Genomic DNA, 144,179 nt, shown 5'->3' on the forward strand with positions numbered 1-144,179 from the left:
CCTCAAAGTGTGGACAAGCCAGCTGAAGAGGACCATACAGACTGCTGAATCTCTTGGGGTGCCCTATGAGCAGTGGAAGATTCTGAATGAGATTGATGCTGTGAGTAGGAAACTCTGAAGGTCCAGAAAAGGCAATGAGAGTCTCATATTCAGGCAGGAACTCTGAGAAGTCACTATTTGGACAGTTTTATCTAGGGAACTAGAACCACCAAGTAAAAACTCTGAGGAAGCTGACTCTACCGCCAGCTCAGAGGCTCAGGGTGGACAACTGTACCTCCAATCGGGAGGCTCCTGCCTGCTTCAGTACCTGTGCCAATTATGGGACCCAAATCAATTTTTGAGCCAGGCTTTCTGGCACCTGGGGAAAGTGGGACTAACAAGGACTCACTTTGTTCCTTTGTATATTTGCTGCCTGGGAAAAAGAAATAGCTAATAACCCACTTCTTCACTTTCTGCTGAAATCATTTGGTCAGCTATTCAGGAAAAGTTTTTCCCAAGCTTTCTCTTGGCTTTCTCTCTTCTTGAGAACAAAAGTAGACATTTCTTTTTCTTTCCTTCCTTCTACCCTTTTATTTTTCCTGCAGGTCTCCAGTCCCTTCAGTTTCTCTCCTTCTCTGCTTCCTGTTCCTTTGAGCCTCTCGACTTTCTTGACCTATAAGTTCCCCCTAGTAGTAGGAGAACATGGTAGCTTGAGCTAGAGAAGTTGCTTCCTCCCTGCAGTGGTCCTCACCCTGCAAGTCACAGACACTCTTTGACACTCTGGTCACAGGCGGCTGTAATATGTGAAATGACCCAGCATAGTGCCTGGCACGTAGTGAGAAGCTAGCATTCTTCGGTGTCATCTTCCTTATTTGAGATGGGGCTGGTATGAGACAGTCTACCTCTTCAAGCCAGGTTCAGGTGGTTTTTTGCAGGGCGTGTGTGAAGAGATGACCTATGCAGAGATTGAGAAGCGGTACCCGGAAGAGTTTGCACTTCGAGATCAAGAGAAGTATCTGTATCGATATCCTGGTGGGGAGGTAAGACCCCTGTCATGTAAAGTGGCTGCCTGGGCCCTTGCTAAGGGTTTAGCTTTAATTTGGGGGAAGGACTGAATGTGATTTGGAGGGTCTAGGCATCATTTATCTTCCTTCCCTTGGGTCATTGCGGTTTCATTGAGATTAGACAATCGAATGCCTCGTTAACAGTCCCAGGGATAAGGGTGACAAAGGCATCCTCTGTGTTCAATATGTTTTAGAATCTACACAGTCATTTTTACTTCTTGTTTTCCTTGTACTCCCTCAATCCCACCTCCACATAAGCAAGTGGAGTCACCAAGTAAATGTATGGGTTAGGAATTATTTCCCGATCATCTTCAGTGTTTTCGGCTATTTCCTTGTCAAAGTGGCTTCCATACGCTAGGGATGTGTGAGGCAAAAGTAAATAAAACTGAACAGGAAATCCCTAGAAGTCTCTTGTTGTCTCCTGCATGTATTAATCTGTGGGAAGAAAAAACACACACACACAAGTTGAACTAACACTTCCTCATCTTGACCTATAATTTTCTTGGTCTGAATATTGCTCTTGAAAGATCTGAGTTTTCTCAAGAGATATCAGGGCTAGGGGCAGTTAGCAGGTGATAGTGGTGCAGTCACTGAGCCTCCAGGAGGAAAGCCAGCTGAAGAAGAAGTGGCCCTTAGACTCCAAGGTCCAGCCACTGACTTGGCTGGCAGCTTGCACCTGGCCTCCTGCCAGCCTGGCCCATTTCCCTCCACAGTCATACCAGGACCTGGTGCAGCGGCTGGAGCCTGTCATCATGGAGCTGGAACGTCAGGGCAATGTCCTCGTCATCTCCCACCAAGCTGTCATGCGCTGCCTTCTGGCCTACTTCTTGGATAAGGGCGCAGGTGCCTTTGAGAGAGGGGCTGGGAGCCACAGCTGGGCGAGGGGCTGGACTCACAGTGGCACCAGGACTCCTGGGAAACAGATCTCCCTGTCTTCCACTCAAATTAGAGTACTTTCTCCAGGCAGCAGTGTGGGGCTCCCAGCAGCCACTGAGTCAATGACTTGCTGAGTTCACTCTGCTGCTACAAGAGCTTCCAATGGAGAGTGTCTGCTGCTGGTGCTCCTTGATCCTGCCTGGTTTAGGGGCCAGTGTCACACTGACACTCCTGGCAGCATCAGGACAGTGGTTGAACATTCCCAGCCTGCCACGCTGCCTACTAGGCGGGTAGTCTCTTAGGAGCAGCAGTTGTTTCTGGGTAAAGGCAGTAAGAAGGTGCCGCTGCCTTCTTCCATATTTCCCTTCCTGATCTTCTGGAGCTACTGAGAAGCCTGCATTGTGGAGGCTGAGCTCAGCATCCTGAGCTGCTGGGAAGCTGTTGTGGCAGGCATTACTGGCCTTTGCTGTACCCAGATGAACCCCTTCCGTGGGTCCCTCTGGCTACAGTACTTCTTCCTGATTTGCCTGCATAGAATGATCTAAGATGGCCTTATTTCCTTCCTTAGCCACGCAGAAGATTGGGCGGCTTTGTGTTCTGGGGTTTAAGGGAGGAGTCGTATAACTCTAGGAGGTGGTCAGGGTAAGGGAGACTCATTATGATCTCCATAGGGTCTCCCGTCCACTAACTTGACCTTACTCCATAATACTAAGAAACTTCCCTCACCTGGTCTTTCTGCTTTCAGATGAGCTACCATACTTGAGATGCCCTCTCCATACCATCTTCAAACTTACTCCTGTGGCCTACGGTAACTATGCGCTTAGGGGCTGGTGGGAGCTGGGAATTGAGGAAGGTCAGAATTTTCTCTGAAGTTTGTCTACAGTTCAGCTTCATTATCCCCATGTACTTATATATTCCATCAGCGCCTTCTGTTTTTAAAGTTATGTGTGCGTGACTGTATGTATTGCAGAATGCATACGTTCCTTTGTGGTATGCTTTCCCATAATGAAACTAAAGAATTTTCCACCTGGGAAAAGTAAATAGCTAACAACCCACCTCTTTACTTTCTGCTTCTTCCTTAAGGCTTCTCTTTCCTCTGTTTTCTCAGGGTGCAAAGTGGAAACAGTTAAGCTTAACGTGGAGGCCGTGAACACACACCGCGACAAGCCAACTGTGAGTATTTTCCTGTGGTGAACACTCCCATTTCCCTGCCACCTTGAGGCTTTGAAGCTTTGGCATTAAGAGTCTGGGGTTTCTTTTATGTACGAAAGGGAACAGATTCAGAACTTATGTTTTACATAGTTTGCTAGGTCTGAAAGAGATGTTGGAATTATTATTTTTTAAATTAGTACCCATTTCATGAGTCTTAAACTTGAATGTTGGCCCCTGGAAATTCAATTAAATATGGAAAGCATTTGACTGAAGAGAAATGCAAATTACCACCCCCTCCAAGCCCAAGTGTTCCTTCAGAAAGTAGAGTCCAGAGGAGCCTATAAGGTTGGGGACCAACAGGCAGAGGTTCATTCCTGGGTCTGTCCCTGGTTCTGTGTGGTCTTCAGTAAGCCTCCTTCTCTCTTTGGGTCTTTTTCCTGCTTTGGAATGTTATGCTCAAGGAGCTTCTCCCCTTTAGCTCCCTGGTGCTAGGAGGCCAGGTCACGGCCCATGCCCTCTGAGGGACCCTGTGTGCAGAGGAGCAGGAGTGAGGAAAGCTGTTGTGGTTACAAGCACGTTATTAACCTGTATGAGTGAGCTTTTGGCTTGGCTTTCATTTGTGTGGTGTCGCTCCATTTCCAATCAGAACAACTTCCCCAAGAACCAAACCCCTGTAAGGATGAGAAGGAACAGCTTTACGCCTCTGTCCAGTTCGAATACAATAAGGCGTCCGAGAAATTACAGTGTTGGGAGCCGGCCCCTCAAGCCCCTCAGCCCTCTCCGTGCCCTGGACATGCAAGAAGGGGCCGACTAGCCGAAGACCCAAGTCAGCATTTCGGTGGTGTGACTGTGTGTTTCCCTCCAGCCCTGGCCTCCTGCCCTTGTCACTAATCATCAAGGAGTCATTTAACTTCCTCCCTCCACCCCCACCCCTGACACTTCACCATTAATCTTAACATAGAACGTGAGGTTATGTGTTTATAGGACAACCTTAGCTGTTCTCCAGTCTGAAACATCTTTCCACCCAGGGGCAGGTTAGCAAATTGGGTCTTTCAGGAAAGATTCTCAGATGGAATGGTCTGGAGGAGGAGGAAAAAGATACATTCCATTGGGGCTGAACATGCCCCACGCTCTTGGTTCTTCTCTGTGTTCCCTGGTGTCTTACTTCACTAATGTCCTCGTGTGGGTAAAGTGTTGGGGCGATGGAGTGTGGGTGAGTGGTGGGGGGACAAAATGTCGATTCTTCCTTCACTTCTGTCTCTTCAATGTGTGTTTTCCTCACAGTGCTTACTTGACTGCTTTCCTCTCCCACTTTCGTGTCCCCTCAGGATTGTCCGGTGTAATGCATGGCATTGTGGTGTCTGTCTAGGAAGGAAGGGGTGATTGGCAAGAGACAATTCTGGCCCAGCTGATGCTTTCTGCAGCGGGTCCAGATGGATCTGGACTGGAGGAGTCTTTCCTTTCCTTTCTCCCTTCCTCTCCAGCCAGGTCCTGCAAGGGCCAGCCCAGGCTACAGAACATCCACAAAATACTCTGGAGCTTGCAAGTGTACATAGGGTGAGAGCTCTTGCCTCCTTTCATGAGAAACTGTCCTAAGTCTTTGATGCCCTGGGGGAATCTGGCTCTGAGGATGTGGGAAATAGCTTGGCTTTTATTTTTAACTTAGGGTCGGGCCTGGGTCTTTTGAGGTCTGCAGGATGGGGTTTTGGAGAGCAGGGTGGGCGGCAGCTCATGCGGAGCTTTTGGAGACCAGTCACGTCTTTTCTCCCATGGTTCGCAGGTTCTTTGCCAATCACAGCAACTTTTCCTGCCAAAGTCAGTATTCTCTGGGGCGGTTTAGAAGGGCAGTTAGATTTAGGAGCCACCACTGATGTTTAAATTGCAAAAGGCAAGAGGCAGAGAAGAGTTCACTAAAATGGCTTATTTTCACATAATTTCACACCCTGTTTAAGAATAAAGACACGTCAAAACAAAATAGTTTTTACGTTAGCATTCATTTCCCAAATGTGAAAAAGCTTGGTGATGAATTTAATCTCTCTCATTGGAGTGTTCTTTTGTTCACAAGGAGAAACTGTCTCATCTTGAAGTCCAGAGAAGTCCTCGGAACCCTGTGGGATCTAGCTCTTAACTGTTTCTATTTATCTAGTCACTTCTGTCATTTCATTTTCTTTGTAGGGTTAAACAGAAAATGTTTAGAGAAGGAATTCTTAGCCCCTTGATGACCATGATGGCTTGTTCTCTTTTCCAATTTTGCATGCAAAATGTACGAATATATGTATGTTTTTCTGAGAGGCAAGTTTAGAGTTCTCAAGGGATTTTAAAGAGATAGGTGACTCCCCACCTCAAAGTTACCGGCTCGTCTGCTTCCATGGTAATGGAAGACCTTTTGTTGTGGTTCTCATCCAGGAGTACTCCTTAGAATCCCCTTTAGAATTGTTGAATCATAAACATGCCTGTGTCCACCTTACGCCTAATGCTGACTCACAATCTCTGGCATCTGGGTCTGGACATGCATGTATTTACGTAGCTTCCTGGATACTTCTGACATAGCCCAGATTAAGAACTCCACCTTAGGAAGTTAGGTGGAAAAATACTGGGATAGTAGTTCCTCAGACAAAAGTGTCAGCCTAGGAATTCTGAATTTCTCAGTGCTTAAAGGACAGTTCTTTGGGTTTGATGTTTGAGCAGATCATAATATTAAATGATATAACCCTCTGGAAGGCAGGCTGCTGTGTTTTAGAGGGTTATTCTAGGTTCTAGTCCCATCTTTAATCCTTACCATTGCTGAGCGATGTGGAAGAAATCACTGAATTAAATAATTGTCCCTAGATAGCAGCTGGGGATTTTAAGCACCCTGGAGAGAGCTGCAAACTCTGCAGGATGATAAAGTTGTCATCACAGGCAATAACTCCCTGACCCCGAGTCTTTTACTCCTATGTCCCAAGTAGGATACCAGAGCCAGCTTCTAAAGACTGCTTACCTAGATTCATCTCAAAATTATGTCAAAGATGTAAAGTAACCTGCTATTCCTGTTTAGTGGTTATATAATATGTACTGAGTGTCTTTGTGGAGCTTTGGGCTGGTGGGGGCAGGGACAGGAGAAAGACACACAGAAATAGAAGAAAAGGTTATCGCCCAGAGGAAGATTATTTTAAGAGACATGATGTAGTTTGTAACAAATGAGCATTTGCAATATAGCAACACTCTGAGTCTAGAAGTGCTCACCAGCACATCGCTTCTCCTGACTTTTCTGTTGTCCTATGGCTACGAGACTACAAGGATTGGGGGATGGGATGCCTCCACCACCACTAATGTGAGAAGGAGATACGTCGGGGAGGCATGTTTGGCACTTTTACAAGGTTGCATTGTCTACATTTGCTCCCAGTTATGTAGCCCAAATGGGCATTCAGTCTTTTCTTCTGCTGTGAGGTGAGTGTAATTCAGAACTAATGAACGAGAAGAGGGAGCACTTTGATCCACAGATTGGATTAACACTGTACCTACTCTTAGCAAGAGGAGACTTGTCTAACAAGCTAGCATTGTGTTAACCTGTCAGTAGCCCCAGCATTTGAGACAGGTCACTGGGATGTTCACTCTGGCTCTCAGCCTGACGTTAGGTCCCCACTCTCCCCGTGCCAGTTTGCTTTCCTCAGAAGAGGAGCTGAGGGGTGTCTTATTATCCTCAGATAGAACATGAGAAATTAGAATTTGACAAGCAAGGGCTTCAGCATCCTTTGGTTTCTAAAGCAAGATCCCTTCAGAGAAGTCCAGCAGGAAGAAACCAGGAGAATGTAGAATGGAAAAGAACTTTTACTCCACATTTTAAAGAAGTTCCATCTCTACTTCTCATCTTTTCTCTCCTGGTCTTCTTACTTGAATGCATGTTGTAGTATATACACATTGCTATGATTGTGCCTATCACAAGTCCTACAATATAAAAATGGACTTAAAAGTACTCTCTGCTGAGGCCATAGGTTTTATGTTATGAGAAATAGATAAAGACATTAGCATTTAACCTACTGGAATAAGCTGGTGGTTGCAGCTTATTACCTGTAGTCCCAGATACTTGGGAGGCTGAGGTGGGAGGATCACCTGAGCCCAGGTGTTTGAGACCAGCCTGAGCAACGTAGTGAGACCTCACCTCTGAAAAAAATTTTTAAAAATTTACTTGTCTAAAGTGGGGAAAGGGAAATTATTCTGTTTTCTTATTCTTGCTTCAAGTCTATGAGAGATTTGAAAGAGAAATCTAAAGCAGATTTAGAGAACCTGCTTCTCTTCTTATCTCCTAATCCCTAAATTGGAATTTAGCTCTTATCTGTATTGTTTTTGTTTCAGTAAAGGGATGATTTTACACTGAGTTGGAAAGTGGAATAAGGAAAGCTCCTAAAACCTTGCACTGTGCTGGGGATCTGCCCCATAGCTTTGGTTTTGGTGTTTTGTTGTTGTTGTTCTTGTTTGTTTCCGAAGAAGTTGGAGTTAAGGATACAATATGTCTGTACCCCTAGACGGAATGGCTGAATATTCCATATGAGGATATGCGTAATCCTCTTTGCAACCCACATTTGATCTTCAGAGATGTTGGCGTTTTGAAGAAACATGATATAGCTGTTTGGGAATAAATTCATCTATGTTACTTTTTTTGTGTGAGCAAGAGATCTTAATTGACAGAAACTCCTTGGTGGTTAGGGTGGCCAATGGCAAGGGAAAAAGTATCCAGTAATCAGAGAACTGCATCTGGGTTATGTAGTCTTATGCATATTTCATGGTCTTTGCCAAGCCCAGAAGCCATATTGTGTTCATTGTCAAGAAATTTGATTGCTTTGCCCAGCTTTTCTAGTATGGATTTTGACTTATTAAAAATATATGACGACCTGAACAACATTGGTTGCAACATTGGTGGGTCACCCCCAAGGTAACACAGATATCAGAAGTGTGTCTAGGGATTTAATTTAGACCCATACTGTCTAGGAGATTGTCTTTAGTTGGATCTCTGTGCTGACTGACCAGCAGACTTTAGAGTCTGTGTGCAGACTGGAAGACTCTAGTGGTGTCTATATGTCAGCCAACAGGTAAACTAGTAGGATCTGTGTGCTGACTGACACCAGTAGGATCTGTTTGTCACTGACAGACTCTAGCAGTGTCTGTGTGATGACTGACTGGCTGATTCTAGTAGCGTCCGTGTATTGACTGAATGAGAAACTCTAGTAATGTCTGTGTGTTGACTGACTGACTCTGACTCTAGTATCTGTGTGTTGACTGATTGATACTCTAGTGGTATCTGTATGTCGACTGACTGACAGACTCTAGTAGTGTCTGTGTGCTGACTGATAGACTAGTAACATCTGGGTATTGCCTGACTATAGAGTCTGTAAGCCGACAGTCACAGTCTGCCTGCTGTCTGATTGCACCCATTGAAGTGTATGTATATGTTTGTAATTCTCTATTAAATGTGTCTAACAAAGAAAGAAATTAAGCACTCCAGATGTTTCCTTTATAGGGGAGTTCTGTATACTATGATTTTAAATAGACATTTCTTGTATAGTAGTGGCCAAATTCTCCTTATTTTGTAAAAGATGAAGGTTGCACATCACTGTTGTGGTATTTTGTGAACTCAGCTAAGGGAATGCCTGTTCAGAGCCTGGAGTTTTTACCCTTACTTGAGATCATTTCATCCACTCCCCTGCTTTAGGGCAGAACTTCACTTTTGCTGTCTGTTTCTGAAGCTTCTGTGTCCCCAGCTTACCCTGTTCTGGAATGCTGCATTCCGTTGGAGAGCGCTGCTGTTTTTAGTCGGCCATGCATTTGGCTTTTACACTGAATCTAATAAACAAAAATGAGAAGGAAATTTGGCGTTCAGAAATTGATTTTAAGGGCTGGCAAAAGTATTTTTTCCAGTAAGCCTTTCATTGGATATCTGTGACCAATGTTTACCTACTCAATGTTTTTGTATCTGAATTGCTTATGTACATTTTTTATTGTGTTGACGTAACAAGAAGATCAACTTATGCGGGTATGGTGATGGTTTTGCTATGGCCAAAGCAAAGGGCTGACCAAATACACAGTGCCCTTTGGGAAGGGGAATTGTGTGGGGCTGAGCACCTCTGGGTTGAATGGGTATGGGTCAGATTGGGTAGCCTAGGAAATAGAGTTCTACTGCAGATTTCCGAGGCACTGCTCTGTTGAAAGTAGGAACATAGGTCTTTAGCAACATTCTGATTTAATCAGGTGTTACTGATAACAAAGTGTGCCACTCAGATCCATTTAAGGTGTTTTAAACTGTATTTGAAATGTGTTTTTGTGCGTGTGTGTGTAGAATGGGTAAATAAAATTGTTGAGTAACTTGAACCTATCAGAAGGCTTCTGGGTTTTTTGTTTTGTATTTTCAGTTGTGTTTCCCATCCCTTCCCCATCCCTAAAACTTTGCCTCATGCTGTGCAAGGATTCAGACTCAGACAAGCCAACAAAGTTCTCACTGTTTTGAAGACCATGGTATAGCCATGGCTCTCTTCTGCCACCTTCCGGGGAAGATAGGAAGAACATTAGGGAAACTGCATGAACTTCAATAGTTCCGTGTACCTGTTGGTACTTATGCAAGAATTAAAAAACAATTACATTTCATTGCACTATGCAGTAACTCCCATTAGCAACATGTAACTCATGTTATCTATTATAAAGAAAACATTTGCAGATTTTTTTAGCATTTAGTGGACTGTTGCTCCTACAATGTGATTTACCCATTTCTAAAGAGATTACGGTCAGTGGTATAAAACAGCATTTCATTTCTTTTGGGACAGGAAATGCAGATGGGATTGTTTTACTGTTCTCAGGCCTTATTCCTTGTTACCTTAACAAGGACCAGAAGCTCATTAGAAATGCAGAATCCTAGGCCCCATCCCAGGCTTCCTGAGTCAGAATCCTCATTTTACCAGGACCACCAGGTGATTCATATGCACATTTAACATTTGAGAAATACCATTCTTGGGGAAGAATTTCCCACAAGGTAAAATGTTAGATGCCAGTTTATGGGAAGAAGTTGATCTGCCCTGATGACTGATTTCAGAATGGATTCCTATAACTACAACAGTAGGAACCCTCCTCAGAAGCCAAGTAGCCCTGACTACAATGCCACTTTATTGGCATGGTCTTTTGGCTGACATAGCCTACACGACCTTCTTCTACCAAAGGGATCCTGACTGCTTCTGCTTCATATCTTGGGTATGTAGCTTATGGTCCAGGTCTGAAAGGACTGCCTGGTCCAATATAGTCACGAGGTCAGCTCCTCAGGGAAAGAAGCCCATGACTACGCCATTCGAGTTTGCCTGACTCCCCAGAGTCAAGGTGTGTGTGTAGGCATGCCAGTGTGTTCATGCATGTGTGTGGATGTGGGGATGAGGAGGTTAAGGGAGGAGGGAAGGTAGGGGAAGGAGTCTGCTCTACTTTTATGTTTGCTGCTTGGCCAGTGGTGTAATAGCTTTATGTCTCTTCCGCTCTGGCTCGTAGGCAGCAGAGACCACACTGGCTGTACGCAGACACCCCTCTGCAGCGTCCCTCATGCTGGCTTGCTGATGATGTGGAGGTTCAGGCCACACCTCTCCAAAGGACTGGGATCTACTGAAAAGCTTGGAATGTCAGCTCTACAGAGGCTAGAACAGGAAGTTAAGTGGGAACTGGACTTTTGGGGCCACCAAAATGAGACCTGGAGAAACAGCACCACATTTCCTTCCCTTTTGCCTAATAGGAATATCAGTTATACTGAAAATTAAACTTACCTGTGCCTCAAAACATTTAGCAACGTGAACCAATGACTTTTTATCATCTCTTTGCTGGGTTTGGTCCAAGTTGGTCAATCTCATTCTGTATAGACACTTAACATCCTACCTGTGACTGTCTGCATCCTTTGCTGGCTCTTTTTTTTGCCTGGAGTGCACATGCACCTCTTCAGAGTTACCTTCCAAGTGAGAAGACTGAGCTCCAGAAAGTCTTTCCTATGCAGTAAGAGCTGGTCCCTGCATCTGTTCCAGGAGAGCAGGCTAGAGTCCAGTATACATATGCTAGCAGTTACCATTGCCACGTTGGAAACAAGAGACAAATCGCCAGGTGAATGGAGGGTGTTCTGAGAAATTCAGTCCCTAAGACCTCTCTTCTGCAGTGACAGAAGAACAGGTGTCAGTAGCAACCTTTTCATTTGGAGAAGTTTTTCTTGTTCCAGGCCCTTCCAGACAGGATCTGACTACAAGACTCCCCAAAATGGTACCCATCTTCTAAGTTCCCTTTTGTAACTGCTATAGTTTCTACTTGATACATGTGCCTCTCATAGCTGAAGATGGGGCTGTGTAGTTCTCCTGGGTGGTTGGGAATGTGGGCTAGAGAGAAAAGCAGAGTGCCATTTATATGACATGAGTAAGTCAAGAAAGCTCCCTATCAGGAGTATTTTGGCTTCACAACAGGTGGAAGGATACATGCCCCTCTGTGGGGTCTGTCACCATGATGCAGTCCTTGAGAAAGGTGTGGCTGTGACTTGGAGAGCAGCAGTCTTCTGATACCTGCCTCTTGGCCACTTGTCACTATTGTGGTCACTGGTCTTTCAAGTAAAAGTGAGGGTGGCAGGGTTGTGGCCCAGTGCCTCAGTGCATTAGTCATGCAGTTTCTCTTACAGATAAATCAGATAACTCTTTCCCAGTGATTGTCAAATGTATGAATGTATCTCTGTAAATGTGATTTTGACATGTCACTGTTCCTGAAGGAGAGTATGGAATCCCCAAAGGATATTATATCTTGCAAGGAAAGTCTATTTTTTTAAAGAATAGTATGTTTTTAGCTTTATTTTTCTTTCTTTTTTTCCTTTCCACTCAAATGCTCACTTGCTGGGCAAAAGGGTGAGTAGCAAGAAAAGTAATGAAATGTAGCTTTTCTCAAATGGTTCTTTTATACTGTGGATGATACAGGCCTCTATTACCTAAGGTGTGATGAGCTGGGCTGCAGGCAGTTTAGCATCCAGCAACCAGGAGCTCCTTTTCTACACGCAAAGCTGCCTTCAGGAAGGCTTCTTACTCTGTAGCAGATGATTTTCATCTGGCTGCCCACCGCATGCTGTACTGTAATGATTTTGTTGTGATATGGGTTTCTCTCTGCATCAAAAACTGTCTTTTGATGATCAGACAATATACTTATTTATTCTATCCGTGTAAGGCATTTTTGAGTCTTCATGTCACTATTTGCATGTATTTAATCAGAATGTAATGTAATTTATGTTGTTGGTTTTTGTTTTGTTTTGTTTTGGTAGAAATTTAGGTAGTTTGAGCTTTTAAGTTTAATGTCATATTAATTTAAGTTACTTTTCCAGAATGTAGATATCTGTCTTCTGTAAAAGGAAAATAACAATGTTAACAGTGGATTTTTTGAATACTTTTTTTTTCATTGATTTTTATTATAAGTGTAAACCAAGAGATGCATTTCTCTGGAGAAAAGTTTATCTTCTGGATTAATAAAATCATGCTAAAATACATGAGTAATATGTATTGCTTTTGTAATAAGAAAATAAAATTATTTTAAATTAAAAATGCAATTAATTTTAAGGTAACACACAAAAGGTAACATTTGGTACCTTATGCATATGCAAAATATTAATAACATTGTCCAAAATGTGTTTGAAACTAGCTTCTTTAAGATGGTTTCCAAATTATGAGATTGTATGTATATTTCCAACTAATAATTTTAACCAGTTCAAATTCTACCAGCATTTCAAAATGATATCTGTAAGATTCTGACTACCACACATTATTGACATCCTAGAGTTTCATTCATTTGTTTAACAAATATTTAGCGACTACCTGTTAGTTGCCAGGCAATGACTAAAACAAAGTCCCTGACCTTTGTCTAGAATTTATTATTGGAAAGGAAAGGTTAACAGCGGGTCTATAACCTAACCCATCTCCTTCTACTGGGGATGCTTTCCCCGTCATGAATGACCTTCCAAATAATGTTAGGTAATGGTTACATAAATGTATATGGTAAAGCACCTTGGAACACTCTTTGAGGTCAGTTGCAATAGAGATAAAATGAAATGTTCCTAATAACAACAGCATTTCCAAATTCTTTAAGTTCAAGGGTTCTTCTGATAGAATGAAAATGACTTGCAAATTCTCCAATTTGAAATCAAATGAGAGACAGTGGTTATAGGTACTGATGAATACACTGAGCTTTAACAATCTAGCGGGTGGACTGACAGCAATGAGGATGTATGGTCAAGGTGCAATTGCCTTGGAAATATCTCCAGGCACTTCCAAGTGTTCTCTGGTTCAGCCATCAAGTCATCATTCATAAAAGGCTGGGTGTCTGGAATCATTCTCAGGGTTTTACAGAGAGGTAAATGAGCACTATTACTGACCTCAACACTGTGGGAATTTTTTTATAAAGCCAATGATATCTCAGAACAAGGTAAGTGCTAAGACCCAACAGACACATGCCACACTATTTTAAAATGTTGCTGGTAACTTAGCAAAGATACCAGCATTAGAAAATGACTACTCAGAGAGTGCTTCGGTGTTGGGTGATGGTCATTGTTTGCTTTTCTCCTGTAGCTTTGATTATTACACCATTTCTCAAACTTCTCCAAGGTAATCTTTCTCCCTCTCTCTCTCTCTCTCTCTCTCTCTCTCTCTCTCTCTCTCAAAGAACAATGTGGCCGGGTGAGGTGGCTCACATCTGTAATCCCAGCACTTTCAGAGGCCAAGGCAGGTGGATCATGGGGTCAAGAGATCGAGACCATCCTGGCCAACATGGTGAAACCCCATCTCTACTAAAAATACAAAAATTAGCTGGGCATGGCGGTGCACGCCTGTAGTTGCAGCTACTCAGGAAGCTGAGGCAGGAGAATTACTTGAACCCAGGAGGCGGAGGTTGCAGTGAGCTGAGATTGCACCACTGCACTATAGCCTAGCAACAGAGTGAGACTGCAACTCAAAAAACAAACAAAAAAAAGAAAGAAAAAAGAAAAGAAGAACAATGTGTTGGATTCTACTTCATAGAAGAAGGTGGCTACTCCATTTGCAGGAAACATGTTTACACTCCAGCCAGCAGGAAGGAAGAAGGCAACAGGACATACCAACTTCTTTTAAGGATATTTCCCTTCTCAGGTAACCCATAAATATAGACATCTCCTGTAAAGTAAGAAATTAAAAAAGAATATTTCATAGATTTTGCGAGCACACTTACTTATGCTTACATCTCATTGTCCAAAACATAGTCAAACGGCTACATATAGCTTTCATGCAGGCTGGAATATTTTTATTCCAAGTGGCTTTGTGCCAGCTATAATTAGGGTTTAGTTACAAGAGAAGAGTTCAATAGCTGTTGAGGAAGAAGTAACAATCTGCCTGAGTAGGAAACTGAAACATCGTAGCAGGTGTGAAGGGCTACAATAAGGTAAGCAATTGCCTTTGAACAGTTAGGCTGCCATTACTTTGTAAGAGAGGAAAAAATTGTTTTTCGTTCTACCCTCCTAGGTTCTCTGCCTGAGACTTTGTAAATTCGACTGACAAAACAGATTGAAAAGAGAAAAGCAAACAGTATATTAACGTGTGCAGCGCACCCCAGCTGGGAGGAACCCCATGATAAATAACTCAAAGGTGAGTTAGAGCTTAGATTATGTAGCATCTTAACAAAAGAGCAATAAATTTGTAGAGAAATGACAAGATAAAGGAAAAGGATGTTGAGTTTCTAGGGCTGCAAATTTTGGGCAGGCAAATACCTGAAAGAAACTAGTGGAGAAGGTTTGTGTAGGTCCGTCTTTTTTTTTTTTTTTTTTTTTTAGTTAGACTCTGTCTCACTCCCTCACCAGGCACCAGGCTGGAGTGCAATGGCGCGACCTCGGCTCACTGCAACCTCCGCCTCCCTGGTTCAAGCAATTCTCCTGCCTCAGCCTCCCGAGTAGCTGGGACTACAGTCGCGCGCCACCACGCCCAGCTAATTTTTTTGTATTTTTAGTAGAGACGGGGTTTCGCCATGTTGGCCAGGATGGTCTCGATCTTTTCACCTCATGATCCGCCCGCCTTGGCCTCCCAAAGTGCTGGGATTACAGGCGTGAGCTGCCGCGCCCAGCCATCTGTCTTGACACTGACTTCTTCATGGCCCTAAGGCTCCCTCGGGAGAAGGGATTTACAGCAGTCCTCATTTCTCAGAAGTTTCTGCTTATAGTCATCTAAGAGAAACTCCAGGAAGGCTTTTTTTCTGTTTCCATTGCATCTCGTTTACCTGCAGTTCAAAATAATCCTTATGCCAAAGACGCGTATTTTGAGGTTACTTATTTTGGTCCCCTACAGCTTAGAGTATTTTTCATTCATTAGCTCTGATTTTGCCACAGTGCAGGTCCATCTAAACTCATAATTGAAGCTTATTCAACAGTGTTTCATGCACGATTTGATTTTTAAAAATTCTTTTTAAAATTTATATTCTCATGGAATCTCCCTTAAGGCTACTTTTCTGACCCAGGCTGTTTTGGTGAGGCATTCAAGAAACATCAACCCAATGTGTAAAAAAGAATTAGAAGAGCAATTTAAATCTTTTCTAAATTCTCTTGATAAAGACCAAAGGGAATCCATTCATGACACTATGTAGAACTTCTTAAAGTAGTCTTTCCCTAATTCTGTTAAAATCTTACACACACTGCAATGCGTGTGTCCCTTTTATAAAACTCCCCACAACTCTTCCCCGATTGGGCATTGCTGACTTTTGCATTTCTACTCCTCCTTCCTCACCTCCCGAGCTCTCCCTTTCATTACTGTCTGCCCATTTCTTTGTGTTTTGTTATTGTTGTTTTTGTTGTTGTTTTGAAACAGGTTCTTGCTTTGTTGCGTAGGCTGGAATGCAGTGGTGCAAGTACAGCTCACTGCAGCCTTGATCTCCTGGACTCAGGTGATCCTCCTGTCTTAGCATCCTAAGTTGCTAGGACTACAGGCATGTGCCACCATGTCTATCTAATATATATATATATTTATTTTATTTATTTATTTTTTTTTTAGAGATGATGCCTTGCTATGTTGCCCAGGCTGGTCTTGAGCTCCTGGGCTCAAGCCATCCACCTCCCTTGGCCTCCCAAAGTGTTGGGATTGCAGGCATGAGCCACTACGCTCACCTTGCGTATTCCATCGTGAAAAAATGAAACCAGTCTGAGAACAATCGTTTCACCTGAGCTATTTCCCCCGTTCTCCAGGAAACAGTCTGGCATAGATCCAATTATTCTTAATGTTCAAGGGAATAGAAGAGCCTGCAAATGGTCATTTACTAATTTACCTAATGTTGGATACACATAGTAAAATATAAAAGCCTATATAATCTATATTTACCCATCAGGAGCCCCAGGAGGACCTTGTCCTGCAGCCAAGGTAAAGCCCTGAAGAACATGCAGACTTGGAAGGGGAGCAGAGTGAGGCAGGAAGGTGGTGAAGGGGGAGACATTGGGGAGAGGAGGAGGGAGGCAGAGGGAAGAGGAGAAACCCCTCTCCCAGCACCGACCTCACAAGTGCTTCAGCGTCTCTATCTCTCTCGGATTCACTGTGTCAGCATTTTCTTTGTCTTTTTGACTCCATCTCTGTCTGTCTCTGATGTTCTTGCTTGTCCTTAGGGAAGGGAGGGTTGGGGAGGGAGGAGCAGGGTTGGGGTGGAGCAGGGGTGGGGGGGGCAATGGCAGTGCCAGGTAGAGACTTGTCTTCAGAGTCCCCAGACAACCCTTCCAAAATGTCTCTGTCTCTCTGCATCCATCTCTGATTCTGTCTCTCCCTCAGGACCCACCATGTTACTCCTCTCTCTCTCTCTCTCTCTCTTTCTCTCTCTCTCTCTCTCTCGATCACTCTCTGTTTCCCTCTTTAATCTGTAATTCTAAAATCCGAGCACCTTTGAGGCAAAGTTTTCTTCTAACTCATTTAACAGAAAAAACCTGACCCAAACTGTGATAATATGTATTGTCTCTATATAGGCACTTAGTGTGAATATTTTAATATTTTATGAAGAAATATTAGTAAGACAATAGTATAAGCAATATGGTTTCTAAAGTCCTAATAGTTCTCAATCTGAAGTAAGCCATTAAGATGAAGAATTACTTGCAATTATTTCCTGTAATACATGTTCTGTTTTATCTCTATATTTACGTAGGGGTAAACTAGATTTTCTTTCCTTTTTAAGATAATTTATTGTATAAACATTCTGTATATAAATCTATAAAAGATACTGAAGAACATGCATTCCTCAATAAGTAAAACATGGGGTATGTTAAGAAAAATTATTCAAAGCTTAGAACTAGCAAAAAGACATCATTGGAGTAAATGCTCAATAGATCCCTGGGCATTTTCTAGCAGACCCTCTGGAGATGATCGATTCACAGGAATATGTGACTCTGATGGACTTTATATTAATTAGGCTGTTTTAGAACTCTTTAAGAGGCTAATTTGCAGAAAAGTGATAGGAAGGCAAATGATTCTCATCTGAGAACAATGAAAATGATTCCTGATTATGGTAGAGCAAATACATTTTGTCCATTTTGTTTTAATTACTTTCCACCAGGTAGAAAGCCAATTGCAAATATTATAGTTTGTTACTCTGTAGGATATTAATCAGTTTTGTATCTATTAGAAAGGTCACTTCAGAATGCTTTTGACTGACTGACTATATGCATTCCTATTCCTCAAATTCTTCCTTGAACCAGTTGTAGTATCTGGATGGTTCCTCACTAATTAATGAGTTGAATTAAACCTTTGATACATATTTATCTTATATTTACATAAGTGTAATATTCTTAACTTTTTGAAAATTGTATCTTAGAGGATGCTTACACTGCAAGAATTTGCATATTAGTTGAGAAAAGATAAGACAAAAATTATAAGGCAGCATACAATAAATGACAAGTGATCATATGAATTTTGGGGACTGTGGTAGAGTTTCTGGATGACTTTTATTTATTTCTGCATTACTTTTATTCATTTAACAGACAATTGCTTTGCAATATGAAGCACCGCGGAAGAGAATACAAGTACAATTCAGACACAAACCCTGTCCTGGAGTTAGCAGTTTCATGTGGGAATATAGGGAAGGAAAAAAACACCTTTTTGCTACTGTATTATATTCAATGGCTGGGACCTGCAAATTAGACTAAGACAGATTAACAGGAGAGAAAATTCTATTTATACATGCAATATGAGTACACGTGGGAAAACTCAGTGGTAAGTAATTTAAAAAGTTGGTTAGAATTGGGGACTTATACATCCTCTTAATAGGTGGAGGTGGGGAGAAGAAAGGCGCTTATAAGAAAATAGATTACTGGCTAGGTGTGGTGCTCATGCCTATAATCCCAGTACTGTGGGGGGCCGAAATGGGTGTATCATTTGAGGGCAGGAGTTCGAGACCAGCTTGGCCAAAATGGTGAAACCCCGTTTCTACTGAAAACACAAAAATTAACCAGGTGTGGTAGCACATGCCTGTAATCCCAGCTACTTGGGAGGCTGAGGTACAAGAATTGCCTGAACTTGGGAGGCAGAGGTTGCAGTGAGCCAACATTGTACCAAGACACCATCTTAAACAAAAAAGAAAACAGATTGCTTTTCAGAAAGATAGGGTATTCAGGGCAAAAGTAGGAAATAAGAAAGTTTGTGATAATGTTTGTATACCTGAGTGGCCTTTCTGTCTCCTTCAAGGCCATGACATTTCCCTGGAGATGGAATTTGAAATATGTTTTACTCATGCTCTCCCTTCCAGGATAGATCTGCCCTGAAAAGGAATTAGTTTATGGCCACCTTATCTCCAAGTCTGCCGCCCTTAGTCAGATAAGAGAACCCCGAAAAAGCTTTGTTCCTTTCCAAATCACTGAATCTCAAATACCTTTAGCTTAAAATAATCTTTATGCCAAAGTGGCACATTTGGGGATGACATATCCTGATTCCTTTCAGGAGAAAGACATATATTAATCATTAAAAAATAGTAATAATGGACGCAGAAGGGAGGAACGTTTGCAACCTTGCTGTGTCCTAAATGCTTTATTATTTTGTTAAAACCTGAAATTTTGTAGGAATTTTACCCCAGTTTCATAATTAGAGCACAGAGAACCAACCAAGTGTTACAATAGTCATGAGCAAGATGAAATGGGAGCCCCCAAAGCAATTTTACATGCCTTAATTGCTGAGACCAAAGCATTCCCCTCACCTCTCTCTTTATTCATTTGGTTAACTCTGGACTCAGACAAAATCCTGTCCCAGGAAGAGCCACCAAGTAGGAAGCCTGGTACAGGCCCGGCCAGCAAGGACAACGTGTCACTGCAGGACTTTGGAGCTCTCAGGTTTGGAGTCAATTAAGACCAGCTCTTTGCTGGGAAGTCATAGATCTGGAGGCACAGAGGCAGGTAAGGTTAGTTCACTTCCTTGTGCTTTCTGTCTTTGCTGCTGCTTACAGTCTTAGGATATCTGATATGCAGGAAAGGAGGATGAGGTAACATTCAAAGTTGGGTCTTATCTGAGAAAGTAGCAGGGATTGACAGCCCCTTCTCTTCCCCCAGTGCTGGCCAGAGTTACAGAAGGTGGACTGTAAACACTGGCAAATATTGACAGAAGTCAAGGTCATGGCAAGACCATTTGGCCCACGTCTGTTTGGGAAGGATAAACCTGCGGTTCAAAAAGACTGGTCAACTGGATTTGCATTCCCAGCAACCAGGACATTTCTGAAACTGAGTTTTAAAACTGGCAGCTCTTTTGCCATCCCTTTGTATTTTCGCAGTCTCTCCCTGTGCCAGCTTTCTTACAGCTGTTCAGATTTCCTGTTGTAATTTTTTTTTTCTTTTTCTCTGGTGGTGGGGGGAATCAATATTACCTCTCCTTTAGAAAGGAGGTGGTTGGGCTGGTCTTAAGCGTGTTAGAAGATCTTTTTTGATTCAAACCAGGTCTCTGGGCTGGGTGAATTCCAGCCTAGGGCGAGGACTTTGATCACCAGATGTTTTATTGGTGTGCATGCTGTCTTGTGGTTGTGTGGCTGGTTTCTGCTTCAAATGGTGCGTATGCTTTCCTTCAAATCAACTTACTAGGCATTTGGTGTCAGTTTGTGAGGTTATGAGAAACTCTGTCTAGAGCTCTAAGGAAGTTTGTGTTTATGATATTTATTTCTTCTTTTGAAAAATCTCACATTATCCTAATGTTCTGTACTCAGTAGGAGCTTAGTATACATTTGATGATGATCCTGCTCTCTGAAGTGGGTGGTTACTGCTTACTTTCCTTTTCTGTTCTGGGAGCAAAAAGAGTACTAATTTCAAAATCCTGTGAGGTCTTACTTGTTATAAACTCCAGGACCACCATTTGGGGAGGGAACCATTTGTTTAGAAGTGGACAACTTGTGGCTGAATTTGAGTAAAATTCCTGTAATTCTTTTGGAAATAAAACTTTGGAAATCCTCTGGAAGGGAGGGACATGGACATACATGGACATGGAAGACTATAAGAATCAGAATCAATAATCCAGCAAAAAGAGACGAGGATGGGGAAATCTAATAAGGGTTCCCTGACAGCACATGATATGGCAAATGAATCTGTTTTCTTTTTTCTTCCAGCTGAGCACTGTCCAGAACTTCCTCCAGTGGACAATAGCATATTCGTTGCAAAGGAGGTGGATGGACAGATTCTGGGGACTTACGTTTGTATCAAGGGCTACCACCTGGTAGGAAAGAAGACCCTTTTTTGCAATGCCTCTAAGGAGTGGGATAACACCACTACTGAGTGCTGCTGTAAGTTAGATCTTTCTACATCTTTTCCTGTGTTGATATTCTGTTTTACTCCTTCACATCCTACTTCTTGTAGGCCGTGGTAAAACTTTATGAGAAAACAAAAATCCTCAATTTCTAGGAGCCCTCTTTTAAAGCACTCCAGTGGAGGATCATCTCTTGGAAGCTCCATGATCAGATCTTGATCAGTATCAATTTAGTTGAATTAATAGGATCAATTCACCCTATGGGAAATAAAGAAATTTCTTCCAGATACTAGTACTATTTTTTTTTGCTGTAATTTCTTTAACCCAATATTGCTTTAAAAATGTTTATGTTATGAAAAATTTTAAATGTATACAAAAGACAGGAGAGTCAAATTAACTCATATAGACTCATCACATAATTTCATCAATTGTCCACACCTGACTAATCTTGTTTCATGTATATCCTCACTTTATTATTTTGAAGGAAGTACATCGTATCATTTTATTTCCCCATCAAATTTTGAACTGGGAATAGTTTATATTCTCAGTTTACAAATGTGATAACTGAGATCCAACTGACTTGCTCAAGGTCACAAAACTCATTTCTGGTATCCTCTGTGGAGATGGGGAAGAATTCATCCATATTTCACTTATTACTACTATTTTTTAAAGAATAGTTGTATTAGTTCTCTTGCATACCCAGAGTAGAGCACACCAATATTATTATCCTTCATTCATATAACCAAACTCATGTCCCTGAGCATTCTCTCCTGTTTTTTTTCCACTCCATGGGAAAAAGCATAACAAAATAAAAAAATAGCAAGTGTACATTTGGGTGGATGAAAGGAAAGGAAAGACTTGCCTCAAACATAGGCTCAATAATTTTGAGCCATGCTTAGTGTAACAGTACAACAACATGCTATTGGTAATTTTCAGTTATGTACTTAATTACTTTCAGTTCCCAGGTCATGCTGTTCTTGTGCATGACAAAGATCTTTTTGGCTGTACTTAGGTCATCCCCTCTTTCTTCATTCTGTATTGATATGGTAGTACCATGTACCTCACCTAATTCAAAATGTACAGTACTAGCTCTAATTTGCTGTTTTCTCACTGAAGACTGAGGAGGTCTGGCCTTTGCTGTGTTGGGCTTTAGCCTTGCCCTTTCAGATTATTGCTTATTTTCTTCTTCAGTGGGCCACTGTCCTGACCCTGTGCTGGTGAATGGCGAAGTCTGTTCTTCAGGGCCTGTGAATGTAAGTGACAAAATCACGTTTAAGTGCAGTGATCATTACATCCTCAAGGGCAGCAATTGGAGCCAGTGTCTAGAGGACCACACCTGGGCACCTCCCTTTCCCATCTGCAAAAGTAGTAAGTATAAGAGAAATCATCAAGAATCCCCAAAATACTGCTTAGTAGTGTAAACTTAGACGTTTGCCACATCCCTGGGATGCTTGTTCCTTTTATTCATATTAGGGACGGGCTTAAGATCTAGCAGACAGCCGTGAAACAAGGGGAGCTCACAGAACCTTTACTCACAGGTGTAAATCTCACCCCAGGAGATACATTCCAATGCAATGAACGGCATCCAAAGCACACCTTTTTTTTCTCAAGTAGGGGTCCTGTCCTACTAGGTCTAATATAGGGTAGTTTGGTGCACTGGCTATTTTATTTTTTAATTTCAAAACAGTGATTTAAAGTCTTTGTTTGAAAAGTAAACAGAAAACAAGGGGAAAAGACCATAACTCATCTGTTGCAAAAGTATCTACAAGAAGCTAAAGACCATCTTTCTATCACTACAATTCATATCTCTCAGAGTTAGTAAGTAGGGTGTGTTTATTGCATGACATTTTCTTATGTTTATACAGACATTTAAAACAAACACACACAAATAAAATGTGTAAATTAAATAAGCATTAAATAGCTATTTTGCATGTATGTACCTATAGAAATTGGACTTGCTATACATATTTTTAAATTGCTTTTTTTTTGTGTAACAATATACATGGCAATCTTCCCAGATCAGTCCATATAGCTCTATTACCCACTATCTGATAAGTGCATATGTGTATGTCATAATTTATTACACATCTCTCATATTATTTTCATATTTTTGCTATTAGGAACAATGCCGAGATGAATATTTTATATACACATATCCTCGTGTCTACATTATTATTTCTATGAGATAGATTCCTAATATGATTGCTGGATCTCAGGATGCCATTATTTGCAGAACATACTTTAAATATCCAAGAAATTCTACTAAAATATTTAATACATACTTGGATACAAAATAAATATTGAAAAAAAAATCAATGTTTTTACTTTCTATTGATAATTATTAGTTGAATTTGAAATGTAAAAATAATCCTCTTCACAAAATCGATATGAAAGTTTACTGAAAAATATGAACCAAGACTTGAATGAAAGAAAGACATGCCATGATCCTGGGTGAGCAGACTTAGTATTACAATGCAAAGCCTACCAGAAGCTTAATTTCAAAAAATAAGAAAAAGTTAATTAAAAAGATCTCACTTAGTAGGGTACACATCTAACACTGTAAATATTTTTGGGAAAAAGATGAATGATGGATCAAAGGGAAGGGAATACTTGCTATATTAGATAATAATAAAACAGACTACAAAGTTACTATGAGCCCAATAGCATTAAAATAGCAAACTGGAGGTATTACAAATTATATGGCATTAAAATAGCAAAGTGTAGGTACAGATAAGTAGAACATATTAAGTCAGGAGGAAAAGTCTATTCAGTGGTAATGGAATAATTATCTATTTGGAAGAAGATGCAGTTAGGGCTGTAGCTCATACCATATTCACAATACATTACAGATGGATTTTAAACATATAGCTATAAAAAGCAATATTATTAAATCACTAAAAGGAAACATGAGATGACATATTTATTATGTTGGGATGGGGAAAGCCTTCCTAAGCAGTAACATAAAACTCAGAAGTCATAAAGGAAGAAAGTGGGCAGATTTAATTAAATTTTTAAAAGGAAACTTCTACATACTAAAAGACATCATAAAAGTTAAAAGATAACAGACTTGAAGAAAGTATTTGTAACATATTTGATGGTTAAAGAGTATGTTTTTAGTACGCAAAGATCTCCTAGAGATCAGTAAGGAACAAACAGCCAATAGAAAACAAGCAAAGTTGTGTAAGGACAGGCAATTCCAAAATAATGGCCCTAAACAGTACGTCTGTTTCCCAATTATGTGAAAGGATATTGAACATACTAATGATTATATAACTGGAAATTAAAATTTGATATACATCTTTTACTGATCAGATTAGCAAAAAATGAAAAGATGAATCTAATTTAGGATCTGAGGAAATAGCCATTTACATCAGTGAGAATATAAAGTGCTATCATTATTTGGATGTATTTTAGCAGTAGCCACTAAAATAATAAAAGCCAGGCATGGTAGTGCATGCCTGTGGTCCCCACTATTTGAGAGGCTAAGGCAGGAGGATAGCTTGAGTTCAGAAATTTGAGGCCAGACTAGACAACATAGTGAGGCCTGTCTCTAAAAATAATAAAAAATAAAAATGAAATGATAAAGACAGACAGTTTAAGAGCAAAAACTATATATCCTCTTACATGAAAGAATTTGGGGTTATTTAAAACATACATATTGTTAAATTACATGCATATAATATTTTATAATATGCATACATACAGTTAAATTACATGCATATAATATTTTATATCATTAGCTTGACACAAGTTTAAAGCAGTTCCTTTTCTTCCAAATGTTTTCTGTTTTACTCTCTTTTAATTCAGTCATTTCTATTCTAGCTCTTAACCACAGGATCCCTGTCTTTTTATGTCTCTTCATTTTCCAAATCTAGGATGAGCTCCCTAGGTTTCTGAACAAAGCACATTCTTTCTGTTTAGATCCAAGATCCACATCATCTCCTTCAGTCCAAAATTGTACTCACAAAAGCTCCCAGAACTTTGGTGGACTGTAATCCCCAAAACAACTCATGGAATTTCTTCTTGCTTTCCTCTATTCATCCCTTGAGCTCAGTCTTTGAGCTTTAAAAAATTAGTGTATTAAGTGCATAAGTAATATTAATCCATCTTTGTTGTAGAAAAATATAGAAAATAAATGATCAAACTAAACTAATTACCTACAAGCCTACCATCTAAGGATAAGGGCATTGGTTTTTGGCATATAACTTTCCATACCTTTTTTTCCTCTGCTTATGTTTGTGTAACTGTGATTTACAAAAATAATATTACATATGCTCTTTCATGATTTCCCATTTTTACTCAACCATTTGTTTAGAAGACCTTTATGTTTCAGGTCTTTTAAACAAATGGTCGAGTCACATACACCTACAAAATCATTATTAGCCACTATTCTTGATTGACATGTTTAGTGTCCTGTGGTCTCAGAGCTGACTAGGACCTTAGAGATGATATTATTTAACCTGCTTATCTGATAATATTAGGAAGGAATCCAAGAGGAGCAAAATGGCTTCCTTAGTGCTACATAGCTAGTGGAAGAGCCAGAATCAAAACTCACCAACTCCTAACACGTCATCCAATTTTCTTTCCACATTTCCACAGACTCATCCTCTTCCCTTCCAGCCACGTTCTCCTCTATTTCTTTTTCTTTTGAGACAGAGTTTTGCTCTGTTGTCCAGGCTGGGCAACAGATTGTGCTGTGGCACAATCTCGGCTCACTGCAACCTCCACCTCCCAGGTTCAAGCAATTCTTGTGCCTCAACCTCCCAAGTAGCTGGGATTACAGGAACGCAACCATGCCGGGCTAATTTTTGTATTTTTAGTAGAAACTGGGTTTTGCCATGTTGACCAGCCTGGTCTCTAACTCCTGACCTCAAGCCATCCCCCTGCCTCTGCCTCCCAAACTGCTGGGATTACAGGTGTGAGCCACTGCTCGTGCCTTCTCCCCTTTTTCTGATACTCTCCTTGTTATAGTTTGGCTGTGCGTTCCTGCTCAAATCTCATATTGAATTGTAATCTCCAGTGTTGGAGGTGGGGTTTGATGGGAGGTGACTGGATCATGGGGGTGGATTTCTCATGAATGATCTAGCATCGTCCCCCTACGTACTGTCCTCGTGATAGTAAGTTCTCATGAGATCTGATTGTTTAAAAATGTGTAGCACCTCCTCCCTCTCTCTTGTTCCTGCTCCTGTTATTTGAGATACCTCACTTCCCCTTCCCCTTCTTCCATAATTGTAAGTTTCCTGAGGCCTCCCCATAAGTTAAGCAGGTGCCAACACCATGCTTTCTGTACACCCTGTGGAACTGTGAGCCAATTAAATTTCTTTTCTTTATAAATTACTCAGTCTCAATTATTTGTTTGTTGCAATGTGAGATGGACTAATACACTCTTATCCACAAGGGACGTCAGTTTCCATTTGAACTCATACACTTATTTCCTCTCTCAGGGAGTTATTTCTTCAGCCCTCACCTATGGCCCAATTTTTCTTTTCATGTACATTAACGATTAGCATCACTACCACTTAAAATTTCTTTCCTTCAGCTCCTGCTAGTCAGAGGATTTAGAAGTAAAACTAGGAATTTACTTCTAAATCCCTCGTAACTCAGAAGATGAGCTGGGGGAAAGCTCTTTCCCATGGACAAATATGATTTAAAAGAGAAGGAAATGAACAGAGAACACGTCCCCAGATCTCACAGGTGCTGCTCTGAGGATGTCAGGTGCTGGCATAAACAGCTACACGTAGGGGTGCTGTTCACTGAGTATGCCTGGCCCTCACAACTGTCACTTCTATACTCCTTTCTCTCAGGGGACTGCGGCCCTCCTGGGAATCCAGCTCATGGCTATTTTGAAGGGAATAATTTCACCTTAGGGTCCACCATTAGTTATCACTGTGAAGACAGGTAAGTGAACACAGCCTGTCAAGTGCCAGATCTTGCTCCTTGCAGCATTGTTTTTGAGAATAACCCAGTCTGTGTCTACCTGGCTGTCTAATTTCCTACTGCTGCAGGATTCTGAGCTCATTCTGATTTTAAGAGCTGTTTTGGCCCTCTGCGCACTCTCCCCAATCCCTAGAAGAGAGATTGATCCTACTAAAGTATCTTACTTACCCTATTGCAAGTATCTCTTTTTTCTCTCTGTCAAGACAAGATAAATTATTTTAAATGTATAGGTTTGGCTGGGCATGGTGGCTCACACCTATAATCCTAGCACTTTGGGAGGCCAAGGTAGGTGGATTGCTTGAGGTCAGGAGTTTGAGACCAGCCTGGCCAACATAGCAAAACCCTTGTCTCTACTAAAAATACAGAAATTAGCTGGGTGTGGTGGCACATGGTTGTAATTCCAGCTATTTGGGAGGCTGAGGCATGAGAATTGCTTGCACCGGGGAGGCAGAGGTTGTAGTGAGCCTAGATGGCGCCATTGCACTTCATTCTGGGCGGAAAAGTGAGACTGTCTAAAAAAAAATTAAAAACAAATTAAATATGTGAGTTTGTTGTTGTTGTTTTTGAGGCAGTATCTCCCTCTGTCCCCAGACTGGAGTGCAGTGGCGTGCTCATAACTCCCTGCAACCTCTGCCTCCTCGGCTCACATGATCCTCCCACCCCAGCCTCTCTAATAGCTTAGACTGCAGGCGTGGGCCACCACGCTTGGCTAATTTTTTAAAGTTTTGTAGAGACAGGGTCTCCCTGTGTTGCCCAGGCTGGTCTTGAACTCCTGAGCTCAAGTGATCCTCCCACCTTGGTCTCTCAAAATACTGGAATTAAAAACATGAATCTCCCCACCTGGCCTAAAATGTATGTTTTTCTTAAAAAAAAAAAAAAAAAAAAAAATCAAAGAATAAAAATACTAATAAACAAATACAGAAGTGCAGAAATATAAAGTCTTAGTATACAGACAGACCCTTAAAACCTCCTAATTAACTCAGAGTCAAGTGGCCTCCCTGGCACTTCAACGGACTTTGCAGGCAACACTCCCGATTTTCTGATTAAAAGCTATTGCTCCTTTTTAGCCCCTTTGCTAAGATGTATTTGAAAGGTGTTTCTCATTTTCTACTCTTTTTTAGAGCTTAGATGCCAGATGCCTTTTTAGGCTATTGAATGATAAAGTGCTTCTCTCACTCTCCCCACACAAAACCTGTGTGGGTAAGCACCTGATTCAGAATTTCTCACTTCTTTATGTTTTATGGGTTGACTCATCACTTGGGTCCTTCCCACCTCCAGGAGAATGGCTTCACTTTTAACAGCTTTGTAATACCGAGATAACTTAAGCATGCATTGAGGATCAAGGGCAGGGAGGTGGATTCCATCACAGCATGAAATACTGAAATGCAACTACACAAAACCAGTCTCTGTTACCCAATTCAGGAGGTGGAAAAGCTAAGCCTTGTTCTAATTTCTGTTTAGATACTACTTAGTGGGCACACGGGAGCAGCAGTGCATTGATGGGGAGTGGAGCAGTGTACCTCCAGTCTGCAAGCTGATCCAGGAAGCTCCCAAACCAGAGTATGAGAAGGCACTTGTAAGTAGGGGGCTTGTGTCTGTGTTGTTCACAGCTGGATCTCCAGGGCCTGGCATTACTCCTGGCAGATGCTCAGTATATATCTGCTCAATGTGGGATATTTTGTTTATGAATGTGTTGGCCTTGGCCTGGCTATAGAAGGGGCTCATAAACTATTAACTCATATTTTTATAAATGGAAGTTGGAGTTCCCATTCACCACCACCATCGCAAATGCCTCATAAGACCCTGTTGGTAGGAGGTGTTGTCTCATGTGCCTTATAAGCAGTGGTCCCCAACCTTTTTGGCACCAGGGATGGGTTTCATGGAAGACAATTTTCCCATGGATGGGGGTGGAGAGAGTGGGGATGGTTTGGGGATGATTCAGGTGCATTACATTTATTGTGCACTTTATTTCCATTATTATTACATTGTAATATATAATAAAGTGATTATACAACTCACCATAATGTAGAATCAGTGAGAACCCTGAGCTTGTTTTCCTGCAACTAGATGGTCCTATCTGGTTGGGAGTGATGGGAGACAGTGACAGATCATCAGGCATTAGATTCTCATCTGGGAGTGAACAGAGACAGTGACAGATCATCAGGCATTAGATTCTCATCTGGGAGTGAACGGAGGCAGTGACAGATCATCAGGCATTAGATTCTCATCTGGGAGTAGTGGGAGACAGTGACAGATTATCAGGTATTAGATTCTCATAAGGAGCAGGCAACCTAGATCCTTCACATGGGCAGTTCACATAGGGTTCACACTCTTATGAGAATCTAATGCCACCGCTGATCTGACAGGAGGTGGAGCTCAGGCAGCAATGCAAGCGATGCAGAGTGGCTATAATTATAAAGAAGCTTTGCTTGCCTGCCCACCACTCACTTTCTGCTGCGTGGGCCAGTTCCTAATACGCCATGGACAAGGTACTGATTTGTGGCCCTGGGGTTGGAGATCCCTGTTATAGAGCGAGGCACATAAGCACAATGTGTAAGAATGGGAAAAGTCTCTAAAATTCTTCTAGGCTCCAAAAACAAGCAAACAAACAAACAAAAACAACACTGAGCAGATCCATTTTCATTGAGACTCTTAGTTCATCTTTATTACTGGGATAATATTAATAAGTATATTTAAGCCAGAAAATATAAATGATTCACCATGTTGAAAACACAAATCTTTGCTTAAGCTAGCCTGGTTCTGAGCTTCCATTGAGAGAGCTAACTGCTGCTCACTGGATTCCGAGTATATAGCTGTATCTCAGTCCTTCCCTTGTAACTTGTAGAACATTTTCTTTCTTCAGCTTGTCTTTCAGGAGAGTAAGGACCTCTGCAAAGCCATTGAGAACTTTATACAACAATTAAGTGAAAATGACATAAAAATGGAGGAGCTAAAATATTCTCTGGAGCTGAAGAAAACTGAGTTGAAGGCAAAATTGTTTAAAACTGCAGCTGAGAAGATGTAATAGAAATAAACCTATGAATAAATTTTCCTCTTGGTTCTGAAATTGGTTTCAGATATGCCTCTTATTGGGCTGAAATTGCCAGCTGCAGTTGTGTAATGCACTGTGTGTGTGTGTGTTCTTAGAATGTGAGAAGGCCAAATTTAGTGGTTGTCTAAGACCAGAATTAGCAACATGTTATTGGAGAATGATGGGCTTAATTTCCAGTCTGTAAGGAGTATGGGGAAACTCTGATCTCAGCTGAGAGCATGCCTCGTATTTTAACATGAGACTTGAACTACAAAACCAAAACTGGCCGAGGCAGGTGGATCACTTGAGGTCGGGAAATAGTGACCAGCCTGACCAACATGGAGAAACCCCGTCTCTACTAAAAATATAAAAAATTAGCCAGGCGTGGTGGCTCATGACTGTAATTCCAGTTGCTTGGGAGGCTGAGACAGGAGAATTGCTTGAATCTGGGAGGCGGATATTGTGGTGAGCCAAGATTGCACCATTGCACTCCAGCCTGGGCAACAAGAGAGAAACTTCGTCTCAAAAACAAAACAAAAACAAAAAACAAAGAAATCAAAACTGATCGAAACTTATGAAGCAAAAATTAACCTCCCATTTTGGAAAAGATGCTTAGAATAGTTACATCCTCAAAAATGACCCATTGGAACAGAAGCAGAGTTAGGACCCAAACTCTCCTCCAAGTCTTGCCCATCTGGTTTATCAAAGCAGATTTCCAAATTTTCTGCAGGAAAATGGCTTACTGCCTTTTGAATGAAACCTAGTCCTGCATGGTAGATTTGAGATGGTGCAACACAAGTGAACATATTTCTTCTCTTTTTAGAAACAAAAATTTTAAGTTAGTTTTTATTTTCAATTCTCCTTTTTCACAGGGTAGAAGAAATAAGAATCCTATGGCTTTCTATCAAGGTGTCATACAGAGCTGGCATGACAAGCTTCTCCCATCTCTTATTCTGGCTGCTACCTGAAACACATAGGATATCTGGATAAAATACAACCAAAATACATAAGCCAGCTTGAAATAATGGAAAATCGCTAGGTATAGTTAGAAAGGGGAATAAGAGATGGACTCTTGAGTACCCTGTGTCTACTAATAGACACAAGATGTGTACACACATAGCATTACTTTAGAGTGGATAGAATGAACTAAACACTTTTCAGACAACAGTGGGCTATGAGAGCTCAGATGAGAGGAGGTTCACTTCTGTCTGGGAGGAGGAGGCAGGAATATTGTCAAGGAAGAAGTCATAGTTATTTGGGCCTTCAAAACTGAGTGAGAATTAGAGACGAAGATTAGGGAGCACATTCCAGGTGGAAAGAATATTCGAGAAATGGAGTGAGACAATAATAAGATTTTTAACCAAGTAAATTTATTCCTAGGAATAGTCTAACTGGAGCAAAATGATTTGAAATTAAAGCTACTTCTTACATATATGTCTATCTGGGAGGACCCTATGAGCATTTGAAATGTCCCCTCTTAGGAAAATTTTTAGAAAGTTATGGTACTTCAAATGTAATACAGACTTACACAGTGATAATTATGAGGAAATAGAAAATCTTAAAGATATAATCTTAAGCAAAAATAGAATATTTAATAACAAGGGCTTATGACTACATATATGCAAAACCTTTATTCTTGTGGGAAAGGGCTTGACAATGATAGGTGTAGATAAAAACAGTTGTCTTAGAGTGGTGTAATTATAGGTGTTTATTCTCTTACAGCTTTTTAATGTTGTAAAATGAATTTCAAATAATAATACATTTAGAAGGTACGACACAGAGGCAGAAAAAATGGCATATGTTTAGGAACTTTCACATAGCCTGGACTGGCCTAGATGAGGCATAGAAAGTGGTGAGAGAAGGCGGCTGGAAAGAGAAGTTAAAGTCGGCTTATGGAGGGATCTGAATGACATGCTGGAGAATATCCACTGTCTTTGGTAGGCAGAGACTATATACTTCCTTGTGGCTGGCAGACCCTGGAGACATGGAAGCCTTTCAAACAAGGAAGTAATAGGGATAGCACATAAATATTTCTCTCGCAATGTTGGTTGTAGTATTGGTTGATGAGGGAAAAGAACTAAGACAGAGAAGCCAATGAAAGGGCACCTACAATAGTCCATACAGGAGGCGCTTTCAACCCGAACCGGTTTGACAGCAGCAGAAATGAAAACGCAGCAGAGACATGAGAGACATTGCAAAACTTGTATCAAAACAACCTGTCAACAATTGAATACTGAAGCGTGAGGGAAATGAGGAGTTACAAAGTGAATCTGAAATTTTATTCCTGAGAACCAGAGGCCAAAAACAAGTTGGGGTCAGAAAGTGAAGCTTGTTAGTAGGAAATGAGAAATTCCTCTTTGGATATGCTGAGGGTGACATGATTGCAAGATGTCCAGTGGGCAATAAAAAAAAAAAAAAAAAGCAGAAAGCAGATCTTGAGTTTGGGAGAGTAATCAGAAATAAAAATATAGTGCCAGCTAGTCTTCTTACTGGTAATAGTTCAAGCTGTGACAGAAAGCAAGATCATTAAAATTACAAAGGGATTTTTTTAAAAAGAGGAGCCTGAGATATATCTATATTTAGGAATGAAGAGGAGGAAGAGGAGGTAACAATAACTAAGAAAGGGAAATTAGTTAAGGGAATCAGGAAAGTTTAGTGCCATGGAAGCCAAAGGACGAGAGAGTCTCAAAAAGGAAATGGTCAGCAGTGACAAAGGCTGCAGACAGATCATAAAGGAATAATTAAAGATATTTTGGACTTGGACCTAAGGGCATGCCTCAGAGAGACCTGTCAGCAGAAGAGTGGGTAGAAGCCAGATGGGAAAGCAACAGGCAGAGTGACGAATGAGAAAGAATAGGCAGATGGAATAGGCTACACCTTTGAGAAGTTCAGCATCACGCTAAAGAAGAAAGATGGAATTTGAGGTACTGGCAAAATTGAAGCAACATTTCAGGATGAGAGATGCATTGAAAATGAGGCAGGCAAAGAAGAAACAATTCTCCTCTGAAGGAGGAGTGAATAGGAGGAAAAATTTGACGTCGATGAAGCTAAGGTAGAATGATTTTTAGTAAAGTAGGAGGTAAGAGCATCTGCTAAGAGGGAATGTGACAATTTGGTGACCTGGAGAGAAAAATCTGCAAGAATCACTGTGGAAAGTAAATTAAAGACTTCAATACATTGGGAAACGTTACTTTAAAGAAATACCAGCTTTAAAGCTGGCATTTCTTCCAATTTAGCTCTTAAGACTGTGCAATCTGGAATCCTCCTCTGTTCATTCTCATCAAATCAGTGTCTCACCTTGGTGACTAGCAAATGGTTTCTTTACATCAAATGTCCTTACCACTTTTATCTAATAATTTCTACCTTTTATTCAAATCTCACATCTTCTGTAACACCTTCCTTGATTAACGCAATCTGTTGTAGTTTAGCTCCTTTTCTGAAACTTTTCTGGGACTTTTAGTATTTATGACAGAAAAAAATGAAGTTCTTGGAAAGAATGGTCTTTTAACAGCAATCTTCTGAGCACACAAATCTTAAGCTTGAGGATTAGTAGCTTAATTGGACAATGTCAGTGCTAGTGGTTTTTTTAGATCTATGTGATAAGAAACATGGCCAATCCTTCATTGTGTTCTTCTGAGCAACACTGGACAGATCAACTTCCGGAGGCCCTCTGGTGCCTGACATGCAGTAGCAGTTAAAATTTGCTGAACTCTGAATATGTTCTGAATAACTCAGCACACAGTGGAAACCCAATACATGTTTGATAAATTCCCCACCTTTTGTAATTCCTTGGGGTGGGATAGAGATGAGCTCTGGGCAAGAACATCGGCTCCCAAACTCCAGGAAAGCAGACCTAGTGTCACTGAAAGTGGATCATGTTTGCGGAGCCTGTATGAACCTCGCAGTATCTAAGGTTTCCAGGCAAAGCTGGATTGTGTCTTGCATAACTCTCGCGTGTTTATGAAAAGAAAAATGAATTCTGGCTTCAATTTTAAATTACCTTTCCACTTAGGGGAAATGGTTGGCAGAAGAAAAAGTAAACGATTGCAACATGTTATGAAGAATGAGGACTGGTGAAGAGGAAGGAGCTTAGGTAAACAGTCCTGCTTTATTTCTGTGTTAATCATTCATTGGACCCGTCAAAAGTTTCTCCCCATCTGTTTCCACCTAGCCATCCCTGACCAGCCAACTGCATGGCTGAAATTCAGGGACTTTTTGGTGGAGCAATTACCAGTCAATTTCAGGGCATGATAAACTCTGATCTGGGAAGGAACCAGGACTGCATAGACCAAGGCAGTTTTCTTCTTTGAGAAACTATCCAAGATATCATCATAGAATCTTCTGCTCTTCCTCAACTACCAAAGGTCGGTGGACTACTAAACCCTTCAGGGACCTTGGGGGAAAGGTTGGTGGTTTGGCCCTTTAAGGAGTGCAGGATTAGTAGAATAAAACGGACAAAAACTTGGAGGTGTTTTCAGCAGAAATCTTTTCAGAAGCACTGTATTAGGGGGATGTATGACTTGAAAAGTACTTTAAACCCCATCTGAGCCTCAATTTTTAAAAATTATAAATGGAGGAATAATATTGCATTCTAATAAAATAAGCTAAAGAAGAGGTGTAAGGTGTTGCTCTTGTTACTGTTTCTAAAAGACAGGTGTGTTGGTTTGTTGATCTTTCACCATCTTCCCACATCAGGGAGTTGAGGCAAGGGGTCAACCAGGCTTTCCAAAGGGTTCACAGGAAGCCTGCTTTTCATAGTCTACATTCTGAAAACTGGGCATTTTTTTTTTTTTTTTGAGATTTGATTAACCACTCCAAATCTCCTCCACCATTGACAGGAAAGACTTTCAGATTTGGTAATAAGGAGGACACTGACCAGCCTCCAGTTGGTCTCTGAAGCTATCAGTCTTAGTCATCCTTACCTTCTTCTTTACTTTCTTAATTTGATGATGCTGATAACCCTTCCTTCTCGAAATTCTCTTCTTTCTTGGTTGGCCAGGATACAGTACTATTCTGGTCCTCATTTTAATTCTTCAACCGTTGTCTCTTTGCTGATTCCTATTCTGTCTCTAAATATGGTAGCAACAAGAGAATAAAGAGTAGACCACAGAAGAGGCGGAAGCATCAAAGAAAGTTGGTATTAAGCTTCGAGATACATTTGAATGTAGTATAAGCATAGAATAAAGGAGCTAATAGAAAAATAAAGAGATTCTAGGAAAGGAGGGGAAAGTGTGGAAGCAAGTTCTTTCTGGAGTTTGTAAGTGATATGCTTGAGAGCCCAGGTATAAGGAAGAAGACACTGAGCCCAAGATTGGGAAAAATATTATCCTTTCACAAGATATTTCATTTTAAAAGGGGAAAGTTAGACAAAATAAATGTCTTAACTTAAAAAGTATCTGCTCATGGAAGGGGAAATTTGAGGACTAAAGATTTTTCCAGTGTCTCTCAAATTGTACTGCATTGCTAAATGCTGATAGTATTTTTCACAAGGGACCCGCCATGCTGACTGAAGTTCTTGAGTTGGTTCCATTTCTGTAGGAATTTAAAAGATGATGTCCTTGAAGCATGAGAGTGTTTGCTGGAGTAGTCTCAGCTTTTAAGTGAGCAGTTACAGAATTGCAGAATTTGTTCATCTAGGTTTCATGTCATCATTTTAGAGATGGAGGAAACTGATATCCAAGAAGCTGATATAGCTTCTTCAAGATCACAGATTTAGACTGTGGTATTGCTGAAACTCAAACTTCGGTTTTCTCAACTCACAAGTTCCAGCCTCCATTCCCACACTCTGTGGCCAGCTGGTTTCTGCTGAGAGACCACCAGGGGTACTTATGGTGAATTGCAAATGCCGCAATTGGAGGGGAGTTAGGATGCATCCTGTTGGTTTGTTAGGGAAGTCTGGTCACTGTATTATCTCTCTTCAAAACTGGCAAAGCATTTCACACACATTATTTCATTTGGTCGTCAGTGAGACAGTCATTCTCCCTCTAAAGATAAAATTAAATTGAGTTTCATTCATTTTAGATTTATTGGATAACTACTAGAGACCAATTAATACCAGGTTAGAGATGGAAAGTTGAATAAACACCTTTCTTCTCTTGAAGGAATTCACAATGTGTTTTGGGAGGCAAAAGGAAATAGACAGTTATGATACAAAGCAAAGTTACAATTAAGGTATTAGCCAAGTATTGGAAGAACAGAAAACACTGGCATTTCACATTTCATGATGAAGTCAGGCAATGCTTCACCAAAGAGGTGACATTTAATTTGAATAGTGAATAAAGGAATAGTAAGTTGGAGGTAAGAGCGTTCTTGCATGGGAGGCATTATCTGTAAATGCTTGCAGGTGGGTTTTTTTTTTTTTTTAAATCTTGGCTGTGTGTGGTGGCTCATGCCTATAATTTCAGCACTTTGGGAGGCTGAGGTGGGAGGTTCACTTGAGGCCGGGAGTTCAAAACCAGCTTGGGCAACATAGTGAGACCCCCATCTTTACAAAAAATTAAAAGATTAGCTGGATATGGTGGCATGCTCCTATGGTACCAGCTACTGGGAAGGTTGAGGTGGGAGTATTCCTCGAGCCCAGGAGGTTGAGTCTGCAGTGAGCCGTGATTGCACCACTGCACTCCAGCCTCAGTGACAGAGTGAGACTCTGTCTCAAAAAAAAAAAAAAAAATCCAGAATGTCTTTGGGGAAGGGTAAGTGCCTTCTTGAGATGGAAGCATGGTGTCCTAAGTGAGAAATGATGGGAAAATTGGGACAGATATGGGAATCTATGGAAACTGAGAACCATGAAAGTTTTTAAGCAGAGTAACATGTAAACTGCTTTTTAGGGGCATAATGGCATCAACACGGAAGCTGTCTTAGAATGAGGGGAAGGGAATTATAAGAACCTAAGGCTGGACTGTGAAAGTGGAATGTAGGAGAGAGTGGCAGATTCTGGTGCTGCTGCTATAACCAACTTGATGGGACTTGACTCTGAATAGGGCAGGAAGGTGAGACAGAGGAGGCAAGAATGACTTGGATTTCTAATCTGGGAGGCTGGGTAGAGATTTTTACCTTCACTGAGAGAGAAAGCACAGATGTCAAACAGTGTTGGAGGAAGATAGCGAGTTTAGTTTGAAATATGTTAAAAACAAAGTGCCTGGGAAATACAAATGAAGTGATTGGAAATACTGATTTGAACCTTGGGAATTTTAACTTAAATTAGAAAAACATTTTTTTTTTGCTTAAATGAGAAATCTAACAGAGTCAAAAGTTTTAGTTTACTTTCAAGTTTGCAGGTAAAGAGGAAAGTGTAATAATTATTGCTGGATTTGGCAAGGAAAATTCACAAGCACTTACAACTTTCAGCAAACAAAAATGTTAATTTAAATATTATCCCAGAAAAAAAATTCACTGAGATAACAAGTCAGAATTACGCTTTTCTAAGGTTAAAAGTTACTTTCATGTGGCAACCATCTCCAAAATCCAGGAATGACTCCTTCGTTAGAAAAAACATTTGCAAGGTCAGTTTTGTCACGCAGATTATCATGTGCTTTTTTGCAGCTGCAGAGGAAGATAAAAGAGTTCCTCCTTATTTTGCAGAGTTTTTTTTCACTGCCTTTAGAAAGACCTAACTCGAGCACCAGAATTTAACTAGTTAGCAACCAGAGTAGAGAAGACAAACCTGAATAACTCAAAACTTACACGGAGGAAGGAATCGGACAGAATAAAATAATTATTAACAATTGAATTTATGGAGCATGGAAGTTTTTGCATGTACCAGAGATAATTAGGCCCAGAGGTCTGTGGATGATTCATGTACGATGATTAAAGTCATGGACATGGATGAATTCCTTCCAGGAAGACAGTTGAGGGCAAGGGAAGACAGAGCTCCAGGACAACCCAGGGCGCCAGCATCCCTCTGCTCTGCGTGACACATTGGATCTCACTGTGCCAAAGGCCACAGTGGAGACCAGACCCAGGGCTTCCAGCCGGAAGTTCAGTGGATGTTCCTCTGCACTGGGTTGTAATTAAGGTCCCCTGGTGATGCAACCATTATCGCAATTTTAAACCATTATGACGACAATGTTTTGACATGTACGAGTTTGGCTTCTGACAGAGTGACATTCCAGTGCCAATTCTATCAAACTCTTCCCTAACGTTTCTTCTGAATGTTTACTACATGCTATCCACACACCACGCCAAGCCCCTCTCAGCAATTCTGAGGTACAATTACAGTTATCCTTCTTATTTTACAAAAAAGGAAACTAAGGCTTAGAGGAGCTGAGTGTTTTGCCCGTAGGACCCAGTTCCCATGTGGTAGAACCAGGATTCCAACTCACAGTCTGGGTGTGACTTCAGAGCCCATGCCCAAGGTCTTGACCACACTGTCCTCCTCTCTCCCCAGCTCTGTGGCCATGGCCTAGGTATGAGGCTGAAGTAAAGGGAGTGAAATAACTTTCTCATCACAGTGTAGGATCTGCATATGTCTGTATCTTCTGTCATAGGAGTAGAACCAGTTTCTGCTTACTCCTTCCCTCCTTCACTGTCCTCCCTTGACTAGTCGATGATATGATGACTTCAGGTTAGGAATGGAAGAGCCTAGTATAAAATTGCTTAGGCTAGTTTTCATTAAAATACAGATGTGTGCCTTGCTTTAAAATCAGGTAAAATCAGTCCTCAACAAAGCATACACTATAAGGGGAGACATGGATATGGCACAGTATTACATTTCTTTGGAACATAGTTTAACACTAGGAGCTTTTGAATTTAAAGTCAGCACACTTATTTGAGCACTTTAACTTCCTGAGGCACAGTGGCAGGCACTATTGTGGGGTAGAAAAAAATGGGAGCATACTCTGTAATTTCAAGGATCGTGTTGTTTAGTGGTGAAGACAGACTTCAGACATGAGTTACAAACCAAGTCAGAATCAGAGTTATAAATACTAAATTGTATTTGGTATGTGGAGGCTTGCCCGGATAGGTGGGAATGCTGGAGAAGGGGCTGGCAGCATGACTAGGAGTTAAAGAGGTAAAAGACGGTGGATAGATGACGTGGACAGGAATGGGAGGTAGGAAACTAGCAGGAATTGTAAGGAATTCTGGTTGTCCAGGACAGCTGGAGCTGAAGGATCAGTTCATAAAAATCAATTTGTTAAATTTATCAAAGTATTAATTTACCTAACATTGTTTTAAGAAATATGCATCTTGGAGCCTGGGCATGGTGGCTCACACTTGTAATTCCAGCACTTTGGGGGATCACCTGAGGTCAGGAGTTCAAGACCAGCCTGGCTAATATGGCGAAACCCTGACTCTACTAAAAATACAAAAAATAGCCAGGCGCAGTGGCACATGCCTGTAATCCCAGCTACTCAGGAGTCTGAGGTAGTAGAATCACTTGAGCCCGGCAGGCAGAGGTTGCATGAGCTGAGACTGTGCCATTGCACTCCAGCCTGGGCGACAGAGTGAGACTCTGTCTCAAAAAAAAAAAAAAAAAAAAAAAAGAAAGAAAGAAAGAAAGACAGACTCATTTTGAGTCAGGCACGATAGCTCATACCTGGAATCCCACAACTTTGGGAGGCTGAGACTGGGAGATTGCTTGAGGTCAGGAGTTTGAGACCAGTCTGGGCAACACAGTAGGGCCACAGCTCTATTACAATTTTTTTTTTTTTTTTTTTTTTGAGACGGAGTTTCACTCATGTTACCCAGGCTGGAGTGCAATGGCGCAATCTCGGTTCACCGCAACCTCCGCCTCCTGGGTTCAGGCAATCCTCCTGCCTCAGCCTCCTGAGTAGCTGGGATTACAGGCACGCACCACCATGCCCAGCTAATTTCTTGTATTTTTAGTAGAGACGGGGTTTCACCATGTTGACCAGGATGGTCTCGATCTCTTGACCTCGTGATCCACCTGCCTCGGCCTCCCAAAGTGTCTATTACAATTTTAGAAAGGAAAAAGAAAAAAAGAAAAATTCATATTTGAATATTCAATGAGTATAAATATATTCTTTTTGAATGTAGCTAATGAATATATATTTTAGCAGCATTTAAGTCATTTTTGTTCAATTTCTTGAAATTAATGATTTAATCTTAAAGTGTTATTTTTACAATTATAGTAATGAATATTTTTCTGAATATATTCAACATATATATTTTTCCTGCGAATGTAATAACAACTGCAACAATTCCTATAGAAAATTTCCACTTTATATTCTTATCCTTTTGATTTTTCATAGTCAAATTCTATTTTGTCAACTCACCAGTATTTTTAATCTCTTTCTTCAACTTCACTGAAATTCAATAAACATAACAAATCTACTAATTGTCAAAAATTGAAGAAAGCTTTTCCCATAATTTTCATACTTCATAACATATGGGGTGAGAGAAATTTACCATATTTTATAAATTTCACAGATGATGAAAGAGCATGAGTTTTTATCATAAGCAACCTGCCTGGCTCTCAGCTGTCTCCAGTTTCACAAGACTGCGGGGGCAGAGAGGTGCATAGAGTTAGGCAGGAGGATACTGGGAAAAGAGAGGAAGAATCTGAGTAGAAAGGGCAAGCATGAAGGCCCAGAATATTGGCCCTGGCTGCTCCCAATCTCCCAATCCTCCCACCTGGATTCATTCAGTACAAAGTCTGTGAACACATGTCCAGTTAGTGACTACAACTGGTAAATTGCTCATTAGGCAAATTTATGTATTGACAGATTTGTCCCAGTGGGCATGCGTAGAGCTCATGGGACAGGGCATGTGTGACATGGGGTTCCCACAGCTGACAACAGGTGGAAGGATGATGTCATCAGAACTGAGTTTTAGAAAGATAAGAAGCTTATGTGGGTCTTTACTCAGTGAAGAACTTGGACCCCACAAAGTATGAAGGGCACTATAAACTTCCCTTCACCCAAACAATTTCCAAGATGTTTCAGTCCAACTTTATGTGAGACTGTCCCATATTACTGAGACCAGCATTATGTTGAGGGGTTGAACATTACCTTAGATGTACATTATATTACATTACATTACAGTCCTACATTGTGTAGGACTGAAACATTTTGGGGAGAAATATTGAAGGGACTCCCTTTACCTAAATGCATATGGGCTTTGTATGAATTATGGATGCATGAGAGTGTCCAATCATCTAGATCTAACAGAAACGTCAAGGTAAAGGATGAAATTCACTATTTTATGGGAGTGAATTTGGTTAACTTCATATATTCCTTTGAAGACAAGGACTATTTATTTTTTATTTTTATAGATTTACAGTATAGAGATTTCTCAGAAAACTAACAATAAAACTCCCCTTTGATCCAGCATTCCTACGATTGAGTATCTACCCGAAGGAAAGGGACTATTTCTAATGTAAACTTAGGATATATTGGGTTCTCCAAAGGGAATAGGAAGTGGTGGTGAAGAATAAAAATGTCCTTACTAACTTTGCTTTAAACAGGTCTTTACATAGTCTGATTTTAAAATAAAAGTGCACTTGCCATGTATGTCTTTCATATATATATATAGATAGATATGTGTGTATAATCATTTTTCAAAACTGCAAACTGCTTGATGGTTTATTGCCTTTGTCAATAGCTCTCACAAGGAACTCCCAATACTTATATACAGCGACTCAACTCTTTCTATCCCATCATTCTCCTGCCTTTTTGTTTTGTTTGATGTTTGTACCTTTCCTCTAACTGCTCTGCCATTTCTTCGTTCAGATCATCTGGCCAATAGCAAGTCTTCTCACTCAACCTTCCTGTTTCTTTCCTCTAATCCCTTTAATCTATCCTGTGCACATCTGCCATAATGATTTTAAAGCACAATAATTGTGTCACTCCTCAGCTTAAAAACAGACACTCAAATCAAAAATAAAATCCCCCCCCCCCAAAAAAGAGCTTTATATTCCCCAAGGAGTAAAATCTATGAATTTCCTATATTTGGCCTTTACATCCCATTCAGACACATCTGTAAACTGTCCCTTCCCCATCTTAGACACTTACCAGCCAAATCGTAGTATTATCTACCATTCCCCCTACACGTCCTGCATCCATTCTCTGACTTCTTCAGTATACTTAGTGCATATGCAGTCTCCTCTGCAAAACCCACTCCCTCCCTCCAGTTAGAATCAATCTCTCTTCGGAGCACAGGGCTTCTCCAGAGGCCAATCCTTACTGTCTTGTGCTGTATCATTTGTGTTCAGGATTTTGTTTTGTTTTGTTTTTCCACTCCAGACTGTTATTTCCTTGAAGACATGGATCCCATAACATTTATCCTAGTGCTTTTTGACAAGTGGGAATTCAATGACTAGTTATTAAATTGAGTTCTTTCAGCAGAAAAGCATCAGTGAAGCAGCAGGCCATGCGCCCCTCAAGAACTCCACCTGGGACTCTTCACAGAAAAGGGAAAATGGCAGCCTGGCCCTTCTTCAGGCTTTGGAAAGTCTCTGATCCAATTCTCTTCCAAATGACCTTGGTCGCTGCTCTGTTGCCTACTGTTCTTGGTGAGTAATGGGAAGCAAGCTCAGATGGGCAACAAACAAGATCATCTGTGCATTCACTTTTAAGGCTAAAAAAAAGTAATGACTGAGCTTCTAGCAGAGACCCAGCTTCATCAACAACTGGTTTATTTGACAGGCTAGAATTTAGGGAAATTTGCTTTACACATAAAGGAAATAGTGTTCTAGAGATTTTCCCCTAGATTTTTATTTCTCCAGGAATTTCCAAAACAATCTGTGTCCCAACCATAACTTGAAACAGATCCATATTATCTATCACTCTGACTGAACAATTTCACTCCTTGTGGGTTTATTCAGGGGGGACTTAAAAAGTAAATCAGCCTGACATTTAATTCTTGCCAGGAAAGCAAACTTAAGATTTTTATGCTTCAAGGCCTCCACGCTACCTCCCCCATATCATTCAAAATCAAACATATATAAACAAATTTAAAATATTATTCTTACCCATTTCCCAGATACCCTGTTTTCCTTCCCTGAGAAAACCAAACATTTTTTTTTTTTTTTTTTTTTGGGGGACGGAGTTTCGCTCTTGTTACCCAGGCTGGAGTGCAATGGCGCTATCTCGGCTCACCACAACCTCCGCCTCCTGGGTTCAGGCAATTCTCCTGCCTCAGCCTCCTGAGTAGCTGGGATTACAGGCACGTGCCACCATGCCCAGCTAATTTTTTGTATTTTTAGTAGAGACAGGGTTTCACCATGTTGACCAGGATGGTCTCAATCTCTTGACCTCGTGATCCACCCGCCTCGGCCTCCCAAAGTGCTGGGATTACAGGCTTGAGCCACCGCGCCCGGCCAAACATTTTTTAAATAAAATAATATGCTTCTGTTGAGGCAAACTTGGAGGGATTTCTGACTTTGCACAGATGCATTTGAGTCAGCAGATACGGCTAATCTAATAGGTTGGTAAAGTTCATGTCTTTCTTCTTTTTCAGATAAATTATCTCATATGTAGTAGAGAAGGGATACAAATTCTGCCTTTTATCATTATTGTCTATTGTTATCATTGTCATTATCATTTATGAACAAGTATATTACTGATCACTCACTAGGTGTATTGAACAGAGAGTGTAATAGGAGTTACGGTTTTTCTTGACTAGAGGTGAAAAGAATGATCCCTGCTCTAAACATCACACGACAGAAACATTAAGAGGCTATGTCCCAAGATATAATTTTTGATGCTCCTTGTCATTTCGATGTCCAGGCAATTGTGGTCCTCCACCTACTTTATCGTTTGCTGTCCCAGTGAATACTACGTTGGCTGAGACACAGTTCGAAACTGGAACTAGGCTGAAATACACCTGCCGCCCTGGCTATGCCAAGTCCAGTTCAAATCAGATGCTTACTTGTAATTCTGACGGCCAATGGATACATATTACTTTCTGTACCCGTAAGTATCAACAGTTAACGTTTTTCATTTGTGCTTTTCCTGTCTTTGGAAAGTTGGCTCAGAAGCTACATTTTCGGAATCTTTAGTCACCAAGAAACAAGTTTGTCAATTACCGATTTCAGTGTACACACTTGTGGCATTTTTTGAAAAACAAAGCAAAGCAGAAAAATTAGGGGTAGTTAATTGCATTGAAAAATAAGTCTATTTTTTTTTTTTTTTTAGATGGTGTCTAGCTCTGTCCCCCAGGCTGGAGTGCAGGAGCAGGATCTTGGCTCATTGCAATCTCTGCCTCCTCGTTTCAAGTGACTCTTTTGCCTCAGCCTCCTGAGTAGCTGGGATTACAGGCATATGCCACCACACCTGGCTAATTTTTGTGTTTTTAGTAGATATGGGATTTCACCATATTGGCCAGGCTGGTCTCAAACTCCTGACCTCAAGTGATTTGCCCGCCTCATACTCCCAAAGTGCTGGGATTACAGGTATGAGCCACTGGGCCTGGACAGAAGTCTACTCTTTGTGAAGTAATCCACCAAACACTTCTTTCAAGAAATGAACCACAAATTTCATTAAGATATTTTGAAAACCAGATTCACTTTTTAAAAAGTATAAAAAGTTAGGTGGCTAGAAAGTGGCAATGCAGTTTTCAAGAGAACCCCACTCAAAATATTTGCTGTGTTTAGAAGAAAAATTATGATTCACTGTCAGTTGGGAAGGCAATCTGTGATGTTTTTCAACAGTAGGAGTATACAATTGATACTTTCTCTTTTTTGTTCCTTTTATGACATGCATTTTTGAGTGGCCCAGGCTCTAAGTACATGCCATAGACATGGAATGAAGCAAAGCTCTCCGGTCCCTGGTCAGCTTATTAAATCCTGGACCACGTGTTCCACTTCTACAATGATTTAACTGGGCATTTTTCTCTATTGATAAAATATACCAGAAAAAAAAAATGAGATCAAATTTTGTATTAATTTTTAGGGGTTCAGGGTTAGAAATAAGTTTGAATTTAAATCTCTGGGTGTTTCTGGAAGCAGAGGTGAACCTTGACTAGTCTTCTTTTCTAATGCCATATCTGTGAGTACTTGGAATCACTAATAATCATTTGAATTTTTCTCCCAGACAAACGATGCAGAAACCCAGGAGATTTACCTAATGGGCAAGTGGAGATTAAGACAGATTTATATTTTGGATCACAAATAGAATTTAGCTGTTCAGAAGGGTGAGTGTGAGGTAATCTATGAACTAATCTTTTAAATTAATTAAAAAAAATTAAGTGTTCATAAACTTCAAAATTTTAAAGATGTAAAAAGATAGACATTGAGAATTCTCACTTCCATCCTATCTCCATTCCTTCCTGTCCTCAAGCAAAGTTCTGTTTTTATTTGTTCTATGTATCTTTCTAGTGTTTCCTTATACACATACAAGCTAAGAAGTCAGCATATATTCTTATTTTCCCCCTTCCTATAATGAACCTAGTTTTGAATTTTGCTTTATTGTTTACTTATCAATGTATACTAGAGATATTTCCAGGTTTGTACATAGAGAGTTTCCTCATTGATTTCCTTTTACAACTGTATAGCATTTTGTTGTGTGGATGTGTCATGGGTTCACCATCCCTTTGATGGATCCACGGATGTTTCTAATCTTTTGCTATTCAGAACAATGCTCTGACATATTCTCTTGTATGTATGTCATTTGCTACATATGTAGTTACTTCTGCAGGGTAGCTTCCTAGAGGGGGGCCTCCCTGGCTCAAAGAGTAGTATACTTGAAAATTTAAAAGATATTGTCAGACTGCTCTCCCTTAGGGTTTCATGGTTTTGCAGAGCATGCAAATGTCTGTCTCTCCATAAACTCTCCAACTGTGTTGTCAAACTTTGAAAACTTGTCAAAGTTTTGAATTTTTTCCAATGTAAGAGGTAAAAATAAAATATCACTATAGTTTCAATGTACATTTCTCTTATTGTCAGTGAGGTTGAGTATATTTTTATATGTCCAAGGGATGTTGGTATTTATTTGTGCACTAGTTAGCATGTCTGTTTTGTGCACTAGTTAGCATGTCTGTTGCCTTTTTTTTTTTTTTTTTTTTTTTGCTTAACATGTTGAACTTTTTATTCTTGTTTTAGGAAATATACATTTATACATAACATGAGTCTGTTCATAACAGGATTTAGGCCTTGATTCTGATATACATTGTAACTTTTCCCACAGTGTGTACGTGCGTGTGTGCATATATATGTGTATGTGTGTGTGTGTGTATAATTTTTTGACTTGGCTATTGGTATTTTTCCCCCTTAAGAAGAAATTATTTGTAGGGTCATTAAATTCATCAATTTCCCTTTTAGAAATGGCTTTTGGATTTTATGTCTTAAGGCCTTCCCCAATACAAGGTTTAAAAATAATTGCCAATATTTCCTCTATTTCTTTTATATTTTCATATTTTTTAATGTTCAAAGCTTTGATTTATTTGGAGTTAATATACAGTATACAGTATGAGGTATAGATTTTTGACTATTTTTTTCATATTGCTTTCCTGTTTATCCCAACATCACTTGTTTAAAAGTTTGCCTTTACTGATTTGAGATGCTTTTTAATATTGTATAAAATTTATATACTTATCTAGGTCTATTTCTGGACTTTTTATTCAATGCCTTTTTTTCTGTACATTTATGTTCAAGTTTCACAGTCATTTAATAGTTGAAGCTTTATAATATGTTTAAATAGCCAATATGGGTAGTGCTAGCTTATTGCTCTTCTTTTTTGAAGTTTTCCTGACAGTATGTATTTATTTTTCTATAAAAGCTTTAAAGTTAGGCATATTTTAAAATCAGTGTTAGATTAGTTTTAAAATTAATTTTGGGTGAAATGCAGTGGCTCACACCTGTGATTCCAGCACTTTGGAAGGCTGAGGCGGGAGGATCTCTTGAGTCCAGGAGTTCAAGACCAGCCTGGGCAACATAGAGAGACCTTGTCTCTTTAAGAAATTAAAAAATTAGCCAAGTGTGGTGGCATGTATTTCTAGTCCCAGATATGCAAGAGGCTAAGGTGAGAGAGTCACCTCAGCTTGGGAGGGTGAGACTGCAGTGAGCCATGACAGTGCCACTGCACTACAGCCTGGGTGACAGAGCAAGACCTCATCTCAAAAAATAATAAATAAATTAATAAAATTAACTTTAGGAGAATAGATATTTTATAATGTTGAGTCTCTCTAGATAAGAATATGTTATCGTAGAGAAGGCAAAACTTCTCCTCTACCCTCTTAGGGTCTCCACCAGGCCTGAGAATTAAGTTGATGTAAAACAGATTTATTTTAACAAGTACATGGAAGCCTTCACAGGAAAATGAAGACCCCAAAAGTAGTCTTTGTACAAAGTTTCATTGTACAGGTTTCTCTTGGCCTTGACTTCCTGCCTCTGGTGATAAGAGTGTTCTTTTCCTTCAGGTATAGGGAAGGTATCTTTCCCATGAGAGTTTCATCTCCTGCCTTCAGGAGGAATAGGGGAGGTCAGAGTGTCCTTCCTGCATCTTGCTGTGTTTCAAGTGCCTTCAACTCAAAAAACAATCTTTATGCCAAAATGGTCCACTTTGGCAATATGCTGCTACCCTTTGCTATGCTTTTCTCTGGCCATCTTAGTCTTTTTTTTTTTTTTCTTGCTTCTTCATGAGTGTTTCAGCTTTTCTCACGTTGATTCTGTATTTCTGGAAGAGTTTAAACCTCTGTCCAAAACAAAAAAATTTTTTTTTGTTGTTTTAAATGGTTATTTATCCATTTTATATTGTAACTAGTTTATCTATCTATCTATCTATCTATCATCTATGTATCTATCTATCTATCATCTATGTATGTATGTATGTATCTATCTATCTATCTATCTATCATCTGTCTCCTATCTACTGTTGACTTCTGCAGGTTAGTTTGGTATCTCAGCTAACTCTAAATTCTTTTATTATGTATTAGTACATTCTCAGGATGCTATGAAGAGATACCTAAGACTGGGTAATTTATAAAGAAAAGAGATTTAATTTACTCAAAGTTCCACATGGCTGGGAAGGCCTCAGGAAACTTACAATCATGAAAGGAGGCAAAGGGGAAGAAAGGTACCCTCTTCACATGGCAGCAGGAAGGAGAAGTGTTGGGTAAAGGGGGAAAAGCCCCTAATAAAACCATCAGACCTCAAGAGAACTCACTATCATGAGAACAGCACTGGGGTAACCGCACCATGATTCTATTACCTCCCACTAGGTTCTTCCCACAACACATGGGGATTATGGGAACTACAATTCAATATGAGCTTTGGGTGGGGACTCACCCAAACCATGTCATGTTATTTGTGAAAATTTTTAAAAATTCTTTCAGTTGAATTCTCTTAGGATTACTTGGTTTGTAACCACATCATTTCCATGATTCTTTTACCTCCTACTTTCCAATTTTTAGATTTCCAATTTATTTTTCTTGTCTACTTATGTTAGTTAATTGTGTCAGTCAGGATTTATCTGGAGAAATAGAATAGCAGCATTTATTGCAGGGACCTGACTTGACAGGTGTGGGAGATGGTTAAATGGTGTGTATAGGAGGCTGTTCCTTCAGTGTCTGTTGCTGTGGCCTGAAGTCAGCAAGGCAGGGAGTCAGGAAGGGAAGACAGACATGAACTGAGTGCTTCAAGGACAGACTGGACCCCGCAAAGATGAGTGAGTAGAACCCACCATTGTAGACTGGAATTCATCTTGTTTTTTCACTGCTCCTTAGCCTTCAACTTCAAAAATGGGTAGGTCCTGTAGAAGTTGTCCTCTGTCATGGTGCTAATGTACCTGGATCAGAAGCCAGGGTACATGAAGGAGGAGATCCTGCAGGAGCTGGCTCTGCTGTGGCCTAGTTGAGCCCTCTGCCAACAAAGTGATAGACCAGAGAAACAACAGGGCTTGTGAACTGCAGTCACATCCTGTGCTCTGCTCTGACCTTTCTAGCATATGGAGCATGGCTCTGCTAATTCACATGTAGTGTCTTTTATGGGCCATACTTAACGTGGCATTATGCATGGAAGAGAATTCTGAAAAACGTAATTACAGCTCAGCTAAGTTGAAACAACACAAATCTACCACAGCTCACCCCTTGTCAAATTTGATATTTGTATTTACTAGTCTTAACCATACTTAGCTTAATTTGCAAATAAAGTCTATAGCAAAATAATACTCACATTTTACATAATGCAACTATCCTTCATACACCTGAAAACATGGACATCCTCTTCCCAAAAGAGAATTTCCTTTGAGCTCAGTCATATCTTCCCTTTGATATTCTATAACTTAATATTGAGATGTAAGCTAAGCCACTACTAACACATCTTATACAGTAGGGGAAGGAAAAGAGTAAAGAGGAAATAGTTAATATAATATCTATTTATATTAAAATAAGAAAGAAATAGTCATAACTTTTATGTCCTTATTTATGCATCTGATCATGTGTTTGTAGCAGGTATTTGTAACTACATGTTTCTGTTCCTCATTCCATATTCTCTTTGCCTTCAGCAAGCACTTCATCTGACGTTGGTTCCTTGCCCAATGGGGTCACCTAAACCTTTATTCTTGAATGGTCTGGGCCATCAGCAGTCCTGCCTGATTTGGGTTGTTGTAATTTTCACTGATTTTAATTACAGGGCATGGGAGTATGAAGAGGTGCCCTAGGGAATCTCCTGCATTCCAGACATACTCATTTTTACCACCACTGTGCAAAAGCAATCTAAGTTTTCCCTTCATTCTCAGGGTTAGTCACTCCAACCATCAGAGTAGGCTCCTTCTTTGCCTTTCATTCACTTGCATGAGGGTCCAGAGTTGACAGGTCTCAACTTCAAGCTTAATTTAGGGTTTTCAGGTAAAATACAGGATGCCCAGTTAAATTTGATTTTCAGATAAAAACAAATAATTTTAGTGTATGTTCCATGTGATATTTGGATCACACTTAAACTAAAAAAATGTTCACTGTTTACATGAAATTCACATTTCACTAAATTCACATTTAACTGTATTTTTATTTGCTAAATCTGGCAACTCTAATTTTTGGAACCCTTGCTGTGTCCCATGGTAGAAACATTCCTCTATTGGAGACTTCCAAACTGACTGGGCCAGGCACAGTGGCTCACACCTGCAACCCCAACACTTTGGGAGGCTGAGGTGGGGAGGATCACTTGAGCCCAGGAGTTCAAGACCAGCCTGAGCAACATAGCGAGACCCATCTCTAAAGAATAAAAAATATTTAAAAAAGAAAAAAATAATAAAAAGACTTCTAGATCGGCCAGGTGCGGTGGCTCACGCCTGTAATCCCAGCACTTTGGGAGGCCGAGGGGGGTGGATCATGAGGTCAAGAGATCGAGACCATCCTGGTCAACATGGTGAAACCCCGTCTCTACTAAAAATACAAAAATTCAGCTGGGCATGGTGGCGCACACCTGTAATCCCAGCTACTCAGGAGGCTGAGGCAGGAGAATTGCCTGAACCCAGGAGGCGGAGGCTGCGGTGAGCCGAGATAGCGCCATTGCACTCCAGCCTGGGTAACAAGAGCGAAACTCCGTCTCAAAAAAAAAAAAAAGACTTCTAGATCAACCAAGAATGTTACTTATTTCTATGTTTTACAGAGGTTTAGGGTGCATCATGATATACAACTAATTTTTATTAATATTTCAACAGGCACTTGAAAGATTTTTTTTTATTAGTAGTATATAGAGTTTGCTATATACACATCAGATTTTCTTTCTTTTTTTGAGACAGGGTCTCCCTCTGTCACACAGGCTAGAATGCAGTGGTGCAGTCTTGGCTCACTGTGGGCTGGACTGCCCTGGCTCAAGCAATCCTCTTGACTCAGCCTTCTGAGTAGCTGGGTCTATAGGCATGTGCCATGATGCCTGGCTAAAGTTTTAATTTTTGTAGAGATGAGGTCTTGCTATGCTGCTCAGGCTGGTCAAGAACACCTGGGCTCAATAGATTCTCTTTCTCTGGCCTTCCAAACTGCTGGAATTACAAGCATGAGCCACTGTGCCCAGCCAGGTCTACTTTCTTGATAAGTTGTTTTGAATCTTTTATTATGCTTGTCTTCATAGATCTTAAACATGAAGATAAGAGTTAAAGTAAATTAACAATTTTATAATAAAATAATTTTATTTTATCATAAAATAATTTAGTGACAATTAGTAACATATTTTGATCATTTTTCTTATGTCTCATGTATTTCCGTCTTATTAAAATTGCTGCTACATACATATTTTGGTACACAAAGATTCATAGCTCTTCACTGAAAACCAAAATCTTTATTTAACATGTAAAGTATCCATTTTTGTGTAATTTAATAGTCTTGGTTCTGATGTCCAACTTATGGGGTAATAAAATTATTATCTTTGCTTTTCTTTTGATTTGCATTTTTTGGTATAATTTTATCCTGCCTTTTTTTAAATCTGTCTAAAACACTTTTGGGTTTGTCTCCTGTATGTAACATAGAGCTGAATTTTGCTTCAGATAAAAGCTGTTTTTCTTGCATTAGGCATTTTAAGCCTAATTACATATATTGATGTGAATGGTACTCATAGACATGGTTTTGTCATATTTTGTAATATATATGTTTAAATATATAGTGGTGTCTAAGAAGGTTCAAATTTGGTTCTAGTGGTTACCTATATACATTTAAATTTATATAATACTATCATTCCTCTTTACCTTTAGATAGTTTAAGTTGGTTCCTTGCTATAAACAACAATAAACTTATCTTGTATTCTTTCCTCTCCCTTCATCCTTTCTCTCTTCCCTACCAGAAAATTTGCATCATTTGTATTATCGTAGTGTTTATTTTGTATTTAACATTAATGTGAAATACTCACGTGTCTATGGTTACTTTCACTCCCAATCTTGCAAATGATCAGGAATAAGGGAGTTTGCTTTATTTTACCCTGTCTTCCCTACCTCTATTTTTTGTTAGTTATACTATTTCAATGCTGCCTGAGCATATAACGTTTATATTTACTTCAGTCACACTTAAACTCACATTTGTTTTGGTCTTAGATCTGCATGTACAATATTTGCTACCATTTTCGTTTGTTTTGGCTAAAGTTGTCATTGTCATCTCTTGGTTGGCTATAATTTGTCCTATGGTGGTTTCCAAAAAAAAGTTCCAAGTAAAAATTGTTCTTTGAGTTCTTGCAGGTTCAGATAATCTATCTGAGGCATTGATACCTAGAAGATAATGGAGCTTTCTATGGTCTTTGGCTCATCCTTTCTTTTCTTGGATGCATTATAGTAACTGCTGCACTGTCTTTTGCTAGTGGATGCTAGCAAAGCATCTGAATTTCTTCTCTGATCTGATCTGAATTTCTTCTCACATGGCTTGATCTTTGTTTGCCTATCCAAAGATATTATTCTTTATCTTTGAAACCTAATACTTTTAGTTGTTTTGATAGAAATCATTTGGTTTAATTTTTTTGCTGCTAAGTGATGTGCAATTTTAATATGCAGATTGAAGTATTATTTTATTTTAGTAACATTTACTTGAAATAATATTTTTTTGAGGTAAGGCCTCACTCCCATTGCCCAGGCTGGAGTGTAGTGACCCGATCATGGTTCACTGCAGCCTCAACTTCCTGGGCTCAAACAATCCTCCCATCTCAGCCTCTCAAGTAGCTGAGACTACAGGTGTGTTCCATCACACTCTGCTAATTTTTGTATTTTTAGTAGGGATGGGGTTTTGCCATGTTTGCCAGGCTGGTCTTGAACTCCTGGCCTCAAGGAATCTACCTGCCTCAGCCTTCCAAAGTACTGGTATTACAGGTGTGAGCCACCATACCTGGCCCAAAATAAATTTTTAAAAAGCTATTTTGTTCTGCTTGGATTCCTCCTTTAGGTTATCCAATGAAGCATATGTTGATCCTCTTTTGTGTGACATCTGTATCTATTAGTTTTCTCTTATCTTTTCTCTTTGTTTCATTTTTGTTGATCTTCTCATTTTTATCCTCTGTTTTCCTTATTGTATATGGCTCCCATGAGGGAGAGTGAAAAGATTCAGAACTAAGATGCTGTTGGAACACTAAGGTGTTCCCACTGAAACAACCAGAAACAATATTTTGTACTTAGTCTCTTGGCTAGGTTGGAAAAACTACATTTTAAAGAAAATTTAAAGTAAAGAAATACATAATTGTAGTTGTAGTTCAGATATGTTTTTCTTGAAGTTATTGTTCAATAAATTCCACAGGCTCTTATATTGCTGAAGGTGACATTTACTTTAGAGTTCTAGTTGGTACTCTCAACCAAAGACAACCACTGAACACACTCAGGTGAGCCTTTAATTGTTGTGCTTGAAGTCTGGATGAACTGCATTCCTGATCCCTAGTAGATTCTCAGTAACAGATTAAGCAATGAGGGTACAAAGGAACAAGCGCAGACATCTCATTGCAGTGATGAAATTTTACTGAATAGAGTGCTCAATGGAAAATGATATTCAAGAAAATATGATTTGTTTATTTTAACATGGAGTAACAATTCTATTTACTCAGACTGCTTTAATTTAATTTAGGGTAGGAGGAATTCCATTAAAGTCTTTGATCTATCTTATTCAGATATTTCTTAATTGGCTCAACCACTAGTCGTTGTGCACTCCAAGATGGAGGAGTTGACTGGAGCCATCCTCTCCCACAATGTGAAAGTAAGTAAAACTTTTCTGACTTGACTATCAATTTAAACTTTGTTAGGTAATAAAGTCCCTCTGCATCTTTACAGGTATGTGTACCTTTCATTAGAATTTGCACAAATTTTGATTTATCACCATGCTTTCCCTGAGTATTTCTTTCTCTTCACTCACTTACCTCAGTTGTCAAGTGTGTTTCTTTTTCTTCACTCACTTACCTCAGTTGTCAAGTGTGAGCCCCCTCCAGACATCAAAAATGGAAGGCACAGCTCTGAAGCAGAATCGTACACATATGGCTCTTCTGTCACCTACAGCTGTGACTCCCGCTTCTCACTCTTGGGCCAAGCCTCCATTTCCTGCACTGTGGAGAATCAAACAATAGGTGTTTGGAGTCCAAGCCCTCCTACCTGTGAAAGTAAGTCACAATGATGAATTTTGCATCAAAGTATTGCTCTCTTTTGCTTAAAAGAGAAAGGTGAATTTATTGGGGGGTAAATGGAACAATACAAAGAGAAACTAATTATTGCTCTGATGCAATCATTTATTTGGCCACCTGATACTTATTGCATGTTGTATTAGAATATAAAAGCCATAAAAATGGGAAAAGTGAACTGGGAGCTAATGGTGTATGGGAACAAATAGCAGCAACATCTCACCGATTTGGTAAAGTAAAAGTTTATTCTCATTCATACTGAGTTTGTTCCATGTCTAGGAGACTCTCCAGGGCAGCGGTAGTCTGTGTTAGCTTAGCAACCAGCTCAGCAGACCAGGTTGCTTTGATCTTATTGCACCTCCCTTTCAAAATGCGCTTTCCCAATCTCTTCAGTAGAGGAAGAAAGAAAGGCCAATTGTGTCCTGGCTAAGAGCTTTGGCCTAGAAGTGACCACATATCACTTTCCATTACAGCTTGTTGTCTAGACCTAGAGAGTAGTTGCAGAGGACTGGCGAATGTAGTCTTGGTCTGTTCAAGAAGAAGAACTGAAAATATAATTTGCATCTGTAAGATGAAACACATACCCCTGCAGGGCAAGCAAAACCTACTAAGCACCAGAAGAACAACAGAACAAAACAAGTGATAATTGAGTCAAAAGATATGTTAGTGTGCTAGTCTGAGGCATCTTACTTTACTGTTAAGTTTACATAGTATTGTTTACTAACCCACCACGGGACACAATCAGACTGGGTCACAAAAGAGCAAGATACTGCCAACAGTGCAAAATGCCTGGAGTTAGGTCTGCAAGAAATGGAAGTGGCAATAGCTGAGCCTGGAAAAATTAGCAGGAATCGGATTATGAAAGGCCTTGTGTTTCAGTCTCAGGAGCTGAGAACAATCATGAAGGGGAGACTTTGAAAGGCTTTAACCAGGGGAATAAATGGGCTGCATTTTAGAAAGATAACTCTGGCTGTGGGATAAACAATAGCCTGAAGTGGGACAACACTTAACTGATAAGGACCTGCTATGGCTTGAATGTGTCCCTTCAAACTTATGTTAGAACCAAAGACCCAATGTGATCTTTTTAATAGGCAGAAGCTTTGGGGAAGTGATTAAGTCATGAGGGATCCACCCTCATGAATGGGATTAGTGCCCTTATAAAAGAGGTTGATGGGAGAGCCCTAGTCTCTTTTGCCTTTCTGCCTTGTGAGGACAGAGCCTTCATTCCTTCCCCCATGTGAGGATGCAGCAAGAAAGCACCATCTTGAAAGGAGACAGCAAGCAGACATTCAATCTGATGGTGCCTAGATCTTGAACTTCCCAGCCTCAAGAACTGTGAGAAATACATTTCCATTATTTATAAACTACGCAGCTTAAAGAATTTTGTTATAGCAGTAGGAACAGACTAAGACAGCACCTGTGCAAACCTCCAGCCAAAAACTGAAGGTGGCTTCAGTGGTAGCATGGCAGTGGGGCTGGAGAGAAGTTAAGGGATTGTAGAGGAATTAAAGTGGCAGAATTGACAGGACTGGCTGACTGCCAGATGTGGGGTCAGGGGTGTGGGATGGGGGCGGTTTGTTCTCTGCTTGTTGGGGGATGGGTCTCTGATTCCCGGGCTACCTCTGCACTATGTAATTAACACGGACCACTGACCCATAACCAAAATCATTTAGGAAATTAGGCCATTATATTGAAAGTTTTGGGGGGTTTGGAAATATGTTTCTGCTGGGTTATGTATGACTGATTTTTATTGGTAGGGAAGTTGGAGGAGTTACGCACAATCATCTCAAAGAAGTGAGGGAATGTAATTAACTTTTCTTCCTGTGCCCACAAGGGGGCGTGGTTTCAAAGGCAGGAACTTCCTAGCGACATGCTGGACTTGCCTTTCATGTCTCCATTCAGGGAGCTTAGAGGTCTTTGTTTAACTTTACCACCACGCGCAGGGAGATAGACTGCCCAGAAATCAAAGGTCAATCACTCCAGCAGAAGTTTAAAGGAACTCTTTTCATAGGACAGAAAGCTTGAATAGGGCGGGAATAACTCCCAGGTTTAAAGTCCCCTTTCCTCTCATCAGTGCAGACTCCATCTCTGGATCCCCTCCCATGACAACAGTGTGGGAGCTCTCTCTATTTCTTTTTCTCTCTCTGCCTAAATACATCACTTTCTGCAAAACTCTTTGAGGTCTAATATTTACTTGAACGAGCTCACCACACCCAGCAGGGTCCCCTCCTTCATTCTTTGGTGAGTGAGGGACCAAGGGCCTGGAAGAACACATCCTATTGGGTAGCAACCTAAGCCCATTGTCTGCAGTTTGGTGACAGAAGGACCAATGTAATGGAAATTCATTGTAAAAGCTGAAATTACATATATTTTATACACACACACACATATGTATATATACATATGTAATATCAAATATCATAAAGATAGAATAATATCTAATACTATTAGTATTATATAACACTATGTACTATATTATATAATATATAAAACATATAATATTGTATGTATTTTTAACATAATATAAATGATTTCAGCTTTTAAAAGCCTCAGTAAAATGAGTTTTCATCACATTGGTCTTCCTGTGACGTAATTGTAGATAACCCCTTCGACTTCCTCACCAATAAAAACTAGTACTAAAAAGAGTACGTATATATAATATATAATATACATATGTGTACACACACAAATATATGTGTGTGTGTGTGTGTGTGTGTGTGTGTATTCGCTTTAAAATGTTTCCCTTCTATCTACTTGGCGTACACATTCATCAGGTATTTGTGTTGCACTTGTAACTGGATTAGCATTAGCAATAATGTCCTTATTACCATTTGTCTTTTAAAATCCACTTGTTTTTCTCATGGTTTTTTAGAAGTCTTCTGTCACAAGCCAGATGTTCCACATGGGAATATTGTCTCTGGATTTAGAACCATCTATAAGTACAAAGACACTATTGTGTTTAACTGCCAAAATGGTTTTGTTCTCAGCGGCAGCAGTGTAATTCATTGTGAAGTTGGTAACGAATGGAGTCCTTCTCCTCCTGTTTGTGAGCCCAGTAAGTATGGACTATGAAGGAGTTTCAATGTTCAGCATCTAAAGGTACCCAGAACTGTTAATATGGGTATACTTGTATGCATAGGTCCACTATGAATTACAGTAAAAATTTACATCTAGATCAATAATTTCATTTATTATTTTCTTGTTGGAAAGAAGAATGATTTTAATACACTCTGCAAGGTCATATATCATCACATAAGACTACCACATACCACACGACTGTGCACACTCCAACCTTAAAGGGAGGTGTTAACACTGTAGACATTGTGGATTTGTGTGCTTATTTCAAAAATTTTCTGGAATTTGATAGAAAATTGTCTTATTCTGACAAAATCATTATATTATTATAATTATTTTGAAAGACAAATAATAATGTGTCCTGAGGACAAATGCCATTTTCTAACTTGCACGAAAGTATTGTGTGGACTGGTTGTGATTCCAACACTCTGAAGTTATAAACTCATGGATTGTTAAAAATAGTGACAATAGTAATAATAACTTGGCACTAGACTAGGTGCATAGCAAGGATTAACTCAATGAATCCTCCCCAAAATTGTGGGCACTATGATTATCCTTATGTTACAGATGAGAACCTGTTCAGAGAGGTTGAAAACCTTGCCCAAGATCATACAACCGGTAAGGGAAGGAAGCCACTAATGCCTTGTGCCTTAAGTTTTGCCCTCATGAAATGTCAAGAACTTCTGGGGATTTCTGGAACAGTGGTGGAGGAGTTGGGGATACCTCCTGAAGAAGTATCCATCAAGCTGGTCAAAATTAGCCAAAAAAAAAAAAAAAACAAACCATTCAAGATATCTGGAGATTGACCAAAGGGATTACAACAAACTGAGAAGCATTTATTCAGCAAAAATATGGAGACTTGATATGAACAATGGGAGGACATTGCATTGGAACTTAGGGGCTGCAAGAGCTCTACCTTGTGGGAGGATGTTTTCTTTGGGCTCATGAATGGTAATTCCCATCTTCCCCAGCTCCCTGGGGTGAAAAAGTTATTTGGGGTGGATTTGGCAGCCAGTGAAAATTACATGATAGCATTTTTCAAAGATCCATGCTGCGGAAGGTTTATATTGAATAGGTAGCAGCAAACAGATGTCAGTGTCTGTTCCTTCACCCCCCCCAACTCCCATTATATGGGGAGGATCTAGGTGGGGCAGCTGGCAAAGAATTCAGTCCCCGCTTTTTGCATGGCTCTGTGTTGCAGGAGAACTATTCCTGTTGGCTTAGTAGCCAAGTGGCATCTCCCATCTTCCCCAGCATCCTAGAATGGAAGAACTATTAAGGGTAGGTTTGAAAGCTGTGACTATTGGCAGATATTATTCTCCCTGGCTCTGGGCTGTGGAATATGTATAGTTGGTGGTGGGTACAGCTGGGTGGCAGTACAAGTTCTACTGCCCCCTTTTCTCTCCTCACAGCTGCTACACCATAGGAAGAACTCTGGTGGGGTGTCTGGAAAAGAATGAGTTTCCCCCAGCTAATTTCCCCCAGTTCCTGATCTATAGAACAGAGATTCTTCCAGGACAGATTTAGATCAAGCTTCAAAAACTATAAACACTCTGCCCCTTTCAAGGAACTTTAATTGAATTAGGCTTAATAATGCAATTATATACATACTGTTTTATGCAATTGCTATTCAAATCAGCTAAGAGAAGGAAGAAGTAGTAATATACATTATATTGTGTTTCAAATTACTGACATAATGATCATTGTTTTTCTGCGTGGATTCAAATTACTGTCTAGTGTCACTTGCTTTCAGTCTGAACAATTTCCTTTAGTATTTCTTGTAAGGATAGTCCTCTAGTAACAATCAGATACCACTTCACGTCCAGCAGAATGGCTATAATAAAAAAGGTAGACAATAACAAATGTTGATGAGGATGTAGAAAAGTTAGAACTCTCATATACTGCTAATAAAAATGTACATTGGTGCAACCATTTTGGAAAAGAATTTTTACAGTTCCTCTGAAGTTTAAGCATGGAGTTACCACGTGACTCAGTAATTGCTCTCCTGGGTATCTACCCAAGAGAAATGAAAACACATGTCTTCACACAAAACTTTTACATGAAGATTTATAGTATTATTATTCATAACAGCCAAACAACCCAAATGCCCATCAGCTGAATAATGAATAAACAAAAAGTGGTTTATCCATAAAATAGAATATCTCATTTGGCAATAAAAATGAAAAATAAAAAGTACTGATGTATGATACAACATGGATGAACCTTGAAAATATTATGCTAACTAAAACAAGCCAGCCACAAAAAGTGCATGTATTGTGTGATTTTTATTTATTTAACATGCTCAGAATAGGCAAATCCATAAAGAAAAAAAGTAGATTCGTGGTTGTCAGGACCTAGGGGGAGGTGGAAATAGAGAGTGACTGATAATGAATATGAGTTTTCTTCTTGGGTTGATAAAAATATTCTAAATTAGTTAGTGGTGATGGTTGCACAACTCTGTGATTATGCTAAAAACCATTGAATTGCACATTCTAAATAGGTGAATTTATTTGTTGTGACATGTATCTCACTAAAGCTGTTAAAATGAACTTTTATATTCCATTTCGATTGTCTGAAGATAAAATGTAATAAACATCCAGCACGGTAGATGTTTGCATTATATTTCCATATCATATGAATCAGTAGCATTGGGAAAGAAAGAAGAAGACAAGACCCAAGGCCAAAGCTTAAAAAATGCTTGGAGCTTGGTTTTTTCTTGCTGAGCCATTAAATGATAACATTCCTAGTATCATCTGGATGAGGGGAATGACTCCTGTTTATTGTCCCCAGTCAATCAGGAAACATAGATTTGTTTGTGACAGTTTTCCTGCCTTGCTTCAATTCAGAACCTAAAATCTCTGAAGCGTAACGAAGAGGAAGGAGAATTAACTTTATTATACTTGGCATAGCACATGAAAACCACTTAGGAGTGCCCTTAGTAAAGAACCTATCTGGGGGTGTGCACATTTGGGCAAATGTCCATGAGTGTTTTCTTTTTCTTTTTTTTTTTGAGACGGAGTTTCGCTCTTGTTACCCAGGCTGGAGTGCAATGGCGCGATCTCGGCTCACCGCAACCTCCGCCTCCCGGGTTCAGGCAATTCTCCTGCCCCAGCCTCCTGAGTCGCTGGGATTACAGGCACGTGCCACCACGCCCGGCTAATTTTTTGTATTTTTAGTAGAGACGGGGTTTCACCATGTTGACCAGGATGGTCTCGATCTCTTGACCTCGTGATCCACCCGCCTCGGCCTCCCAACGTGCTGCGATTATAGGCTTGAGCCACCGCGCCCGGCCCATGAGTGTTTTCTAATGCAGTTGATACATCGGCCCTTGCAGGCTGTCTCCAGGCTGAATGAACACATGCCCCGCTTTGACAGGACAGGCTTATTGATGGTTGCAGCAGCCCTAGTAATAGTGTCCTTTTGTTGTTATTGTTCTTCTTTCATGAGTAGATGGTTGTACTAACTTACCAGACATTCCACATGCTATGTGGGAAGGATATCCCAGGCCAAGTAAAGAGGACGTGCACGTTGTTGGGACTGTGTTAAGATACCGCTGTCATCCTGGCTACAAACCGGCTACAGGTGCGCCTACGACTGTGACTTGTCAGAAAAATTTGAGATGGACCCCATTTCAAGGATGTGAGGGTGAGTTTTTGTTTTGAAATATTTTTGTTTGGCAAATGCTAGGATACTCTACCCTAAATGAATATACTTTTATCCCTCACAATAAATTTAGAATTAAATTAATTCAACAGATGAGTAAGCTGTTATTGCCAGAAGGTGACCATAAACATGTTACAGTTTGAGGCACTGAGAAATTGTAACCTTTTTAAATCCCAGTTCAGAATCAAATGAGAAGTAGACACAGATGTCAAAATTATGCAGATTAAGTATTAGTTTCCTTACTGGTAAAACTAGAATAGAGAACACAGCTCAACTATTGTCAGAGTCAGGCTTCCTTCATAGCCCTTACCTCCCCAGTATGGACTTTGGGGTGTTTAGCAAAAAAACAGTTTGTAAACAGTCATGAACTTAACCAGATGCAAGGTCACTTGTGTGTCTCATGCCTCCTGAGCCATGAGATAGCAGGGCTTCCTGATGTGCCTCTAGAAGACAAATCCTGACCCGTGACTCAGTTCTCACTTTAGAAGGATAGAAAAGACTTTCTCCAGTTTCTCTGGTAAAGAGGCACCTCTTTTATTTGTGGAAATAAGTGAGGGACTGAAGGACAAGTGGATGCTATTTTATGAGCCTCAGTGGAACAGACAAGAGAGGGAGAAAATGCTTCGTTCTACCCATCTATCAGATCCTTGCCGCTTTAGAAGTGAAGACACTGAGGCTCAGAACACAAGGAATTTTATGCTGCCTATCAGAATTTGAACAAGGTGTGAAATGCGCAAATAATGAAAGGTGGTAGTTTAGATCAACCTGTCACAAAATTATTTATTTCATATTAAGACTTAACAAAGTTTAATTGCAGTTATTCAGATTCATTTTGGGGAAATAGAATAAAAGATTTTAATAAAAGGACTGAATTAAAAATACGCTTAATAAAACTTACTGCCATTACTTAAATAACAAAAAGTATTGCTTATAGATTTTTAAAAACCTATTTTTAAAGTTATATTTAGGCCGGGTGCGGTGGCTCATGCCTATAATCCCAGCACTTTGGGAGGCAAGAGGATTGCTTGAGCCCACGAGTTTGAGACCAGCCTGGGCAATATAGTGAGACTCTTGTCTCTGCAAATAATTTTTAAAAAATTAGCTGGGTGTGGCATATGCTTGTAATCCCAGCTACTCAGGAGGCTGAGGTAGAAGGGTAACTTGAAGCTAAGAGGCCAGGGCTGCAGTGAGCTGAGATCATGCCACTGCACTCCAGCATAGATGACAGAGTAGGACCCAGTCGGTTATATTTATTTGACCCACTGTGGCCTTATTGATTTAATTATTTAATAAAGGATATTTTTAACCATTTTAAAAGCAGAAGTGAAATAGTATTTATCCAAGTTATGAAATCTGATCAAATGTGAATTTAGACTCATGTCTTACATATTTAATAGTATCTTCTACACTGTAAGCCTTTTATAAATATTTTTGTTGTTACAATATAATCCATATGGTTGCTGAGTATTTTTATTATAATTTCTAAACAAATGAGCACTGGAATTACTTGAATATGTCCAAAAAGCCCATTTTAATACTGGTTGAATTACAGACATGGAGAGTAGAGCATTTTATTCTGTTTTGATGTTTTCTTTTACATCAGACACTATCAAGTTTTTAAATGTATTTCTACTAATGAATAAAAAATTATATCCCTATAGCAGCTCTTACTCTATTAAAAAATGAAAGAATTTGGCCAGGTGTCGTGGCTCACATCTGTGACCCCAGCAATTTGGGAGGCCAAGGTGGGGGGACCACTTGAGGCCGGGAGTTTGAGACCAGCCTGGATAACATAGTGAGACCCCTTGTCTACCAAAAAGTAAAAATAATTAGTGAGTGTGGTGGCACAAACCTGTAGTCCCAGCTACTCAGGAGCCTGAAGTGGGAGGATTGCTTGAGCCAGGAGTTTGAGACTGTAGTGAGTCATAATTGCACCACTGTACTCCAGCCTGAGTGATAAAGCAAGATCCTGCCATTTCAATCGCTATTTTTCTTAAATTTTGCAGCAGAAAAGAAAACCCCTTGCAATAAGCAGTAATTTAAATTTATTTATATGCATTAACTATCAGGTGGATATAAACTTTTGAAAACTTTCTTCTTCCCTGTGACTTGAGAAGTGTAAGTTAATAGTTTAATAACGAAGCCATAAGTAGATGAATGTTGTTTGTCACTGCCCTTGAATAATTTTGAAAATTTTTCATATTGGTTAAAAATTATTTATTTATTTAATAGAGACAGGATCTCACTATGTTGCCCAGACTGGTCTCAAACTCCCGGACTCAAGCAATCCTCTCATCTCGAATGCCCAAAGTGCTGGGATTATAGGCATGAACTACCACACCTGGTTCTTCATACAGGTTTAATACAACTTTTCATTCTGGAGGCTCCTAATGAAATGCTTAGTTGGAGGGAAGCAAATGGATTAGAAGACTTTAGCAATCAGGGGCGAGAAAGCAGACTTGGAATGTCTCGAGTCTCCTTTTCTGCTTCCCCAATCTCTCTTTAGTGGTGAGATCTTCTAAAGATGGAAATGAGATTGTTAGCCATAGAAGCTTCCTCATGGTGATTTTACTAACCATGCGCCTCACATTTTATTTTTCAGTGTTATGTTGCCCTGAACCAAAGCTAAGTAATAATCAAATTACTACACAACGAAAACGTCATTCTGCCAATGGCTGTGTCTATTTCTATGGAGATGAGATTTCATATTCATGTCATAAGAACAGTTGGTTTTCACGGAATTCGGCTATATGCCAAGAAGATGGCACATGGAGTCCCCGAACACCATCATGTGAAGACAGTAAGAATTCATACAATTATATTATTCTGGGAGTTTCTTCATATCAATGTGATGGAGATATTAAGGGAAGGTTTAAAATTAGGTAAAAGAATTCATGTACCGTGCATGATTCTTGGAATGGATCAAGCTTTTTCCTGCTTCCTCATGAGTGTTCCCTGTCTTTTGGCCTTCTCACTTTTCTCTTTTCTGAATCAGTGAAAATAGACCACGTCTAATAGGTAATCTGGACTTTTCAAGCACTGCTTTTTGTTTCTTTGTATTATCTTCTTTCTACCCTTATTTCTGGTCCACATGTATTAATCTGCAAACAAGAACTGTTGAAATCTATTCGAACCTACCTTTCTGAACTTGCTTCCTTCTTCTTCCTCAAACAGCAGCTTACTGTTGCCTCTGAGCCCTCCAGTCAGACCATCACTCAGTGTGCAAAGTGGGCCGGGCATGGTGGCTTATACCTGTAATCCCAGCACTTTGGGAGGCTGAGATGGGCAGATCACTTGAGGTCAGGAGTTCGAGTCCAGGCTGGCCAGTATTGTAAAACTCATTCCCTACTAAAAAACCAAAAAATTAGCCAGGCATGGTGGTGTGGGCCTGTACTCCCAGCTACTCAGGAAACTGAGGCAGGAGAATTGCTTGAACCCGGGAGGCAGAGGTTGCCCTGAGCTGAGATTGCACCATTTCACTCCAGCCTGGGCAACAGAGCGAGACTTTGTCTCAAACAAAAAGGGTCAAGTGTTAACTCATTTTCCCTCCTCCCTTTGTGTTTGATAGCTCTATCTAGTGATGATGAGGGCTCATTACCCCTATTAGGAGCCCAAAGTAACCAGGCATTAGTTGCAGCTTATTAATCAATAGGAAAATTCCTATCTCCCCCTTGTAGAAATGTTCCCACTTTGCCAATTAGGTCTTTTAAACCTACAGATCCCAGAGCTTCAGTGATGCGAAGCACAAATTTCCCAATTAGGTCACTTAGAGTGGTGGCCAATGGGGCCACTCATGCTGCCATCCCCTGGTTCCTGGACCCATGCATTTATTTTACTGGGGACCCAGAGCCATATAAAGGTTGATATGATTCAAAATAAATACAGCATTCTGGAACATAGTGTCCCATCATTGTCAAGCATTGCCTCCAAGCTAGCACTTCAACTGTGCCTTTAATAGGCCATTCAGTGTTTTCACAGGTCAACAGGTTCTGAGTGACGCAGTACGTGATTTGAAGTAGTGGATTCCGTGAGCACGGTCTCAACAACACACGTTCTTTGCTGTGAGTGGGCTTTCTAGTTGGATGTAGCAGATCCTATGCCAATGCCAATTGTTCAGACACTCTGCAGCCCTTAAGATGATAGCGCTAACTGAGGTCCTGCAAGCAGGAAAGGCAAACCCATGCCTGCAATATTGGTCTAGTTCTATCAGAAAACATTGCTCTTCCTTTCACAGTAGAAGGGGGCCAATGTAGTCAACTTGCTAGGAAGTGGCTTTTTGGTTGCTTCAAGTGATGGTATCATACTAGGGACTTAGCGTTGCTGTTGACAGGTTTTCATATGCAGTGACAACGATGAGCCTTGGTGAGTGGGAGCCCATGCTGTTGGGCCCATGCTTATTTTTCATGCATGCCACCACAGCCACTCTGCTTCTCTTCCTCTTGTGCCAGCACCCATGAGGCCAATGACAGAGAATGACTTACCTCAGCTGGCTGAGATGATTTTACTTGGTTGTTTAATACCTTTTGTACTGGGGATGCTCTAGTGTTGACACACGAAGATCTTCACACTTCCTGCCCACACGCATATGCCTACTTACCTGCTCTTACCCCAGATCTCCCTGTGCCCAATCTTCCAGTCTTTCTCCTTACGGGCCCTTGACCAGGCAAGCCATTCATTCTGTGCCCTGAATCCTAATTTAGCCTATCCTTAGGCCGCTTGATTTCTCCTTACAAGTTGTCTTTCAAGACTGACCTTGACTGGGCTGTGACGCAGCTTCCATCCATTTCAGTGTACACACCAAAGGAGTGAAAGTAATGCCATCTCAAAATATGCTGAAGTGGTGTATTAAATATTTCAAGTCGAAAACATGAAAGGAATTTAAGTTTCAGAAAGGGCTGGCTGTCCTGTCTCTTTTTGCATGCACAAACCATAAAGATTCCTCTGGGAGGAGTACCCTCCCCCTACCAGAGCAAGAAAATAGCCCTTATCACCAGAGACTGGGAATTAGGGGCTGCAGTGGACCTGAATACATAAACTTCCCAAAGGAACTTTTATTTTACACCAGTGTTACAGCTCCTTCCCTCTACATCTCCTAGTGACTCTCCTAGACATTTATTGTTCCTAGCCAAATACCCCTTGTCCTGTCATTTCTTCTGAAATTTATTGTTCTTTGTTTACAAAGTATAAAATATCTTGCTTTGGCCTCTTCTTCAGGCATCACTCTCTTGGGAAGCTCCCCATGTATGTATAACATTTGTATGCTTTCCCCTTGCTCATCTACCCATTGTCAATTTGATTTCTAGATCTAGCCGAAAAGCCTACATAAGAGCTAAGGGGATTAGAGGTGGAGGTGATCTCTCACTCCTCTATAACACATACTGTGAACACAAAATATCTGAGACAGGCCTCAATCAGTTTAGAAAATTTATGTTGCCACGGTTCAGGACACATGTGTGACACAGCCTCAGGAGGTCCTGATGACATGTGCCCAAGGTGGCCGGGTGCACCTTGCTTTTATACATTTTAGGTAGACATAATACATGTAAAATTTACACTGGTTTGATCTGGAAGGGTGGGAGAATTCAATGTGGTGTAGGGGCAGAGAGAGTGGGGCTGGGTTTCCGGGTCATAGGTAGATTTTCTGATTGGCAATTGGTTGAATTATTATCAGAAGAAAGGAATGTCTGGGAGGGCTTGTGGAGATATGTGTTTTGTTTTGTTTTGTTTTGAGACAGAGTTTCACCCTGTTGCCTAGGTTGGAGTGCAGTGGTGTTATCTCAGCTCACAGCAACCTCTGCCTCCCAGGTTCAAGAGATTCTCCTGCCACAGCTCCCAGAGTAGCTAGGATTATAGGCATGTGCCACTGAGGCCAGCTAATTTTTGTATTTTTAGTAGAGATGGGGTTTCACCATATTGGCCAGGCTGGTCTTGAACTCCCGACCTGAAGTGATCTGCCCATCTTGGCCTCCCAAAGTGCTGGGATTACAGGCATGAGCCACCACGCTGAGCTGTAAATGTTTCTTATTAGACTTATCTGTGTTGATGTTCATGCTGGAGGGATATAATGGGGCATGGCCCCTCTTCCATTATCGCCTGAACAAGATGTTCAGGTTAATTCTGGAATGCCCTTGGCCAAGAAGAGTGGTCCATTCAGATGGTTGGGGGGCCTTAGAATTTTATTTTTGGTTTACAATACCAAAAATGTTTATCTGTGAACCATGCTCAGAGCTTTCTCTGTCCTGACAGTTGGTTACACTAGGTAACTGCCATAGCCACAACTGTGAGCTAAGGAAGAGGCACTTGTGCCACAGTGGCTACACACAAGTAGGAACTGGGCTTCCTGTTTGTGCAGATTGGCTGTGCCATCTTGTCCTGCCCATGCTCAATCCCAGATGCACTGCTTTTGTCTTATCATGAATGGTTGCCTGCTTGGCCTTATAACCTGACGGGCCTGACAGACTTGGCTCATGATGGGTGATTCTGGCTGCATGATCACTTAATGACCCACTGTCAGGAGCTTTTCTCTATCAGGACCTGGAAACATAACTCTAACATGCCAAGAGTTATATTTCAGAAAGCATAAAATCCTCTGTTGCAGTTCACAGCCTTGCTTCAGGATCTCTAGGGGCTATGGTATAATTGTCCTGTTGACATTTGCATCTTTCCTGCAACAGCCACATTCAATACACTAGGCTCTGCTGGGTCCTAAGGCCTCAAGCAACAGGATAATTTAACTGCAGATTAGACCTGCTGTTGATAACATGGGCCCCACTGAAACTTGGAAGTCATTTGTCCCCCCTAGCCTATGGGTTTGAGCAGTATCCCCAAGTATGGATCATACTGCATCTAGAATCTGAAAAGTCCTATTTAGATGCTGTGCTGCGTTCTTCAGATTGGGATGTACAATTTGGAGTAATTTGACTTTAGTTTAGATGGGATATCTTAGTGTTCCCTGAACCTTGGACCTCTGAAAGTTTTATTGATGTGGCAAACTCCTGACTCTCTTTTGTTTTTGTTTTTGTTTTTTTTTTACTTTGGAGCATCATCATGCTAATACCTCTTGTTTATCTGGGGAATTAACATGATGCCATTGATACAGTGTATCAATGTCACGTTCTATGGATATCCAGATGGTCAGCATATATTCTAACTCTATTATGACATGGGTAGGAGGGTTATCCTAGGCTAGGAACAAACTTGCAAATGTACACTCTGACACCTTCCATGTATACGCACACTGTTTCTGCTAGGAATGGGAAGAAGCACCTTTGCTCAATCAGTGGCCTCGTTTACTTGAAGCTGCATTAATCTGCCCTAGCAAGGATAACACATCTGGTACAATGGCTGCAATAGGAACTAAAATGTGGTGTTTTCTTCAGTGGCATACTGGAGTTCTCCAGAATCCTTCTAATGTTTGTAGTAGACAGATACGGATTTCATAGAGATTATAACAGGGATGATTACTCCCATGTCTTTAGCTATTTGTGGCATGAATTTTCATGTTCCTCTCCTACCTCTGGGAGGTACTGTGGTGGTGTATTTTTAAAGATGTTACTTTATTTGCCTTGAGGAGGCGATGAGGTGGGTGGGCAGTACCAATTGCTTTTACTTGGCCTTCCTGCATAAGATGGCTCTTACCCCACAGGTCAAGAATCCAATTTAGGGGTTGGGCCAACTGCCAATTTTATCTATTCTGACTATACTTTCAAGGATAATGTAAATGACCACAAAGTGGTCTAATAGGAGAACTATAATGGTTCCAGGTATCAATGTCAACTCAATTCCTATTTGAAATAATTTTTGAATTATTGTATCTATCTCTTTTTTTTTTTTTTAGTGCTCAGTAACTATATAAATAAACATAGGTCCTCTTAGAGGACTGGCGGACTCATTACTGTGCATACCTTCCAAGATTTTGTAGCAGCTTCACTCCTGGCAACTGGCTTCATCTTCAATTAATGATTACCAGGCCTAAAAAGTGTCCTAGGTTCATATATTGGGCAAGGAAGGCACTTTTATGGGCCAAATGCTATTGGTCCCTTGATCATCCATCCTTAATTTCTTTTGATGGTACAAATAAAGTATATATTGTTTTTGGCTTCTCATCTGTTTTCATCCCTAAGTATGGTATGGTTTAATCTTCATAACTCTCAGGCACCCCTGGTTGCCTCTCTGACCTTGCAATTCATTATAATGGTTGCATTTATTTAGCTTCTGAGGCCTATGAGCAGCTCTCTGACTGCTCTATGGCCATCAGTGAACCTTTTTCATTCATGACCTTTTTTGTCATCAGCTCCCCAGCATCTGGTGCTGGTTATCCTCTTTTCGAGGAATTCCTTATAGCTTTGGTAAATGTTATTCCCTCTAGGACTTCCCATGTGGCATAACTACCTGGTGCATTTTCCAGTGTACACAAATGTCCACTCCAGCATGCTCACTCATTTAATCTCTTCTTACACCATCTGACATGGAAATCCCAGCATTTCAACCTGACTTACTGTGGGCCATCACCCTTCCCATGCTTGTAGGAGCATCTTATTGTCGTAGTTATAACTGCCATAGTCCCCTGGTGTAGTACTTTGTCTGGCATTTCTGCTGCTCTGCTTTATTTAACTTTCTCATGCAATGTTTGTGGACCTGACAGTGTTCCCTTTCAGAGAGGTTCTCTGTACCATGTCCTCTTGGCTATTTCAATGTTCAGGTCACCTTTTTCATTTTTCCTAAGAGCTGTTTAAAATGCAGTATTTTCTTCCTGGGCATGCATGGACAGTATCGTTTGGGGAGTAATGACTCAGAGATTGTAGATAATTTAATATCCTTACAGTTTCTCACAGATGCATATCTCTGCATTTAGGCTGAAAGTGACTAAATGTATTATGAGTATGATGTGACTTAGGGTTGAATTCCACCTTCATGCCAAAATGGATCCTAAACAGTGGAAAGGTGAGTGAACTTGTCAATAAGATGAAGGAAAACCTAAGGGCTATAACGAGAGCCCCTCTATGGTTGTTCTGCCTGGGGCTTACAGGAGGGCAGCACGAGTGCCTGGGCTTGGCTGTGTGCTCTTATGGACAGAGAGGATGGAAGGACAGAATGAAGCCTCCTACAAACCACACACATTCTGCAATGTGCTACCTTATGCACTTTACGAACTAACACTCTCTCACTTTTCTGTCTCTCCCTCAAGACTGCAATTTTCCTCCTAGAATTGCCCATGGGCATTATAAAAAAGCTACGTCATTCGCTATTCTCAGTGATGACTTTATATATGAATGTGATGAAGGCTACATTCTGGACGGAGAGGCAAGACTCTCCTGCCGGGACTCACGCTGGTCATCTCCAGCCCCTCAATGTAAAGGTAACTCCAGCTTGCTTTTCAGCCCAAGACTAAGTGGGTGGACCTCTCCTGAGAGCACTGAGATCTAAGTTTCTTCCCTGCCAGAGGCAGCATGAAAACATTTGATTTGATTTATTTTAAATAATCAATATATGCAAATGGTACCCAACAGAAAAAGTACAAAGGGCATCTCCTCCACTTCTTTCTCCCAATCACAAAATTCAGCCTTCTTGAGGTAGCCCGTACCTAGTTTCTTGTATATTTCCAGAAACATTCTAAAAGCATCACATTTTATCTTAGTGTACCTGTGGCCTGTGGCAAAGTTTCCATGCAAACTTGCTCTAGTATGAATATAGGGTCCCTTGAGCAAATTCTAAACATCATGAGTGACAATTATTTCCGTCAGAGCCTCATGCAGGGCAGGCACCACCTGCTGTGTTATAGATAGTGTGTGTTGGTGTGAGGGTGAAGGGGGACTCTTAGTTTGCAGCAGTTGTGGGGACAGAAGGAATTGAGATCAGGTCTGATTTTTACATGAATAGAAGTGTGCTGTCAACATGCATGACTTTGCTGTCAACAACTTCAGTGTTTATTTGCCACCATTGTCTCTTTTGTACACAGGAGAATAATAGGCAAGAAGGAAATTTTTATAATTAGAATCTTGCAGGGATTCTGGGATCACATACCTTCTTTTAGAAATATCCTGTCATGGAAACAACAGATGCTGGAGAGGATGTGGAGAAATAGGAATGCTTTGCCACTGTTGGCGGGAGTGTAAATTAATTCAACCATTGTAGAAGATAGTGTAGCGATTCCTCAAGGATCTAGAACCGGAAATACCATTTGACCCAGCAGTCCATTACTGGGTATATACCCAAAGGATTATAAATCATTCTACTATAAAGACACATGCACATGTATGTTTATTGCAGCACTGCTCACAATAGCAAAGACTTGGAACCAACCCAAATGCCCATCAATGATAGACTGGATAAAGAAAATGTGGCACATATACACCATGGAATACTATGCAGCCATAAAAAAGGGATGAGTTCGTGTCCTTTGCAGGGACATGGATGAAGCTGGAAAGCACCATTCTCAGCAAACTAACACAGGAACAGAAAACCGAACACTGCATGTTCTCACTCACAAGTGGGAGTTGAACAATGAGAACACATGGACACTGGGAGTGGAACATCACACACTGGGGCCTGTCAGGGGGCAGGGGACTAGGGGAGGGAGAGCATTAGGACAAATACCTAAGGTAGATGATGGGTTAATGGGTGCAGCAAACCACAATGGCACATATATACCTATGTAACAAACCCACATGTTCTATACATGTATCCCAGAAATTAAAATTAAAAAAAGAAATATCCTGTCATATTATATAAAAATGTTATCACCTTGAGCAAGTGTCTTAATGTATCTCAACTGTCTCTTAGATAAAATGGGAATAGTAACAGTGTTCACTTCACAGGGCTGTCAGGAGACTTAACTGATAGCAACCTTAAGTGCTTAGCAGAAGTCTGATAGTCATATTCAATAAAACGTTAATATTGTTTTCAAATGAAGGGAAAGATAGAACCATTAGCAGAGCTAAGTACAGTTCATTCTTATCTGAGACTGTTATCATGTCCTTCGTCATAGATTTGTAGATTTCTTAAAAATATATTTCCATTACAGCTTTGTGTCTGAAACCAGAATTAGTGAATGGAAGATTGTCTGTGTATAAGAATCAGTATGTTGAGTCTGAAAATGTCACCATCCAATGCGATTCTGGCTATGGTGTGGTTGGTCCCCAAATTATCACTTGCTCTGGGAACAGAACCTGGTACCCAGAGGTACCCAGGTGTGAATGGGTAAGTGGTACAATTCAAGGAAGGTCTGTGCTGTCAATCCTTAAAAATGGTGGCATCCCCCACATCTCTGTACCACTCAACAATGGTGAAATCTGACTTGTCAGGATTCATTTTTGAGCCACTTCCACTCAGAGAAACTCTTTCTGTCTTGAAGCATTCTGGTAAGTTCGGGTTGGTCTCTGAGTTCTATATGGCACTCAGTGAACCTTTTTCATGAATGAGCTTTTTTTGGTCATCAGCTCCAGCATTTGATGCTGGCTCCTTTTCAGGGAATTCCTTATAGCTTTGGTAAATATTGCTTCCTCTAGGATTTCCCATGTGGCATAAATACCTCATGCGTTTTCCTGTTCTCACTTGAGAACAGGAAAAACTGAGCCCTTACAGAGCAGGGTTTCATAGACCTGGTAGTACTGATTCCTAACTTAACTTTTGTTAAGCTATATAATATACTGTTGTTCCATTTCCCAATGGACAGCAAAAACAGCCTCTGTTACCATGGAGGCCTTCTGTACAGCTGTCTCAGAACAGATCCATGTTCCCCTGGGGAAGACTATGGTGGGATGCAAGTGATTTCTTGTTTCCCCAGCCTCCACCCCTAGTCTGAGGTTGGCCTTGGTTCAATCCTGTAGTCCTTCCACTGTCAGGATTCACCCTGCTTCGTGATTAGGAGGGAAGCTTCTCAATCACATCCACCACTTATATCTCTTTTAGGAGACCCCTGAAGGCTGTGAACAAGTGCTCGCAGGCAAAAATCTCATGCAGTGTCTTCCAAACCCAGAGGATGTGAAAATGGCCCTGGAGTTATATAAGCTATCTCTGGAGATTAAACAACTGGAGCTGCAGAGAGACAGGGAAAGACAATCCACTTTGGATAAAGAACTATAATGTTTCTCAAAGGAAGGAAAAAACGTGCCTTGCTGGCTTGCCTCTCGCAATTCAATATGGATAGGTTAGCAAATCTACTGTCAATTTGGCACTGATATTCATCTTAATAAATATCTAGAAATGATAATTTGCTAGTTTAGTGCTTTGAGATTGTGAAATTATTAGTCATCCTATGTGTGGCTCATGTTTTTGCTTTCCAAGACACTAAGCACACTTTTTTTTTCGATTAAAAATATACATATAAAAAACTATTTTGTCTTTGTGGTCATTTAGGACTCTGCGAAATAAGCATCCTTTAAAAACCCATAATATAAAGTTAGTACTTTTGTTTTGCTGTTTAGGCCATAAAAAATAGGTACTTAGGTGTGATTTTTTTTTCTTTCTTTTTTTTTTTTTTTGAGACAGATTCTTGCTCTGTCGCACAGGCTGGAGTGCAGTGATATGATCTTGGCTCACTGTAACCTCTGCCTCCTGGGGTTCACACGATTCTCCCGCTTCAGCCTCCCAAGTAGCTGGGATTATAGGCATGTGCCACTATGTCCGGCTAATTTTTGTATTTTTAGTAGAAACAGGGTTTCACCACTTTGACCAGGCTGGTCTCAAGCTCCTGACCTCAAATGATCTGACCACCTTGGCCTTCCAAAGTGCTGGGAAGACAGGAGTAAAACACCATGCCTGGCCATACTTGGGTTCTTATCCTGGACAAACTGCCTTTACTCAACAGTTCCATGTGTGCATAGCGCTCAGGTCCTCCCTGGTGAGGTTAAATGTCAATACACCCTCAAAGTCTCATGCATTCTCCCTATCTGGGGGAGTCACGCCTTCCCGAGCCCCTGTTCACATTGTCTCTTTCACTCATGCCACATCTCCACTGTTGCCTTCCATGAAGGAAGTTTACATTTTGTGTCTGACCTCCTCATTCCAACCCCAGAGAAGGAACTTCGAAAGACAGATGAAGATGAAGCTCACATGTCAGCCCTCTGCATATTCTCAAGTCTTCTATCTGATTTGGTCACCATTTCCTTAATATCAGATTAAAACAGGTTGAGCTACTGCCCCACACAGACGAGTTACCCCATATCAAACTGCCTCATGTCTCTGGTTACTCTAGGAACTTTCATTCCTTTAAGTCATCACATTTTCTGACTCTTGCTTCCTGTGCAGTCTCTTTCTCACTTTTATTCCAGCTCCTTTGGCTGTCTCTTCTTTCCTTGCACACAGAACTCTGACCTTTTGAACATTGGCCTTTTTGGCTTAGTTTTCCCAAACATATTTTGTGAAGGAAATGGCATGATGGCAGGCTTTTACTGAAACTCCCACTGAACTTTAGATGTAACAGAGGAGATGGGGCTGTTGGAGAAACCCACTGCTATAATATGAATGTTTGTCCCCTCCAAACTCATGTTGAAAGTAAATCCCCAATGTGGAACTATTGAAAATTGGGGTTTTTAAGAGGTGGCTGGTTTGTGAGGGTTCGGTCCTGATAAATGGATTAAACCATTCAAGGATGACTCTTTCATATGCTAATGAGAAGAATGTGTTCTGCAGCTGTTATTACAGAAGTGGAACTTGTGGCTTTATAAGAAGAGGAGAGATCTGAGTTAGTACGCTCAGCCCCCTCACCATGTAATGCCCTGTACCGCCTTGGGACCCTGCAGAGTCCCCAACAAGAAGAAAGCCCTCACCAGATGCTGAGCCATGACCTCAGATATCCCAGACTTGAGAATTATAAAAAATTTTTTTTACCAATTGTTTATAAATTACTCAGTTTCAGTTGTTCTGTTATAAGCAACAGAAAATAGACTAAGACATTCACTTAACATAGAAGGTATCTATCCATGATCTTAAAAGCCATTACCTATTAGGCTACTAGGAATTTCTTGGTTTAATGTTTATTTTTTAATTTCTCCGATCCAATAATTTGTGAGCAACTAGTTTCCCTGGAAAGTGTCTCCAAAAAACACTGTAAGTGAGTGGCCAGTAAGATGGGGAAGGGAGGAAAGCCCATGAGGAAACATTGTTGAGGGGGTTATTGCATTGCCAACAGGGACTCAATCACGCTGGCAGCATCTGAGAGCATGTGGAACCCAGCTCTGAGTTGTTCTCCTCAGGATGAAGACCTGGGTATTTATCTGCCTATTCTCTTCTCTCACTGGTGAAGTTTTGCTCTAGGTAGCAATGGCTCCCAGACCCAAGGGATCCACACTGTTGGCTGGCTAAGCAGGCTTCAAGGATGGGGGTCACCTTCAGGCAGAGAGACATGGGTAGCCAATGGCACCTATGGGACCATTTGCAGTAACCTCTAGAGTAGGTCAAGGGCATATGGCCAGGGTACAAATGGTATCTTCTGTAGTTGTCTTTTCTGCATGATTCTATCTGTTGACTGAGCACCATGGCATTGGCCAGTCTCTATTGGCTTACAGGAACATCAGTAACTTTTTTGTGTTAATGTTGAATATTGCAATTTTACTGACTTCATTTATCAATTCTAACAGTTTTTTGATAGAGCGTGTATGTTTTTCTAAATATGGGATAGTGTCATCTACAAACAGGGGCAATTTGACTTCTCCCTTTCCAAGCTGAATGCCCTTTCTTCCCCCCTTTTCTTGTCTAATTGCTCAGGCTAGGATTTCCAGTACTATGTGGAATAAAAGTGGTGAAACTGGGCATCTTTGTTTTTTTCTAGATCTTAGAAGAAAGGCCTTCAAATTTTCCCCATTTAGAATGGTATTAGCAGTGGGCTTATGTCTTATGGCCTTTTTTGGTTTTAGGTACTTGATATAATTTTGATTTCTAAAAATTTATTGTGACTTGTTTTATGGGCTAACATAGGGTCTATCCTGGAGAATATTTCATGTGATAATGAGAAAATGTGTTTCTGCAGCTGTTAGATGAAATGTTCTGCAAATGTCAATTTGTTCCTTTGATAGAGTATAGTTTAACTCCAAACTTTCTTTGTTGGTTGACTGTCAGGATGATCTGTTCATTGCTGAAAGTGGGATGTGGAAATCTTTTAGTATTGTTGTATTGCAGTCAATCTCTTTCTTTAAGTCTATTAATATTTGCTTTATATATTAAGATACTCTGGTCTGGTGGGTATATACATACATAAATACATGCACAAACACAATTGTTATATCTTTTTGCTGTATTGATTTCTTTATCATTACATTTATTACAAAATGATCTTCTTTTAAAAAATTGTTTTTGATCTAAAGTCTATTTGATCTAAGTGTATCTACTCCTGCTTTTTTGGGTTATTTTTCGCATTGGTTATCTTTCTCCATCCTTTCATACTAAGCGTATGCATGTCTTTATGGGTGAAATGAGCTTCTTGAGGACAGCATGTAGCTGAGTCTTGTTTTCTAAAATCCATTCGGCCATTCCATGTCTTTCAATAGGAGAATTTAATCCATTCACACTCAAGATTATTACTGGCAGCTAAAGACATACTATTACCATTTTGTTGCTTATTTTCTGTGTGTGTGTTTTTTTTGTGTGTGTGGAGTGTTTCTTTCTTTGTTCCTCTCTTACTCCCTTCTTTCATAGTTAAGTAATTGTCTCTAGTACCCTGTTTTGATTTCATGCTATTTATTTATTTTAAAAGTCTTTTAAAATTTTATTTTAAGTTCTGGGTTACATGTGCAGGACATGCAGTTTTGTTACACATTTAAATGTGCGCCATGGTGGTTTGCTGCACCTATCAACCCATCACCTAGGTATTAAGCCCTGAATGCATTAGCTACTTATCCTGATGCTCTCCCTTGCCTTGCCCTCTGAAAGGCCCTAGTGTATTGTTCCCCTCCCTGTGTCCATGTGTTCTCATTGTGTAGCTCTCACTTATAAGTGAGAACATGTGGTGTTTGGTTTTCTGTTCCTGTGTTAGTTTGCTGAGGATAGTGGCTTCTAGCTCCATCCATATCCCTGCAAAGAACATGAGCTCATTCCTTTTTATGGCTGCATAGTATTCCATTGTGTATATGTACCACATTTTCTTTATCCAGTCAATAATTGATGGACATTTGGGTTGATTCCATGTCTTTGCCACTGTGAATAGTGCTGCCATAAACATACACATGCATGTATCTTTATAATAGAATGATTTATATTCTTTTGGGTATATACCCAGTAATGGGATTGTTGGGTCAAATGGTATTTCTGGTTCTAGGTCTTTGAGGAATCACCACACTGTCTTCCACAGTGGTTGTTGATATTTATTTTTTAATGTATCTACTATAAGTTTTTGCTTTGTGGTTTCCTTAAGGCTTATAAAAATGTTATAGCCATAACAGTTTATTTTAAACTGACAACAGTTTAACTTTGATCACAAAGAAAAGAGTGGAAGCAAAAACAAACTATTCTTTAACATCACTCCTCCCCACATTTTGATGTTTCTATTTGCATCTTTTTATATTGCCTATCTCTATTGTTATAGTTATTATTTGTAATAGTTTGTTTTTCAGTCTTCATGCTAAAGATATAAGTAATTGAGTTGCTACAGTTACAACATTATTCTAAATGTGTGTGTATACTTACTCTTACCAATATGTTTTATACTTCCAGATGTTTTCTTCTAACACATTAGTGTCCTTTTCTTTCAGATTAAAGAGCTCTCTTTAACATTTATCTTAAAACAAATCTGGTCTTGAATTTCCTCAAATTTTGTTTGTCCAGGTAAGTTGTTATCTCTCCTTCCTATGTAAAGTTAGCTTTGCTGGGTACTCATATTCATGTTGGACTTTTTTAAATTCAGTACTTTGAATATACCCTTCTACTCTCTCTTGGCCTGCAGAGTTTCTGATGAGAAATCTGAAAGCTGTATTAGGGCTCTGTTTAATGTGACGTATTTCTTTTTTCTTGCTGTTTTCAGTATTCTTTCTATGTCTGGCATTTGATAATTTAATTATGATGTGCCTTGGGAAAGAATTCCTCTTCGGGTTGAAGTGGATTGGTGACCTCTGAGCTCCACGTACCTGAATGCTATAATCTTTCCCCAGATTTGGGGATTTTCAGCCATTATTTGGTTAAATATTCTTTCTAGGCCTTTTTGTCTCTTGTCTTCTTGGAATCTCCTATTACGCAGAGGTTAGTTTGATAGAGTCCCATAATTCTCATAGGCCTTCTGCGTTGCATTTTATTCTTTTTTTTCTTTTTGTCCTCTGATTGGTTAATTTCATATGTTCTGTCTTTGAGTTTGCTGAATTTGTGTGTTTTTTGTTTTTGTTTTTGTTTTTCCTGTTACTCAGGCTAGAGCACAGTGGTGCAATCATAGGTCACTGTAACCTTGAACCCCTAAGCTTAAACAAGTCTCCCATTTCAGCCTCCTGAGGAGCTAGGCCTATAGGCATGCACTACCATGCCTGGATTTTTTTCTTAAGAGACAAGGAGTCTTATTATATTGCCCAGGCTGGTCTCAAACTCCTGGCTTAAAGCAATCCTCTTATCTTGGCCTCCCAAAGTGCTGGGATTATAGGCATAAGGGCCAGGCTTATTGATTCTTTCTTCTGTTTGATCAGGTCTGCTGCTGAAGCTTTCTGTTGAGTTTTTCAGTTAAGTTATTTCATCCTTTATTTCTAGAATTTCTATTTGGTTTTTAAAGGTTGTTCCTAGCCTGGGCCTGGTGGCTCATGCCTGTAATCCCAGTGCTTTGAGAGGGCAAAGGGGGAGGATCACTTAAGCCCAGGAATTTGAGGCCAGCCTGAGCAATATAGGGAAGCCTTGTTTCCACAAAAAACTTAAAAATTAGCCAGGCATTGTGGCATGTGCCTGTAGCAGCCACTTTGGAGGCTGAGACTGGAGGATCACTTGAGACCAGGAATTTGAGATAGCATTGAGCTATGATCATACCACTGCACTCCAAGCTGGATGAAAAAGTGAGACCCCCATCTCTAAAAAACAAACAAAAACCAAAAATTATTCATATTTATTTGTCAAATTTCTTATTTTGTTCTGGCCTGTTTTCTAAATTTTATTTAATTTTCTATCCATAACTTTTGTGATTTCCTGGGCTTTTAAAAGAGGATTATTATTAATTATTTGTCAGACAGTTCACAGATCTTTAATTCTTCAGGGTCTATTGCTGGAGCTTTGTTGGTTTTTGTCCACGATTTTTTCCAATCCAGTGTCTTTACATTGATGCTTGTGCATTTAAGAGATGGCCACCTTCTCCAGCTTTTGCAGGTGTTCTTTGGTGATGTTAGACTTTTACTGCTTAACGTTATAACTTAACTTTCTGGCCTGTAGTTGCTTCCCATTCTGGGAAGGACTTATATTGAGCACCAGAACTTGAACACTACCCTGGAACTAAATCATTGCCCTTTCATTGTTTCCCAGTCTGGGGAAGACTTAGTGTGAGCACAAGAACTTATATCATTCACAGGAACTTAAACACAGACCTGCAGTGGTTTCCAGGTCTGGGGAAGACGTAAGAGAGCACCAGAACTTCATCACTGACCTTTCAGTTGCTTCCAGGTCAGGGGAAAGTTCCATGTAAGCATCCAGGCTGTGTGGGAAATCTGATCAGGGACTCAGGCCTTCCCATGGATTGTATCCCATGAAGCACTATGGCACTGTCCAGTCTCCTCTGCGTGATGCCCAGCTGATGGAAATGCAGTGTAAACACCAAGATCCACATGTCAGTCCCTGTGATAAGCACCCCTTCCCCCCACTTGTCTTCAATTCACCCCAGGTGGTTCAGCCCTCCTGGCATTCCCAGTGCTTCCTGTGGGACAGGACTGCTGTGGACTTCCCATGAAAATTCCCAGACCAGTGGGGAGATCAGATGTCCACTTCCAGTTCCCTCCTCCCACCTTGGAAACTGTGGGTCTCAGGAAATTCTCCGTGAGTGGCAGTTATGCCAGCTTAGGGGAGAGGGTGGCACAGTCTATAAATGGCCGTTTCCGTTACCAGTTGTGGTTTTGTTGTAGGGGCTTTCTCCTCTTTTCCCCCAGGTTCTGGTGAGTTCAAGGTGGTGTTCTTGTCTTTTAACAGTTGCTAGTTGTACTTTTATGGGGAGGAGTAGTGCTGAGGATCTTCTATTCCACCAACCACAAATGAACTAATTTCATAAATAAAATTAAAATTCCCACTATCCAAAAAGTCACCTTCCACACCATTTTATGAGTGGATAAGAATGGGTAATTATGTATGCTTATATTTTCATGTTATTAACGTGTTTAAACAGAGTTATTCACCCCAAGTCTCAGTCTTTAAGAGTATACCGAAGAAATAGTTGAGGTTTATAATACTGGCCCTTTATTTTTCCTTTCTTAGCATTCTTTACTAATATAAAGGAGTAATGTTGACTTATTTTCACATAGATTTAAATTATGCTTCCATTCTTTAGTTCATCCTTTTATTTAAATCTCTTTCAAAAATTATTTGAAATAAATACATACATGTTCTAACAAATATTGAAACAATAAAGGTAGGTATAGATAGCTTACCTCCATTATATTATCCATTTTTCTCTTTCCATTTTAAATTTAAGTTTCACATTTAAAGATTTTAAATTTGTACATGCCATGTTAGAAATGCATCTATTTCTTGACCTTTATTTATATTTAAAATTAAGATATATTCATGTTTAACAAATTAGCGTATTATCTGGTGCATACAATTGCCTTTTCCTGCTCCTAGGGAACCATTGTCGTATCTTGCAATTTTTTTCTGATATTTATCTTCATAGTTTAAGACAATATGTTTTTTCTATTTTTCTTGTTATTCATTTTAGCTGTTATCTATTGATTACAGACAAATATTTAATCATTTTCTAATATACCACCTGCTTTTCTTTTTTCTTTGAATATGATTATTGCATAATTTTAGTTGCATCAGTAACTTTTATATGTTATGACTATGCAATATACCAAATAGCGTTTTGTGAGCGTGCTTCCTTTCTTTTGCTTTAATTGGTGGTCTATAATCTCCTTTTCCAGTAATATTATTTGCTTGCTTGCTTGTTTTGTTTTCTATATTTCTATTTACATTTCCTCCTAAATGCTCCGAGATTTTTCAGTCTATCAAATGCATTCCAAATGTTGCGATATCATGTGCTTTACCAATTCCTTTCTTATTCCTATGTACCTTTCTCCCAGAGCCCTAGAAACATACCTTGAAACAAGAATTAAAGTGTAGGTCATTTGCTTAGGAGGTACAGGAAACACCAGGAGAGAAAGGCAGTGAAATGTGAAAGGAAAGGCAACCCAAAAAGGATATGTTAGTAAACTAGTTAGGATGACCAAGGCCTCATCCCAAGGGAACCTGGTAAAGATGGTAAACTTGCACCTCAGAGTAATCATACCTAAGGGTAGGGAGCTGGGATATTTATACAATATTTCCATCAGTTGTTAACTGAGGTCTGCTTCTGCAAGGTGTTATCTTCAGTTTATCCTGCTAAGTGCAAATCATAGTAGCCTTTTATGTTTGTGGGGAAAGCCCAGGTAAAAGGAAACAGATATTGGCAGTTGGAAATTGTTTTGAGTGTGCTGAAGTGGCAGCCCCCTGGTGATACTGACAGGACATTGGCAGGCTCTGCTACACACTACAAGGAGCAATGGACACTCAAATCTGTAGGCTCGCCTTCCCGCCCCGTCTTTGCTTTATTTACTCATGTTCTCTTTCTTATTTCCTCATTTTAGTGGAGCATATCCTCCAGGAACTGCCTAAGAAATGACGTACAGTATAGGAAGTAAACAATTGAGTGAACTCCTGTATTCTTGAAACTGTCATTATCGTCACACTTGATTGATAGTTTGGCTGGGCACAGCAGGCTGGATAAAGTATAATTTTTCTTATTTCAAAGGAATTTATCTATTGTTTTAATATACTTCATACAGCTATTGAGAAGTCAGAAAACATTCTGATTTCTGACTGATTTTTCTCCAACTCTGGGAGCTTTTAGGATACCATCTTTACTCATGATGTTCTAAAATATCACATTGGTATTCTTTGCTGTATGATTTATTTTCATTTCTTAAGCTAATTCTTGGTGGGCTCTTTCAATAAAAGAACTCATGTTCTTTTATTCTGAGAAATTTTCTTATAAAATGTTTTCAATAATATTTCTTCACTGTTTTCTCTCTTCATGGAAACCAAACTCATTTGATATTGAACCTCCTTGTTAATCATTGGATTTAGTTATGTTTTCTGTCTTCATTCTTACTCTCAGTCTTCCAAACACTTTTTTGGAGATTCCCTTGACTTCATATGTGTTTGCTGAATTTTTCAATTTCTTTTAAGAACACTTTGTAACATTTTTCCAAGAATTAAAAAAATATATTTTCTGTCTTTAAAAAAATAGTAATCCTATTCTTTCTACCTAGACTCATTATTGTCTCTATGGAGCTATTTTGCAATAGAGAAGTATGATTTTGCTCCCTGCAAACCTCTGTTAATAATCATTGGTCAGCAGTTGTTCTTTAAGAGAAGGGCCCACATAATCTTATTTAAAGTTCTGTGTGTGTGAACAAATTTTGCTGGCAGCAGGTTTACTTGAAGCATGATGGAACAGTGAGGCATTTTAAATTAACTTGCGACTGTAACAGAGAATTGTTCCCCTGTATTAACCTCTATTTATACTTTAAGTAATAGAGCCACTTCTACCATTTTAAGTGTCAGAAGGGCACAGGGTTGCTCAACTAGTCCTTCCCTTGGGGCAACCTCCCAATAAATGCAACTTGCTTGTCACTTTTTTTTAAAAAGAAAGCTTCTTGCTCTCTTCTTCCTCTTTCCTCCTCTTGAGGGCTGAAATGCTGATAGGGTGCCTGAGAGCCAGCTTCTGCCTTGTTGAGAAGGACAGCATCCTGGGGGATATTAAAGCAACAAGGAGAAAAGGCCCTAGTCCCTAGCTGACCATGTTGAGCAATACTGCCTTCCATCCTAAATGGGTTTGTGACTCTGAACCGTTTTTGAAAGAATAATAAAGTTCTACCTGCTCTGAGCCACTGAGTTTTCGAGTATCCTGTCTAATGTCAAGTACAGGGTAATGAATATCCAAATACTAATGTTTATATGTGACTTCTCTGTTGTTGCCCAGTTGCTCCAGAGAAGGAATGTTTTTTGCCTGTTTACAACTTGAATTTACAATTAAATTTCCCCCATGCAAAATGAGGCAATTACTGCTTCTAACTATTCAAAGCTCTCTTTCTTCATATATTCCTCAGACTATTTCCATCACCAGATTACTTTTGCACTATCAACATCAAGAGAACTTTCTTTCCTGAAATGATTGCACCTGTCTCTAAAAGACAAAGCAGTTGCATTTGTCTGCTTGCTTTAAGTTACATATTTTTCTTTACACTATGACTAACTAGTTCGTCTATTTCCTTCAGAAGTTCACCCACAATGGTGCTGAATAATTACACTAGGAGTAAAAAATGTTTAGGTTATCTGGAATGTGAATTTGGTGCTAAAATTTAGTTGAGCCTGAGTGAAATCAACTATGAAACCCCTGCTTCCAAATATCCTTCTTTGACCACAAGAAAATAAATTAAAATGAAGTAAACTGTTGCTATTCCAGGTTTAATAACTATGGGGAGAAAGAAATGAGTAAGCTAGAGGCTCTACCATAGAAAAGTTATAACTAAAAAGATACTACGTATTTTGATTACATTACCAGTTTATATTTATGGGTACTAAAAAAGGGACATGGATTGTTAAGAGTTATGTCTGTGAGGAGGAAGTACCAGAAGCTAGAACAGGGACAAAAGGGGAATGAAAGCAGACTGGGGAGTCTTACCCCTACCTCCAAAGTTTGTTTTTTAGTTAAAAAGAAAATACTGAAAAATTTCATCAGCAAATGTATAACTACCCTCACTTCTCAATTGCAAAACTGTGAGAAGGTCTGATATAGGTATGTGCTTAGTTTTAGCCAAGTCTCACTTCTGAATCCAAATCTTTCAACAGTATTTGGACACTAAAACAATATGAACAGACATGCTATGATTCAGCATGTAGAAAACTATGGTCCAATACTGTACAGTATTTCCTATTTTATCCAGCTACTCAGTTTCTATCCTCCTTCAAGATACATCCTAATTTATTCCAGAAAGATCTTCCTTCACTTGCCAGTCCTCTTAGTCGGTCACCACTTCTTCTTACAGAACCTATTTCCTCAGGCCTCACCTCATCTTGCCCTATTCCTCCTTTTCAACTGCCATCATTCTTTTGATTTGTAGCAATCATCTTTTTTCTGTCATTTATGGTTTTATAAAATAAGCATGCATCCCTGAATACTCTAGCAGAGTGTTTGTTACTTCTTTTTATATATAAAATCATTCAGTATGTATTATATTTTGTCTGATTTCTTTTGCTTACATTTGTGAGATTTACTTATGTTGTATCTAGTTGTCATTTATCAATTTTCATTGCTATATATTATACCATTCTGTGACTCTACTACATTTTATCCACTTTATTAAGGATACAATTTAGATGGTTTTAGTTCTTTGGCTATTACATAACTATGAATATACCTACACATGTATTTTGGTGTACATGCTGGTTGTGTAATATACATATTCAACTTTCATAGACAAATTTCCAGTATCTAGGTTTATATCCTGGCTATGCTACTTAAAAGTTATATGATCAGTAAAATACAATTGAGATCTTTTGAAATAATCCAGTCAATGTGAAAATAAAGAAATAATAGCAAAAAAGAATGAAGAAAGCCTACAGAGCTTACGGGACACTATTAAGTGAATAAATAAATACATTTAGGAGTGTTGGGAGAGAAGATATGGAGAAAGGCACAGAAAACCTATTTAATAAAACAATAGCTGAAAAGTTTCTAAGTATGAGAAAAGATATAACATCCAGACCCAGGAAGCTGGAGAATCCCAATTTAAATTCAATAAAAGTGATCCTCTCTGAAGCACATCAAAATAAAAAGACAAAAACAAAGACAAAGACAGCAAAGTTGTAAGAAAAAAATGTTAAGTCACATATAAGGAACCACTATTAGACTATTGGCAGATTTCTTAGCAGAAACCCTGCATACCAGAAGAGATTGGAAAGATATCTTCAAGATGCTGAAAGAAAAAAGCTGTCAGTCAACAATACTATATCCAGCAAACCTATTTTTGAGAAATAAAGACCTTCCCAAACAAACAGAAGTGAAGGGAATTCATTGCCAATAGACCAGCCTTACAATAAAATGCTTAAGAGAGTGCTACAGTTGAAAATGAGAGCTGATTCAGCATGTAGAAAACACATGAAAGTATTAAACTCACCAGTAGAGGTAAATTTGAAAATTACGCTTCGAATACTCCAGTGATGTAATGGTGCTATGTAAATCTCTCAATCCTCTAATATAAATTTTAAAGGCAAAATAGTCAAAACAACAATAGCTACAATTAGTGGCTAAAGAACACAGAATAAAGAAGAAAATTAGGGCAAGAAAAATATAAATTGTGAGAAAGACAGAAAAAATCTAGAGTATTTTTATGCGACCAAAGTTAAGTTGATATCAGCTAAAAATAGTCAATATAACTATGGGACTCTTTATGTTTGCTTGATGGTAACTACAAAGAAGGAAATTACAGCAGACACACAGATAAGAAAGAGAAAGGGAACAAAGTTAAACACCACAGAAAACCACCAACAAGAGAGGAAGCAACAAAAATGAAGAAGGAAATAGAGGATCTATATAACAACCAAAGCAATTAACAAAATGGCACCAGTCAGTCCTTACCTATCAACAATAACCTTGAATGTAAGTAAATCAATTTTTTAAATTGAAAGGTACATAGTGACTGAATGAACAGAACTACAAGATCCAACGATGTACCACCTATAAGAGATTCACCTCATGGTTAAAGTCAAATATAGACTGAAATTGAAGGAATGGAAAAAGATATTCCAAGTAAACAAAAACCTAAAGCAAACAGGAGTAGCAATACTTACATATAAATAGACTTGAAGTAAAAACAACAACAACAACAAAAACTGTAAAAAGGTCATTATATAATGATAAAAGAATGAATTCAGTAGGAGTAAATAAGAATTATAACTACATATGCACCCAATCCTGTAGCACCCAGATGTATAAAGCAAATATTATTAGACCTAAAGAGAAAGAGGGACTGCAATACATTAATACTAGGGAACATCAGTATCTCACTTTCAGCAATGAATATGTTATTTAGAAAAAAAAAAAATCAATCCCTAAACATCAGACTTAAAGTGCACCATAGACCAAATGTATCTAGCTGACCTTTACAGAATATTCCATACAACAGCTACAGAATACACACTCTCAATTGCACATGGAATGTTCTCCAAGATAGATCAGACTTTAGGCCACAAAACAATTCTTGACAAATTTAAGAAGGTAGAGATTATATCAAATAGGTTTTCTTATTATCATAATGTGAAACTTGAAATTAACAACAAGAAAAACTTTGAAAACTTTACAAATATTTGGAAGTTAAACAACATGATCCTAAACAATCGATTGGTCAAAAAGAAATTAAAAGGAAAACTAAAAGATTTTTTGAGACAAATGCGAATAACAACATACTATAACAAAATCTATAGGAAGCAGCAAAACTAGTTCTAATTGAGAAGTTTATAGCAATAAATAGCTACATAAAAAAGAAGAGAGATTTCTAATAAACACCCCAAGGGATTAGACAAACATGAACTAATGAAACCTAAAACTGATATAAGGTAGAAAATAATAAAGCTCAGAGCAGAAATAAATGAAGAAGATACTAAAAAATTAAAAAGACCAATGAAATGAAGTCGGTTTTTTGAACATATGAATAAAAATGACATACATTTAGCTAGGCTAAGAAAAAAAGAGAGAATATTGAAATAAATAAACCAGAGATTAAAAAGGTGACGTTACTATTAATATACACAAATAGAACGTATTATAAGACACTATTATAAACAACTATATGCCAACAAATTTGTTAAGATAGTTGAAATGGATAAATTCCTGGAAGCATACAACCTACCAAGATCAAGTTATAAAGAAATAAAACATCTGAACAGACCAATTAAAAGTTGAAGAGAAAATTAAAACAGTAATACAAAGTTTTCCGTCAAAGAAAAGCCTAGGACCTTATGTCTTCATTGCTGAATTCTACGAAACATTTAAAAAAGAAATAACACCAATTCCTCTGAAACTATTCTAGAAAAATTGAAGAGGAGGGAATAATTACAAACTCATTTTCTGAGGCTAGTATTACTCTGATTCTAAAACTGGACAAGAACAAAATGAGAAAAGAAAACCACAGGCTGATATCCCTGATGAGCATCGAGGCATAGATTCATAAGAAGATACTAGCAAACCAAATCCAAGAGCACATTAAAAAAATTATTCATTATGATCAAGTAGAATTCACCCCAGGGATCCACGGATGGTTTATCATACTCAGATCAATAAATGTGACACTACATTAACAGAGAAAAAGACAAACATATGATCATTTCAATAGGTGCAGAAAAAGAATATGACAAAATTTCACATTCCTTCCTGACAAAAACTCTCAATAAATTAGTATAGAAGGTATGCACCTCAATTCAATAAAACCCATATATAAAAATCTCACAGCTAACATCATACTCAATTGGGAAAACCTTCAGATACAAATGGACCAATGGAGAAGAGAGAGCCCAGAAATAAACCTACCAAAAACCAACTGATTTTTGACACAGGTGAGGACATATATTTGAGAAAAGACAGTCTTCAAAAAATGGTGCCAGAAAAATTGGATAACCACATGCAGAAGAATAAGACTAGATCCCTAACTCTTGCCATATACAAAACCAACTCAAAATGGATTAGAGATTTAAATATGAAACCCCAACTACAAAACTACTAGAAGAAAACATAGGGGAAATGCTTCACGACATTGACTTATTGACTTACATGGACATGAGTTGGCAATTCATATAATTAGGGACAGATGATAATATAAACCCATCTCAACCTACCTAAGGTTTCAGAAAAAAAGGTGAAATTCTATATTTCACTGAAAGTTAATTTTATATATAACTTTGGGTCGTACTTCTTAAGTAACTTGTTTCTGAAGTAAACAGTTTATGTGAGGGTTTTTCCCATTCAGGGGGTAAGAATGACTTTATAGAGATCTTGCTTTGAAGAAGTTTATAATTAATAAATGACTAGAATGAAGAAACATAACAGTAATGTTACTACTTATTTTTGGTTGTTGTTGGCAAACACCACATTTTAAAAATTCTAAATGACCCAATGGATTGTTGCTTTTTTTGACAGTTGCCTGTCCACAAAAGAACTCCTATAGGTGGTTGGATAGAGAGATACAGATTGATATATGATTCATGGATGGAGACATCTCTGACTCCTTTCTTCTGTCTTGTCATTTTCTTAAGCTTGCCCCTTCTTCTATAACTCTTCTGCCATTTTATTGTTCAGATAATCTCCTTGGCTGACTTGGCCAATTGTTATAGTCTTCTTAATCAATCTCCCTGTCTTTTCTCTCTGCCTATTTCAATCTACCTTGTATACATCTGCCATAATAGTCTTTCAACAACACAGTAATCATGTCACTTAAAAAAAAGTGTATGTCTATTTCCTAGGTTCAAGCTCCCAATCTTGGTACTGAGAACCTGAACAAACCCAGTTCTAACCTGCCTCTCTATCTTTAACTCTCATCTCCTATTAGAAATTCCTTACGTTCTAAATAAACTGAAGTACTAATTACTATTTTCAAGAAATAACCTTTACCTTCTCACTGCTGCGCCTTTACTCCATTTTTACTATTGCCATAAAATATCCTTCATTTAACACTCCAACTTGCACAGAAATATCTGCCACCTCTGTAAAGCCCACCCAGATCTCTGGAATTTACTGATGTCCTGAATATGCTCTTGTAGCAGATAATATAAACTATCTTTTATTACCAACACTTAATGCCTTTTCTTCTACATCTGATTAGACTCTCCTTGAAAACGGTTCCCATCTGATTCTTCCTGGTAGTTTATGACAGGTAAGAATTTAATGACTGTTTATTAAGTTGAGTTCTTTCAGCAGAAAAACACTGAAGAGGCATCAGATCCTGCACTCCCAGAGATCTCCACTTGCACTCCTTGAGGGCTCCACCCTCGATAGAAAAGGAGAAATGTCAGCGTGGCTCTTCTGTAGGCTGTGGAAAGTCTCCAACCTAACTCTGTTCCAAATGATGTTGGTCACTGTTTTGTTGGCTACCGTTCTTGGTGAGTAGTGGGGAGATAGGCCAGACTACCAGCATACAACTGAGTTCATCACACACTCTATTTTAAGAGGTGTCTAAGGGATCTTTAACATTATGGCATATATTTGACCACCTGGAATTTGGGGAACATACTATAAACTAAAAAAAGAAAATTTTGTTTTATAGACCCTCTTAATGCCCCCTTTTAGAATTTTTCTCTCCAGGAAACTCTGAACAACTTAGCACTGAAGCAATCATGACTTGCAATGAGTGCATATTATCTGCCAGCCTGGTCATTCACTCTCAGTGTGTGCTTAGTTAGAATGCAGAAGGGATTGGTATAATTATTCTGGAGGTTTTGGCACGTCACTCAGTACTCAGTACTTTATTTCTTGCCAGGGAAGTAGAATTAAGATTTTATTTTTCAAGGGTTTAATGACTGTCCACCTTGTGATGCTTTTGAAAAACATGTTTATCTTCTAACAGACCATCTATTCTAAACCTAAAAGGTCCAAAATGACATAAATGAAATACCTCCTTACCCCTGACTGAGGCAACTAATCTTGCATAACGCTATTATTAGTAGAAAATATCTTTCGCTAAGACAGGAGGTAGAGTCATGTGGAATGGCATAGATGCCTGTATTCTGAGCAGGGAGATGTGGGCAATCTGATAGAAAGATGAAAATCAAGTCTATTCATTCACTTTCTAATAAATTAGCACTTACACAGTCAAAGATGGATGAAATTTTTCTGCCTTCACTCATTATTGTTGTCGGTATCACTACTCAACAAACATATATTAATAATCACTTACTGTGTTCATTGAACAATGAGATAATAGGAGTTACGATGAAAGAGAAAAATCATGGTCTCTGCTCCAGAAAACTTAGTACTCAGACACTGAGATACTGCGTCCCAAGATATAACTGTTGATGTTCCTTGCCATTTTGGTGTGCAGGTGACTGTGGTCCTCCACCCAAGTTACCATTTGCTTCTCCAACAAATCTGTTGTATGATACTGAATTCAAAACTGGAACTATTCTGAAATACACCTGCCACCCTGGATATGGTAAGATCAATTCAAGTCGACTGACTTGTGATGCCAAAGGCTCATGGAACTACAGTATCTTTTGTGCAAGTAAGTATCAACGTCTATTTTTCTCACCTTTGCTTTTTTCCCCAGACAGTTCTTTTAGAAACTTAATGAATTATTTAATTCATATGGAACCCTTTGATCAAACAGTTCAAAATTAACATCACCTGTACTATTTGAAAGAAGTCAGTTGGAAATATGCTCTGGCTTATTTTTCTAACAGTAAGAATATATCATCTGTTTCCTTTTTCCTTCTGTTTCCCTGTAACAAAGGTCATATATTTTTTAGAGCATACATTTTTATGGACAATTGATCAATAAATCACATCCTGTATTATTACAGTGGTCTAATTGAGCAAATAAAACTAAGTGAAGTTTTATTCTCTTAAAATGTGTCAGAAAGATGAGATATATGTTTACATTTATTTTTTTCTCAAAGCAAAATATTAATAAGAATATTAATATTCTTTAATTTAATTAATTAATAATTTAATAAAAATATTAATAAGAATAAGAAATAAGCATTGAAAAATATCTCTGGATCTATCTGGAAGAAGGAGTTAAAGTTAATTAACCAGACTTTTTTTCTTCCTGAATGTTCTATTTTGTGAATAATTGGAATCACGAGTCATTTTTTAAATTTTCCTCCTAGAGAAACGGTGCAGAAATCCAGGAGGATTAATCAATGGGATAGTGGAAGTTAAGAAAGATCTTCTCCTTGGTTCAACCATAGAATTCAGCTGCTCAGAGGGGTAAGCATAAGGAAACCTAGAAGCAATAATTTCCTTTTTAATTAATTTTTATAAGGAGCTAATGCATTTATATGTTTCAAAAATTAAAGTGGCATAAAAAGGTATACATCAATAATTCTCACTTCCACTCCATCCTCATTCATTCCATTTCTGTCTGCCCTCTGACAGAAAGTGACATTGGTTAGCTTCAGATTTATTCTTTTAGTGTTTACTTCTGCAAATACAAGTGAGTACAAGTATTTTTTTATCAATTTTCCCCCCTTTATTATACAGAAGATATCTGACTGCATACATTGTTTGGAAATTTGCTTTTGTTTTTTTCACTTACAACATTGCTATAGACTGAATTTCTTTTCAGTATTCCCTCAAAATTCATATCTAAATCCGCAGTGTGATGGTATTTGGAGATGGGGCCTTTGGGAGGTAATTAGGTCATGTGGGTATTAGTGTCCTTATAAAAAGATGTGAGAGAGCTTGCTCTCTCTCTCTCTCTCTCTCTCTCTCTCTCTCGCCTTCTCTCAAGACATAAGAGAGCTTGCTTTCTCTTCTCTCTCACGCACACTCTCTGTCTGTCTCTCTCTCTCTGTCTGCCATGTGAGGACACAGCAGGAATGCAAACCATTTGCAAATCAGGAAGGGAGCGCTCACCAGAAAGTACATTGGTACCCTGATCTCAGACTTCATAGCTTCTAGCATTGTGAGAAATAAATTTCTGTTGTTTAAGCTGTCCAGTCTATGGTATTTTGTTATAGCAACTAGAAATAACTAAGACAAATATGTACTAGAGATCTTTGATATTCATGCACCAAATGTGTCCTCATTCTCTCTCTCTCTGTCTGTGTGTATACGTATGTTTACAGTTACATAGTTTTCTAAAGCATGTATCATAGCTTATCATAGTTTATTTAATGATTACTACTGGTGGACTTTTGTGTGTTTCCAATCTCTTCCTGTTATATACAATGTCCTGATGTATATTTTTTACGTATGTTATATGTATTAATATGTAGAGATGTTTGTAGAACAAATTCCCAGAAGTGGGATTGTTGGATCACAGAGTGGATACTTTGAAATTTTGCTAAATATTGCCAAATATTTAAAACTGTAAAATTTTATAATATAAACAAATGCTTGTGTCTTTACCTCTATGATTCACTATTTTATCAAAGTTTTGAATTGTTGCCTATTAAAAAGAGAAAATAAAATCTTTGTAATAGGTTTTTAAAGTTTTTAATTTTTTTCTGACCTCTCAAGGATGAAAAACTTTTTATTTTGAGACAAGTATAGGTTCACATGCAAATATAAAAAATACAGAAAGAATCCTTATCTTTCTCTAGATGGCTTTCACATTATCTTGGCATCATTTATTAACAAGTCTACACTTAATCCATGTGAGAAAACATCTTTTAAAAATACATATTTAATTCTTAAGTGTATATGAGTCTTTTTTAGAAGTTCTATTCAATGCTTTTAGTCTGTCTGTATATTCATACAACCAGTTCCTTTCTCTTGAATTTGTATAGCGTGCAACCTCATTTAGAGGTATCTGCCTGACCTGTTTTTATAGAGTTTTCCTATGTTTGCTTGTTTATATTTCTATATGGACTTTTAAATTAGTTTATTTTTACTTTTAATCAATTGCATTAAGCTTTTAAATGAACTTTAAGAGAACAGACATTTTATGATGTTGCATTTTGCCAGCCAAGACTTTCCATTTGTCCTAGTCATCTGTCCTAGTCTATGTGTTGGTGGGGGGGGCTGTGTGTGTGTGTGTGTGTGTGTGTGTGTGTGTGTGTGTGTTTTAGGATGTTTTAAAATTTTCCCCATTTACATTTTTCACTTCTCATGTTTGATCTTTGGTATCTTATTTTATTTTTGTCTTATTTTTGAGATTGCAAATGCTGTCTTTTCTTCCATTATATCTCCTAGCAAATTTTATCCATATATGTGGAAACTACTTGTTTCTATATATTAATCTCATATCTCAGCTAATGCCTTGAATTTTCTTATTGTATGTTATAGTCTATCAGTTGGTAATATGGTTTGGCTGTGTCCCCACCCAAACCTCATTTTGAATTGTAGCTTCCCATGTGTTGTGGAAGGGACTCAATGGGAGATAATTGAATCATGGGCGGGGGGTAGTTTCCTCCATATTGTTCTCATGGCAGTAAGTCTCATGAGATCTGATGATTTTATAAGAGGTTTCCCTTTTCACTTGGCATGCATTCTTTCTTGCCTGCTGCCATGTAAGACATGCCTTTTGACTTCTGTCACAATTGTGAGGCCTCCTCAGCCACATGGAACTGTGAGTCTATTAAATCTCTTTTTCTTCATAAATTACCCAGTCTCAAGTATGTCTTTATCAGCAGTGTGAAAATGGACTAATACAGTTGGATTTTCTTGGGATTTCCAGATATGTAATTATGTAATCTAAAAATAATGATTCTGTTACTTTCTCTTCCAAATTTTTGTATTTCTATTTCCTTTTTCTTATCTACTTCTGCTAGTTATTATCTCAAATAAAAAATTCATACCAGTTATGGTTTCATTATTCTTGACTCCACAGAAATGACTCTAGCATTCTGTTCCTAAATTTAGTGGAGCTGTGTCTCCACTGATTCCCATTATATTGAACATTTTTGGCCAAAACTAATTTTTGATTATTTTTCAAATGCCATTTTAGTGACTATCAAGGTGATGGTATATTTTTCTTCATAGATTTATTAATATCATGTATATATTTGTCTGCTCAGGCTGCCATAACAAAATACCAACATGCCACAGGCTGGGACAGTTCTGGAGTCTAGAAGTCTCAGGTCAAGGTACCGCAGGGTTTGGTTCTGATTGAGGATTCTCTGCCTGGGTTGCAGATGGCAGGTTGTCCACATATGACCTTTCCCTGGTGTGAGCACGAGGGTGCAGGGAATGAAAGTGGGAGATCTTTGTGCTGTTCTTCTTATAAGGACTCTAATCTTCTTGGATCAGGTCCCCACCCTTGTAAACCTTAATTACTTCCTTATGCAAATATAGCCACACTAGGTAGGTAGGGCTTCCACATATAAATTTTCTGGAGATAAATGCATTCAGTCCACAACAAGGTATTCTGCATTAATATATTTCCTGATTTTGAAGGATCCTTTTATTCTTGAAATAAAACTATACTATTTTGTCATAGTATAGTTTTCTTTTAAAGTGTTTTTGGACTCTGTTTGATAATATTTTATTCAGGAACTGATTATTGATATTCAGAGTAAATGTTTTTTTTAAATGCAAAAAGTCCTAGAAGAAAGACTGGGACTTGTCAAGAGCAAGAACAAGGAGATGATAATCAGGAAGTTAGGAATTTATGAGTTTCTGAGGAGCTCTGAGGTTTATGAGAGTGAGCCAAGCTCTAGAAGCCAGAAGAAAGATTCAAATTAGAGGTCAGAGTACACAGCAAAAATGTGTCTTGTTCATTTATTTAAAGGAAACTACATAACAAACTCAAGTGAATCACTTACTTGTTTTGAACTGCCTGATTTGTAGCTTATTAGAGAAAGACTGTAAAATTTAGATTTTTATTGGTTAAGGATGGGTACCATGTAACACATGTAACTATTTTAGGTAATAACCAAGTTCACTGCTTCTTTTACCCACTTAAAACCTCAACATGACAAGTTTTACACCTAAAACCTCACATTTTAGGTGTAAAACTTGTCATGTTCTCTTTTTATTGATTACAGATGGGCACCATGTGATACAAAGAAAAAGTTTAAGTTGTTTAGAGAAGTTAGAGAATTTTAAAATTGAACAAATAAGCCATCTGCTTGATATGAGAAAATGTAACTGTGGTAATCAAGAAAGCATTATTTTCTAATTTTAAAATATTGAATAAAAATCTTTTTTTTTTTTTAACAGGAGACAATTACAGAGTTTATTCATGCAACATACATACATGTGGGAGAGCTTGGTGATGAGTAACTCAAAGGGGTGGTTAGAATTTGGGCTTATATACATTTTAGTAGGTGAAGGGAGAAAGGCACTTATGGGAAACAAATGACTTTTTAGAAAGATAAATACATTTTCAGGAGAACAAACAGGAGATAAGAAAGTTTGTAAAAAATGTATTTTTAAAAATTTTATTTTAGGATCGGGGTACATGTGCAGGTTTGTTACATAGATAAACCCATGTCATGGGGGTTTGGTGTACAGATTTTTAACATTACCCAGGCGCTAAGCAAAGTACTCAATATTTATTTTTTCTAAGTTGTCGAAAACTTCATAGACAATTTATGTCTAGAGTAAAAATGAATTCCACTAAAATCTTTGACCTATCTTATTCAGATTTTTCTTAATTGGCTCAACCACCAGTCATTGTCAGATCCAAGGTAAAGGAGTTGACTGGAGTGATCCTCTCCCAGAATGTGTAAGTAAGTAAAAGTTTTTTTTCCTGACCTGACTACAAACCTGAACTATTTTAGGTAATAACAAAGTTCACTGCTTCTTTTACCCTCCATTAGAATTTGCATGAATTTTAGATTTGTCACAATGCCTACCTTGAGTATTTCTCTCTTTTCACTCATTCATCTCAGTTGCCAAGTGTGAGTCCCCTCCAGACATCAGAAATGGGAAGCACAATGGTGGAGATCAAGAATTCTATATATATGCCTCTTCTGTCACCTATAGCTGCAACCCCCACTTCTCACTCATAGGCAACGCCTCCATTTACTGCACGGTGGAGAATAAAACAATAGGTGTCTGGAGCCCAAACCCTCCTATCTGTGAAAGTAAGTCACTATCTGTGAAAGTAAGTCACTATCTGTGAAAGTAAGTCACTATCTGTGAAAGTAAGTCAGAATGATGAATTTTCATCTCTTTGATCAAGTGATGAATGATCAAATGATGAATTTTGATCTCTTTTATTTGTTTAAAAGCAAAAGGAAGGTGTATTTATTAGGAAAGATGGAATGATTCAAAGAGAAACTAATCATTGCAATGATGGAGTCTTCGTTTGTTCAACTAATCTTGTTACATGCTGTATCAGTCAGAATAGCATAAGCTGTGCTGCAGTAGTAATCAGCACCTAAATATCAAGGCCTTCTTACAGCAAAAGTTTTTTTCAAGTTTCTTTTTAGTGTACTGCTAGCCTGGGAAACTCCCTAAGGCAGCTGCCACTTATATGGTAATTCAGATTGTTTAAGTCTTTAACACCTCTATGTCAAAACCCACAATTTAGTTCAGTGGGAGAAGAGAACCAGGAAGGTCAGTCTCTGGCTCTTCAGTTCTTTGACCTGGAAGTGACACATATCACTTGTCATTACAGCCTTTTGGCCAGAACTAGTGCCTTGTTTCTGCCTAATGAAGAGTAACTGGGAAACTTAGTCTTTTGTTTATCTTACAATAACTATAAATATAGGTGGACACTAATAATGTCAACCATACATGCCTAAGGAGCAAACAGAATAATATCAACATCAGCGGCAGTTTAATAGTAGAAGACAATGAAAGAGAGTACTTTCCCTTGGCCTCTCTATGGAACGCAGAAGAGATGTTACATCAATATCAGTAATGATTCGGCTTGCTGGTTTAGGACATTGTTCTTTAGTGCAATTAAAGTGCCTAAAAACCACAATATCATATACTGTTTTGACTCAGTACAGGACACAGCTAACGCTGGGGTGAGGGAGAGCATAATAGCAGAAAGAGTTCAAAATGCCTGGATTCAGGACAGCAAGAAGTGGAAAAGGCAGGAGCTCAGGCTGAATACGTTAGCAGGGGCCACGTTACAAAAGCCTTGTATGTCACTTTCAGGAGTTTGGAATGAAGGAAAAGGGGAGACATTAAAAGGACAATTTGAAGTGAGACAAACCATAACTGATAGGCATCTATTGTAACCTTTCAGCCAGGAAGTGAAGGTGGCCTCAACTGTAGCCACAGCAGTGAACCTGGAGGGAAGTTGAGGAAGTATAGAGAAATTAAGGTGGTGGGATTGACAGGACGTGATGACAGACAGGACGTGGGGTGAGGGCGGCTTGTTCTCTGCTTGTGGAGGCGCGGCGCAGATTTCCCAATGCCCTGGCTGCCTCTGCATGACACCATATTATTACCATGGGCCACTGACCCCCAGTCAAAATCATCCAGGAAATTGGGCCCTTTAATGGAAGGATTTGGGAACATTGAGGTTTGGACTTCAGGGTTTAGATATTGCTCATTTTTATTGATGAGAAAGTTGGAGGACTTTACATGACCCACTTGATGGGACCTCATTCCCCTGAGGTTTCTGGCAACTGAAAGGACATATATAAATCTCTAAAATGTTTTCTTTGTTCAGTACCTATTAAATATATACTTATATCAGGCCCTCCTTGAAGCCATGCCAACAGTTACAGTCACGTCTTTCCTGCCATTTCTCTCTATTAACTCAGATGTCTTTTTGTATAATTCTTTAGAAATTGTCTGTCGTCAACCACAGATTCCAAAGGCAATCTTTATTTCTGGATTTGGACCCCTCTATACTTACAGAGACTCTATTGTGATTAACTGTGAGGAAGGTTATATCCTCAGAGGCAGCAATTTAATCTATTGTGAAGCGAATAGTGACTGGTATCCTTCTGTTCCCTCTTGTGTATCCAGTGAGTATGGACTATGATGGAGTTTTAATATTTGGATCTAAAATTATCCTGATGTATAGCTGTGGCATGCTCATAAGCACAAGCCTACTTGACTCCCAGTAATCATTATGAGATATCTTAATACTTTTCACCAGCTTTCTTGTTAAAAGGAAGACTTTTTTTGTTAATGTCTTAGTGCTCCTGGAAGAATTTCACATATATTATATAGTCATGAGACCAATGACTTCATAGGTATTGTAGACTTATATATTTGCTGTAAAAGTTTTCCAGGGCACAATAGCAAAGCGTCTCAGTCTAATGAAATCAACATATTATGAGAATTTTTTGAACAATGAAAGTAAGAGTCCATTAAGGCAGTTCTTTTTTATAATTCGCATAGAAATGCTATAAGGGCTAATATTGGCCTTGAGACCTTGGTTTTGTAAGTACATGCAGATCACTTATAACATTAATGATTTATTGCTAACATTTATTGAGCATTTTCTATGTTATAAACACTGTTCTAAGTGCTTTACATCAATTAACTCATTCAATATTTACAACAATTCTAAGAAGTTGCTATTTTTTATCCAATTTTAATGATGAGAAAACTGAAAAAGAAAGATTAAGTAACTAGCACAAGCTCCTATAGCTAACTGGAGGTGAAAGCCACCACTGCATCGTGGTTTATCTAGTCCCTTCTGCTATCACATGAGCTTAGGTGTCACTCAAAATGTGTAGTAACGAAATTCAATAAATATGCAGTTTGACAGATACATATCCTTTCCTCGATTTACACAGACATTTAGCATATTGTTGTTCAGGAAAAAAAAAGAAAAAAATAAGACCAAAGGCCCAGCTGCAAAAGTTATATAGGGCTTGATTTGAGGCCAAATTATGAAGTTCCAGATGACAATGTTATGATGTCAAGAAGAATGCATCTTATTTTAATTCCCCATTAGGCAACAAGATTAGAAAGTCAGTCTCATCTTGGAGCAAATTTTTGCTGTATCTTTCTAGTGATGCTAATGCTTCCCCTGAAGACCAACCATTCTAAGGTGCAGTGACGTGAAAGGAAAACTAAGCTCCTACAGAGTTGGCTCAGCACTAGAAACTGTCCCCTTACTGTACCATGGCATGCTTCTCAGTACAGCCTCTCCAGTGTCACATGCATTTAGCAGACACATGTACTTAACAGACACTAGTCTATTGGGCAGTGGTGCTGCCAAGTCTTTTTCTGGAATCCCCATTTAACTTTTCCCATCCAATTTTTTGCGGAATGAGTATGTGATGTCCTTTTTTTGTGACAGGCTCATGAGTCACTCTGCCTTTCCCAGTAACACATTTCCTTTACCCGTGTGTTTTCTTTATGAATGGATGGTTGCATCAACCTCCCGGACATTTCCTATGCTTCCTGGGAGAGAAATGACTACAACCTAAGTGATCAAGAAATATTTGAAATCGGAACTGAGTTGAAATATCTATGCAAACCTGGCTATAGACCTGTTCTAGATGAGCCTCTGACTGTGACTTGTCAGGAAAATTTGACATGGACATTTTCCAACGAGTGTGAGAGTAAGTAGGCTTGAACTTTGTTTTGTGTATGTGTGTGAGGATCTTCTTTGCAATTGAAAATGTTAAGCAGAATCCTTGAAATTTGCTGAGACTTGCTTCATTGCATAGCATATAATTAACTTTTATAAATGTTCTGTGTGCACTTGAAAATATGCATATTTTGCAGTTGTTGGGTACAATGTTACATATACATCAATTAGATCTAATTTTAATGGTTTTGTTCAAATCTATTTCCATATCTATATTTATTTCTTGTCTGCTTGTTCTCTAGGATACCAAGAAAGTTTTGTTTTTTTTTTTATCTTTTCAGAGTTTTTGTTTGTTTGCTTGTTTTGAGACCGGATTTTGCTCTGTCACGCAGCCTGTAATGCAGTGGCACGCTCTCAGCTCGCTGCAACCTATACTTCCCAGGTTCAAGCCATCCTCCTGCCTCAGCCCCTGGAGTAGCTGGGGCTACATGTGTGCACCACCATATTTGGCTCATTTTCGTATTTTTTTATAGAGATGGGGTTTCGCCATGTTGTCCAGGCTGGTCTCAAACTCCTGGACTCAAGCAATTCACTCACCTCGGCCTCCCAAAGTGCTGGGATTACTGCTGTGAGCCACCACATCTGGCCATCTTTTTAGTTTTTTCAAATCATTTTTTGCTTTGGATATTTGAGACTACACTGCTAGATGCATACAAATTTAGAATAATATATTTTCCTGATGAATTTCGCTTTTTATCATTATCAAATGATTCTCTTTATTACTGTATCTTATTTTTAAAATTCTACTTTTACAATAATGTGGTTCTGACAGTTTTATTTGAGTTGGTGTTTACATGATTTATCATTTTAGTCTTTTGTTTTTAAACTCTGTAATTTTATATTTTAAGTGTATCTTGTACTTGGATATTTTAATCCTACTTGACAATTTTCATCATTTAATTAGAGTACTTGTCAGTGTACAGTTAGTGTAATTATTAAGACATTTGAATTTGAATCTACCATCTATTTGCTATATTTTTTCCTGTTTTGCATTCTTTTTTGCCTTCTTTTGAATAGATTAAATTTTTTTTTTCAATTTTTTTACCTGGTATTTGCTTGATTTTTATTTACTTTTAGCTCTTTTTATGATGTTTACATATAATTTACTACTTTTGCCTCTTCCCAAGCAATGAAAAGCCTTAGAAACCTTTAACTTGATCCTGCCTGACTTATGATTTTATTTTTGTGTATTTCAATTCTAAATGTGTCTTAAACTCTGCATTATTATTATCATTATTACTATTGCTATTATAATTTTAATAAATCCAATTAGTTTAGATTTGTCCACATAATTACCATTTTATTCTCTTCTGATTCTTCAGTCATATCTCTTATCCCTTTCTTTTGCCTGATAAATACTCTTTAGTTTCCTTTAGTGAGGATCTGTTGACGATAAATTTTTCTTTTTGCTTTCCTAAATGTGCCTTTATTTCGCCTTAATATTTGAAGATATGTTTGCTGGATATAAAATTCTACATTGGCAATTATTTGCCTCGGCCATATGAAAGATTTCATTCCATTGTTTTCTGCCTTTGTTTCTATCAAGAATTTTGCTATTAGTCATACTGTTAATCATTTGAAGGTTGTCTATTTTTTCAGATTGCTTTTAAGATGTTCTTGTCTTTATTTTTTGGCAGTTTTTGTCAGATATGTCTGGGTTGGTTTCTTTGTGTTTGGCCTGCTTGAGATTTAGAATATTTCTAGAATATGAGGTTTGATGCCTTTCCTTGATTTTGGAAAAATTTTCAACTTCAAATACTTCAATATTACAAATAATTATTTTCTTTGAGTACGATTTCAGTCCTATTTTCACTCTTCTACTGATACTTTGGCTACATTTATATTAAACTTTTATACTGAATCTTCTGTATTTCCTGTGCTCTTATCTGTGTTCTTGACCTTTGCTTCCCAGTATTTTATTATGAATATAAATCAAGTTCACTAATCCTCTCTTCATTGATGTATTATCTGATATTAATTATTAATTGAATTTTTAATTTTATTATATTTTTTAGTTTCAAGATTCTCACTTGTAGTGGATTTGTAGTATTAATATTTATTTTTCTATCAAAATTCTCAATGTTGTATTTTATTTCCTTCTGCCTAACAAAGCAAAGTTGCTCTTAATTCAGTGTTTAGAGCTTCATTTTCTGGATCCTCTCAGGTCTTTTAGCATTGTCTCTTGCTTTCTTTGGCTTTTAATAATGTTGTCTGGTCTCCTGTTCGCTTCTGGCAGGTGGTAACGGGCATTAAGGGTTTTGAAGGACCCGAATCCAATCAGGGACTGTAATGATACAAGCCTGGGTTTTAATACTTTTTATAGATAGTTGGTCTATTTTGGTTTATTCTTACTTCAAGGTATAGTTCTAAACATTTCCAAGAGCAGGGAGTTACCAGCAATCAATCCCTACTACCACACACATATCAAGCTCTGATCAGCTTCTTAGCCACTCGGTTGTATTTTGGGGGAGGAGAAGTATTGTATACTTCTATATAAAAAAAGCAGCTTTATATTCCTGGCACACCTCATTGGGTATCTTTCTTTCTCATTCAAATAACAACTAAGACAATTAAGGTCTTAGCATCTGAATTCTTCATGAATTTAACTGCCCCCTCCCCTCCATGTTTTTCTACTTGCTGTCAAAGAGAAGGTGAATCTGAGTTGCTTAGCTTATCACCACCAAAAGCAACACTTTGTTTTAAGGACTTCTAATGAAGAAACACAGTTGGAAGGAAATTAAGTAATAGCACTTCAACAAAACAACGGCAGAATTTGGAGAAGATGCTTTGTCTAACTCCTCTCTCAACTTCTCTATTTCTTTCTTTCTCTTTCTCTCTTTAAATTATGGCAAAAGCACTTAACATGAGATCTACCCTTTCAACAAGTTTTTCAGTGTATATTACAGAACTATTAATTATAGGCACTATTTATACAGCAGATTTCTAGAACTTATTGATCTTGCACAACTGAAACTTTTTACTTGTGGAACAACTGGGGAGTTGCATCCTCTCCTTCCTCCAGCCCCTGGCAACCACTGTTCTACTCTCTACTTCCATGAGTTTGCCTTCAGATATTAACATCTTCTGTAAGGTGGAGTCAGGTTTGTGGCCCCCTGATTAATTTATTAAATGTGAACATCATTGTAAAAAAATTAAAACTTTTGTGGGTACATAGTAGGTGTGTATATTTATGGAGTACATGAGATATCCTGATACAGACATGTAATGTTAAACATTTTTTAACCTATCAGGGGTGTGTTGCCCAACACCAGATCTGGAAAACATCAGAATCATAAATGAAAGGAAGTATTTCACTGGTAGATGTGCCTATGCCTATGGGGACTATATTTTATATATGTGTGATGAAGGCTATTACCCTATTTCTGTTGGTGGGAAGAGTTCATGCCACACAGATGGCACATGGAAGCCTAAAATACCAGCATGTGAGCCAGGTAAGAATATTGAGAGAACTTGTCATAATTATTTCCTAGATTCCCCAAATGCTTCCAGTTGGCTCCACAAAAGATTGAACTGCTTAAAACTAACTGAATTTGAGGTTGTTCCTCCAAGAAGCATTGTGCAAAGAGGGTCACAGATACACATCACTAGCACCATGCGAGGCAGCTATAGAACAAAGTATGTTGGAAGAAAAACTTACAGGAGAAATTTTCTTGTAAGAGAAAAAAGTAGAATTGATGAAGTCTTTTAGTCTCATTTTGTCCTTTTTTTCCTGCATATATGGTCTACTAGCACTATGGGTGATGTTTTAGTAAAGAGGGATACTACCTCACAAAACTCCATATTTATAGGTCAAGGGAGAAAACATGATTTACGTATTATGTAACAATGGAAGCTCCGGGTTGAAGTGATCTGTTAGGCGGAGCCTTGAAGCCCAGTGGCTGACACAGTGTCAGCCTTTCCGTTCCTTGCTTTAACTCAGAACTACTGAACCACCTCTCTATTGAAACATGAAGAAGGAAAAGAAATAAGTAACTAGGGTGATAAACATCTGTCTCTAATCAGGATAAGACACCGAAAATGTAGTTATTATGGAAGTATCTTCATTATAGAGGACTCTTTACATCAACACAATGGTGACTACTGGTTATTATAGTTTGGATTTCTCTAAAAGCAAAGCTGAGAAAGTGACTTGGGAGCCAGTAGTTTATTTTGGAGGTGATTCTAGGAGGTAGGAGTGAGGGATGAGAGAGAGACAAGGGGAATAAACAAAGGTGACTATTATAAGCAGCAAGGGGTCAATTCTTTGGGACCACCGAGAAGTGTAAGGAATGCCTTTTATAATTATCTGCATGAAGGATGGGAGACTGGAATATTTATCCGCTACTTTTTGTTGCTCATTGGTTTAGGGTTGCCTTAAAGGGCATTAACTACTTTGGTAATTTAGGCAGTAACTCAGCTCTTTCAGCTGCAAAGGGGGCCCCAAACTAAGACTGAGAGATTCACATTGACTGCCTTCTGTAGAACATCACCAGCATAAATCTGAGCTTGCGTAAAACTGTATTTCATCTGCAACTGTAGTCAGAAGTCCGGAGGGACATGGCATGGGTACAAAACATCTGTGACAATATATCCTTTGCACCACTCCATTTGTTTATGCCCCATTAATTAAATTCTATTAATTTTAAGTAATCTGCTAACAAGTGTTATAAAAGGAAAGAACAGACATTGTGTATTGGAATAATCAAAGAAAGCTTCATGGAGAAGTGGGACTTGAGATAACAATTAGAGAAGGTAAGCGAATTCTAATAAGGAAGGGTCCCAGGAGGAAATCATCCTTCAACACAGGACTTCTTGGACAGTCTCAATGTTTGAAATTTGTTGCAAATTTTTATACAAGAGTTCTTGAAAATTGAGAGTTCCCTTCTAGTTTGACTACCCAGCATTTTGTATTACTTATGTCAACACTGAAATCATGGTTTAAATTGTGAAATATGGTAATTATGTTCTTATGGTTGTAGTTATGGACAAGATTGTTTGGGGATCCTGCAGTTATTCAGAGCCTTCACAATTATTCACAGATAAATATTTCTTTTACTTAGCCTGACTTTTATTGAGAATGATTCTTACTTAATATGACTCTCTGTGGTTGAATTCATGCTTTCTTACCAAAGCTCATGTAATTTCCCTAAGTAGTGAAATATTTTAATGATAATGTAAGCAAAAACCAAAAAACTTCCTATAAAATGGAGAATTCTCTCAACCCAAGTTGCTTTCATTCACATCAAGCTTTTCTCCAGGTTCTCAGCCTGAAAGCAGTAGAAATGTTGAGTTGTGTCAAGTAACCCTACAGAAAAAGGATTTGGATGGGAACATTTGACTTTCTTACAGATCACTTAGATTTGGGTTGATTAATCTGAAACTATGAGCTTATGCTCTTCTCTCTCTCTCTCCCTCACCATCCAAGTTTGCAGGTACCCTCCTAGAATTGCCCATGGACACTACAAGGAAGTTATTTTAATAACCCCTTATCCTGAGGCTACATATGAGTGTGATGAAGGATACGTTTTGGCTGGATTTGCTACAATCTACTGCAAGTCTTTTCGCTGGCAACAAGCACCTCCTCAATGTAAAGGTAACTCCAGCTCAACTCATAATCCATTGAAGACAGAATTACAAAATATTAAGAGCAATGTTTCCTGTTAATCAAAGGCAGCATACATTTTGTCTTTATTTATTCATTCATACTATTTAAATTATGCCTGATATACTTTAGAAAGTAATTGACAGGTACATTGGAAATGAACTTTACTTCCTACTCCAGTCTTCCAAAAGTATAGCTTGCCCTACGTTCAGAGGGAACCACTACTATCAGGTTCTTATGTATCTTTCCAGAATACGTTGAGACAATATCATTTATCTGAGAATACCTTTGTGGCTCTAGTTCACAAAAGAATCCTGAGATAATTTCAACTACTCAAGAAATAGCAATCTCAAGTGTTAATTCCCAAATTAGGAAGTGTTGGAAATTTCCACAAAAACCTCATGCTGGTCACCATTTCCCCATGACCTTTACATTTCCCCTTTTGATGACCTGATGGTGGTGCTGTTGGTAAATCTGCTGTAGCAACAAGATGAATCAAGTGAGGCTCTGTCTCTTGATTGTGCTTGGAGCTTTCATCATTCTGCTAATAATCAGCACTGGCTCCATTTAGCCCAGGAAGATTATGAAGCAAGAACAATGGAAAGTACATATCAGGAATCACACAAATCAAGGCCGTGGGGTGCAGCAGCGAGAGCACCAGTTCTTACCACTTACAAGCTATGTGATACAGAGGAACTATTTAACTCTTCAGTTTCCTTGTTGGTAAAATTGTGATAATAATATTATCTAACTCATGGATTGGTAGTGAGGATTAAATATAAGTAAAAACATAGCACATTGACATATAGTACTCGTTCAATAAATGCTAATTATAACTGTTATAATTATCATTAAAATGAAAGCATAGAACAATCTGCAGGACCAGAATATAATTATGAATATAATTTCTTATCCATTTTATTATCCAATGCTGTTATGATGACTTTTTTAAAGAAACAATATACTCAAAGACACGTTTCCATTACAGCTCTGTGTCTGAAACCAGAAATAGTGAATGGAAGGCTGTCTGTGGATAAGGATCAGTATGTTGAGCCTGAAAATGTCACCATCCAATGTGATTCTGGCTATGGTTTGGTCGGTCCCAAAAGTATCACTTGTTCAGAGGAAAGAACCTGGTACCCAGAAGTGCCCAGATGTGAGTGGGTAAGTGGCACAATTCAAGGAAGTTCTGTGCCACTAATCCCTAAAAATAGTGGCCTTTCCCAAATTCTGTTCCAGTTAGCAATGGTGAGATCAGACTTTTGTCAGGAAGCATAAGTAACTCACCACAATTAGCACTTCCACACTTGCATGGTGATAAGCCAAGAGAGGCACATTTTCCCGCTCTGTGTCTAGAGCCAAAATCTCTAGAGTTGAGAGGCCGTTGACCCAGATGTCCTGACCCCTAGATCTACATTTTCTATATAAAGGTTGTACATTTGTTCCATTTCTGGTTGGTCCTCAGAACCATCCCCTAGTTGTCCTTGTGGATGTGCTTTGCATCTCCTTTAGATTCCAGCATCTTTTTAGCTTCAGCCTGCTTGGTTGCTGCTCAAGGACAGAGCTGGGCTTGGCTTGCATGTGAATGCTTGCTAGGATGCAGTGTCTCTCCAGATTTCTTCTTTGTTCCTCAGGTCAATTTCCCTTTTGCCAGTAATGACTCTCAGAATGTACTCCCATTCCCTATTCAATTCTTTAAATTGCTTTTAGGAGGTATCTGAAGGTTGTGAGCAAGTGCTCACAGGCAGAAAGCTCATGCAGTGCCTGCCAAGCCCAGAAGATGTGAAAATGGCCCTGGAGGTGTATAAGCTGTCTCTGGAGATTGAACAACTTGAAAAAGAGAGAGACAAATCGGTGAACACCCATCAGAAATTTTCTGAAAAAGAGGAAACAAAGGACTTATTTTTTCCTTTAAATCAATACACAGAATCTTCATTCAACTCTACTCTTCCTTAAGCACCATCACTCTAATAAGTGTCTGGGCTAGGAAAACTTTCTTATTACTGCTAGAGAAAATGTGTAATTATTGGTAATCTAGCCTTTTGTGGCTCATATGTCTACTTTCCTGGACTTGAAGTACTGGTTAATTAAATAATTATTTATCAAATATCAGTTTGTCTGTGTAGTCATCTTGGTCAATATGTCACATAAATATGACACAGTACAGTACACAAATCCACTGCCTAAAGTGTCTGTGATTAACTTCACCTCATTTTTTTTTGTACCTTAGAAAGAATGGAAGCCAGGAAATTCAAACCATGTTCATACTGTAATCTTAGCCTGAACACCTTTACTCTGAATCCCACATGTGCCTACCCTTTACCTACAGAAAAGGATACAAAACTCAAAGGATTTTCTGTATTGTTACAGACAAACCATTGTCTGTTTGATGGCCCCGATCCATTAGTACTCGCTCCTTCACCCCTGCACAGAATTCCACTCTTCTCACTTTTAACAGATTGGGCTTGCATATTGCTCAACTTTATAGAAATGAAATCATCCATTATGCATTATTTCATTCATGTTATTTTTTCCTTTAAATATATTTGTGAGATTCATCCATGTTATGTATAGTTGAGGTTCATTTATTTTCATTTCTATTTAGTATTCCACCAGCATATGAATATATCACAATTAATTTATCTTGAATATTTGGGTTATTTTTAGTTTTTTTTGGCTACCATGAATAGTGCTGCTACGAATATTTTTGTAAATTTTTTTTGCTGAATATTGACATTTATTTTCTGCATATAACAGAGGATGAAATTGCTGGCTCATAAGGTGTGCGTGTGTGTTTGTTCAGTTTTCCACCACACTCCTGCAGAACATGGAACACTTGCTATTGTTAATGTTTTTTGTTTTTGGTTTTGGGGAAATTCTGTTGCGTGTAAAATAGTATCACATTGTGTCCTTCAGTGACTCAAAGTGGTGGCCTTCCCAAAACTTAGTTTCTTGGTTCAGGCATCAATTTACTAGTGATTTGGAGCAACAACTTTCATCTGATTTAGGGTGTCTGAGAATGTTGAGCCCAGTACTGTGTCTGAGATTCTGCACAATGCCTCATAAGATGCAGGGAATCTTCCTAGCACTGCCTCCCCAGAGCCCCCTCTCTTCTGTGGTGTCCACCTGTCCTGTGTGGTGAGTACTGAGGTTATGGGGAAGAAAAGAACAAGAGGCGATAGTTGAAATCAAGATATGGAGAAGAATTCCTGGTTAAAAATTAATGCAGTATGATCAAATGGCAATAATTCAGTATAATTTTGGAGAAATACAATGAAGTAGATTTTTTTTTTTTTGAGATGGAGTCTCACTCTGTTGCCCAGGCTGAAGTGCAGTGGTGTGATCTCAGCTCACCACAACCTCTGCCTCCCAAGTTCAAGCGATTCTCCTGCTGCCGCCTCCTGAGTAGCTGGGACTGCAGGCACCCACCACTATGCCTGGCTAGTTTTTGTATTTTTAGTAGAGATGGGGTTTCATCATGTTGGTCAGGCTGGTCTTGAACTCCTGACCTCGTGATCTGCCTACCTCGGCCTCCCAAAGTGCTGGGATTACAGGAGTGAGCCACTGTGCCTGGCTGAAGTACATTATTAAGAAATATATTTAAATAGACAAATGGGACCTAATTAAACTCCAGAGCTTCTGCACAGCAAAAGGAACAATGATTAGAGTGATTTGACAACCAACAGAATGGGAAAAAATTTTTGCAACCTACCCATCTGACAAAGGGCTGATATCCAGAATCCACAAAGAATTAAACAGATTTATAAGAGAAAAACAAGCCCATTCAAAAGTGGGCAAAGGATATGAACAGACACTTTAAAAAAGAAGACATATATGAGGCCAACAAACATATGAAAAAATACTCATCATTACTGGTCATAGAGAAATGCAAATCAAAACTACATTGAGATACCATCTCACGCCAGTTAGAATTGTGATCATTAAAAAATCTGGAGACAACAAATGCCGGAGAGGATGTGGAGAAATGGGAACACTTTTACACTGTTAGTGGGAGTGTAAATTAGTTCAACCATTGTGGAAGACAGTGTGGCGATTTCTCAAGGATCTAGAAACAGAAATTCCATTTGACCCAGCAATCCCATTACTGGGTATATATCCAAATGATTATAAAGCTTTCTATTATAAGGACATATGCACATGCATGTTCATTTCAGCACTGTTTGCAATAGCAAAGACTTGGAACCAACCCAAATGCCCATTGATGATAGACTGGACAGGGAAAATGTGGCACATATACACCATGGAATATTATGCAGCCATTGAAAACGATGAGCTCGTGTCCTTTGTAGGGACATTGATGAACCTGGAAACCAACATTCTCAGCAAACTGACAGAAGAACAGAAAATCAAAAACCGCATGTTCTCACTCCTAGGCAGGTGTTGAATAATGAGAACACATGGACACAGGGAGGGAAGCATCACACGCTGGGGTCTGTCAGGGGAAAACTAGGGAAGGGACAGCGGGAGGTGGGGAGTTGGGGAGGGATGGCATGGGGAGAAATGCCAGATATAGGTGATGGGGGGGAATGCAGCAAACCACATTGCCATGTATGTACCTATGCAACTATCTTGCGTGTTCTTCACGTGTACCCAAAAACCTAAAAGGTAATAAAATATATATATGTATTTTAAAAGAAATATATTTAAATAGTTTTAGTTTTTTTGATATAATATTTAATTGCTTGGAATGCAAAATATGTAAATTCTTGAGGAGCTGATCTAATAAAAGACTTTTAATTTTTATATTAATGTATTATGTGTGAATGGATACTGCTAAATAATTAAAAATTAGATCTTCTAAAGGACTGATTTCTTTCTATTGCATTAATAATTCAGTAGAAGATTTTTGTCATTTAGAAAGAAAAATTTCTTGTTGTTACAAATAATGAGTGCATTTACTAAAGTAAAATTATAAAGCATTGTGTAAACTGAAAACATTATATAGGGTGTAATGTATTGTATTGTAGTTTAGGGAATAATTATACTTTACCAAGAGCACTGAAAGAGTCTCTGAGAACCCGTAGATCCCACTAGTGTAGTGCTGATTATAAATGCAGATGTAACTGTTTAAATTTATAAATTTAAAAAATGCTAATAAAAGGTAATTTTTCTTCTTCTGATATGGTTTCTTTTTTAAAAGAAAACCTTCCTAAGAATATTTTAAAATTTTGTACACACATCCCTTATGCCATCTATCAGAACACCTAAAGTAGCGCATTTGCATAGAATTTCAAAATCACTCAACAGAGAAGAAAATATTTCACCAACAGTTATGTAAATTTCTATGGTGTCCATGTTTCATATTCATGTGCTGTCAGAGATTTTCCCAGTTCAGAAGACAGAAAGATTTTATGCTGATCAGAAAGAATGTGGAGTCCCACAATGCCATTCTGTCATCCTGATGAAAGCATTGAGATAATTTGTCAAGGTTAATTTCTTTTTTTTTTTTTTTTAATTTCAATAGGTTTTAGTGGTTGGTTGCATGAGTAAGTTCTTTAGTGGTGATTTCTGAGATTTTGGTGCACCCATCACCTGAGCAGTGTACACTGTACCCAAGTGTAGTCTTTTACGTCAAGAGTAATTTCCAGTGACCCAGAATGAGCCCATGATGTCCATCCTTTAACTCTCTTAATATCACAAGGTGACTTCTGAGTTTTTTTCTAAGGAGAATTTAAAAGTATTTTCCTTTGGAAGAGGTCTTTTTTTTTTAAACATCAAAATAATGGATATTTTAAGGGAAACTCTAAGGTTAGGTAAATGAATTCCTTTATCCTTGGTTATTCTTCTCTTCTGGAAATTGAAATGGCTAAATTTGTGATTTTTCCAAAGCCCTACTTCACTCCAGCCCTCTTACTGTTTCCCCTACACATCATTATCTTGACTTTTCAAGTCTTCTCTTCGTTTCTGAGGCAGTGAAGGTAGACTACGTCTAACAGGTCACAGAGAGTTGTCATGGTGCCTCCGAGTTTCTCTGCATTTATCCCCTCTTCTTCCATTCCCTCAAAATCCTACTTTACCTGCAGTATAACTTATGCCCAAATCTTTAACAATCTGGTTTCTAAGTTTGCCTCTTTTTCTTCCTTCAATAAAAACTTTATGCTGCCTCTAAGCCTTTGCCTAAACATGAAATGCCTACCCACATCTCACCCATTTAAGCAGATTTTAATTTAAACTTCAAAATATGTAATATTTTCAATCTCCTTCAAGAAACGTTATATTATCCTTTTCCGTGTTGGTTCTCTCTCGTTCCTTCTTTCTTACACCCTTCTTGTTGCTTCCTTTGTCTTTGGATATTACCAGAAGGTGACTGGTATTATGGTTTTTTGCTATTCATATGGTTATGACTTATTTTCCTTACAGTAGGCAAGGATATGCCTTAATGTCTCCTGAACGGTTTTATGGGGGTGAATTCATATAAATGTTTGTTGGACTAATTCATAAAAAGGTTTTTCCTAATAATGCATTTGATCTGAGGCTTAGGAAATTTCATTTGTGAGCCTTAGATTTGTACATAGGTGAACATTTATTTTGAACATATCATGTCAAAAAGACACAAAGATACTTGAGACATGCTATCTACTGTCAAAACAGAAAACAATTATTAATAAGCAGAGTAATAACTCAGCTGTTAAATAGTAGGCAGTATAGACTGAAGCCATAGAGGATGTGAACTTTTGAGCAAAATAGGCCTCAGTTCCAAACTATTTCTGTCACTCAGTACCTGCTTAACATGGAGCAAGGTTCTTCTCCATGGAGATGTTTTCTTTAAAAGGTGGGGAAGACGATAAGGAGTATCTGTTAGGAGTATTGTGATCATTGGATGATATAATATATATAAAGTGCCTTGATTATGAATATATTATACCTGTAGTATCACAGTATATATGCTACATGTAGTATATACATAAACTATGTAGGATGTATACAATGTCATAGGATACACAGTATTCATACTATACATGTATATATATATATAAAAGATAAGTGGTATACATACTATACATTTATATACATATAAAATGTGTAACATGTGCAGTATAATATTCGCAAGGCTTCTATCTGATTTAACCAGTTTTCCTTAATATTAAAATGGCTTGAGCAACTGTCCCACACATGAGGAGAAACCCTGTAACAATATTCGTATCTCTGGCTACTCTGGTGGCTATTCCTTCGAGTCATCACATTTTCTGATTCTTGCTTCCTGTGAAGTCTCTTTTTCGTTCTTATCTCAGCTCCTCTGGCTGTCTCTTCTCTCTCTGTACATAGGACTCTATGTGGAACACTGGCTTCTTTGACTTAATTTCTCCAAACACATTCCATGGAGGCAATGGCATATGGCAGGCTTATATTGCACCTTAGCTATAACAGAGGGACTTGAACTGTTAGGGAAGCCACTTAACACTGAAGGTATCTATTTATGGTCTTAAAAGCTATTGCCTGGTCCATCTGCTAGAAATTTCTTTTGTTACTGTTATTTATTTTGGTTCTCCTGAGACAAAGATTTGTGGGCAACTGGTTTCCTTGGAAGGGGGTCCCAGAAAGCACTGAGTGGGCAGTAAGATGGGAAAGGAAGGAAAGCTAAAGAGGGAACATTGTTGGGGAGGTTCTTGTACTACTAAGAGGGGCTCCAGCATGCTGAGAGCTGGTGGAACACTCAACTCTGAGTTGTTCTCCTCAGGATGAAGATATGGGTATTTCTCTACCTATTCTCTTCCCTCACTGGCGAAGTCTTGTTCTAGCAGCGATGGCTTCCAGACACAAGGAATTCACACTGTTGGTTGGTTGAGCAGGCTCCAAGGACAGGGGTCATGGTTAGGCAGAGAGACATGGGTAGCCAGTGGGTCCTAATGGGTTGTCTACAGCAACCTCCAGAGTAAGCCAAGGGCACAAAGGCAGGGAACAGATGGCTTCTTCTACAGATGCCTTTTCTGTGTGGTCGTATCTGTTGACACGTTGTTTTAGTCTTCGACTTTCCTCCTACTCATATATTTCACTTCTCTTTGCCAGATCTCTGGAGCATTGTGTTTTTCATTGCCCCTAATACAATTGTAAAATTGATTGATATAATAGCTTTCATGACTCAGAATCTGAGGTCTGCTTCTGGTAGGTGTTAATATCTTAGTATTTCTGGCCTTCTCTATAAGAAGGCAGAGTAGTTGTTAATGGCTCTGGTAAGGGCCTGGTCTAAATGTAGCAGATTTAGGGAAGTTGGAAGTTGTCCAGCGTATGCTGAAGTGGCAGGGCCCTAATGATGATAATGAGACATTAACAGGGTCTGCTACACACTGAAATATACAATGGATGCTCCCAAGTCTGTAGGCTCACCTGCTTGCCCTGTCTTTTCTTCTTGAATTCAAGTTCTCCTCTTTCTTGACTTACTCCTTCCTTGTACTGAAACACATCCTCTGGGAACCATCTAAGAAATGGTGCACAGGAAGTAAAATGTTGAGCTCCTGCATATTTGAAACTGTCTTTATTCTCACATTTGATTGATAATTTGGCTGAGTGTAGAAAATTGGGTTAAAAACCATTTTCTTTTAGAACTTTTAAAGAATATCTTTTTTTTCTATTATAGTTTCCAATAATATAGTAGAAAAGCCAGAAACCATTTTAATTCTTGATCATGTAGGATGCTTTTATCCTTGTTTTTTCTGTAAGAAAATTTATATTTTATTCTGAGAAATGTTGTTGGTATAGTTTTTTCTCTTCTTTACATTTCTCTTTTATTTTTAGAGAAATCTTACTGGCCAGATATTGATCCTTTTTATCAATCTAGAAATTTCCTTAAATTGTCTCTCTTTTTCCTATACATCATCTCTGTCTCATCCCTTCCCCACATTCTTTGAGGATCATTCCTTGATTTTATATTTTAACCATTTTCAAAAATACTCCATTTAAAAACGTATTCTGTTTTTTATGATTACAGTGCCTACTTATATTTCTCAGAGGATATTAATAATAGCTTCTTTGAAAATTATATTCTGCTCTCTGCAAACTTCTGTTGATGATGGTTCTAGATTATATATTCATTTTAAAGAGTGAGACCCATATCACTGATTATTTAAGTTCTACGTACATCGTGAGATTGGGCAGTGAACTATTTTGTTCTCATTGGCAGTTGTAGCAGAAACTGCTGATTGTTTCTCAGTATCCATTTCTCCTACTTGTTTAAGTAATACAACTACCCTCACCCCTTTAAATATCAGCAGGGCACCTGCTGCTCTGTTAGATGATCCCTTGGAGTAACTTCCCAATGTGTACAACTTCCTAGTCGCTTTCTTAGAAACGAAGACACTTGTTTTCCACTTCTTCTTTCCCTCTGTTGTGGGCTGGAGTGTTGACAAGAGTGATGGTGAGTCAGCCTCTGCCATGCTGAGGACTGTGCCCTGGCATGCTAGAGTAACGAAGAGGAAAGCACCTGGCCCCTGGATGACCTTGTCAAACTAGGTCAGAGCTGGTGACTGTTCTGAATGCATTTCCATTTCTGGACTGTCATATGAAAGAGAGATAAACTTCTGCCTGGTTAGCCACTGTGCTTGGAGTGTGTTTGTTACAGCAGCTTAGCCTATGCCCTAACAAATTCAGAGGAATCCCCAAATATCAGTGTTTACTCGTATCTCTTCTGTTGCCGTCCAGTTTCTCTAGAGAATGACTCTCCAGTCTCCTGTCTGCTTATTTATTAACTTGAATTTCTACCATGCAACAAAGATTACTGCTTCTATTTTCTTGTGGAACTCTGCTTCTCCCTCCATCTATCACCCTGTTTCTACTGCAACAATACTTTTGCAATGTCGAAGTTGAAAGCATTTACATTCTTTCTTGAAATGATTTTTCCTATTTCTATCATTGTGTTCATCAACTGGTTTTAGGTGACGTTTTTCCTTCTATTGTGACTAGTTTAATCAATCTTCGTATTTGCCTCAGAGGTGTGTATGCAGGATGTGCTCAATAATTATATCATGAGCAAACAGTATGTGAAATTATATGAAATACTCACTTGGTATTAATACAGTCCAGAAGAAGGTCAATTACAAAATTTCTGCTGCTAAACATTCTTCTATGACTATAGAGAAACAAACTATAAATATGTAATTCATTCTCTCTCTAGGCTTAAAGAAAGAGCCTAGGAAAAAGGAAGCTGCTTAACTGGAGACTTTCAGATGGAAAATTATATGTGAATGGAAACTATGGGTTGAGCTGCCATTTTGTAATGTGGGAAATTAAGGTTCAGAAAAATAATAGGGGTTTCCAATCCAGAAATAGCCCTGTGAATAGCTACCAGTCCTGGGTTCACATGACTTTTACCAAATTATCAATTTTCTAGACACTGATATTTTTAAGTTTAAATATATGATAAACTGTCCCTCATTGTAAATATTAATATATAACCAATAATGCATATTTATATTGAAAAAAATTTCCTAATTTTATTTTTCTATTTTTGTGTTTTCCTCAGTACCCAGTAGAAGCTTAAAATACATTAAAATAATTTCAAAAAGCTTAAAATATATTAGTTTGTAACAATATGTATAACTTAAATGTGCTAAAATAAAAATGGAAAATCAAAGTCATGTTAAGAGATACAAATTTCCCTAAGTTTAAATTTATACAGTAATTGTAATTGAGTTTATTTTCAGTCAAACTAAAATAGAAAATATAATGTATCAAGTATTTACATTGTTTGGCAAAAATAAACATATCAGTTCTACTTACAGGAGAAATACTTGTTATGAAAATAGAAAGGAAATGTATTGCATAAGCTATTTTTACAAGGGACAGTGAATAACATAACACATAATGCCTTCAACTTCAGTTGATAAGTTCTTCAAAAGCTAAATATATCAATCCTCTATAAAAACTGAGATAATACAGTAAAATATCAGTCAGAATTTATATTTTCTCAAAATGTTCAGCTATTGAGATCTAGCCATGTGTATACTGGAGATCTAAGTTTATAACAAAGATAAACCCTGGAATACACAGAGCAATGAATGATTAGTATCTCTCTTAAACTAGAGGTCCCCAAATTGTCTAGTTTTACATTTATGTCTATGATCCATTTTGAATTAATTTTTGTATGTGGTGAAAAATAGGGTCAAGAGTCTTTTTTCGGCCAGGTGCGGTGGCTCATGTCTGTTATCCTAGCCTCCTTTTGGAGGCCGAGGTGGGCAGATCACAAAGTCAAGAGATCAAGACCATCCTGGCCAACATGATGAAACCTGTCTCTACTAAAAATACAAAATCAGCTGGGTGTGGTGGTGCGTGCCTGTAGTCCTAGCTACTTGGGACACTGAGGCAGGAGAAGCATTTGAACCCGGGATGCGGAGGTTGCGATGAGCCAAGATCGTGCCTCTGCACTGCAGCCTGGTGACAGAGTAAGACTCTGTCTCAAAAAAAAAAAAAAAAAAATTCTTTTTTCCTTCATATGGACAGCCAAGTGTTCTGACATCATTTGTTGAAAAGACTACCCTTTCTCTATGGAATTACCAAATACTATTGCATTTTGTCTCTAACCAAGTAAACTTTTATGCACTGGTGCATTTCTCTAGTCTATTTTTTCCATTGGCCTGTATGTCCATTCCTTTGCCAATTTCAAAATATCTTGATCACTGCAGCTTTATCATAAATCTTTAAATCAGAATGAGTTCTTCAACTTCTTGTGTGTGTGTGAAATGTTTTGGTTATTCTAGGTCCTTGGCATATCCATGTACATTTCAGAAATAGCTTGTCAATTTCCATAAAAATGTCTACTGGGATTTGGATTAGAATGCTTTGACTCTGTAGATCAATTTGGAGACAAGTGACATCTTAATAATGTTGTATATCAATCCATAAACATGGCATATTACTCTATTTTCTCTGATTTTTTTCATGAATGTTTTGGAGTTTTCATCTGCTGTGCACCACATAAAGCTTTAATATATGTCCTTTTAAAAACTTTTTAAAAAATAATTATGAATTCACAGAAAGTTATAAAAATAATATAAAGAGAAATCCCATATACATATCAAGATAATATAGAGAAATACCATGTAACCTTCACCCAGTTTCCACTCTTTGGTTATATCTTATGAAACTATAATATGATATCAAAACTAGGGAATTGACATTGGTTTAACATGTGCATATGGTTCTACGCCATTTTATCACATGCGTAGAGTCATGTAACCACCACAGCAATCAAAGTGCAGAATTATCTCATCACCACAAAGACTCCCCCTTGGCTACTACTTTAAAATCACACTGTCCCCTCTCCCCTGGCCCACCATTCCTAACTCCAGCAATTAGTAATCTGTTCTCCCTCTCTGTCATTTTGTCCTTTTGACAACGTTCTACAAATGGAATCATACAGCATGTGACCTTTTGAAATTTTATTTCACCCAGCATATTGCCCTTAAGATGGAAGTGCTTTTTAAATTTCAAGTTCCAATTGTTCATTGCAAGTGTATAGAAATATAATTGACTTTTGTATATCAATCATGTATCTGTGGCCTTATTAAATTCTCTCATAAGTTTTATAAATAGATAGTTCTAACATGTCTACTTCTCTGACCCTGTGATTTCTTCTGACTTAATTTGCCATGGCAGTTCTGGTACCTCTGCCTCATAAATTCTTTGGGATGTACTACATAAATGATCATGTTGTTTGCAAATAAAGTTTCATTTCTACTTTTCCAAACTGTATGCTTTTGTTTATTTTCTTGCTTTATTGCACAGGCTATATATTCTAATAAATATATTGCTGAATAAGAATGATGAGGGTAGACATCCTTGCTGTTCCTAATCTTAAACATTCTGTGTTTCATCATGAAGTGATATTATTTGCAGATTTTCTGCATGGGGTTTCCTACCTTAATGGCTTTTATTCTAAAAGTCAGGGAACTAATGTGAGTGTCCTACAAACTGCTATACATTTGGGAACCATGGAAATGACCACCAGGTGTGTCACAGACACAGTGGATCACTGTGAGATAGACATGATGGACATTGTCTGGCCCCTGTAGCTCCTACTTTAACTATCATACTTTCTGTTCCCAGGTACCACAGGTAGCTCAAATCCAACAAATTTCTAAAAAGCACCATGACTAATTACTTAAATCATTACTGAAGGTCCCATTGCAGAAAGACTATAGAATTACTGCTATTATACCTACTGCGTGGTTGCACAGTGCTTCCTCATATGGACCTGTTCTCATTTACTGCTGAGGAAATTGTAAAAAAATGAAAAAGTCAATCAGCAAGGTAAAAGGCAAGAGATCATACCTTTCTATTGGAGTGGCCAGCCTCAGTCTTCGGATTGTTCATTCCTGATCTCTTTTTACATTAAGCAATCTCTGGGTTGGCTGGCCCTTGCCTTTAGGAACACCACATTCTTTTGACTTCTTCAAAGGCTCCTGTAGGTCAGGACAACCTCACCCTCCCAGGCTACAGTCCTACCTTGTCCCTAAATGCCTCACTCTTAAGGAGGCACTCACTCACAGTGTCATACAAGTGCAGAGTCAGCACTTGCACAACCCTGAGAACAAGTGCCTCCTTAGGTTTTGCATCCTAGGCACATATCTTATATCATGTCAGTCCTGACTCTGCTGTCCAAAACAGGATTTTTCACCCACCTTGCTGCTGAAGATCAAGTAAGTGCTATAAGCCCTGCTGCTCTGGAATATGTTATCCCCATTGCTATTGGGCAGCCAAATTTGGTAATAGCCCATCCTACCATAAGACGCAGCCTACAGAGGGCCAGCCACTGCTGAGTTTTGCAGTGAGGTTGGTTCCTGTCACAGGTGCATTCCATGTTGGCTTGTTAAATAGTACATCCTCAGGGTTCTCATGAAGAAAATAGCTGGGGGGTCTATGGCCTGATAAAATAGATACTTCTAACGTGTCTACTGCTCTGACCCTGTGATTTCTTCCAACTTACTTTGCCATGGCAGTTCTGGCATCTCTGTCTCATTTAATGTTGATGACCATCATTTTTCTTAAGCATCATATTAGAACTGACTCCATGGCACTTGGCAAGCTGTTAAATGCTGTGCTATGGGAGATTGTCCCCATGCCGATAAACTCCGCTTTATTTGGCTTTAGGATCCATTCCCAGGCATACTCTCCCAGTTCCTCAGGATCATGCCCAGGGATAATCTCCCAGCTCCTGGCAACACATGCTATCTAGATCAATGGCTTCTGGGTTTAATTTCTCTCCTCTTTCAGCAGTCCCAGCACTTTCTCAGTCAGTTCACACTGAGATTTGCACCATCTATTGACCTGATGACTGGTGGTGAGGTGGGGGACAGATCTTGAGGAAGGCAATTATGGCCTTATATGGCATCTGCTTAATTTGATCCTCTGCATAGCATATAAGCATGGAGAAGAGACACTATCTTATAACAAGGGAAAATGGGCCAATTATCCATCGAATAGACAGTAGGAATAAGGTTATTTGAAATATATTGCACAGTATGGTGAATATAGTAAATAATAATGTACATAAGGCCCCTGAGTTTTAGTAGGAGACTGGGAAGGGCTAAGAATTTATCCTTTGTTGAAGTCCTGCTGTTCTTTTAAGGTTAGATCCTGAGCCTGGTCCTTAGCATAATTAACCCTCAACTTCCTAAGATAAGAGTTTCTTTCAATACTAACAGGCTGGCCTTCTGGCTTTCACCCTTTTATTTGCATTGTGATTGATTGCCTTGTGCCTTCATTTTCAGCTAGGAGGTGTTACTCAGTCACCCAATTTTACAATCCCTGTTATTGCTATTTCCACTCTACCTTTCAAATGCCAGAGACGTGGCACAAGCCAGTGCCTCTCCTTCCAACTGTGTTCCATGACAGCTCACCAGGTGAAAATGTGCATAGCATATACACCATGGAATATTATGCAGCCATCAAAAACGATGAGTTTGTGTCCTTTGTAGGGACATGGATGAACCTGGAAAGCATCATTCTCAGCAAGCTGACACAAGAGCAGACGATCAAACACTGCATGTTCTCACTCATAGGTAGGTGTTGAACAGTAAGAACACAGGGACACAGGGAGGGGAGCACTACACACCTGGGTCTGTTGGGGGGAAATAGGGGAGGGTCAGTGGGGGGTGGGGAGTTGGGGAGAGATAGCATGGGGAGAAATGCCAGATATAGGTGATGGGGAGGAAGGCAGCAAATCACACTGCCATGTGTGTACCTATGCAACAATCTTGCATGTTCTTCACATGTACCCCAAAATCTAAAATGCAGTAAAATTAAAAAAAAAAAAGAAAATGTGCATAGCTGCTCTGCTACCGCAAACAGGGGGCTATCAACACTCCACCTTTTACAAGTGATGGGGTCTTGATTGCCATTTGCCTCAATGGGTGATACAATTCAAGAATCCCATTCTTAGCGTCTGCTTCCTAGTTCCAGGTACATGCTAATTTTTAAGAACATGCCCTTCAGGAAAAAACAAAAATGTAAAGAAATGAAACAGCCAGATAGGGAGGGGAAAGAACTGAGCAAGAACATGTTCACAGGGAACGCGTAGCCTGCACCAAATCAACAGCGGCTTGAGTATAAATTGCATTACAGGGTCGTACAGACTTGAGGCAAGGGATCAGGGCTCTTGTACCCCAATACCAGTACAACATTGGTTGTTTCTTGGGGGTGGGGCATAATGTCCTAGGTGCATCAGGATTACATGGCTCCTATTATGCCAAGGCATGTGCCACAGAATGTCACAGGTATAACTCATTAACTGCAGCACCAGCAGCAACTGGAGGGTGAGCATATCTTTGGGTAAAACCCAACTGTGTTCATTTATTCCCAAGTGGCTCAGTCAGTAACCTCACAGGTAATCATTTCGGCCAATGAGTGAAAATTATTTTGGAATAATGAAAAATTTTGGATTTTGGAATCATTCTTGGGCAGAATTTGGTTTTGTTACTAAAATATATGAGAAATTTAGGGCAGTTTACGTAATCTGTCTGATCCTGTCTCCTCATCTATGCAATGAGAAAGATAAGGGCCATGTCACAGGGCTGTTTGAGATCAATTATGATAATTTATGTAAAGTTCTGGTATATCTCATGCTCAAAAATTAAAGTCAGGTTATAAATCTTCTGGTTAATCATTTAAATTACTTTTTTTTTTTTTTTTTTGAGACAGAGTTTTGCTATGTTACCCAGGCTGGAGTGCAGTGGTGTGATCTCAGCTCACTGTAACCTCTGCCTCCCAGGTTCAAGGGATTATTGTGTCTGATTCTCCCAAGTAATAGGAATTACAGATGTTCACTGCACCCAGATAAGTTTTGTATTTTTAGTATAGCCCGTGTTTTGCCATGTTGGCCAGGCTGGTGTCAAACTCCTAGCCTCAAGAGATCCACCCACCTCAGCCTCCCAAAGTGCTGAGATTACAGGCGTAAGCCACTGCACCCAGCTAAACTACTTTACTGTGGTTTGTCTTTCTAAAGGAGCAACCACTGAGCGGATTTGTTTTCTTTTCCCTCTAGGAAGTTGAAATTTTTTTTTTTTCTTTTTGAGATAGAGTTTCTCTTTGTCAGCAGGCTGGAGTACAGTGGCGTGATCTCAGCTCACTGCAACCTCTGCTTCCCAGATTCAAGTGATTTTCCTGCCTCAGCCTCCTGAGTAGCTGGGACTACAGGCACGTGCCACCACGCCCAGCTAATTCTTTGCATTTTTGTAGAGACAAGGTTTCACCATATTGGCCATCTCCTGGCCTCGTGAGGAAGTTGAAATTCAGTTATACTTTCAGCAATATTCCAAAGAAATTTGCTCAGTTATATTTGGTAATTCTTTCTATTTATTTTTGAGAGATAAGCATTTTGGCTATTACTGGCATGTAGTAGTCTTTTCAACTTTACTGGGTAATGAAGATGACTTTAGGGCAAATTCCAGACTTTACTCTCTTGTTAATACAATGATCTTTGTCTCTTCCAGTAACAGAAACCAACAGTTAGTTGGTGGGCAAAGGATACAGCTCAGACTGGTGGTTTTGTGTGTCTCACTTTAGGAGACTAAATTTAGGAAATGGTCTGGGTGAATAGCTAGGCAATTCCAGATAGCTAAGGGGAATTTTGTCTTGTGTTTGTCTCCCCGTGAAGAGTAACAAATGTGTCTTTCAAAAACACGTCTTTTGTTGCTTACAGACAAAACGCTGGGTTTCACTCTGACCAAGCACCATTCAGATACTCTGTAAGTCAAAATAAATCTTCCTTTCTTCCTGTCACCCTCAAGCATTTAAATTTTAGCGCATGCTTTTTTCTGTGCTGCCAACACAAACTAGAATAGTTTTCAGATTAAGATAGTATCATACAGTGAATCATTTGGTGTCATAGGTACGCCAGAAAATCCAGGAAGTAGGAAAAAGAAGTTCCCACTCATGTATATATCTTGTTAAGAGTGATTATTGTTTGGACTAGATTCTTTAGTATTTTTAAACTTAGAAACTTGTTTTACTCTGTTCTGGCTGGGCTGTTTAGAAAAGTTTAACTTTCCAGCAAACCACCACAGCACGTGTATACCTATGTAACAAACCTGCACATTCTGCACATGTACCCCAGAACTTAAAGTATAATAAAAAAAAAAAAAGGAAAAGTTTAACTTTGTAGACTTTAAACAAATTTTCATTCTTCTATGGGCAGTTTGTCTGCCTCATTGAGGAAACCACTTCCTGGAAAGGAACAATTTCTCAGCCTGGGCTTTTTCTCATGCCGTGATCGCTCCTTCCTGGAGAGCAACCACATACCCTATATGGCAGGAGCTACAGTCCTTTTGCCTTTTGCGCTTGTTCCCTCAGAGAAGAATCATGGGTATACCCAGAAAGGGATTCATCATGGGCTCCACCTGAACATTGATAAAGTCTTGGGGAGATACATGCAGAATCTCAGAGGGTGCCCCAGACTCTTCTCCCCAAGAAGGGGTCGTATTAGCTCCCCTCAGGCAGAACCATGCTCAGCATCTGGTCTACCACACTCTTTGCCCCTCCCTTTCAGTGACCTATTGTTGGGACTTTGCCAAGGCTGAACTCCTTGACATAGGCATATTTCAACTGTTACTTGGAGAACTTTTCTTCATCTTGATTCAAGGTATTGGAGAAGGCCAAGCCCCACTGTGGCCTGCCTGAGGCTCTGTGCCATGTCCCTCAAGTTGCAGAGCATTTCCCCAGCACCAGGCCTCTTTGGGGCCTCGACTCTACTGTGGTCCCCTTCTAGCCTGTGTGGTGAGTACAGCGGTTATGGGTAAAAGGGGGCAGTTTTTCCAAGGTATGAGAAAAATTCCTAATGAATAATCAGTCAAATATAGTCAAATGGTGATAGTTCACAAGCTTTTTGAGCAAATACAATGACTATGTTATTAATAAAAATGAAGAATATTAAAATGTCAAGGAAATTGTTCTAATTAGATAGAGGCTGTTATTGGGCCTAAAACAACAAAGTGTTCATATGCAAAAATCTGCAGAGCTGCTTTAGGAAAGAATTACCTTTAATTTTTAAATCAGTTTCTTATATTTAGATAAATGTTCCTAAATGCTTAAGACACAATTATTTTTCAATTAAGTTAGTTATATCATTTGCCGTCTCAGTTACTAGTTGATTAGAAAAAATTTCCATCCACAAAGCATAATATATTGCCTGTTATCACAAATTCTGAGTAAATTTGCTGAAGTAAGATATAGAACACTTGGTAAACTATAAAGCCTTATATAAATGTCATACATTGTTATTCAAAAGGGAACTTTTTACAAAAGAATGAGAAATGTATGAGATTGAGAGAACTTGCCAGAACTGGTTGAAGAGCTGTTGCTATGGAAATTAATGATTGTTATATTATTTAAATGGAATGTCCTTCTAGCAAAGTTGTAGTTTTCTCTGTCTTTGGCCAACATTGTTCTGTATCTTGAGAGAACGAATTTTTATAACATGTTAATATATTTACAAACATATTCCCTGAAACAGCTGTCTATCATGGCATCAAAAATGGAGGATTTGGATAGTTTAGGGGAGAAATCTTGACCCACAAATAATAGCTGGGTGCTCTCCTGAGAGCTGGTAGATTGATATAAAGTGTGGAAACCATGCCTTCTTGATCACTAAGGTGGGGAGGGAGAAAAGCATGATTTATCAAGGAAGCATCTGTATTTGGGAGATATTATTCACATCAGAAGCATGAAAACTGTTGAGCAATGATGTTAATGTAGGTAATAGTGTCAGTACAGGATAAAGAGGCCAACTCCACCTCTGAGTTCCCTTCTTATACCCTGAGGTAATGAAGGAAGACTTTCTCTAATCTGTGAACAAGTCTTTCAATTATTTCTCCATGTTCCTGTTTATTTTTTCCCTTTCTCTTCTGCTCTCTCAATTCTTCCCGGTACTCGTGATCCCAACCCCCTGAAAGTGTGTTTAACGTCTGCCAACCTGAACCTCCCTTTCTCATCCTACCTTCTTTACCTCCCACTTCTCTTGCAACAGCAATTTGATGCCAGAGAGTTGCCTATTGCCTCCGTATAGTCTGCCTCTCCCATTTTTTCCATGACTCAACTTCTACCCACCCTTGAAGACGTACCTCCTCCTTACTCTGTGAATCCGTTCCTTGGTAATTCAGTCCTCTGTTCTGCCACCACCTTCTCCTGTAGAACTCCTTTCCTGTCCTAATCTTCTGCACCTGTGTGACTGGTTCTATGGTATGACTATTTATATAGCTGTAAGTTTATCTTTTCAAATACATTGCAAGTATGTCCCTTAATATCAGCCAAAAAGCCTATCAAAGAGCTCTACATGTGTATTTATTTATTTATAGAAATTAAAAGTTATGTTTTATATTTCTATGGAGGTGTTTAGTCTGTGGGTTAGGAAAGGCTGTGTGGAAGCTACAGACTTCCACACAGGTGAATTTCTATTCCTCGCTACAAAAACAAACATTTCCTTTGGACTGACTGTTGCTATGTTTCTGAGCTCCCGCGAGTTGAAACTTCGGGAGAAGAGATGAGAGCGACAATGCTCGACCTGAGCTGACCCTTGGCCTCCTAAGTGCTTCAGACTTTCTCTTTCTCTTCTATTTTGTGTGTGTGGAGGGGTGGGGATGGGGTCTCTGCAGTCACTAAGGATGTGTTACCAGTTCCCTGGGTGTGGTCAAACCAACTTCGATTCCAGTTGACCACTTGCTCTTTCCTATGTCCTCCGTATCTGTGACTCTTAGAGGTTTTGTTTTTGTTTTATTTTGTTTTTACTGAGGTCTTCCTCCCACCCTGGATGCTGTCTTAGACAGGCCTGAAGACAACTCCACCATGACTGACTTTCTCATGCATCTGATTTCGAATCCCCTGGAAGTCCACTCACCCATCCATTTTTCTGAATAACATCCGAATTATCCGTAAAATGCCTTCTGTTCCTGTCATTTCAATGTTTTTGATTTAGGTGAGGGAGATAAGAGCTTTCTAACTGGTTCTGAGTCACCTACTTCATCAGTGATAGAAGGTTACTTGACTTTACTAAGTAACCAGAATATCGATAATCAACCCACCAAGAGAATAGGAAAAGATCTGAAGAACCTTCACAAAAACTAATATCCAATCGGTTTGTAGGCATAAGGAAACTTGGTTAACTTCACCAGTCATAAGGCAAATTAAAATCAAACACAAAGTACAATTCCACTACATAGAAGAATAGCTAAAATGATAAAATGTCAAGTATTAGCATAAATGTATTACAGCTATAACTCTGAAAAACTGCTGGTGAAAGTATAAATTGATCCAACTGTCTTACAACGTTTTTTGGCGAGTAAGCTGAACATCTGTCTATTCTATGATCCAGCAATTCTACCCCTAGAGATTACCTCTCAAAAATGCATCTATATCTATTCAGCTATGGGCAGGTATTAGAATGTTTATAGCAGCCCTATTTAAAATAACCCCAAACTGGAAATGACCAAAATGCTCATGAGTAGTAGAGGATAGATTAATGGTGATACATCACATGATGAAATATACCACAACAATGAAATGAATAACTATACAGATGAATTTCAAAACAGAAAGTGTTTAGTGAAAGATGCCAGATATGAAATATGTACATACTGCTTTGTTTTATTTATGTAATTTTCAAAAACAGGCAAAAGTAATTCATAGTGTTTAAGTCAAGATGGCAATATCCCCCTGGGATGGGGGTATGAGGAAGGCTTTGGCGGTGCTCGTAATATTTCAGTGTGTGAAAAGTCAACTAGCTCTGCACTTGAGACAATGTGGTTTTTTGTGTGCAAAACATACTTCAATAAAAATTAAATTAAAAATTGTAAAGAAGGTGGGTCTTCTCTTTTTTTAATTCTTTGAGATTCAGTCTCACTCTGTCACCCAGGCTGGAGTGCAGTGGCACGATCTTGGCTCCCTGCAACCTCTCCCCCCTGGGTTCAAGAGATTCTCCTGCCTTATCCTCCCAAATAGCTGGGATTACAGACACGCATCACCATACCTGGCTAATTTTTGTATTTTTAGTAAAGACAGGGTTTCTCCATGTTGGCCAGGCTGGTCTTGAACTCCTAGCCTCAAATGATCTGCCTGCCTCGGCCTCCCAAAGTGCTGGAATTACAGGCCTAAGCCACTGCACTTGGCCAAGGGTTTTCTATACCCTATTGATCTTGGTACAAGGTAATGGCTGGTCTTCCCATTGACTTAGAATATCCTTACCCATAATGCATTCAGATATAAGAGAAAGTGCCATATTCCTCACAACAGGATTCATCTTTTCAATGCTTATATTGGCTGCATGATTTTTTCTTTTACAACTACACCTGATATGCACAAGTTTACTCTGTCCCCAGTTAGGGGGACACTGTGAATAAGTCCCAGAATCCATAAGTTTCATCAATTCTGTTTTGGCTCCCTGCAGGAAACAATATCCTAGCTATTGGATGTTGTTAGTTTTTTGTCAATATTATTCCAATACTATTTGACTGGACCAGATCCTTGGAAGCTAAAGGTATTGTTTTCATGCCCCATTGGTAAGGCCTGCTTCCCATTATGCCTCTCAAAGTGATGGTTTGGATTTTTGTCCCCTTTGTCTTCCACCATGACTGAAAGTTTTCTGAAGCTCTCTCAGCCATGCTTCGTGTACAGCCTGTGGATCGTGAGCCAATTAAACGTCTTTCATCTAAAAATTACCCAGGCTTAAGTATTTCTTTATAGCAGGGCAAGAACAGACTAATCCATGGGCTTTAGCTATCTCACGGTATCATGTGTCTCCCCTTCATTGTCCTGTTTCCTCATGGAGACTTAGCTATAATGGGCATGGGTTCTTGCATGAATCCCATTGTCTACACAATGGTAGTATTTACGGTATTGACAAATGTCACGAGGAGGTGCTGATGGATGGGGACATCAGATGCTTGGGTAAATTAAATCATTTGCAAATCTAAAAGATACAAAAATATAGAAGGAAGTTATCAAGGTCTGGATACAGGGCAGAGATCGGTCATATTTTCCAGGTTAAGTAGGGGGCAAGTTTCCAGCTTTCAAAATCTTCACAGCAGATTCACAGTTTAGATGATTTTACCTGAATGAGTGAGAGCCTCATGAGAACTTTGAACTGCAAATATTCCCTTCTGAGCACTGCCTTATAGGACTAGAGCAATTCTACACACTGGCTGCTTTTAATATACAAATGACTTCAAGTATAATGACTCAGCCTTCCTGGCTTATATAGCACACTCCCAATACATTCCTCGCCTAACACGGGGTGCTTACTCAAACATCGCTTGACATCAGGCTAATATGGCTTATTAAGGCCCATCCTATATTTATTCTCTGCACCTGAGTCATTATATGTTTCTTAAATAGAACCACTGTCTCCAAGCCTGAAAACCCCAGGTTTCTTCACATCTTCTCTTTCCCTTTGTACTCTATATCTCATCACTCATTTCATTCAATTTCTTCTTCCTCTGAAATGCTTTCGAGAGAATGGAAAAATGTTTGTGTTCGAATTATGGGATAATTTCTACAATATATGTCTATTTTCAAAGTTTCACTTACCCCAGTTCCAACTATTATTTGACCCGAAATGGACCTTCATCCCACGCTTTGACTCTTTTACTTCCATTATTTTTCACCTCTCGTTTTACCAAGAATAGTTACAAATCTTTCAAGCAATCATGTTCAAGAATGATTTATAAAAAGGAGATTGAGAGCCGATGCAAAGAAATGACTGCAGAGATCAATGACACAATCGAAATACATCCCAAATTCTGTCATTTCTAATCACATTTACACTATCACCCTGGTCCAAAACACCATCACTTCTGGACTAGATTACTACAATAGGCTTCGATATACAAAGTGGCTTCAGGCATAATGACTCAGCCTTCCTGGCTGATATAGCCCACTCCCAATACATTCCGCGCCTAACACGGGGTACTTACTCAAACATCACTTGAGTCATGGATAGCTCAAGTGGTTGTTCATCTACTCAGAATTCTTGATTAGTTTTTTTCACAGACTAATTTTACATATTGTTTTCTGACTTCTGTCATTTCTGAAGAGAAGTCAGCAGTTATTCAAGGTATTCTCTGTATGTAAGCACTGTTTTGTTTTGTTTTTTCTGATTGCTTTTAAAATTTCCTCTTTATTTTTGGTTTTCAGCAGTTTGCCTATGATGTGCCTAGGTGTAGTTTTTTTCATATTTGTTCTGCTTGAGTTTCACTGAACATGAACCTGTAAATATACCTCTTTTCCCAAGTTTGAGAAATCTATTTTTTTCAGGTAATTTTACTGCTTCATTCTTTTTTTCCCTCTTATTATGGAACTCCAATGATATGTTTATTAGATCATTTGATATTGTCTTTTAAGTCCTGAGGCTGTTTTTCATATGAATGTTTTGTCTTTCTCTATTTCAGATTGGATAATTTCTAGTGATTTATCCTCAAGTTCATTGACTTTTTCCTTTCATTTCCATTCAGCTACTAAGTTCCTCCAGTGACTTTTTTTTTCCCAGAGGGTACTTTTTAATTGTAGAATTTTTTGATGCTTTTTAATAGTTTATTTTCTACTGAGATTTCTTGTCTTTCTATTCATTAACAAGCATATATACCTTTACATCAGTGAGTATATTTATAATGGCTATTTAAAATACTTGCCTGCGAATTCCAACATCTGGATCATCTTAAAGACAATCGCCATTGATTTTCTTTGCCCTTAACTGTAGTTCAGATTTTCTAGTTCCTTCATATGTCCAGTAATTTCGAATTATATCCTGGGCATTACAAATGGATTCTATTATATTCCCCCCCAAAAAAAGGAAGTTATGTTTGTTTTATTATTTTGTTTTCATTTAAACAGACAACCAACTTACCTGTATCCAATCTGAAAACTCTCTCTCTCTCGAATAGCAGCTCAAATCTCAGTTCCGTTCTTTTATTCTTAGCTGTTATGTTTTTAGTCTGTCCTGCTCACGGTGATTCAGAGATCAGCCAGAAATCTGGCAGAGTTTATACATAGGATGGGCTCTTCTTCTCTTTGGTTCTTTAATTTTTAGGACTCTTATAATTTTCTAGAGGCTGTTGCTGCCTAAAACTCTGTTTTTTTAAAAAACCAGAAAGACCGTTGGTTTTCTGTCCGAGTTTTATCCATGCCACATCATGCCAACTTTGATATCCTCTCAGGCTAAAAGGTATAACAAATGGGAAGTTTGCTCTATGGTGTTCCCTTCTAAGACTTTGTGATCCTTTAGAATGTATCTGCTTTTGTTCACTTTCTGATTCCTTAAGGTAGGATTTTTGTTGTTGTTTTCTTCCCTAATTTATTCAGAGTTTAGAATTGCTATCTATGGGAGGGTGGGACCAGTAGATACTAACATAGCTATAATGAAAATGGAAGTCTTCATCCTCTTACCCATATTCAGTCTTTTGAGCTTGCAGAACATGATATTCCCTCTTCGATAAAGGTTTTCTCCTGGATATTTTTACAGATCACTTCCTTACTCAATTCAGGCCTTTACTCAAATGTAACTTATTCAGAGAAGCCCTCCTTGGCCATATCATCTAATGTGTGCTGCCCATCCCACCTCACACCTTACTACCCAGCACATTACTCTGGTATTTTTCTTCATGCTACTTTTTTCCCTGACCTTGTTATATATTGATTCACCTTGTTTATATTTATTTTTCTCCCTAAACTGTAAGCCCCTTGAGTATGGAATCTTTTTGTCTGCTTTGAGTAGTGTGGCATTTCCAGCACCTAGAATATTGCTTGGCTCATAATAGGGGCTCAAGAGATATTTGTTCAATGACTAGCTCATATTAGACACTTAAAATACATCTACACACAAATATGTTCAACCAATTTTCTATGAAGGCGCAAATGTAAAATGCATTTTTGACCCAATTATGTGAGAACAACTGAACATCTAGAGGCAAATAAATAAATCAATCTTGATGTAAACCTCACATTTTATCCAAAATTAACTCAAACTAAATCGTGGATTTAAAGGTGAAACATAAAACTAGAAAAAGAAAAAAAACACTGGAGAAAAATCTATGGGATCTAAGAATTAAGTGTAAAGTATAAAACTATAGCACATATAAAATCTTGGGATATAGGGTGGGGGTAGGCAAAGATTGTTTAGACTTGACACCAAAAGCACACTCCATTAAATGGAAAAATTGACAAATTGGATCTCATTAAAAGTACTCTGGTACATTTGGCAGTAAAAAAAAAAAAAAAAAAAAACTATTTGGCAGTAAAAACAAATGGATGACTGACACATACAAAATCTTAAATGAACATCATAGGAATTTTGCTGAGTGAAAAATAAATAATCCAGAAAGTTTATATACTGTAAGTTTACATACTGTATCATTCCATTTATATAACATTGTTGAAAATGACAACATTTTAGATATGAAAACCAGATTAGTAGTTGTCAGAATTAGAGGTGAGGGGGATGGGCATGAGGGAGGTGACCACAGTTATAAAAAGGCAACACAGGTAATCCTTGTGTTGATGGAATTGTTCTGTATCTTGACAGTGATGGTGAATACACCAATCCACATACGTGATAAAACTGTATAGACCTGAATACACATGCAAACAAACATGAATAAAAATAAAATGGAAATGTGAATAATATCAGTGGATTATATCAATGGTAATATTCATTTATTATTCCACAGCTCTTAATTCTTTTCTTTCATGATGACTTGGGGGGAAGGAGATAGTGTCTCTCCTTTCTAGATATTAACCCCATTTCTTATCTTCTTTGTCTCTACCTAATTACTTAGTTTTCTGTGACAGTTATTTAAAAAGCACTAGATTTTAAATTAGTGAGATTCAAGCCATAATAAAAGCTCTCTCAGTAAAGAAAAACCCAGGCCCTGATGGCTTCACCGCTGAAATCCACCAAACATTTAAATAAGACTAATACCAATCCTATCCAAATTATTCCAAAAAATAAAGAACAGAATACTTCCAGATTTATTCTATGATGCCAATATTACCCTGATACCAAACCTTGACAGAGACACATTAAAAAAAGAAAAGAAAAGAAGAAAACTACAGGTTAATATCTCCAGTGACTCTTGATGCAAACATGCTGAACAAAATGCTAGCAAGCCAAATTCAACAATATATTAAAAAGATTGCTCATCGTGACCAAGTAGGATTTATTCCAGGGATGGAAAGATGGTTCAACATATGCAAATCAATTAGCATAATACATCACATCAACAGAATGAAAGACAAAAACCATATGATCATTTCAATTGTTGCTGAAAAGGCATTTGATAAAATTCAACATCCCTTCATAATTTAAAAATCCCTAAAAAAACTGGGTATAGAAGGAAGATACCTCAATATAATAAAAGCCATATATGATAGACCCACAGCTAGTATCATATTAAATGGGGAAAACCCGAAAGCCTTCCCTCCAAGATCTGGAACAGGACAAGGATGCCCACTTTAACCACTGTAATTCAATGTAGTACTGGCCTAGCTAGAGCAAAAAGACAAGAGAAAGACATAAAGGGCATCCAAATTGGAAAGGAAGGGTCAAACTATCATGATTTGCCATGATATGATCTTATATTTGGAAAAATCTAAAGCTTCCATCAAAAAACTATTAGAACTGATACACAAATTAATAAAATTGCAGGCTACAAAATTCACACACAAAAATCAGTAACATTTCTGTATGCCAACAGTAAACAATCTGAAAAAGAAAATGTAAAATAGTCACAAATAAAAGTAAATGCCTAGGAATTAACCTAAGAAGTGTAAAATCTTGACAATAAAAATTATAAAACACTGATAAAAGAAATTGAAGAGGACACCAAAAAATGGAAACACATTCCATGTTCATAGATTGGGAGAATCAATATTTTTAAAAAGTTCATACTACCCAAAGCAATCGACAGATGCAGTGTAATCCCTCCAAAATACCAATGACATTCTTCACAGAAAAATAAAAAAAACTATTCTAAAATTTATATGAAACCACAAAAGACCCAGAAGAGCCACAGCTACCCTAAGCAAAAAAAAAAAAAAAAAAAAAAAAAAAAAAGGAGGAATTGTATTATCTGGCTTCAAAGTATACTACAGAGTGATAGTAACCCAAACAGCATGGTACTAGCATAAAAACAGACACATAGACTAATGGAACAGAATAGAGAACCCAGAAACCAAATCCACAGATGTACAGTGAACTCATTTTCACAATGGTGCCAAGAGCATACACTGGGAAGACAGTTTCTTCAATAAGTGGAGATGGGAAAACTGGATATCCATTTGCAAAAGAATGAAACTAGATCCCCATCTCTCATCATATCCAAAAATCAAATAGAAATGGATTAAAGACTTAAATCTAAGACCTCAAATTATTTCACCACAAGGAAACATTAGGGAAAATTCCAGGACATTGGTCCGAGCAAGAATTTCTTGAGTAATACCCAAAAAGAATAGGCAACCAAAGCAAAAATGGACAAATGGGATCACATTAAGTTAAAAATCTTCTGGGCAGCAAAGAAAACAATCAACAAAGTGATGAAACAAGCCACAGAATGGGAGAAAGTATTTGCAAATTACCCATCTGCCAAGGGATCAATAACTAGAACATATAAGGAGCTCAAACAACTCTACAGGACATAAAAATTCATAATCTGATAAAAAGATGGACAAAAAGGTTTGAATAGACATTCCTCAAAAGAAGATATACAAATGGCTATAAAAAGATACTCAGCATTACAGATCATCAGAAAAATGAGAATCAAAACTACAATGAGCTATCATCTCACCCCAATTTAAACAGCTTTTTTCCAAAAGACAGGCAATAATAAAAGCTGGCAAGGATGTGGAAGAAAGAGAACCCTAGTACACTGTGGGTGAGAATGCATATTAGTACAACCATTCATCAAGAACAGTTTGGAAGTTCCTCTAAAAACAGAGCTACCATATGATCCAGCAATCCCACTGCTGGGTATATACCCAAAAGAAAGAAAATCAGTATATTGAAAAGATATCTGCACTTCCATGTTTTTCTTTTTTGCAGCTCTGTTCACAAAATCCAAGATTTGGAAGCAACCTAAGTGCCCATCAACAGATGAATGGATCTCTTGAAATGTGGCACATATACACAATAGTGTATTTTTCAACTGTAAAAAAGAATGAGATCCTCTTATCTGCAAGAACATGAATAGAACTGGAGGTTTATGTTAAGTGAAATAAGCCAGGTACAGAAAGACAAACATCACATGTTCTCACTTCCTTGTGGCATCTAAAAATCAAAACAATTAAACCCATGGAGATAGAGAGTGTAGAAGGATGGTTACCAGAGGCTGGGAGGGTAATTGGGGGTGAGTTGGTGGGGATGGTTAATGATACAAAAAAATAGAATGAATGAATGAATAAGATCTAGTATTTGATATCACAACAGAGTGACTATAGTCAATAATTTAATTGTACATTTAAAAATAACTTTAAAAGTATAATTGGATTGTCACAGAAAAAGAAAAAAACACTTGAGGGGATGGATATCCCATTCTCCATGATGTGATTGTTACACATTGCACGCCTGTATCAAAATACTTCATGTATCCCATAAATAAATATACCTACTATGTACACACAAAAAGTAAAATAATTCCAAATTCTTTTTAAAAAGCAAGAATAGTAAAAGCACTAGGATTTAGTGGAAAGCACAGATTTGATTCGGATTAGTGAACCAAATAAGTGGCTAAAACTTTACAATGTAAGTGGCTGAACCACTTATTTGGGTACAGACAGGCCTGGCAAAATTACTCAGACAATATTTGAGTGGGACATTCCTTTGGTTTTTTTTCTGATTTACTTAAGTCACCTAATGAGTCACCCTTTGGTGCCATTCTGGTCTGCTAAAAGAGGGAAGCATGGTGCCTGAAGCACTGAAAAGCATGCAAGAGCATGTGATAACAAGACTCAGATAATGAGTCTCAGCCACTTACTATCTGTAAAGTTATGGCCAAATGTTATTTAATCTTTTTTGAAAAGAAGATTTTAAAAATCATAAGGTTGTTATAAGACTGAATGTAATCATTTACGGAAAGTGCTTAGGACGTAGAGGTGCCTAATAGGTAAGAGAGTCATCTAATGAATGCTCTAAATTTCTTGTTTTTTATTTTGAGATATGTTTCGATACCTACTTTATTTAGAGTTTTTAGCATAAAGAGCTGTTGAATTTTGTCAAAGGTCTTCTCTGCATCTATTGAGATAATCATGTGGTTTTTGTCTTTTGTTCTGTTTATGTGATAGGTTACTTTTATAGATTTGCCTATGTTGAAACAACCTTGCATCCCTGGGATGACAGCAAATATCATACTGAATGGGCAAAAACTGGAAGCATTCCCTTTGAAAACTGGCATTAGACAAGGATGCCCTCTGTCACCATTCCTATTCAATATGGTATTGGAAGTTCTAGCCAGAACATTCAGGCAAGAAAAAGAAATAAAGAGTGTTCAATTGGGAAAAGAGAAAGACAAATTGTCTCTATTTGCAGGCGACATGATTGTGTATTGAGAAGACCCCATTGTCTCATCCTAAAATCTTCTTAAGCTGATAAGCAACTTCAGCAAAATCTCAGAATACAAAATCAATGTGCAGAAATCACAAGCATTCCTATACACCAATAACAGACAAACAGAGAGCCAAACCATGAGCAAACTCCCATTCACAATTGCCACAAAGAGAATAAAATACCGAGGAATACAACTAACAGAGGAGGTGAAGGATCACTTCAAGGAGAACTACAAACCACTGCTCAGGGAAATAAGAGAGGGCACAAACATATGGAAAAACATTCCATGCTCACGGTTAGGAAGAATCAATATTGTGAAACTGGCCATAATGCCTGAAGTAATTTATAGATTCAATGCTATCCCCAACAAGGTCCCATTGACATTCACAGTACTGAAAAACCCCACTTTAAACTTCATATGGAACCAAAAGAGAACCCACATAGCCAAGACAATCCTAAGCAAAAAGAACAAAGCTGGAGGCATCATGCTACCTGACTTCAAACTATACTACAAGTCTACAGTAATCAAAGCACCATGGTACTAGTACCAAAACAGAGATATAGACCAATGGAACAGGACAGAGGCCTCAGAAGTAATGCCACACAGCTACAACCATCTGATCTTTGACAAACCTGACAAAAACAAGCAATGGGGAAAGGATTCCCTGTTTAATAAATGGTGTTGGGAAAACTGGCTAATGATGTGCAGAAAGCTGAAACTGGACTCCTTTCTCAAACTAAAATTAACTCCAGATGGATTAAAGACTTAAACATAAGACCCAACACCATAAAAACCCTAGAAGAAAACCTAGGCAAAACCATTCAGGACATAGGCATAGGCAAGGACTTCATGACTAAAACACCAAAAGCAATGGCAACAAAAGCCAAAATAGACAATTGGGATCTAATTAAACTCCAGAGCTTCTGTACAGCAAAAGAAACAATCATTAGAGTCAGCCAGCAACCAACAGAATGGGAAAAAATTTCTGCAATCTACCCACCTGGCAAAGGGCTAATATCCAGAATCTACAAAGAACTAAAGTATATTTACAAGAAACAAACAAACAAACAAACCCATTCAAAAGTGGGCAAAAGATATGAACAGATACTTTTCAAAAAAGGACGTTTATGAGACCAAAAAGCATTTGAAAAAATGCTCATCATCACTGGTCATTAGAGAAATGCAAATCATAATACATTGAGATACCATCTCGTGCCAGTTAGAATGGTGATCATTAAAAAAGGTAGAGACAACACATGCTGGAGAGGATGTGGAGAAATAGGAACACTTTTACACTGTTGGTGGGAGTGCAAATTAGTTAAACCATTGTGGAAGACAGTGTGGTGATTCTTCAAGGATCTAGAAATAGAAATTTCATTTGACCCAGCAATCCCATCACTGGGTATATACCCAAAGGATTATAAATCATTCTATTATAAAGACACATGCACACGTATGTTCATTGTGGCACTGTATACAATAGCAAAGACCTGGAACCAACCCAAATACCCATCAATGATAGACTGGACAGGGAAAATGTGGTACATATAAACCATGGAATATTATGCAGCCATAAAAAAGGATGAGTTCATGTCCTTTGTAGGGACATGGATGAATCTGGAAACCATCATTCTCAGCAAACTGACACAAGAACAGAAAACCAAACACTGCATGTTCTCACTCATAGGCAGGTGTTGAACAATGAGAACACGTGGGCACAGGGAGGGGAATGTCATATACTGGAGTCTGTTGAGGGTTGTGGGGTGGCTAGTGGAGGGCAGGGGCAGGTGGGAGGTTGGGGAGGTATAACATTGGGAGAAATGCCTGATGTAGGTGATGGGTGGATGGAGACAGAAAACCACCATGACATGTGTATCTATGCAACAATCCTGCAAGATCTGCACACGTACCCCAGAACTTAAAGTACAATTAAAAAAAAAATCTTGTTTTTTCTCCCTAATATTCAGTTACTGTCTTAGATTCCCTTTCTAAAGTTAAATCAATTCATGATGAATTTATGTGCTTCCCCTTCTTTTCAGGAAGATTGAAATTCAATCATGCTGCAATAAATGTTACATCATAATTTACTGAGTTACTTCTGGTAGATGAGAGGTAAGTGCTTTGTATTTTGAACGCCTGAAACAGTCTTTGCTGTTTCTCACACTCAGACTTACCACACTCAAGGTTTGCTTTAAGGGTGACTGAGCCTGCTCACTCTGAACCAAATTCCTTTTTTTTCCATCCCTTGTTAGTTTTGTAACTCAAAAATGAATTACTTACATTCCTAGATAACAATTTCATTTAAGTACGGCTTCTATCTTGAAAGGAAAAGATTAGGGTTCTACTTCTAAATACCTTTAGAGTTCTCACAAGGTGACATCAGAACCTGGCATCAGAACCCCTGATGCAAAAATTGAAATTTTGTATGTCCTTTGACTCAGTTGATTCTGGGAACCTTGATTCCACTCTCTTCCCCTGAGCTCCTTCTTAATGTAGAGCTTGGTCTTGGCTTTACTCCAGAGTGTAGATGCTACTGATTATTGCACAGCTGACCACCAACTTGGCAGAGGCTGCTGCTAGTTCTCTCTTTTCCTGTAGTTGTTTCTAGGGGAATCTGTGACCTTTGAGCTTCTGTTAGTGCAGGTGAACACGTATCGTGAGTCCTGCATCAGGGAGCAAACCACCCTGCCATCTCTGTATCTCATGCCCATCTAGCCTACACTGTGAGCAAGGCATTCCTAGTGCACAGGGTCCCAGGAAAGCCTGGGTAAAGTGCACAATCAATGAAGGGAAGGTAGTTTAGATCAATCAATTGCAAATGCATTTATTCCATATTAGGCATTTTATAAGTGTGGTCAAATTGTAGTAATTTACACCAATTTGTGGGAGGCATAATAAATTACTTTATTAATGTTACTTAGTTATTAATAAATTATTTTATTAATGATATAAGAAATTGTTTATTAATTTTCATTTTATTTAATGAAGGCTTAACTACAATTTTTTTAACGTTTTAATACTTTTAAGTATATGCTAATACCATTACTAGGGAAAAAGAATCCTTCGTTTGTATATATTTCTGGGAATCTACTCTAGTAAACAGATAAAGCTGAATTGCAAGCAACTTCACTTTCTTACACATAAATATAAATACAAAAATGCTTAAAATTCCTTTACCTCTTAAATAAGTTTATTATTCCCTGCTATTTTTTTTTTGAAAAGCAAAAGTGAAATTGTTATTGTTGTCACAAATTCTGAGAAAATTAACTAGAACCTACATTTATAAGGTATGTGTATAAAAGTTCTCTGTAAACCATAAAACATTATATAAATACAAAGTTTTATTTTTGCAGTTTGGTAAGTAATTTTCATTATTCAAGCACTGAAATTTTTTTTCTTAAAATTGTTTTCTATAAATGCAAACCGCATGGTATTGTTGAGGTTGCAGATTGAGTTTGTGCAGTCCTTGCAAGTTTTCACAGGGCAACGTCTCTTTATCACAAAACGTTTCTCCAAAGTCTCCTCTTTTGCTGGCTTTATAGCTAAAGGTGCTTCACTGCCCTCAGGTAGCACAAGCAGCATATTGCAAAGCACACGGACTGTATGCAGCCAAACTACACTGACTGCTCCTCACTAGCTGTGTGACTTTGGGCAGGCAGCTTCCCCTCTCTGTGGTTCCGTTTTCTCATTTGTAAAGTGAGGATAATAATAATGCCGATCTCATGAGGTTGTTGGGGGGGTTTATATTTGTTAAATGCTGAAAACATTACCTGACAAATTACAGTAAGCATTTATACATACGTTTATTTTTTATTTTTATTTTTTTGCGACAGGGTCTTGCGCTGTCACCCCCCCAGGCTGGAGTGCAGTGGTGTGATCTTGGCTCCTTGCAGCCTCCACCTCCCAGGTTCAAGTGATTCTTGTGCCTCAGCCTCCTGAGTAGCTGGGATTACGGGCACGAACCACCATGACTGACTAGTTTCTGTATTTTTAGTAGAGACGGTGTTTCGCCATGTTGGCCAGACTGGTCTCCAACTCCTGGCCTCAAGTGATCTGCCTGCCTTGGCCTCCCAAATTGCTAAGATTACAGGCATGAGCCACCACACCTACATTTTAAAAATATTTAAAATTATTGAAAGAAATAGTTCTATAGAGGGGAGAAGTCAATTGTGCTTCCTCCAAATACTTATACACATACTCGCTTTCCTTAATTCTCAGCCACATGGTAATGTGAATTATACCATGTTATTTTATTGGCAATGACATTGATTGGGACGCATAAAAGTCTTCCAATAAATCCCTTTAGTTCTGTGCTGTTTCTTTAATGAATCAAAACAAAACAAAACAAAACAAAAGAAACCCTCTTTCCCTCTCCCTCCTTCTCTGTCTCCTTCTCCCCTTCTCCCCTCTGCTGTTTCTCTCTCTCTCATTATCCAAGGTTGCAATTCACTTCCCAGGATTACACATTGACACTATGAAAATATTAGTGAATTCCTATTGCTTAGCACTGTGGTGCAGTGTGAATGCAAGAAAGGATATGCTCTGATTGGAACAGCTAAAATCTGCAGGTTTGCAGGTTGCTGATCTCCAGCTTCTCGACACAATGAGAATCCAAACTCCCCAGCTGAAATAGTGCTGAGCAGCTAACCATGATAGAGTGGCTCAGAAGTGACTTTGAGGGAGGAAGCATTTCTCCCAGCCAGAGGCAGTTGTCATGGGTCAGTGCGTGAATCTGAGTGAGGTGGGTCATGGCGCAATTTCAGATATCCAAGAAATAACACCAGCTTATATTTATACCCAGTTTATATGTAGTCCAAAACCTTTCATAAGATAGTTGACCTATGGGATTGACCCCCACTGTTGGTCAAATGACTGTTATGATAGAATAAGCAAAATATTTCTTGAAAGGTTATTTAGAGTATTTTACTCAAAACAATTGCAGGAGTTAAGTCATCATCACTGCTTTCATTTTACACAGGAGGAAATTGAGGCAAGAAGAGAAGTCCTGTTGTATAGAAAGAGAGGGCTCAGAATCTGGAATTAGATGCCCTGGTTTCACACATTGGCTCTGCCTCTTAAAAGGTGCTATGTAATTTAGTTTCTCCATGCCTCAGCTTCCTTATCTCTACAGGAGAAATGCCCATACAGGGTTGCTGAAGGCTTACATGAAATAAGGCATGTAATATCCTTGGCACATAGGCCGACATCTAGCAAGTATTCAGTAAATACCAGCTAGTAAATACCAACTACCACGCAGCTAGTGGTAATGCTGGTTGATGTGATGGGGTGGTGGTAGCAGTGGTATCAAGAATAGTGGAGAAATAAAAAGTAGAATTCAGCAAGATTTCATATCCCTTTTATTAATTATCAGTGTCCAAATGTGTTTTGTCTGAGATTCACAGATGCTAAGGTGTTTTGACTACAGCTCTGTTCCTAAAACCAGAAATATCAAATGGAAAGCTGTCTGTGGAGAAGAATCCGTATATCAGCCTTGAAACTGTCACTATCCAGTATGACACTGGCTACAGGACAGTTGGCTCCTGGAGTGTCTTTTTCTCAGAGAACAAATCTTGGAGTCTGGATATGCCCAAGTACAAGAGAATGAGTAATACGCATACAATGAATTTTACATATGATACCTCAAAATAAATGATAGGAAAATGGGATGGCTCATAAAACGGGAAAAGTAATATCTCCTAAAGGATGGTCTCAGTCATTGGGGTTAATTTGTAAGGTATTTCCAGGTACTGGCTCTTTCTACCTTGAAGCACTGTAATCAATCTGTGCTGGTAGCAAAGTTTATTGCGTTTGTTTTATAGGAGGTCAGTAGAGTCTTATTAACCAGTTGTCCTGACCCCAGGTATCAGTATTTCTCTGTTGTCTAATGTGCTTTTCTGGTGAATCAGTAGAACAGGATCCCCCTGCAGCTTAAGCTTCCTCTTTGCTTGTGTTGATACTGATTATTGCCTAAGAACAGATATAGATTCAGCTCTCAAAGAAATGTTTTGCTAGCATCCAAAGTATTTTTCTGGAGTTTCCACCCCATCCATCCTGGGGTCCATCCTTCCTCACCTTCTATTCTTCCTTTCACAAGCCTTCCTGAAAGAAGCACAACTATTTACAAGGAAGGGGAAACTTTCCAAAATCAACACTTTGATTTCCTCTTTCAGAAAGTCTTTGAAGGTTGTGACATAGTCGTTGCAGGCAAAGCCCTCTGACACTGTCTCCCGTGTCCCAGGGTCTCAATAGTAGCATAAACTTTCTCTACATGTTGAAAAACTGAAACATGAGAGTGACAAGGAAAAAGACACTTAAATATACTGTACCTCTATTCCCAAGAAGACGGAGATTTGCTTTTCTACACAATTATTGAGAGAAAACCTCAGTTTATCAACTCCATTTAAATATCATTTATGGCAATAAATAACTTTGGCAAAACTTGCTGATATACACGTGACCTTGGAACGTAAAATTAGTAATTTATATCAGCATAACTCAGCTGAAGATTTTACTTTTCTGAATTTTGCAGGCTAACTGAAATAAATAATTACCTAATAAAAATCAGTTTTTCCTAATTTTCATTTGAATGTCTATGTAGTATAATGTCAGTGCTCTATACAAGTTCACTCCTAAAGTTTTCTTTTCTATTTTATTATATCTCAGGGGTTGTGAAGGGCAATGAGTTACATAACAGTGTTGATGTGATTCTCTCTCTTTCTAGACATCCATGCAAAGTTGAGTAAATCATATTTCTTAGTTCACAAGAGGCTAATGTCCCTCATCAATGTAAAAGCCCTTCTCTGCTTTCCTCCCTTATCTCTTGATTGCCATTCCCCATTTTCCTCTCTCCACCCCCATAGGTATATACTGTAATGAGTGTGATACATGTCCTTTAACGTGCACATAGATTGTGAATGTGTATACGCTTTTCACCTTCCTTGCTTCCAAGTACTACAGAGTATTCTAATACCTGTATCCTCCATATTTTGTTCATTCATTCCCCTTGTGTTGAACACCTAGGTTACCTCCAGCTTCCCTTCACTATAAATGACTTTGTGATGAGTATCCTTGTATATGTCTCTTTATAAAACTGCTTGAGGTTTTCTGTTGTATATATGCCCTAGAAAGTAGATGCAGTATCAATTTATTTCGCAGTGTAGAAGAGTTCTTTTGTCTCCATTCTCACACAAATATATAGGATTACGAATCTTCTAATTTTTACTGTTCTGATTTCTTATCATTATTTTAATAGCTGTAGAATCTGTAGTGATGCCACTTTTCTCATTCCTGAGATTAATAATTCACATCTCTCTCCTTATTATTCCTTCTCAGTCTGTCCATAGGTTTTATCAATATTTTTTGATTTCTCAAAGAATTAGGTTTTTGTTTTATTGATTTGCTCTACTGTTTTTCTTTGCTATTTCATTGCTTTCTGCATGGATATTTATTTCTTCTGCTTACTTTGGGTTTAATTGGCTCTTTTGATTCTGGTTTCTTAAGATGGAAACCAAGTAATTGATTTAGACCTTTGTTTCCTTTATAATATAAGCACTTTACTACCATAAGTTTCTGTCTGAGAACTGCCATGTGGCACTCCACAAATTTTAATATGTTGTACTTTCAATTTCATTCACTTCAAAATACATTCTAAATTCCTTTTCAATAAAAAATAGTTGTTTTATGTTATGGAATTTTGGGATTGTTTTGCAGAAAAGCCAAACAAAACTTCTTTCTACTTTGCTTGCAGTTTGACGGGTTAAGATACAGAAAGACCTGCAGTGGCCACCAAGTTGTCAGCCCCAGGTGTCTTGCAGGGCTCATTGTATGTGTGACAGGTTCAACTTAAAAAGAACTGATCTAGGCTTTGACATGTGTAATAGTTAACTTTTTATTGTTTTGTTGTGATGATAGTAAGTGTGGCCTTTGCAGTAGACTGTTCTCAAGAAAAAATGATGAGAAATCTTGTAGAAAGAGATAGAGGCAGGGTAGCCACCCAATACATTCTTTCCAGGGACTGGGAGTCAGACACATGGGTGTACACCCTAACTCAGAACTTAGAACTTGAATGAGGATAGAACCAAATCATGAGCAAACTCCCATTAACTATTGCCACAAAGAGAATAGAATGCCTAGGAATACAACTAACAAAGGATGTAAAGGACCTCTTCAAGGAGAACTACAAACCACTGCTCAAGGAAATAAGAGAGGACACAAACAGATGAAAAACATTCCATGCTCATGGTTAGGAAGAATCAATATTGTGAAAATGGCCATAATGCCCAAAGTGATTTATAGATTCAATGCTATCCCCTCAAACTACCATTGACCTTCTTCACAGAACTGGAAAAAACCACTTTAAATTTCATATGGAACCAAAAAAGAACCCACATAGCCAAGACAATCCTAAGCAAAAAGAACAAAGCTGGAGGCATCATGCTACCTGACTTCAAACTATACTACAAGGCCACAGTAATCAAAACAGCATGGTACTGATAACAAAACAGAGATATAGATCAATGGAACAGAACAGAGGCCTTGGAGGCAACGCCACACATCTACAACCATCTGATCTTTGACAAACCTGACAAAAGCAAGCAATAGGGAAAGGATTCCCTATTTAATAAATGGTGTTGGGAAAACTGGCTAGCCATGTGCAGAAAGCTGAAACAGGACCCCTTCCTTACACCTTACATTAAAATTAACTCCAGATGGATTAAAGGCTTGAACCATAAGACATAACACCATAAAAACTGTAGAAAAAAACTTACGCAAAACCTTTCAGGACATAGGCATAGGAAAGGACTTCATGACTAAAACACCAAAGGCAATGGCAATGGGATCTAATAAAACTCTGGAGCTTCTGCACAGCAAAAGAAACAATCATTAGAGTGAACCAGCAATCAACAGAATGGGAAAAAATGTTTGCAATCTACCCATCTGACAAAGGGCTGATATCCAGAATCTTCAATGAACTGAAACAAATTTACAAGAAACAAACAAACACCCCATCAAAAAGTGAGCAAGAATATGAACAGACACTTTTCTAAAGAAGACATTTATACAGCCAACAAACACATGAAAAAATGCTCATCATCAATGATCATTAGAGAAATGCAAATCAAAACACATTGACATACCATCTGGACATTAGAATACTGGCATACCATCACCATTAGAATGGCGATCATTAAAAAATCTGGAGACAACACATGCTGGAGAGGATGTGGAGAAATAGGCACACTTTTACACATTTGGTGGGAGTGTAAATTAGTTCAACCATTGTGGAAGACAGTGTGGTGATTTTTCAAGGATCTGGAAATAGAAATTCCATTTGACTCAGCAATCCCATCACTGGGTATATACCCAAAGGATTATAAACCATTCTATTATAAAGACACAAGCACATGTATGTTTATTGTGGCATTGTTTGCAATAGCGAAGACCTGGAACCAACCCAAATGCCCATCAATGATAGACTGGATAAAGAAAATGTGGCACATATACACCATGGAATACTATGCAGCCATAAAAAAGTATGAGTTCATGTCCTGTGTAGGGACATGGATGAATCTGGAAATCATCATTCTCACTAAACTGACACAAGAACAGAAAACCAAACACTGCATGTTCTCATTCATAGGTGGGTGTTAAACAATGAGAACACATGGACTCAGGGAGGGGAACATCACACACTGGGGTCTGTTAGGGGGTGGGGGGCTAGGGGCTAGGGGAGGGATAGCAGGGAGGGGGGAGATTGGGGAGGGATAACATTGGGAGGGATAA

At 38.7% G+C, this 144,179-nt stretch overlaps 4 protein-coding genes across 18 annotated transcripts in view; all 4 read left to right on the plus strand.

The window, feature by feature from the left end:
* The window catches only part of PFKFB2 (6-phosphofructo-2-kinase/fructose-2,6-biphosphatase 2), a 26,404-nt gene extending 13,828 nt beyond the window's left edge, over window positions 1-12,576 (plus strand). For 3 of the 13 annotated variants that reach the window (XM_032289056.1, XM_032289058.1, XM_032289054.1), the window contains 6 exons: window positions 1-100; window positions 915-1,019; window positions 1,757-1,886; window positions 2,665-2,727; window positions 3,028-3,092; window positions 10,572-12,576. The exon at window positions 1-100 is cut by the window's left edge and continues 47 nt beyond it. In XM_032289056.1, coding sequence (XP_032144947.1) covers window positions 1-100; window positions 915-1,019; window positions 1,757-1,886; window positions 2,665-2,727; window positions 3,028-3,092; window positions 10,572-10,637 — 529 coding nt within the window. In that variant the 3' untranslated portion in view covers window positions 10,638-12,576. Of the gene's footprint in view, window positions 101-914; window positions 1,020-1,756; window positions 1,887-2,664; window positions 2,728-3,027; window positions 3,093-3,717; window positions 9,421-10,571 lie in introns of those variants that run through there. The other 10 variants (XM_032289055.1, XM_032289057.1, XM_032289047.1 and 7 more) reach the window with 8 other exon arrangements.
* Window positions 12,577-19,701: 7,125 nt separating this feature from the next.
* Window positions 19,702-29,789, plus strand: C4BPB (complement component 4 binding protein beta). Of its 2 annotated transcripts, none has more exons than XM_032289063.1 (6): window positions 19,702-20,097; window positions 20,652-20,822; window positions 21,977-22,153; window positions 26,590-26,683; window positions 28,184-28,298; window positions 29,586-29,789. In XM_032289063.1, the coding sequence occupies exons 1-6, from the start codon at window positions 20,040-20,042 to the stop codon at window positions 29,745-29,747; spliced, it is 777 nt and encodes a 258-aa protein (XP_032144954.1). In that variant the 5' UTR covers window positions 19,702-20,039; the 3' UTR covers window positions 29,748-29,789. The 2 variants fall into 2 exon arrangements, with proteins under 2 accessions (XP_032144954.1, XP_032144952.1); XM_032289061.1 differs by having other exon boundaries at window positions 19,703-20,097; window positions 20,649-20,822.
* Window positions 29,790-33,877: 4,088 nt separating this feature from the next.
* Window positions 33,878-72,788, plus strand: C4BPA (complement component 4 binding protein alpha). Of its 2 annotated transcripts, none has more exons than XM_032289065.1 (12): window positions 33,878-34,117; window positions 42,056-42,225; window positions 43,442-43,627; window positions 44,747-44,846; window positions 53,218-53,303; window positions 53,509-53,700; window positions 56,591-56,773; window positions 60,244-60,438; window positions 63,059-63,256; window positions 69,644-69,814; window positions 71,480-71,655; window positions 72,367-72,788. In XM_032289065.1, the coding sequence occupies exons 2-12, from the start codon at window positions 42,084-42,086 to the stop codon at window positions 72,538-72,540; spliced, it is 1,803 nt and encodes a 600-aa protein (XP_032144956.1). In that variant the 5' UTR covers window positions 33,878-34,117; window positions 42,056-42,083; the 3' UTR covers window positions 72,541-72,788. The 2 variants fall into 2 exon arrangements, with proteins under 2 accessions (XP_032144956.1, XP_032144955.1); XM_032289064.1 differs by having other exon boundaries at window positions 33,879-34,117; window positions 42,059-42,225.
* A 15,753-nt stretch (window positions 72,789-88,541) lies between these two features.
* Window positions 88,542-106,848, plus strand: LOC116559074 (C4b-binding protein alpha chain-like; the record flags this gene model as incomplete). The annotated part of the gene is made up of 11 exons (XM_032289497.1): window positions 88,542-88,746; window positions 89,685-89,864; window positions 90,472-90,487; window positions 94,967-94,980; window positions 95,143-95,337; window positions 97,000-97,182; window positions 98,533-98,736; window positions 102,017-102,217; window positions 104,191-104,358; window positions 105,356-105,531; window positions 106,078-106,848. Coding segments are annotated over 11 exons (1,788 nt in total), but the record flags the coding sequence as incomplete, so codon positions are not given.
* Between the last annotated feature and the right edge of the window lie 37,331 nt (window positions 106,849-144,179).

The sequence above is a fragment of the Sapajus apella genome, unplaced genomic scaffold, assembly GCF_009761245.1.
Source record: "Sapajus apella isolate SASKATOON/1434 unplaced genomic scaffold, GSC_monkey_1.0 scaffold22, whole genome shotgun sequence".
Lineage (NCBI taxonomy): Eukaryota > Metazoa > Chordata > Mammalia > Primates > Cebidae > Sapajus > Sapajus apella.

Bases quoted from the DNA above. Each gene is read 5' to 3' on its own strand.
- C4BPB (XM_032289061.1), top strand. From the start codon at position 20,040: ATGTTTTATTGGTGTGCATGCTGTCTTGTGGTTGTGTGGCTGGTTTCT. The intron at 22,154-26,589 runs GTAAGTATAAGA...CCTTTCTCTCAG, and splicing joins CTTTCCCATCTGCAAAAGTA to GGGACTGCGGCCCTCCTGGG. The intron at 28,299-29,585 runs GTAAGTAGGGGG...TTCTTTCTTCAG, and splicing joins CAGAGTATGAGAAGGCACTT to CTTGTCTTTCAGGAGAGTAA.
- C4BPA (XM_032289065.1), top strand. From the start codon at position 42,084: ATGCGCCCCTCAAGAACTCCACCTGGGACTCTTCACAGAAAAGGGAAA. The intron at 44,847-53,217 runs GTGAGTGTGAGG...TATCTTATTCAG, and splicing joins GAATTTAGCTGTTCAGAAGG to ATATTTCTTAATTGGCTCAA. The intron at 53,304-53,508 runs GTAAGTAAAACT...CACTTACCTCAG, and splicing joins TCCTCTCCCACAATGTGAAA to TTGTCAAGTGTGAGCCCCCT.